General features: G+C 38.7%; 1 protein-coding gene and 1 long non-coding RNA gene across 4 annotated transcripts; one reads left to right on the top strand and one right to left on the bottom strand.

Moving 5' to 3' along the window:
- The first annotated feature begins 42,556 nt into the window (after positions 1 to 42,556).
- RNF180 (ring finger protein 180) lies at positions 42,557 to 103,363 on the top strand. Of its 3 annotated transcripts, none has more exons than XM_019283367.2 (5): positions 42,557 to 43,492; positions 44,330 to 45,277; positions 81,476 to 81,701; positions 86,276 to 86,401; positions 102,947 to 103,363. In XM_019283367.2, exons 1-5 carry the CDS (start codon positions 43,451 to 43,453, stop codon positions 103,144 to 103,146), a joined length of 1,542 nt encoding a protein of 513 aa, XP_019138912.1. In that variant the 5' UTR covers positions 42,557 to 43,450; the 3' UTR covers positions 103,147 to 103,363. The 3 variants fall into 3 exon arrangements, with proteins under 3 accessions (XP_019138912.1, XP_019138913.1, XP_019138911.1); XM_019283368.3 differs by lacking the exon at positions 102,947 to 103,363 and adding an exon at positions 87,721 to 87,838; XM_019283366.2 differs by having other exon boundaries at positions 42,558 to 43,492; positions 102,944 to 103,363.
- On the bottom strand, positions 67,440 to 121,889 carry LOC109144073. The gene is made up of 3 exons (XR_002273333.2): positions 121,172 to 121,889; positions 95,934 to 96,035; positions 67,440 to 71,563 (listed from the first exon to the last, which is right to left on the bottom strand). It is a non-coding gene; the product is annotated as an uncharacterized LOC109144073 (long non-coding RNA).
- Positions 121,890 to 144,179: the final 22,290 nt, after the last annotated feature.

The raw sequence follows: 144,179 nt of genomic DNA, 5'->3' as shown, positions 1-144,179 counted from the left end.
GAGAAAAAATTAGGTTGTCCTTTGAAAGCAGATCTTTTGACTTCCCTCTAGCTGTAGGAACTTTTCCCTGATGACTCTGTGGTAAGCATTTACCTCAGTTTTACTACCTTTAAAGTCCAGTCACCTTTAGATAACTACGTTTTGAAAAAATCTAAATCAACTTATTCTCTCAAAGGTATTGGTTTATTTTCTTGCTCATTGAGCCCCTTAAGAAATACAATGTAGCACAAATTCTTTTGAAGTGAGGGTGTTGTATCTTCAACTTGACTCTTTATGCCAGTTAGAAAATGAAGAGTCCACAATGTTTAAAAAAAAATTAGAAGTTTGTTTTGGCTTAAGTAAAAAAGAAACAATATCTGACCTTGACATTAAACCTGGGTAAAGTTGCACAGTCTTTTAGACCCAACAGGTTCTTGTCTCATAACAAAAAACAGTTTTTCAATATTCAGACATCTGTTATCATTAAGGATGACAGGAGTTGTTTAGAGTAATGGCAACTCACTGGGAAAGTCCTATGGAATGCAAAAATGAAAAAAACAAGGAAGAGATTAGAAAATCAGACTGCAGAAATTGCTCAAACAAGCTATGATTTGTAATCTAGAAATACATCCCTCCAAAACTATTTTATTCAAATAATTGGACATTCTTGGATGATTATTAAAAACACAATCATTTTTCCATCAAGTTCTGTTTATGTTTCCCCTTATAAATGTCACTTCAGAAAAAGTGAATAATATCTGACATTAGAACAAGTTAACTCGATACAAAAATTTTAAAAGAGAAATAAAATTTTAAATGCACCTCAACAGTTGAATACTAACAAATCCTAGCAGAAAGGTCACTATCTTCCAGAACAGGGAAATAAAAAACTCTATTATTGTAACATTTTATTATTTTCTTATACTTCAGATTTCACATGTACTAGAAAAGAGGTTCTCAGTTTTAGACTTGTGAACAGATAGTGGGGTATTAAGAGCATCTTTGTCTTAATAGCTAGATAAAGATGATGAAACTCAGGGGCCAAGAATACTTGAGAACAAAGCCCATGATAGGCTGATGACAGCTATCGTAGGCTAACACACCTTCCTTGGCCAAACTTTCAGAGATTTCATGTCTCTATTTTATTCTACTTAAATATTTCCTTTTCACTTTTTTATCCTGGAAAGTCCCATTCACCATCTATTGGCTAAGATACCTAAGTGCTCAAAAGATTATTAAAAGTGGTATCTTCCAAGGGCAAATTTACCTCACAGAAAAATTAATGTGATAAAACAGAAATCTAGCTTTTACTGGAAGCATGTGTATTGGGTTTGCATGGCCAGGTTTTGGTAGTGAGGGGGCTACAGGAGTGGCTTCTGTGAGAAGCTGCAAGAAGCTTCCTATATGGCTGGCAGAGCCAGGGCCAGCTGAGTCTGAGACATACCCGCTGCAGGCTGAGGCCAGGCCCTTCGGTAGCTGTGGTAGTGCCTCTGGGATAATGTATTTTAGAAAGGGAGGAAATGCACAATTGAAGCCAGAAGAAAGGAGTGACAATATGTGAGAGAAATGGCCCTGTAGACACAAGGTCAGTGCAAAAGGAAAGGAAGGAGGTAATCCAGATGCTGGAGCAGAGATTTCCCCTGCAGCACATGGTGAAGACCATGGTGAGGCATCTGAGCCCCTGCAGCCCATGGAGCTCCATAGGACAGGTGCCATCATTTAGCAATAGCACTCCCCAGCTGAGTCTCCCCCACAAACAAGACACTCCCAAACCAGACGCTGCTTGCTCGCTCCCCCCACTCTTCTGGTGAGAGGGGAAAAAAAGGCAAAAATAATGGGTACAGATAGGAGCAATTTACTGGAAACAGCAGTTAGACAAGAAAACAAACAGTAACAGAAAGAATACTAAAAAGTATACAAAAAGAGGGTGACTTACAAGCAAAAAATGCTTACCAACCGATCCAATGTGGCACCATCCTGAGACAATTTACCCTGACCAATAGACCCTCTGCACCTATGAAAGAAATCCCATTCTTCTGACCCCAGGGGTGACATGAGGTGGTATAGAATAACAACCCAGACATGCTCACACAGCTCCAGTCTCTGCCCCCTTCCTGGCTACTGCAAAATATTAACTCTGTCCTGGCCAAAAACCAGGACAACAGGGAAGCAGTCTGTCAGTGTAAGCTGTGATTTATATGGTTGATTGAGTGCAGCCTATTATATCAGCACAGGTATATCTTAATTCTAATTAAACTACAGAATAACAAGGACAACATTTTTCATTGGAAAATGTTTTGCTCCTGTGTACTTCTGCTAATTAGACCAAATAACATTTGATTTCTAAAGCCAGTGTACAAAACGTGTTTATTGGACTTCTGTTTTCTGAGCCTCTGAAGATGAGCATTTTCACATTTTCCTATACTGGTCACCAAACAATAAAAAGGCCCTTAATGTAGAGACACTTAAATGAGTTGAATATTTGTTTAAATCTGTTTTGCACAGGTAACTTATTGACTCAAGTTAATTCAAGTAAAGTATAATTACATCAAAAATTTTTTTAGGCCTTTGAACTGCTCCATGTAAGCTGCTTCAGTTTGCCCTGCTGCAACATTTTGCATATGTGGAAAACCCAAAAGAATCACAGTTTGTAAAGTCTGCCTGTTGATCAACACACAAGGACAAAAGGAAGAACTTAACTGTAAGAATCAAGGTTTCTGCAATTTGAGCTAAGAATTGGCTCAGACTACAATGGTTTGAAGGGATAGGCACAAACAGGAAATTCAAGTATGTATGCAAGCATATAGACAAGCCAGCCAGGCAAATCTATCGCTACATGCTCTCCCATATGTGGAAAATCTCAAGGGTGCATCAAGCACAGCATTGCTGCACACTTGAGGGAGGTGATTTTCCCACTCTACTCTGCACTTGTAGGTGGAGACTGACCTTGAGCGTCCTGTCTGTAGTTTTGGGTGCCTCAGTAGAAGGAGAACATAAAGCTATTGAAGAGTGTCCAAAGGAGGGCAAAGAAGATGGTGAAGTGCCTTGAGGGGAGATTGTTTGAAGAGCAGCTTGAGCAACACAGCTTGGTCTGTTCGGCCTGAAGGAGACTGACGGGATGCCTCATCACAGTCTACAGCTTCCTCAAGGGGGGAAGAGGAGGGGCAGGGGCTGATTTCTCTCTGGTGACCAGTGATACAACCAAAGGGAACTGCATGAGGCAGTATCAGGGTGGTTAAGTTGGATATTAGGAAAAGGTTTTTCACCTGGAGGGTTGTTGGGCACTGGAACAGTGTTGGTCACAGCACCAAGTCTGCCAGGGTTCAAGAAGAGTTTGAAAAATGTTCTTAGGCAAATGGTGATTCTGTGATTCTTGGGGTGTCTTGTGTGCAGGGCTAGGAGTTGGACTCAATGATTCTTGGAGGTCCTTTCCAACTCAAGATATTCTATAATTCTATGACTTTATGACATTATATTCTTCTAATATAATTTCATAATCATAATAATAAATATTAATAGTATAATTATGTTTACTGTAATTACAGACACCTGATATTAAAATAGTATAAAATAAAAGAAAATATGTGGCATCAAATTCTTAAGCTCAACTAGAAGAAATAAATGATGTTCAAAGTCCAAAGTCAAAGTCCACTTTACTGTCTACTGTTCTTTACTAGGAGACCAGGTAAAAACCGCAGAAGCAGGAAAAGGAGCAAAACTCCAACAGATGGGGTTGAAGAAGAGAAATCAGAATATGTCCAACAATGTAGCAACTATCTCTTGCTTTTCCTATTAAAAAATAATTTGCAAAATATACAGAGAAGCTTAATAATTAACTCTTCTACATGGAAAAACTATTGATAATTTCTCTTTCTCAGATAACTTTCCATTTTGAATGGTTGCCATTTTTAGACAGTTACATCACCTACAGATTGTTCTTCAAATTATTTGTTTCATTCTACAATGCTTTTCTATGTCCTTCACAGTTACTTTGTCAGAAATCAGCAACATTGATGGAACATTTTAAAAGTTTGAACTTTGGTCCTCGCAGATCATCTCTTAAATGTAACAACAAAAAGAATACTTCAATGCCACTGGGACTGTAAGCAAAGTGGTGGGAAGGAGTTTCTTTTCTACCTTTTCTACCCTATGACTTCCCTAGTAAATTTGACCTTCAAATGAGTTGTTAGCTAAGACAGATCATTCCAAGCCAAGGCTGCAATACAAAATCTATGTTGTTATTCCAAAAAGTGTTCTCATAAGAATCTGTCGTGGTTTGAAGCCAGCTAGGCGCCAAGCCCCATGAAATCTATTATTTGTTCATAAGGGGAAATAAATATTATTGAAGAAAACTGAAAAACTGCAAGGCAAAACAGGTTCAGACTTAAACAGTTGCAGTATGAAGAAAAGTTTATTACTAACAGAATTAAAAGTAAAAAGAAATAGTAAGAAATTAAAGCAAACTCCCCTCTCTTCCAGCACCCGCTCCTTCCCACCAACCCCACATAAGGCAAAAACAAATCATGGGATTTGGTCAGAGTTGCAGTTCTTAGAAGTTTCTCCAAGATTACGGCAAAAGAGTTTCTTCTGCTTTAACGTGGTTTTCAAGCTGTCACCAGCAACAGTCCCACCTGGAAGCAATCTGCTGAGGTGGAAAAATGTCTCTCCCATGAAAATCTCATAGTCTATTCATACTGCAGTCATGGGCCCATAATATGGGTTTTATTCTTTTAAGGATGAGTTATTCTGGCCTGAAAACAAAGGCTCTCTTCTTCAAAATCTCTAAAAGCCTTTCACGGCTTCTATATAACTTGGCATAGGCATTTTCATATCCTCACATGCTGCGCCTGAATTCTCCATCCCCCCATGCACTTCAAATGGATTACAGAGACATACAGTTTGTGATATTGCAGTTTTTACCGGGGCCTGCAGAAAACATTGTTAAGCTATGCTCTAAAAGCACCTCAACTCTCTTTCCATGCTGGCATCTTGACTTCATCCCATGTGACTTACTTCCCCTTTCTTTCTGACCTTGACATCGCCATGTTAAGGAATTGATCTTGTTCAGGCTTTACATTGGGGAAAGCCTTGCTCCCTTGTATGCTGCTGGCTGCATGGTGTCTTCAGTTTGGTACAAGTTGTGCTGGCTGCAGAGAGGCTCCGCCGGCTCCCGCCTGGTCTGCGGGGACCGCACCGGCCATGTGGAGGAGAGGGGAAGAGGCCCGCTGGTCCCCAGAAGCTGTGCCGGGCGGTTTTAGCTGTGTGGCAGTTCATGGCTATTTTTGGCTGCCTGTGGCTCTGGGATGGTTCCCCCACTGCCACACGGCGGGCTGTGTCGCTGCGCCGGGGAAGGGGAGGCCCAGGCCCACTCCAAGAGATGCACCCTGGCACCCATTTTCCCCCTCGCTCCCCATGGAAAAACCAGAACAAAAGGGGACTTCCTGCACTTGTGCTGTCTTCAAATATGCAAATCGCACGAAGCGCCGTTGGATCAGCAACTTGTCCATTAAATAAGTCTCGACCTACTACAGTATGTTCTACTTGCGTCTCTAGTGCTCAGCTTGTTTTGTGGCCATAAAGTAGTGCTTTTATTTAACTTGAAGGGCCCCCTTCAAAAATCAGAAATTAAAAAATCAAAATACAGAAGTTCATATACAAAGCCACAGCTCAAATTTGAGTGAGTCATCAACATACTACAGTTGCTGCTCAGTAAGACTGGACTAAATAATTATTAGGATTCTGCACAGTTGTGCTTTCCCATTTAAAAAGCAAGGAATGATGTTTGCTTTTGTATTCATTAGACTTCATAGACCGTATAAAAATTCTGACTCCCATGGATATCAGTAACAAAAAAGGATTGATGACCAAACTCAAATCCATCAAGAATTCAATGAAAATCCTCAGTGAGACAAACTTGCCAGTCACTTTTTTTTGTCATAATTCATAATCTATGTAGCCATATAAAGAAAACAGCATTTGTGACTATGTACTGACTATATACTGCATTCCTTTCCTCATCCATGGTCTTTTCCTTATGTTCATACTGAAAGTTCCTAATCTGGGGGTTATAAATGACCCAGATCCGATATGGAAACGGGCTATTAAAATTTACTGAGAACTCAATAAAAATGGCAAAGCAAAAGGGGACAGCACTGGGAGTGTGGCTGGGTACCAAAGGCTTACCCACAAAATGGCGATCCTGCATTTTATACCCTTGTGGTTGCATCAGCCTAATGCATATTTATTTATGGTTTTGCATAGTCTCACCTCCGTGTCAATCTTTTGGGAGCCTGCGCTTTTCTGTTGCTGTGGCCTTCAGGGTCCTCACTGGTTGGAGTCCTATTCCTTTTATGGTGGTGTCTTCGAAGTCTGGCTGGCAGCAGCCCATCCATTTGCAAACCCCACAGAACTGATATTACAACATGCAAACCTAACAGCCCCGCAAAACCAACCCTTACAACCAGACCACCCCAGCAACATTAAACATTTCAGCATACCCTATCACCTTGATATTTCCCCTGGGAAAATATCATAATATCCAACATCACAGCTCATAATATTACTCATAATATAACCCATAATTCATACAACATACGGCAAAAGCCAACTCTCAGTAATTCATCTATAACACTGGGGACTCTAACATTTCTTACTAATGCTTTGAACCACTGGGGATTGGTCAGTTTCCTGCTCATCTCTCCAGAGCTATACAGCATACTTTACATGAGGAGAAGGATCAACAAAGCTCTCCTTATGTTCCAAATCTTTTCTATCTGTGACTCCAACTGCTTTTAACTTCTGTTCAGGGTACACTAGTTCAGTCTGAGAATGATGAAAAGATAAAATTGAGGAGAGATTGCAAGAGCAGCTGCATAACAGAAGTGGCTGTGTACTTTTTCTGAGGTGTTTATTATTTGTGGAATATATGACTTGCAGTCAGAAGAATTGCAATATTTTTGCCTCCCTTCTGTCAAATCCAAAAATAAGTAATTGTATTTCACAGCTCGTCTTAATACCTCATCCCTACGCAATTTTAACATGACTTTAGTTATAAGGTGGAATGGTGGAAATACACTCAACTTTTAAAAAAATACTATACAGATTAAAGGTCAATACAGATATTGTCAATGAACAGACACCACACTAATATGCAATCCCCGTTCAAGTTTTATCTATACCTTGTATTAATTACCTTTAGAGGGAAGGAAAGAAAATTTTGACATTGGTATATTCAAACAGATAATCCTTGAAATTACTAAAGTCTTCAAAACTGTTATCCAGACAAGACTAAGAATTGCTGTTCAGAATTACTCCCAGGTCTTCCCACATTTATGGCAATAAAGTTCCAGCCACTCTTGATTCTGTACCTTCATTATTTGGCTCTTCGATTTTTTTTAGCTGGAAGCTGCAATACCACAGATGTAGTATTAGACAAGCAAAATACTCTGCTATCCAGGACGAAGAATGAGGCCACTCCAGAATGTAAGAAGGCATCAGGAGAAGGGATAAAGAATGCCTTAAGAATTAGTAATTACAATATGAAACTGGTGTCTTAAAAAAGGAATTCCATTACTGTCACTGGTGACGACATGAAATGTTTGACTGCTTATTTCAGAATTTTGCAGAATCTATTTAACTTTGACAGGTGTGATTAACTTTTAAATCTCTTGCCTTCCACGTGTTTAAGAGTTTCTTTGATACCTTTATATTTAAGCAAGTATGAAATTGCCCTTGAGAATATGACTTAATTATTTTCATTCAGCTACATCACTGTAGTAGTAATTGGTTTTAAGTAAAACTAATTTATCTCCCCAGAGTACGTCAGAGTAGTTTGTGCTTTGGGAATCTTTAGCAGTTGACCTAAATTGGATGGGTACACACAGAACAGACAGAAACATTATTAAAGTGATATTCAGAAACATAGTTTGTACACTGCCTGGTTTATGTCTTTGGGATTTCTCTCTTGATTTCTCTCAACACCTAATGAACTTTCCTGCAACAACATATATTTTCTGTGATTTTTAGTGTACATTTGCAGTTTTAGGTTGGTTTTTTTTGCCTAGTTTGAGTGAGAAAATGCACTCACAGATGCAATTTAAGAAGCAGGATCACTGCTTTCATACAAGTAAATCTTATGACTGAGAGCTGGTAACAGGTTTCTTAGTAAGCAAAGAGTTTTTAAATGAGCATCATCACTTCTGGTTGAGATTTGAGGGAAGGAGATAAGATTTGTGTATCAGCTGGTTTTAGCATGCTCAGCCAGATGTCAAGGAGACAAGGTCATTCTGGCTGGCTACCCTGAAAGAGGGAATAAGTGAGCCTTACAGACTGAGATTGCTACTAGCCCTTCATTATGCCAATGAAAAAAATTATGTGGTCTCTCTTGAGACTTTTCATATACTGTAAGTTTAGTTAAGTGTGCCTGCATTACAGTTGCTGGTGCCATCTGGGAGAGAACAGCTCACTTCCACACCCCTAAGTTATCTTAGCCTATAAAGGCTTAGGCACATGCAATCTGACTAGTGGAAATGATCCATAATATATCACAAACTGAGATTGGAAATTATTTGGAACAGTGCAATCTCATGTGGGACAAAAATATACTAGTGACCTGTGCTGGCTTTGGCTGGGGTAGAGTTAATTTTCTTCACAGTGGCTGGCATGGGGATTTGTTTTGGAGTTGTGCTGAACACAGAGCTGAGAATGTAGAGGGGGGTTTTTTTGTCACTGAACAGTTCTTATACAGCACCAAGCCCTTTTCTACTTCTCGTACTGCCACACTGGTGACGATGCTGAGGGTGCCTGGGACATTGGAAGGAGACACAGCCAGGACAGGTAACCCCAACTGACCAAAGGGATATTCCAGACCCTGTGACATCATGCTCAGTGCATAAAGTGGGGGAAAGAAGGAGGAAGGGGGGAACATTTGGAGTGATGGTTGGTTTTCCCAAGTCACTGTTACATGTGTTAGGGCCCTGCTCTCCTGGAGATGTCTGAACACCTGCCTGCCCATGGGAAGCAGTGAATTCATTCCTTTGTTTTGCTTTGTCTGTGTGCATGACTTTTGCTTTCCGTATTAAGCTCTCTTTATCTCAACCCACAAGTTTTCCAGCTTTTACCCTTCTGATTCTCTGCCAGATTGTGCTGGTGGGGGAGAGAGCAGGTTGCTGTGTGGAGCTTGATTGCTGACTGCTGTTAAACACCAACAGAACCACAACAAAAATTTCACAGCATGTACAGTTGAATTTCAGCTCTCAGGAGTACTCCCTGGCACAGTTCAATTTACTAGTAGGTTTCAAAAAGACAGCTCACAACAGTGAGGTTCTTATGTCCCTTAGAACTGTTTGAGGTAGTTTATTCTGTTAATGTAATTATTAACATAATCTAGACAGTGATGCAAATGTCTCTGTGTTTGAAGAATAGTGGCTACACTTGCTCCCTGTAACAACAATCACTAAAACAAGGGGTGTGTTAAGTAGGTATCACACTGAAAGAAAGATGGAATTGCTTTTTGTTTTTCTCTACATGAAATTGATGGATGTAATTGTTTGTATGAGCAATTCCACACCCTTTCTGTGCAAGGATAGTAGCTACATGGTATCAAGAGCTTTTTTTCAACATTCTTATTCACACCTGGTTCAGAGTGTGAGAGAACCCGGCAGTCTCTGATGCAGTGGCAGTTCTCCAGAGTTTCCTCAAATTTGCAGAAGAAAGAAGGGAAGAAAGCCTAGTCTGAAACATCCTGAATTCTCAAAGGTATTCTGACCAAAAGGAAATGGCTGATATTAAAGAAGTTCAGCTTTTAACTGACTTAAGTATGTCTTTATGATTCATGCCCTTGCTGCTTATCTAAAAGTTAAAAGCATTTGGGGTATTACTGCTAAAGCTGCATTTAGAAGGGAAAAGTATCTTAAAGATGAAAAGGATATACTCAGAATGAACTTTTTTTATTCCCATCTACCTTCTAGACCATCTCCTATTTTCACATGAGCCTACAAATTCTCAAATCAGGAAAAAGTAGAACTAATGAGCTTTCCAGCAGAAACCTTCAATGAGACAGAAAAAGAAATAAAATAATCTTACTTAGGATGCTTTCACTGAGAAAATACTGTAAGAGAGATAAATGTCAAATATAATAAAAATCCAGTTCAACCAAACAGATCAATGGTCTATCTGTGCATTTTTAGTATATCTTAAAATTTTACATAGTACCTAAACTTTGTCTCTTCCTCTTTTCTATTGTTTGTTAGGGTTTTTTTCTCTTTTTTTCTTTCTGCTTTCTTTTGGATTTTTACTGAAGATGAAAAACTTCTCAATGTTTTCTGAATTTCAAAGATTTCTATAAGGATTTCCTTAAATTTTGTGTGCTTAGCAGTCTTGCAGATCAGGCCTTTCAGATTCTATTTCCTCTATATGCAGCTGTGACTCTGGGCTTGAAACCTCTGTGTGATCCAAATGAGAATGCAGATCAGTGACAGGGAACAAAAGTTCAGAGAAAAGACTTTAAGTGCCTCATTTTTGTCTGAGGTCTTAAATCTGGAGTCAAATGTAGACACCTGAAATATCAATACTGTTAATTATATTATATTCAGATGAGAAAAACTAATCTGAAAGGACATTCCGGGGGGATGACAAATCGTTAGGCCTTGAGGGTGTTATGTCTCACTCAGAACACAATTACCAGCTCCAAAAGTAGAGGAAATGTAGATGTTACGCTGGTGTATTTGCTCAGTGGACTGCTGTCCTCTGGTTAATTAGTAACAGTTAGAGTGTAGAAATGGAAGAGTTAAGCTTTGGAGATACCGATTCAAATTTCTTCTACAGACACTGAGATTATTCCACATGTTTTCAATAGTTCTCCATACTCATGTGCATGGAGCAGAATTCTGTGAAAGGCAAGCAAGTAGCAACCACTTCAGAAGAGGTGGAAAATAGCTTCCTTCCCCTCTTGCTCTGCTGCATGAACCTACCTCAAAAATAAGGAATTTTGACTGAAGGTTTGGAAGGTACAAAGTATTGAATTAGTCTCTTTTTGCGCAGACATAAATATTATCTATATGTAGAAGCAACCACATTATGTTGCTGGGCAACACCTGGAACAAAAGGACACTACTGTGCCATGATCCCAGTTGCAAAAAAATAACCACAGCAAAGTGAAGTATTTCCTAAACAAGACAGGACTGTGCTCTCATTCTGTTGCATTTCTAAATTGTAAATGCGGGTTTACAGCCAATTTGCCTTATTAGTAGAAACTTTTGCCCACCCTCTCTTTCATCATGCTTTAAGAAACCACTAGCTGTTACAATGACTTTTGAGTAACACCTTTCATTGTGGGAAGGGAGATTCTTGTCTAGAATTTACACATTATACTGCTTCCATCCACTGAGAAGGCTCAGTTGAGCAAGCCCAGGTAAGAAGCAAATTTCAGCCCAGATAATTTTATAACAAGACAGCAGAAAAATTCCTTTCATCATAGGCAAATAGGGTGGGTAATCTCTTTGCCGTCTAGTAAGCAAAAAGGGAGACTGTAAATCTTAGAGCAGATGGTAGATTTATGCCCTAGCCTGTATTCTTTTCAGTGGATTTATTACCATATGTGTTACAGTGTGGATACTGTAACACGCGTATCAATCAAGGAGGCCCGTAGAAAAGAAATATACATGGACCGATTCTTGATAGCTGTTTCAGAGATGTTTATTTCTCCAGCCGCATGGCCGGGGCTCTGCCGAGGAACTGCTCAATCACGGGACCCGAGGGTCCTTCTGCCCGCGCAGGGAACACAAACCAACCAATGGGAACGAGGCTGAGCAGGGGCAGGGAAACCCCGTGTCTCCCCCCCAGGGCCCCTCTCCCAGGAGCCCACGGGAGGGGGGAGGGCCCCGACACATATGTGCTTCTTCAGTTTTACCATCCTTCTCTTTTGATTACTGATACTACTCTACTGGAATGCAAGAAGGGTTAGGTCTCAGTGTAATCCAAGCCAGGTTCCAAAAGAGCAATAAGCAGTGCACTCATCCCTAACACAACATGGTACCAGACCAAAAGTTTAAATTATATTAAAGAAATTATCAAACTGATTTTGTTCTCTAGTCTTTCATATGCTCTGCCCTGGGATTTGAATTCTCCAAAGTAGTGGGGAAAGGCCAGCACAAGCTTTTAAGAATATTCATGTTAAATTTGCATTAATTTGCATTAATATCAGCATTTAGCTTCACATTCAAATCCATAAGACAGCTGACAACTTCAAGAAGCCTTCTTGGGTGCACTGTAAGAGAGGTATCTCCTCTTTGCCTCTTCATTCCAAGCTGCAGTATTATTACTTCCACTCTTTCTCAGTGTCCTCATCCCCTTCTTGTCTGTGTTGTTCTTTATTCAGGTAGTTGACTTCTACATGTGGGGAAGGAGCAGCCAAAAGGAAAGTACATTCAGCCAAAGATGAATACAAATACATCTTTATATCCATGAAGAAGTATGAGCCTCTCATTAGGTTTCAGAATAAGAAAGAGAATTGGAATATCTCACTGAAAATCAGAAATATTTTTGCAATAAAAGCAGCCCAGAAGAGACCTGTGATTTCCATACCAGTTCTAGAATTTTGAGAAGGAGCTCTGTTTGACAACTTATGGCTCAGTGTTCTCCTGCATGCCTTCAAAATGAGGAAAAGGATGGCCAGTATCTAGCCCTTAAAAAACAACTATGGTTGTGGTGCTACCTGTTTTGGGCCATGAAGTGCTCTGAGACAGCCCATAAAAGCCATTGCCTTTCCTGGTAGCCACTTGGTTTAGTTTTATTGAAGAAAAGGGACATCCACATTTAGTTATTTTCCCTCAGCAGTAGTCTGGAATGAAAGAGGTTCATTGCACACTACTGATGGCTCGTCATGTTTTTTTCTATTCACAGAAAAATCTGAGACTTCTGGATAGTATTGAAAACCTAATAATCAAAGAGTTGTGTGTTTATTTGTTCTGTTTGTTTAGTGTGATGCACGTAAATTCTAAAGTTATGGCAGACATGCTGGAGAGGGCAATCACAGTCCACTTGGATCCATATACACTTTACACAGGAGATCAGTCAGAGCCAGTAAAACTTAATAAATACACAATTGGGGCACCCAGTACCAAGACACATTACAGTTTGTACTTAAAGAGACACACTAGATATTTAGAGGTGTCAGAAGAAGAGTTATTCTTCAAGTTTTTTATATTTTTGATGTCTAACATCTGAAAGCACTTGTCATGCCACAGGGTAAATTCTGGCAATAATTAGTCCAAAACACATGGCCTCACCTAAATGGTCTAGATAAACTGAATGCACTATTTCCTATAAATGCATTTTATAAATAATGATAACTTTTAAACTAATTAAAATAACAGAAATGTAAACCACAATTCAAAGTGAAAGCCTGTTGCAGTGGTGCTTAGGAAACCCTCAAGTATACATGTCTCTGCATACTCCACCATTCAGCATCAGTCCTAGCAATCATCATGACAACTTTCAAGAAACTCAGGTTTGGATGCTAAAAGGCAGGAGCAGAGAAATTTTCCAGCTCTGCAGTTTGTGAAGTTTTTCCTTTCTCATGCTTTAGCTGAGAAACAGAGAAATCCAGCTTCTCACAGTTTCTCTGTGAGAGCTTTCGTTCTCGTGAGAACGGGATGGACAACAGTTTGTAAGAACGTAAACTATTTCTACACCTGCTATTGTTGCCAGAACACTAGAATTGTTTTCAGTCTTGTGAGAATAATATTTGGAAATGGGTGTCTTACTGCTCGGCCTATCACCTTGAGAGGTGGTGAGTGATTAAGTCAATCATGTAATTTCTTTATTGCGAACTACGCTATAAAAGAGGAGAAATTCATTAAATGAGGTTTTAGCTCTGCTTCGGCCATATCTTTTAACCTGGACCTATGTCGTGATTCACCATTCTCTGGGGATAACAGCAACACTCAGGAACTTTTGACAGTCTAGCCACAGTCACACAGCTCAGCAGAAGAAGCATTTACCCTGGTAAATACTGGTTCTTAACTCGATCCTGCTTTGAGTGGACAGTTCTTGATTTTCAGGCCAGGTTTCGTATACCCCTATAGTTTAGAGCAAGACATAACCTTTAACAGCCTATAGAAAGAATCTCAGTATGACCTGGACAGTATATTTTCCTGAAAGATACTGCCCAGTCTAGAAGAAGGGAGAGGTGACTTTTTGAACAAATTGTGAAAAGGACTGCCAAGCCTTATCACATCTTTTCAATGAATGCAAGATTTTTGTTTAACTGATATCTATATGTGCTAATATTTTTTAAGCGTATATTCACACATTGATTATTTCTTTCATTGTTTCTCATTATTGGACCTTACTTTCTTAAACATTGCTCCCTTAGAGCTTTTAGAAACCATACAATTACTGTACTTTGCAAACATATTGCTACCACATGATACTCCTACTGGCAGTGTGCTTATGGGCACTAAATAAATTTTTTAAATTTACATAAAAGTCAACATCTTTTTCAGCAATAATTTCTTCGCTTGTGAAGCATCAAATCAGTCTGCCCAGATAAGTGATGGAGTCCCCACATAGCACGTGGTGCTATGGTTTATTTGATATGGTGATGCTCAGTCAAAAGTTGGGCTCAATGATCTTGGATGTCTTTTCCAACCTTAATAATGATTCTACGGCTGTATGATACAAAGCAAGCAGTAATATCCATCTTCTTCCTTTTAAGCTACTACAAGTTCTTCTCAAGGTAAATACTACTGGTATTGAGCTTACAGATAATTATACCATACTATTATACCATACTATATACTATTACATGATGACTACAGAAACTCTAACCAAATCCACTAAATATACTTTAGGTAACTATCTAGAACAATGCTTGACAGAGCATGGAAGGCACTTCAGAAAGATCTAATAGGGAAATAACACTTCTGAAAATACCAATTTTTACTAGTACTTGTTGCACTTGGGAAGACCTAATTATAAATACTAGGTTTTCCAATTTCTTTCAGTAGATTCTGCTATCCCTTGAAGCCTGACAAAAGTATTTAACAATCAATATGGTATTAATTCCCAGGGGAGGAAAAAAGTGAAAAGCAATAAGTCAATCATTTCACAAACCATATATTTTTATTTCCTTTTGAAAAGATACAGAAGTCGAATATATGCTTTTTAGTCAATTTTCATTAGCAGTCTTCTCCAACATACACTATTTTCCTTGGTAAAAGTATCCCTAGAATACAAACAATGCCAAGTGCACTCTGCATTTTGGAGGATGTTTTGGAGACAGTTTGATGGTGAGAAAATGATGGGAATTAACATATATGATTGTCATTGATATATCTCACACTAAAAAACCTGTATTTCATTACACAATTATTTAAAAATTAATTGACCTTGTGGTGACACTGCAGAAGAGAGTTTTGAGGATCAAAAATCAGTGAAAATTCATACAGTTTGTTAAAATATCCTTGTATATGAAGATGAAGTAAGTAAGTATAGCTACATGTCTGAATAAAGTCTCTGTCTTGATCTTGTCCTTGTATATACTTAAGCCACTTACATCACAGCATTGGGATGGTCTCTGCAGTCTGTTTATATCTATTTTTAAAGAAGAGCAGTCTTCTGAAGCACTGTTTAATTTTTTTTCTGATCATATAATTTAGCCTAAGATAAGTATCAAACCCTCCCTCAGAAACCTGCTCCCCCTCTTCCCTTACAAAAAAAAGAAGAAACCACATCAAATCTAGAAAATATCCTTAGAATGACACCTGCTGCCAAAACACTTCCAAACACTCAATCTGACAGAAACATTCCTTCATATATTAATATCCTATTACGTCTTCTAAACCCCATATTTGTATCAGAATAAATCACAAGAATTGCTTTCCTTAATTCTATATCAAAATAATTGCAGCAGGTAGAGTCAAAAATAGCTACATCACCCACCCATCTTTCTGCCAGTATTTCAGGGGTTTTTTGTGAATGTTACATATTGTCCAGACCCAATGGTATAATGCAGAAATCTTCATGTTAATCATCGTATCCTTTTGAGAGTTCCAGTGTATACAGCCTTTGCCACCTCTTAGTACCTCAGTTTTATTGTTTTTCACTGCTAACAACTTCAATTTCCCTTATCTTTTGAAATTTTGGTTTTCTGTTTAGATCTAGATTATAGGTATTCTAATCAACAAAAGAAATTAAGGAGAACATTACCTAGTACCACCTCACTTTCTGAGGAGAATACAAATTTTGCTAATTTGTTATTTGGCTAATAACAACTAAATCTCAGCCTTATTTTCAGAGTTCAACAGACAGTGAAAATAAGTCACAGGTGTTCATCACTTGATATAATGTTCCTATTTTATTAGATGACAATACCTATATTACTCACTGATGGTTCACAGTTTCAGATGAGATTTTTAGGAGAAACATTCTGTCTCAATGTGGAATGAAGCACAACTGCCTCCCTGCCTCAGTTGTGGCTACTGCGAAATTACCACAATATTTTGCAATAATTATGGTGAGCAAGATACTTCTGTATTCTCCCTTTGAATTTTAATACTAGATATTCTTAAAGTAGCTTCTAATGACCAAAGCCATGCTGAGTTCTATGGTGACAGGTGCTGAACAAAAACACGGCAAGTAGGCAATGTTGATAATTTCCAGATAAATTTTCTGGGGGGTTGCATCTGCTTTCTGTTGAATTCTAGAAGTATTTCCAAGTATTAAATGAGTAGCTGTTGTGCACACTTTATAACACGGTTTTGATAAATTGAGAAAACACTATCAGAACAAAGTAATCCTTTCTCCATTTGAACAAAATATCCTTTTACTACCTATCCCAGGGACAACAGTCTAGGTAAATATGACTTTGGCATTTGGCATGACCTAAAGATCAACAAGACTAAACCTCCTTACTTCACCCAAGTTTCATTCAATCTATACATATTACAGACTGGATTACTTACCCAGAGCTCCACTAGGTGTGGTTTAGGTTGCTACATATCATGCCCTATTGTTAATAAACTTTGCTACACTATGCTTTTTGAAAATGACACACTGTTCCACAATTTTCTTTTATGTTGTGTTTTGATCTAAAATGGCATCCTAGAACATTGGCAATCCATACAACAAAATGTTACTTGAATCATTAACAAGTTGGTATTGTTTCTAACATTGACTCTTTTTTTTTGAATCTTGACACTTACCTCTCCAAAAACAGTTTGAATAATTATTTTTTAGCTCATAATAACCAAGTCCATTAATTTTGTTTCTAATCTATATGTACTAAAGGATTATTACTCAGCAGCCTTATTTTTTATAGAACCAAAAATTAATTTTGGTAAATTATGGAAGGAAGAGAAGATAGCAAACATGATAGAAAGCTGATTTGGGTCAATTTAATTGCTGTGTTGTTATTCAGGTCGGTCCACTTTGTCTGTGTCTCATGTCTATTCACCCTTCTCTGCTTCCAGTAAAAACTGAGACAAAGCAATAGCTAAATACTTCAGTACAGTCAACACCTTTCTTAGTGCTCATTACACCTAGAGATCAATGACTGCTTTCAAAATGTTGACAGCTCATGGATAAATCAACTTGACTTTTCCATTCATTCCCAGGAAGTTACCTCAGGAAAATCCTTGGAGTCATTAATAACAAACATTCTGGAAAAACATCCGGAGGTTTTTACCTTGCTACTTGCCCAGTACATACTGATCAAACTGAGATTCAAAAAGTTCCAGGCATTACCAGCGAATTAATAGGTCAGCTTTTATGAGTTGTTTGTTTTTATCATTTGTTTACATAATTTTCATAGCTAGTGGAAAAACTTTTGTTAACCAATAAGAATTTCAACTAACAGAGGTAGCATTTCAGCAGAAAGAGATAAGAAAAGGTAGTTAACAACCAGGAAAAAAGAATATTAGTACCCTGGCAAAATAAGACATAGATGTGCAGTTTATGCTTTAATGAACTGATGTGATAAATTACATGTTCCAGCTATTAAATTCCCATATTACAGACTTAATATCACTTCATCAATATTTGATTTGTGGCAATCATTAAGACAAATATCACCAGCACTGGTTAAAATTATTTCCTGACTAATATCTCACACTTCTAGTTAGCTGGAGTTTGGCTGGGATAGAATTTTTTTTGTCGTCACTGGTACAGTACTGTGTTTTAGGTTCAGCACAAGAGTAATGCTGGTAGCACACTGATGTTTTAGTTGTTGCTGAGCAGTGCTCACCCTAAGCCAAGGACCTCTCAGTGTCCCATTCCCTGTCAGTGAACACGTGCGCGAGACACTGGGAGGGAGCATGGCCAGGAGAGCTGACCTGAACAGGCCACAGGGATGTTCCACACCACAGAACATCATGGCCAGAACGTAAACTGGAGGGAGGTGGTCAGGAGCGGCTGGCTGCTGCTGGGGGTTGGGCGGGGCATTGGTCAGCAGGTGGTGAGACTTTGCGTATTGTGTGTCACTTGTTCCTTTTGGGCTTTATTACTCTCTCTTCTTTTCATCATCATCATCATTATTATTACTAGTAGTAGTAGTAGTAGTTGCAGTAGTAGTAGTATAAGAAGTAGTAGTAGTTGTAGCAGAAGCAGTAGTTGTAGTGTAATAATATTTTATTTTGTTTTCATTATTAAACTGTTCTTATGTCATAGCACAAGCTTACTTTTCTTTTATTCTGATTTTCCTCCCTGCCAGGGGAATGGGGAGCAAGGATTGAGCAAGCAAGCAGTTGTGTAGTACTTAGCTGTCCACTGAGGTTAAACCACCACACCAGCTAATCATTATTTTTGAGTTTTACCTCCTAAATTCTTCTAACTTTTTAGTAGTTACATAAAAATTACAGCCATTTCAAGATATTTCTTTCTGGTTAGGTAGTTTACATAATGTGTTTTAGGGATCTCTTTCTGCACATCTCACAAGCTTCACTCTCGTGCCACCGCCGGCATGCTGATGCTCTTTCCTTGAGGCCGGAGTCAAGACACCCTGATTAGAGGGGTATTGGCTGAGGAGATCACTCCCTCTGCTGGATATTCGAGCCTCTCGCTCTTACTGCAATCTCAACCCAGCATTTATCAAAAGGATTTCAACTGAGGGTTTACATTTCCCTGTATGTTGGTGGCCCACTGAAACCACCGCCAGTAGTCATCTCATACGTATTTCTACAGTCAGCAAAAGATACGGTCCACATGTGTCTGCTCAGCTCAGAAGTTAAGAGAGAGACAGAAGTCTAATGGAAAGAGAAGATGCTTTGTAAATAAATGAAAGGAAAAGGCAGTGCCAGATTAAAAGAAAAAATAAAAATTGAATGCAAATAAGAAAAGGTAGTTAACAACCAGAACAAAAGAATATTAGTACCCTGGCAAAATAAGACATATATGTGCAAATGGGACAAAGAAAATGTTTTAAAGCAGATACTACAGAAAACACATAGAAGCTAAGCAGGTATCAGAAGTGCCTAAAAAATGCAATTAGGTGAAACATGGAAAATTCAAAGAAAACCCTAAATGGAGATACCTACAATGGGCAGCAGACTTCCAGAACCTAAAGGGGCCTACAAGAAAGCTGGAGAGGGACTTTTTACATGGGCAAGTAGTGATAGGACAAGGGGTAATGGCTTTAAAGTGCAAAGAGCAGGCTTAGGTTAGATATTAAGAAGAAATTCTTTTCTGTGAGGGTGGTGAGACACTTGAACCAGTCACTCAGAGAAGTTGCCAATGTCCCATCCCTGGAAGTGTTCAGGGCAGGGCTGGATGAGGCTCTGATCAAGTGGGTGGGAGGTGTTGCTGCCCATGATAGGGGGGTCGGAACTAGATTATCTTTGTGGACCCTTCCAGCCGAAGCCATTCTATGATTCTGTGGCTACCCCAAGCTTGTACTTTTTGCAAGGCAAGGTGAGAAATGCATGTATCCTGTGCAGTGCAGGATCTGAACTGTGCAGGACCATCAGCTTATATCAGGGCTGTACTGCTCTCAGTCACTGACAATTTAGCTTCTGGGAAGAATATGAATAGCTGAAAATTCAATTTTCCTGACATCTCTACTTTATTTCAAAATTGTAATGTTAAAAATATGCCAAAGCATACATCTGATTTCTCAGCTTGGAAGATGTGAGAACATGGTTATGGGCATGAGTCAGACAATGATATCTATCAAATGCAGAAATAGCCTCTTTAGCTCTTTTGGTCAGTGATGTGATACTTGAAGGCCTCAGCACAGATGGGTTGCTTCAGGAGATGACTGTGTCTCAGGATCGTTCAGAAGCATCAACAGCAGTGTCTGATGTGCTGCCCACACACAGTGGCTACTCAGAAACAGAAAACTTTCGGGGAGGCATGTGCCTGGGACAGAGAGCTCCAGCCCACAAATTCCTCCAGCTGTTCTCCTGGAGCACTACAGACACTAGTACACTCTCACTGCCAACCTGACAAAGGCGGGGAATATGATTCTTTGGCACATCAGTGGTTTCAAATTGGAAGAGAGTAAGTTTAAATTAGATATTAGGAAAAAATTATTTACTGTGAGGGTTGTGAGGCACTAAAACAGGTTGCTCAGAGGATATTTGGCTGCCCCATCCCTGGAAGTGTTCAAGGTCTGGTTGGATGGTGCTCTGAGCAGCCTGGGCTGGTGAAAGGTGTCCCTGCACACAGCAGGAGGCTTGGAATTAGATTATCTTTAAGGTCTATTCCAACCCAGGCTATCCTGTGATTCTGCAGTTCTTTACTGTGAGAGTGACAGAGTACTGGAACAGATTGCTTAGAGAGGCCGTGGAGTCTCCCTCCCCAGAAATATTCAAAATCTCACTGGATTGTTTCTCTTGCAGCAAAGTTAATTTCTTTGTAGCAGTTGTCATATTTCAAAGTTTAAAACATTTTTCTTCTTTCATATACAAAACACATACAAAAGTATTTTATATGCCAGGATGCAAGAACATGCTACCAGATAAAAGGATTTTAGGAATTGTTTTATTTTTCATTTTTCCTTCACTTCCTCCTTCTCATTTTCCTTTGCTTTTTCCTTCTTTTCCTTTTCTTCCTATGTCACATTTTTTAATCTATTTATTTTATGGTAATCATGATAATTAGATCAAGTTTCAAACATATGAGAAAAGACAGGAAAAGGTTTAATGAATTTCAGTCTGCTATAGCTTTTCTGTCTCATATCTTATAAGATTCTGCTGAGCTGGGTCAAATATTCATCACCTATCAGCTCACTAAAAATCCTGACATTTTTCTCATATTTGGAAAGTCTTGTGTATAAAATGTTGTGACTAACTACTATGTATTTCGGGCTCCTGTGTCCTGAGACATGACAGGAAAGCATATTTATCACAGTATGAAAAGTATATGATGCATACAGTCAAGTCTACTGGACTAATGAGGCTGCTTAACTTCAGGATGCTCAGTCCATTTTAAGTCTGGGTTTGGCAAAGCAAGCAGCAGTCAGGGGAGTGAAAGCAAATGGAAATAAAACTTAGCTGCAGACAACTGTTATCTGACAGAATTACATTTTCATTATCTTCTGTGGAATGATTTTTATCTGCAGATTTTCCCCCCACTATTAACAGCAGATATTTTTTCAATGCCTTGTTAAAATTTTGACACTAAGCGAAGTTCATAGCCTCAGCATAATAATTTTCATGATAAAATTAATGGGTATATTTTTAATGTATACACAAATGAAGGAAATTATCTGTGACACCAAACTACATTAGAAGTTCTCTGCAACTGCTGGAATTTTCTCTGGACATAAGAAACCTGGGAAAGAGTTCCTACTGCTCCCAAAGGACATACTCGGCCACTTAACAACCTACATTTCAAAACAGAAAGTCTTACTACTTTATTGGTCCAAAGGTGGATTTTTGACACCTTCTTCCAAAAATGATGCAATAGTCAATAGCTCCAGTGAGGAGGACAGCGTCCTGCTGAGAAGGCAGACAGGGAAGACATCAGGCTTTTCGGGGCTGACATAAGGGACAGACCACACAATGGTACAGACCAAGTGCCATTGCTTTTGTGAGCTGTGTGGTTTTTCCATTGTCAGGTCAGAGCAAGCTCCCAGGCATGCCATTTCTGGATGCAGGCATCGGTTTTGAAAAACAAGATGGAAACAGCAGGTCTCTCTCCATAAAAGGCCACACAAAAACTTGCAAAGACTGGGGAGATGAGAAGACAGTATGGACTGTCTTCTCATGCAGATGCTGTGAGTTTCCATATGTTCAGAAACTCTTGCCAGGTTTCTGGCTAGAAAAGCTCTCGTTTCACACACCGCAAAGTGCTTCTACACCAGAGTTCCACACAGATTTCCCCAGACTGCTTGCAACACACCCAGATTATGCTGGGAAGATGTTTACAGTGAAGAGCACCTTTGCTAAATCCAGAGCATCCCTGAGGAAGAGTCTGGTTTAAGTCATTCCCATCTTCTGCCCAGGAGATGAAAGCAAATGGGATTGCGCCTCTGCTCTTCCCAGGATCTGAGCCCCACCCTGCCTGCCTTCCACATGCCTGGGTTGGGAAGGGAGATCCTGCACTCCTACCCTTGAGCCCCATAACACAGAATCAGGCCACAGCCATTGCCAGCAGCAGGATGCATGCTCTGCAGTCTGCTCAAGACCTCATAGGCAGACTGCTCAGGCATGCCCTGCCAGAATGTGATCTGGCCAGCCTGGAGACAGGCTGCCACCAGGCTGAGCTGCCATAACACTCTCCCTGCTGACCAGGCGGCCACAGGTGCTTCCATTGTAGTCCTGCTCTCCTCATCAGACTACACTGATGGCTCTACCCAAAGACCATCACGAAGTTGTCCTTCTGTGCAGAAGGAAGTAATGAGTGCAACCATACCAAGATTGTAGTGAACAGCAAAGGCTGGAGGGGAGAAGAGCTTCAAGATGTGCAGCTTCAAGAGTACAACACAGTGTGAGGCATGGAGGAGGCCAGGTCTGGGCCAATGAGCAACCAGTCATAGGCTGGACCTGAAGGCCTTCCCACCCTGGCAAAGGAGTACATGGCTGTACCCCATCCCACCAGACAGTCCCCATCCACCTCAGGCTGCAGCAGCCACATGAGGCGAAAGGTGTGCACAGCACCAGAAGGAGGAGAAAACTTCACAGGTGGGGGTAGCAATACCAGCTGCATTATTTTAATGGGAGACCAAGGCTTTTCCTGCAGTTTTCATAGTTTTATATTCTTCTTTTACAAGTGCCTTCAGGTCCTCTTAGGGGCCAGCACATTTCCCAGCTGCTGACCTGCCCCTGGTTTCACTGCCCTGGTGTTGCCAGAGGTGTGATTTCCTGGAGGCTGAAGAGTTCTGACAGTCACTGGCACTCCTCTTTGGAGGGCACTTGCCTCCAGCAATGCTGATGACCTGACACTCAAAGATGACTGACTGGTTTTGCAGAAAGGGCTGCAACTCCCAAACCAAGGCCTCCTCACCCAGCACCACAGATTTACTGTGTCAGTGCCTTGTGCCAAAGCCACCTCTCACCAATGGGCCCTTACAGCACCTGTTTCAGCCAGGGCATCAGGGCTGCAAGGATCTCTGAGCAGTCCCAGAAAATGCCTGCCTAGACATCAGGCTGGACGATACTTGTGTAAGTCCTGGGCTCTTGCCCCACAGCACCTGCTGATCCTGGTGACTGACAACTAATGGATCTCAGGGTGTTGAACCATCTCCAAAAACTGACCGCATGGAGTAAATGTTGGTGTTTACAGCCTTCCTGAAAAGGGGGAAACTCTGTTTTCATTGTCCACCACAAAATGCATCCCAGGCAGAACTGGTAAAGCAGGGCCTAACATAACCAAGATTCTACTGATGGCCAGTTCCATTTGGTCTCCACAACCACGTTTGTGTGTTGCAACAGGCTAGAGAGACACGAGGACAATGAGCTGCTCCCCCTTGCCAGCACCACAACAGCAGTGTCACACACATGGAACAGAGGAGAGCATCATCATTCACCGCTTCACAGAGAAGAGGAAGAAAAGCCCAGGTCCCTCAGGAAGGACACTTTCTAGCTCCCCATGGCTCAAGCACCTCCCAAGCACTCCCCACACAGACAGCTTCAAGCTCTTTCTATGGGGCCTAATAAGTCCTGTAAGGAAGCTCAAAAACAGGCTTAGTTTATACAAAAAATGCCCTGGATTCAGCAGAAACACAAATCTCACATTCAGAGATTTTCAGAGATGTTCACTACTGGAAACTGATGCCCAAAAGAAGGCAGTCTCTGATTTTGTTTCCCAGTCATCATCCTTAAAAACTGAAATACTTAGGCAAATAAGAACAGTTACTTTTTAGGCATCTCAGACACACTTCAATGGAATATTAGGACTCTGTTCAGCTACCAGTAAATAAACTCTTATAGCCATATGAGATGCCCTCAGGTACGAAACTGGCCTCTATGTGCTGCTTTAGAGGACCATGTCATAGATGTCAACATTATAAACACGTGAGAAATTTAAGTAGTACTGAAGACATATGTGTGGGTATCTCAATCAAGCCTTGTACCAAAATCACAAAAGAGACTTAAAATACCAGCTTTCCATGGCCAAGCAGCTCCTAAGCTGTCTGCAGTTTATAATGCCCATAATATAAACGACAACATTTTCTACATTTTTAAGCCTAATGTCTTGCTCAGAAACTATGGGCACATAGCTTTTTCCTTAAGTATTTGTCCTATGGCTTAAACCTGAAGTGCAAGTGCGACTAAACCATGTCAAAGGCCATAAAAGCAACTGCTGTGTTAGCTTGTGGCATTAGTGCATCTACCTGGAGTTCAGAGTCATGGTTACATGGTTGGTTGTTCTTAGTGAGAGCTCTGGCAGCAACCTGCTCAGTGCTGGAACAGAGAACCTTTTAAGCAATCTCACTCTGCACTGACTCTACAAGAATTATAGGTAAAGCAGAGAACTTCTTTCAGCCCATCAGTACTTAGTTTTGGCAATTGAAATGGTTACTTTAACAGGCCTGTTTGTTGGGATAAAACCAAGGTTTACATTTAAGGATTAAAGAAGGATTTCCATGGCAAAAGCAGTGAGGTAACAATTTATGTAGAATCTGGTAAAAGTTAAATAACTAAAGTGAAAACACTATTTACTATTTAGCATCATATTATATTACATTATTTTAGATTACTATATGATAAGAATTTTGGATCTCTATGAGATCTGTCATGAGAATTCATAGGTATCATGTTTCAGTAACAGTAAAAACACTATGCATAATCAGGGATGAGTGTAGGAAGTTCTTTTGAATAAAGCAAAAGAGTGTTTGAACACAGTCTCATGTTATAAAGCTTCAAAGATCTCCATTTTGGTTTTGTTACGCCATCAAATTGCAAATAGCAAGTGCAACACGGAATTTTTCAGACCACAATTCTCAACTCAGAAACTGTAAAACAGAAATAATTTTCAAAAAAGTAAAGCTAGAAATTATCGCAAAACTCTTTATGTCCTCAACTGAAATTGGTATCTGAATGAGGACATTGTCTTCTGAGAGTAAGACAAGTAAGTTTTTCATAATTAAACATTTTATTTACATAATTGAAACTGAAACATATATATAAACACGCTAATTCCAGAGTAATTTAGAGACTGATTGCTCACTGTTTTATTATGTAACAAGATTTTTATCTGCTAAGTTCCAGCAACTTCACAGACTAAAGAGAGTTCAGATTGTCATTAAAAGGAAATAAAAAGAGAATTTAATTCAACAGAACAATCTGTTGAAACAATTATTTCTACAAAAATACCTTGTTCACAGTATATATCCACTTAAACAGGTCATATGAAACTAATATTTTGATCTGTTATCAAGGATGATGTGATTCTTTAAGCTGGAGTGTCTTCTAAAATCAAAACCGGATTACATTGTTTTCTTCAGCAGTCAGACAAATTACTAATTCTCTCTACTTACTCTCTATTTAATATTTGTAAGACATAAGATTAAATACAGTAGGCATACATACATTTACATTTAAAAGACAAACACTATTTAAAAGCTAAGCTCAAAACAATTTTCAGTTTAACAGCATAGTAACCAGGCAAGAAGCTGGAAAAGACCCAGCAATGTGTACTTGCCCCCCAAAAATCCTAACGTGTCCTTGGCTCCACCCAAAGCAGTGCAGCCAGCAGGACCAGGGAGGGAATTCTGCCCCTCTGCTTTGCTCTGGTGAGACCCCACCTGGAACACTGCATCCAGCTCTGGGGTCCCCAGAACAGGAAAGATGTTCTGTTGGAATGAGTTCAGAGCCAAGATGATCAGACCTCAGCTATGAAGAAAGGCTGAGAGAGTTGGGGCTGTTCAGCCTGGAGAACTAAAGGCTCCAGGGAGACTTTATAGCACCTTCCCGTGCCTAAAGGGGGCCTACAAGAGAGCTAGAGAGGAATTTTTTCAAGAACAAGTAGCAGGAGAACAAGAGTAACAGTTTTAAACTGAAAGAGGGCAGGTTTAGATTAGATATTAGGAAGAAATTATTCACAGTGAGGGTTGTGTGACACTGGAACAGATTGCCCAGAGAAGCTGTGGATGTCTCATCCCTGGAAGTGCTCAAGGCCAGGCTGGATGGAGCTTTGAGCAACTTGGTCTCGTGGGAGATGTCCCTGCCCATGGAAGTAGGGTTTGGAACCAGATGATCTCTAAGGTCCTTTTCAATCCGAACCATTCTATAGGTAATTTCTTTATATCTCAGCCTAAGAACAAGCCTGGCATGTGTAGGCATTAGCACTAATGAGTGAAAGAAATTTTCACTCTTTTCTACCCATTCCTATTGAAAAGTTAAATTGATAATTCTAGAAAAGAAATGCATTTCAAACTGCTTCATATAATGCTGCAATAAAAAAATATTTACAAGGATTTAATTTAGACAATAGTAAAACTGAAGATGATGCTAGATTTCGTTTTAGTCTACGAAAGATTAAACTTCACCAAATAGAAATTACTGTGCAGAGCTGTTCAGAATGTTTGAATGACAGTAGCATTGAAAAAACTCTGAATTCCTTTATATTCCCTCTGAAGGATACAAAAGGTATTGTTACACTACTTAGGAAATATTATCTTTATATACATATTAAGCACTGACAAGGCAGTGACTCTCATGGGAAAGGAAGTCAGGACTAAGAACAAAGAGACACAGCCATGAGTTAGCAAATTACCAAGGATAATCTTTTCACAGAAAGTGTAAAATTAAAAATAAAAGTGCCACCACCAGCTTCCGTAAACTTCATACCAGACAGCTGTACTTCAAGTTAGTTGGTGTTTTGCTCCAATATTTTTCTTAGGAAGCTTTTCCAATAATTTCCCCAGTAGTACAACTTTTCAGCAACTAAGTTTCTTATTGGCCAATTAATTTGTGGAGGTTTCTTTGTATACATTTTCTAAGTTATATAAGGCTGCAATAATATTTTATTTCCTCAGTGCTGACCTATCAAGAAAAACTTTTCACAGCATTTGTTTTGCTGAACTGAGTAAGAACAGCTATTTCTGTTTTCCCATAAAGTAGGCTCTATCCATTTCTATCACCTTAGTATTTTTCTTTGTGTCTACTCTAGCCCAAGTTAATTTAAAAAAAAAAAAAATATTCTCACTATCCATATTATTTCAAATAAAAAATTACCAGAGCACTGATATTCACCTGCGTATACTGGAAATACACCCACAGTCCAGGGCAGAATTAGTCTTTTCAGAGCTACATCACACAATCAGTGCACAGACACCCTGTGATCAATTAATATACTCCATTACTTAACCTCTTTATTGCTTCCAATTGATGAGTCACCACCTGATAGCAGAAATTCTTGCCAGCAATCTCAAAGTGCATAACCATGTATATTATTCACCTGAATCTCATTCATTTTCCAACTCCCTAACAGCCAAGGTTATAAAGTTAATAATCTTTCCAAGTTCTAATCCAGCTTCAATTTAAGCAGTTTTAATTGCTATTCCACATTCTAAAAAAAGATGTTATCTGCTGATCAGTATTTTTTGATTCCTTTCTGGTCTTTTCTATTCCATGAAGGTCTGATTAAAATACTGCTTCAAGTAACTATCCATTTCATTCTAATATTATTTCTGAAAGTATTATCCTTGCTTGTGTATAAAATTCTTGGGTTTTTAAAGAAATTTAACTTCAATTTCAGATACCTTCCCCAAATTCCTGAGCAGTACAGACTGGCTGAATTTCTTTAGCTTATCTAAGCTCAATTTACAAGTCAAGCACTTTAGCTGAAGATATACTTTTGTTTTTCTTTGCTGAAAACTAAACAGAACCAACTTAATCAAAAGCCCTGATCAAGATTTACAATGACTGGCTTAATGGTAATGTTGGTATTATTTACACAAACTAAATATAACATAGTACCCCCTTCAAAGGGTTGATAGTGCAATGTTATGTCTGTTTAGTGAACAACACTTAAGTTCTTCCTTGAAAATCCCTGATATTCTCTTTCTGATGTAAACGCCACAATTCTTTGGGCACAGACATGCTCTTCTCCATCCTGTATATTCCCAGAGAACACAAATTCTTTGAAAACCTGCCACCATGGAGAAAAAAACCAGTGCTTTTATTTTCAGCTGGATAACTGGTATGTCCTCCCAAGTTGTGGGAAATGTGGGATAAATCTCTTTTCTGTATAAGTAGTTTCCTTCTAGGAGCTAGTTCTCAACAGCTGACAAGCAATAAAGTGCAGCAACTTACTATATTTGCCGTACATGTTTTTTTATGTTTTCTTCTATCCTCTCTCAAGATAGCAGGATTCCTTGACCAGCAGGATTCTGAAGCAAAGAAAGGATCCCAACATTTAACACAGCTCTGGAGTCCATTCCAGGGAAAAAGTGACCATAAATTAAGAAAACTACAATAAGAATTACTTTATTAGACCTAGTCCTATGTGACTTAATAAATGTTTCGCCTAGCTATAATCCAGCCTATCATCACACACAGAAATTTTAGATGGATTTGATTATTTTTCAAAAAGAAGCAAAAGCAAAGCAAAACAAATGTTTTGTTAATTGATGGATATTCAGTATAGACTTTAAATTTCTTATAGGAGTATCACAAGATTTACAAATCAAATATAAACCATTATCTTCAAGTAAAAGGGTATGAAATGTAATTTTCTTACAACTTACTTTGTAACAGGAAAAGCTTTTCAACGATGTGCTGAATTGAAAGTCAGGCTGTATTCTCAATAAGATAATAATATACAAAAATGTAATATCCATATAGTAAAAATGTTATGCTTTATGGCTATTGTAGTGCCTAAGGTTATTAAAATTTATCCAACAATTAATCCTATAGTGAAGGGTGAAAGAGGCCAGTGTTGCTCACTGAGTTTCTCCTGATACAATGCTGTCCGAATATGCAAGCTGCTTAGAAAAGGAAAAAAAAACCAAAACCAAACCAAACAAAAAAACCCCACCAAAACAAACAAACAAAAAGAAACAAAAAAACCTAACAGGTAATGGCAAAGATAATTTTCCTTTTGTGCTCAGTATCAAGTCCTAAAAGTTCTACCCAACTATTTCCATTTCTTCATTCTTTTCTCCTAATGCTCCCTCTCTGGCCATTTTAAAAGATATTTTCCTCCATAACACATGACCAAATAATAGACATGCAGGTCTTAGAGATGACCCCACATAATGGAGCAACCTAATGGGTTGAAGAAACAGGGATTACAGATTGGGTTAATGCCTTGGGTAGTCATTAGTGCACTACCAAATAGCTGCAGAAAATGTAACTTCTTGTATTGAAGAAGTATTTTGGTAAACTCTACAGGAATGACAATTAGGTCATCCCTTCCCCATGGCAGTTATATCAACACAATTGGAATAGAAATAACATGTTCCTGTGTGATTATTGGAATACATGACCACTTGTTAAGAGGTTCTCATAGAGCACCTGTGAGCTGGATACACTATTCATTGCCATGGACATGAGAACAGAAAGTGCTGCTGTGTACACAGAAATCACTACAGTCCTGCAGGGTGCTTCCTTGTTCAATGACCCATTGCACAGACCTTCAGTGCAGTCTTCGCAAGACACGGTCAGTGCCTCAGAACAGCAAAGAGACTCTCTGGTTTCTGACTTACTGTGTCAGTTTGGCACTGATCCTTGAACTCCCACCACAGATTTAAGGGGCTATCCCAGGAAAAGGCATTTCGTATATAGCCTGCCTTGGAATTAACTACTGCATCAGCCTGTCGTGAGTCCCAAAGCCACAGCACAAGCAATATCCATTAACCTCTGTAATTCATCCTCTCTAGCCTTGCACAGTCCAGCTGCCCTGTGATAGACAAACACTATCTCTAAGATAATAAATAGAGTTAACCACACAGTACAGCTGAATGGCTCTGAATATAATCTTATAGCCAGTAGCAAAGTTTCATTTTTCCTCATTCCATTTGCTGTTGCTGTGACATGAGCCATACGGTCCTTTTCATTTCTTGCCCCCAGTGCCACCTTCATGACTATTTCGCCTTATCTGTGGGATTCCATTAAATCCAAGTAGTCCAACCCTACATCCTACTTAAACAGAAGCAAATGAGATGAAAAAAATTTAAAATACCTCTCTCCTAATATTCTCAACATTATTTTATGTCAGAAGTTGAGGTCTGAAATATCTTAAACTCATCATTTTAACCTGTATTTTATTTCTTTCATTCATCTATTTCACGTGTTGCTCTACAGCTCTATCAATTAAGTTTGCTAAAAAGCGCCTTATAAGCTGCAACTCTTATTACTGATAAATATCGCTTTTTCTAATAGTCCTTTTAGTCTAAATTTGAGCATACTGTAGCACACTAGAAATTATTTGAAAATAATAGTGTGTTTCTCCTACATATAATTACTGTACAATCCTGGCAGAGCAAAACAGAATTTTATTATTGGGACATCCTACTTGTGATGTTCTTTATTGGGTCTTCACTAAGAAAGAAAATGTAGCAATTAGCAGATCTCATGTTGTAATCTCATGTAATAATCACTAAAAAAGCTCCTAACAATAATCTCCTCCGAAAATAAAAACAACAGGTTTTCTGACCATGGAATGGGAAAATGGTAAGATAAGAATATGGTTCATTGTAGCACAGGCTTGTTGTTAGTTCACGTTTTGGTTTTTTTTAAAACTCATCACATCCAATTACACTGTTTAAGCACAAACAGATATAAAGGAATTTAGCTTGCTGTAAATACCAAAAAGAATACAGCTTTCTGAATTAATGTTTTTATACTGTTATTTAAAACACTTGTGTCACACCGTTGTTTGAAAACTTTTCAAATGAGCAGGTCTGCAAATAGCAAGAACTGAGTAACTCTCCCAAGTTAAAAAAAACCAAGCAACCAAATAGTTCTATTCTTACAGGATATTCTGTAATAATAGGGTAGAAATAATAATAATAGGGTAGCAAAGAGAAAATACTAATAAAAAGATCAGGTAAATGAGAGCACTGGGAAAAAAAAAAAAATGGTGGTAGTGCACTTTGGTCTCCATGAGAGCCTAAATCTTACTGTGAGTCCTACATTATCCAAAACAGCTACCTGATAATATAACCTTGAGTTGACCTGCAGGGATCGTACATGGAAATACAAAGATCACAGAAATCATATATCATAAATAGAGGAGAAAGCCTGAAATGCAGGTATCAGTGTTCCAACTCATCTCCACAGGCAAAAAAAATGAACAGATTCTAATTTTATTTTCCCCAGCAATCTGCCAGCCTTTCTTACTCTTACATTACTTTAAATTTGTTTCCTTCCAGTGTTTGAAGTGCAGCAACCATCATTAGGAAATTGTCAGCTACGGGCACGTTTCAGCTCCCGGTGAAGCCACAGTGTCACCGCAAGAGATCAAATCCCCACTGGGGCACAAGAGAGGCCGTACGAACTCCGCCAGCTCGCTACTCTTGGCTGCCGCGGCACAGACGCTCACCGGCCAGGGGCCGCCGTGCTGCCTTTCCTGCCATGGAGCCCCGCGTGATGTGCAGCAATTTCCTACAACGATTCATAAGTGTACTTCGTTCCCGCGCCCCATTTCATTTAATGCTTCCTCCTTTCTCTTGCTGCACATTACGACCGTCGGGGGCTGTTGAGGACACCCAGCCTAGCAGGTGACGGCTGGCGGGCGCTCGCCGGTCTCTGCGATGTCCCTGGCCTCGCTCTATAACGGAACGATCTCTGGGTCTGGGCTTGTTCCTCGGGCCTGACGAAAGGCAGTTTCTGTCCCAATACCTATTGAAAAGTTTTCGCTCATTCCCTTAACTTAATTCCCTCCGCCTGTCTTCTCCCTGGTCACAGCTTGCCGTCGGGCTGACCCCACCCCGCTCCATCTCTGCCAGTCAGGAGACGACAGGAATGTGCCAGCCTCAGGGCTCGGCGCGGCGCGGGCCTGGCGGGCGTTGCTTTCGTCCTCGCGGCAGCACGGCTGGCCCCGCCGCTGGCGAGGGTCCCGGGCTCCCGCGGGGCCGCGGGACGACAGCAGTCGCCTGGGCGGCCCGGGCTGCCGCCGTGTGCCGCCCGAGGGCAGGGGCCGCGGTGGCGGAGCGCTTTCCGCCGCCGTTTGTCTCCCGTCTCTTCCCGTTCGCAGGAGCAGCTGCTGCTGCGCAACCCCTTCCCCGCCCGCCCGCTCGCTCCAGTGCCGTCGCGTCCTCATCGCAGCCTCGCACGGCGCGGCCCGGTGAGCAGAGCGGGGCCGGGGCGGCGGGAGGCGCCGCAGCCCCGCCCGTGGAGCCGAGCTGGGCCCGGGCCCGGGCCGGGGGGCGCGGGGGGCGCGGGGTGAGAGCGGTGGTGCCGATACCCGCCCGGAGCCGCGGGAGCGGCCGGGCTGTCCGCCCCGGGTGAGCCCGGTGCCCGCCTGAGGTGCAGCCCCCCTCCTTACTGCCGGGGGTTAACTCGGCGGGGCCGCCGCCGGCCCTCAGCACCCGCCGCGCCCGGGCCGGGGGTGTCCGGGGGGCAGCGGCTGCGGCAGTGCTCAGCCTGGTGTCCCGCGCTACGCTGGGACAATGGCACCCTATTCCTGCTTGTTTCGGCCTTTCTTTTGTGCAACAGCTAGTATTTGTATGTGTAAGAGCATGAAACAGGCAGCTTTGATCTTGGAATCTCATGGAAAAAAGAGATTACACGCCCATCCGTGGTCTTCCATTGACCCGCCTGGTCTGTTCCTTGTCAAAGCCATGTACACACTCCACACCCTAGCTGTGTCTGGAAGACTTGTTGACTTAAGCAGCATGTAGTAGGGTGTTCTAGCAAGTTAAAAAATGCGTTGCAAGTAACTTTTTTTCTTTTTTTTTCTTTTAACTTCCTTTTAATTACATGGTTAGTCTTGCTACAAAAGAAAGAGTATCACATGCTGGCCACCCTCTATCATCAACTAGTCATCACTGTCATTAGCTTACATGATATGGAAGCTGATCGCACAATGGCTGAACTGGTAGAAGAGTTCATAGACGAGAGGACACGCAGGAGCAGATGATGCATCTTTCTGCTTTTCTTCTGTGGCAGCCTGGAGACAGTTCTTTAAATTTTCTGTCTCCCCATCTTATGTGCTATTTTACTGAGAAACACTGTTAAAGTAGGTTTCTTAAAGCATTTCTTTAAGCAGAAATACTTTGGAGATCAGAAACTAGCAGCAAGTTTTTAAAGTGTACCTTAATGTCTTCCATGGTTGTTTCTGTGTCGGGTAAACTACCAGTTGCTCCTTTTCTGGGAGCTGGAACTTCTGGTATGGACTCTTTTTGGCTAGGACAGCTCATCTAGCTTTTCTCTGCCATCCTGTTACAAAGCTGACACTCATCTAATATTTTTTCAAGACTCTCGGTAACTACTGCTCACTGCCCTAGTTTCTTGCTGCAACCTAATTATTACTGTAATTTTCATGGCTGCAATATTCTGAAGGGGTCACAGGTGATTTTTTAACAAAAGACGGTGATAACCATTTGTGCCGCTATATTTATTTTCTCATTTTTATTTGTGAAAGAAGGGCAAGGTAGTTGAATTTCTAGACCAGATTTCAACAGAAATTTAGGGCTTTGTGTTTAGTTCTTCACTGTGAACATTTGAGAATTTTCAATTGAAGTTGTACTTAAATTTCTTTAGCAATCTTTTTGAAAACAGAATGACCAAAACTTAATACATCATATAACTTGGATTTTATAAGAAATTTAGATATAAATAGGCATTCTTTTTTTTTTTTTCCCTTGAAAATATATGCAAACTGTCTAGTGTCCTCAGCTAGTAAAACTTCAGTGAGTTCTGCATCCAGAACTTGCATTCAGCAAAAATAGCTGACCCATTTGAAAGAGTTCACAAAATAGCAGTGACAGTTGGAGATCAAGAAAGCATTATCTCTGAGGAAAAAGAGGAAGATTTATTTAGTTCAAGGATCAGATTATAGGGGAATTAATACCTAGTAATAAGTGTTTAAAGTTGTAAAATGTTCTTGCATGGAAGAAAAGGAGCAATTTTTGGTCTCTGTATTCACAGCAAATAAGGGAAATTACAAGAAAGTTCCATTTAAGTATTAGGGGAAATGTTAATAATAAAAGATAAGGAAGATAAGGAGATAATGGAATCGTTTGAAAAGGCTGTGAGATCTGCATCAGAGGTCTCTAAGAGAAGATTAGACAAATGATTTTCTAGAAAGGGAACAGAGACTGACTTGGAAAGGAAGTCTTAGGACTCTGCTACTGGTTTTACTGGTACGAAATAATGGAAAAGAGTTTGAAGGTCATCAAAAATAGCTAGGGAAGAATACAGGCTTTTTAACATCCTGATGTATCTGCATGCTATTTTGGAGGCAAACATGAGCTCCCACAAAGCTACTGACCTGAAAGCAGTACAGCCACAACACACATGACTCAGTATTTAGATGAAAATGCCCACTCAGGGCCTGACACTATTTTTGGAGTTTCAAATGGAAAACTAAAAAAAAAAAGCAAAATAAAAGTGAATGCCAATGTGATGAGAAACATGATGTGTGTAGAAACCTCTGCAATGTGTTAACGTGCATCTGTAGAGTTTCTTCTGTCCTTTGTAAGAACTGCAAAAGACACATACATGCAGATTTTTAATAGACCTACAGGAGTTCTACTCTTTAAATACTCCTAGGCCCAAAGGACACTTCAGCCTGCGGTGCCATAATGTTAAAAACAGTATCCACTTGAGTTGGATTTTTTCCATGCAGTTCACTATCAGAATTCTTGCTTACACAAAATATAACCCATACTATGTGTGTTACTACACGTATACTATGCACTCATTTCTCTTATGTAAGTGTTATTTTTAATAAAAGGTATATGCTGAACTAAAAAGAACCTTTCAAAGTGTATAGCTAACTAACTAATTGAATAAATAAATAAATGAAAGACCTTTTATTTTGCAATAAAGCTTAAAGATACTATGAGATGAGGAGGATGTTTACATCACCTCAAATGCCAGTGATCCTTAGAGAGCTTTTGTTTGCATGACTTGAACCTTGTCTTTTAAATATAGCAAGTGCATTTATTCATCAGTCTTTTATCTAAATTGTTGAGAGTTCTATCACCAAGTGGGTTTTGCCTTGCTCCAGCATCCTCAGCTTCAAATGAAGCAGCTGTTCAACAGATGGCAAGACATCCTTTTCTCTAAGGGGAACAGAATGTATATGGAGACTTAAATATATCATTTGGATAAAAAAATACAATATAAGAAGTGATGCAAAGTATGTATCACATCATTTCAAGAATGTATTTCAGTAGATTAGGATATGGCTGTATCTAAAAAGAATGTCTGATGGTAAATGTCCTTCAGTCCATCCTGGTTGGTCTTAGATTTGAGGCTCTAACTGAACTGTTGTAAAATTAAATTCATTTTAGAAGTGTGTTATGAATTTGTGAAGAATAAATTAATTAGAATGGCTTTAAAGTGTTTGAGTGATATAAAGAAATTCATAGCTGATAATCATTCTTTCAGTACCCTGTGGTACCTAATGTTTTAACAGCAAAGTGATACATAGTACTTCTAAAATTTATCAGAGTCTGAATTTACTTTTTTTTTAAAGTAATCATTCATAGACAGGTTAATTATTTTATACATTCCACTTTTGAAATGTGTCTGATACAGAAAGTAGCAGCACTGACATATGGGAGTTAGTAAAAACTAAGTTTAAGTAAAAACTGAAGTTCTGCTTAAGACAAAGCATTTGAATCATTCCATTTTTGTCAGGAATGAGACGGGTTACTAGTATAAGTTAGTATCTTCAATTTAAGTGTCTCTTCCATGATCATCTGCTTGGCTGTCTTAAGGTATGTTAATGGACCTTTAACAAAAATTCATTTTAATTTATTGTGATATTGCAAGAAAATATTGAATGTTTGCCTTAATTTCACTTTTTAAGCTTAGGGTGGATCTGACTGTTAAAAACTGCACTTACACTTGAGTGCAGAGTCTACTGTATGTACACACATTTCAGCTTGTCCTTGTCAAACTATATTTCAGACCTTTACTTTTCTGGAAAAAGTAGAAAATGTGATAAACAAAGACCTCAGATGTAAATAAAAGATAATGAGTCACCTCTCTGTGTGTTTCATTGTCTTTGATTAAATCGGAAAACAAGGCAGAAAAAGGAAAGGTAGAAATGAGAAAAATGCGAAAGTCTGTGTGTTTCAACAAGGCAAAGTGCTCTCCAGACAGCCCGTAGTGAAGACCTCAGAGTTTCTTTAGTAAGTGAAAATTAAAAAAATTTAGTTGTTAAAATAGTTGCAAAGTCAGATGTTTGAACTCTGAAACTTTTGACACCAATTTTTAGTTTTATGTTCCAACTTCCCTGTCAGTGAGCACTGTGTGCTTTAGCACTCTTGAGTAGGCATAACTCTAGAATAGAGCTTGAGTTGATATGTAGATGAAAAAGATTTTCTTGTTTTTTTCATGTCGCTAGCACAAAGGGGTAAGAGCATAAGTACATAGAAGGAAGAGTTGGAGGACCTTTGGAGAAAACATGACAAAAAGGGAAGACTTTGGAATATGATAGAGAAGACCAGAGAGACAATTGGGACAAAACAAGACACAAAAGAAGAAAAACAGAATTTGTCTTGTCCTTCTGGTTGTCTTAATTTAGGTCCTGTTTCACAATGAGGTTAATACAGGTCCATGAAAAACGGATGCACCAGTAGCGCTGATCCTTCCACACAAAATAATTTAAGGGAGCAAGCCTCTAGGGGCATGTTGAGAGAAGAGTCTTTGTCATCTATAGTTTTATGTTAGCATTCATTATTGTTATGTGCTATTATATGTCTGTATGTTTATTTATTGCTTAGGATACCAATGTCTTATGGATATATTCTAGAAAAACTGGAGTTCTCTTTTGTCCAAATATTGGACAAGTTACTTGTTGATTGGCCAGCTTCGTTTTATTTTCTTTTGGTTTTAATTGTTTTGTTGTTGTTACTTTCTAGTTCTTTTATGCAACCTGGAAATAAAACCAGCTGTTTCACTTTGCTATTTAAAACATCTAGGTGGCATGCTATACAAGATGAGAGAGTGTTTATAAGTAATGTATTAGTCTCCTCTGTGGTAGTGAGAATATTTATGGACTTCAGGGTTGCAATGACACTGAACCGTGCCATAAATCAAATCCCTCCTGATGGGAGAGAATTTTCTAGAAGTCCTTGCATGGAGTTTCAAAGATAAACCAAGACTTTTCCTTGAGTTTCAATGTTGCTGGATTGTTGTTTATTAAGTCTTACCAGAGGAACAGAGCCACTAGCATGACCCAGGTACAGCATAGAGCACAGAAAGCAGGAGTGAAGTCTTTAATTATCAAGATTTACACAGCCTTTTAAAGATAATTTAACCAACGGTTACTAGAAACATGTATTATTTTCACTTTCCTACCAATTATTCAGTAACACAACTAGGAACTGCGGAATTTTCTATCCAGTCATTCCAAACTACTTTTACTGCAGGACATGGAGTAGTAGAAGAAGGAGAAGAAGGTTTAGAGAACAACAACAATCCTCTATTTTGATATTTTTTACTCTTATCTATTTACTACAAAGAGAAGCCCAAAACCTCTACATTTTTCACCCTGTGACAATCTTACATAATAGTCTATCACCTGATTCACACCACTGTATTTTCTAGTTCCTGTCTGATCATTGGTAATTTTTTCCAAGGTTGGAGGTAAAAACAATGTTGTTCAGGGGGGTAAGAACCCTTAAAAACAGGCAGAGAAATCCTCTCGGCACTCTGGGTTCCTACATCGCAAGAGAAAAGTGGTGGTTTCAACAGGTGACCAAATTGTATGTTTTGTGGTCTTTACAGGTCAACATACAGAGCTGAAGAATCACAAGTTCAAATAATGAACAACCGAGAGGCTGGTGTTCTGCATTGCTGGAGAGGTAGGAAATATATAGTAGAATATATATAGAAATACATTTTTCTTGCAAAATGTAATGGAAAAAAACCATCCAAAGTAAGTATAGCTTCTTCTGAAGAAGTTTGTAAGTTCTTCTGGTGCCATTTTTTTCAAATGAAGGAGAAGTATTAGATGTAGCCTCATTTTGTAACTAATCTCTTGTGGAGATAAGTAGTAAAGCATAGACAGTTCCATAGAGAGAAGTAATTGTAGTGAAGCCAAGTAGGCACTGATCACCTTCATGTTCTGCAGCGTGAAGGCCGGTGTTTGTGGACACTTGACTACTAGCCTGTGTAGAGAATTACCATTTCACATACAAAAATGGGGTTTGGTTTTGATGGTTTTAGAGCAGTCATTTTTTTGTTTTAATATCTCCTAATGGACAACTCTTTGTGTATAAGGTGTATTTCAGAGACTGATTCTAATTTCCACTGTGGTAGTTAACTGTGTGTGAAGTATCCCTACATCAGAAAATTTTGCCCTTCATTTTTTAAAAATGGGACATAGTCTGTGCACAAAAATAGTTCAGAAGATTATTCTGCCCTGAGTGGGATTATGCCCTGCTAAGTAATTTATATTGTCTTTTTTAAAATAAACAGAAGGATAATTACACAAAACCGTGACAGACTATTTCCTCCTGTTTTATAATGGCAGCTAGTAATCATAAAGAGCTAGGGTCTTGTGAAATGTGCCAAAAAGGCTTACAGCTGATGATCCTGAATCAAAGTTAAAAACCAAATAGAAGGTGGTGATGTTTTTTATTAACACAATAGTAATGCAACAACATCCTTTTTCACACTAGAGAGGGGTATAACCAATAGATGTAGAAACAAAAGGGTTTTTTAAGACCATTATATAATAAGTATTATAAATACACCAAAATTTAATCATGCCACTTACAGAGCTTGAAGTTCTGGAATAATTTTCACACTTTATATTTGATGGGTTTTTTGTGCGTGGTTTGAAGTGATTTTTGGGGGAGAATGTGGAAATTCCAACTCCTTCCATGGAAAAAATGTAGTGAAAAGGAGGTGTCTTTGTCCAAGCTCCCCCGGTGGAGCTTTTCAGTTGTGAGTGGAGATCCACCATCATTGTGCACGTGACTGAAGTGGCTTCCTCTCTAGTTATGTAGGTAGCAGATAAAAAAAGTGTAATTTAACGCTGTATGTGAAGAGGTTGGGAGGCAAAGACAGTACTATGATGTTTTCAGAATGTTTTCACTGATGAATTTTAGGCCTTTAAACAAAGACATAGCTGAAATGTGAATGAAAAAATGCAGAACAAATTTGAAAACAAATGTTGAAGTTACAAACACAGTATAAACACTTAGAATTATATGCAAATTGACATGCAGGTAGTCTTCACAGATAGGACAAAAACAATAGCATAGACATCATAAATGGATCTGTCTGTCTTCTGTCAACACTTGGAGAATTTTAAAAAACTTGTACCTTCTGTCTATAGCCCCACTTTTAATTTTCAGCAGAATGAAACTTTTATTCCAGTGACTTTCATAACATAGGCATCCACAACTTTCCATATTCATAAATTTTAACAACTGATGTTAGGACTTTCTCACCAGGGTTTCCTTATAATTTTAGCCATCCGTATAACTCTATTTCAGTTAGGTAATTGCTTTTATTTTAGTACCAGTTAGTAAAATGCTACAGGTTTTAGACTTTTTTTCTATTCAGTTGATCACATTATTGCAGTAAAAATTGTAAAGCTGCTAAGATTACCTGGTTTCTCTCCTAGTTATTTTAAAAAGCATTAGAAAATTAATTAGAAACTACTTGTTGCATTTGTGTATTGCTGATCATAGTCTTCAGGTAAACTGTAACTTACATATTTCTATCTTTACTGAAAAATTGTGCCAGCTGACAGTGATTCTAAAATCAATTTCCAAATATTCTTGGAAGGCCTGCAACTGCATACTTTCTGTTCTTTTAAACAAAACAAAGCCACCTCCAGATGCCTTCATCTCCACAGTGGAGTTTGTCCAATGTTTTTAGATTCAGAAACAGAGAATTATGGACAATATCTACCTGATTTTTAGCTTAAAGAAGCACATCATATTTGAGGTTTATAATTCGTTAATGTTCACTGAATTTGGGAAGCTGACTTATGGCTATATTTAAAGAAAAAAAAAGCTTACATAAATATTGAGTATCAATACAATTGTTTTGTTAATGGATATCACAGCCTTCAGCTGCTGCTCAGAATTCTAGCAGTGTATGGCATGTGAGCTTAGAAGCCATTCCAGAGTGGGTGAAATGTGTCATTGAAAAGGTAGGTTTTGTTTGTTTTTTTTTTTTTGCGTTAAATCTTTAGCATTCAAGACGTAAAATAATTAAACGGAACAAGTTTCAAGGACATTTTTCATTCAAGGTCTATGTATGTTACAGAGACCTTATAACTGAGGAAATTCTTCTCAGTAACTTCTATCATTACCATTTACAGATTTTTTTTAATCTCTTAAATGTTGTTTCATTTTGTTTTGTTTTTAATATATGCAGAAGAGCTACAAGTGATTAATTCTGTTTCCTGCTCTTTAACAGATGAATGTATTTATGGTTCTTCAGATAACCGTCATGGGCATCTCTGCATGTTTTTCAATGCTTAATATTACATTTATTACCTAGGCTTTGGTGTTTGCTTTGTTTTGATCATCATATCTTGCAGTACTAACATATAGGTTGACAGTGACAACAAGAAGCATATTTCCCCATAAAAGTGGACTGGAGATTTGTTAAGAGTTCAGTTTTTGGAATATAATGTGTTTTATACTTAAGTCTTTTATACTTAATGTGCTCTTATGTCATAAGAATAGAAAGTAGATACCTTCCTGCAAATTCAAAGATCTGATGACAAGCCAGTGTCACTGCTTTTGAGTTTTAACTGCCCATTTGAAATGACAAACCATCTCATAATCTCCTATTGTACTGACTGCCTCAGTTGGTATTTTCTTTAAGTTGTTTTAGATCTAGAAGTTAATGTTGTTGCATAGATACTAATAAGCAGAAGCAGTGCTTTTCTTCTGCCGCACAGATTTTATTTTATGAATCTTTGATTTTGGTAAGTAAATGATAGTTGGCATTCCTTTTTCCTTAGACTTCAGTGTAAAATTTTACTATATGTTAAGTAATTTATGCCCTAAGCAAATCCATACTGAAAATGATGCATAAAGAGAAAAAATTGTTACAACTGTAAAACTAAGAATTCAAAATTAAAAAAAAAAAATCTTCTTCCGTCTTTCTATTCTTCTATTTGGGTTTTTGTTAAACATTAATTAAACTTCTTAAAATTAGTAATCTCTTATACTTCAATGAACATAACAGAATAGTTATATTCAGAAACACTAATCTTGGAAGTGTGTTTGAAAATCACATCTCATGAGTTATATCCTCACTTTACAATATTGCCTAATCATGAATCCTTAATAATAAGGATGCAGTTTTTTACAGTACTTTGCCTCTTAAATTATTTCAGTATAATTGGATTCAATATTGATTGTAATATTATTCTTTTCACCTTTAGCTCTTAAATTATTCTTTTGCACCTTTTGCTTCTGCATTTGAAAACTTGGAGGGTCAAACTGGGGACTGAGGAAATACAAATACAAAATACCCATAGACTGCCCAGAAAAGGCTTGCCATATTTGTTTGAGACTGCAGAGGAGCAGTTCTCCTCTGGTGAAAAAGGCAGAGAATGCAATTCTTTGTGTACCCTTTCAACATCTTTGTGTTCATTGCATCACTTAATATCCTTGGAACTCCTGCCTCGTTCACTCTATCTCCTCCAGCAAGATCCTGTGTTTTTATGGATAAATGGGGTGGGGGGTGGCGGAGGGTATGGGATGCTAAACAATTCTGACTTATCTCCAGATCCTCCTGGGCTCTGAATAATTTTGTGATCATATGTTATTTTCTCCTGTATGACTCCTGAATCAAAGGCTAAATCATTTTACATAAGCACAAAGTCTATTTGCAGGCTGTAAAAACCCACTGCTTCCCAGCCGGTTCTTTTTTGCCATCTGTCCCTGTTCTTAACCAATCTCCTTGGATTTCATGTACATATTAGTGTATAGATAATCTTCAGTAATTACAAATATACAAATATATTACAGCTAGTGTTGCTAGTGACCTTTATTGACCTGCATTTCTTTAACCCATCACTTATCACTTGTTTTGGTTTCTTTTTCTAACCACTTCCATTTTTTCCTCTTTACGCAGTCCATCACTAAATCTGTGTACCCTCAGCTCCCCTTCAGATCTTGCTGATTTTCCCCCTACCACCTCCTCCACTAGTAGGCTGTTACTTCTTTTACTGAGTCAATGCTTCCACACTCTGTTGCCAAACTCTAATGCTAAATCAATTCCGGGCTCCTTGGTACCACACCTCATCTCCCAGTCTCTGTGCACATGGGACATAAAGATGTCCTTTTTCCTCCATACTGTGTTGTGCATTTCCATTTTTTCCAGGCTTCTAGCCTTCTTAATTTTCATTAATCACTCGTCGTCTCCATTTGAAGATTCAGGATACTATTCCACGTCAGAGAGACTCAAAAAAGTCGCTAGAAAGTGCTTTCCCTCTAATTTTAGTGTCTAGCCCCTGGCATCTGGGAAATTGAGTGTGGGAGGTTTAAGAGTAAATCTCTGAAGGAGCTTAATTCTCCTTTGGGAATGGCATATGACACATTGGTCAGCCTTATAAACTGAGAGAGATTTTGTATGTTCACAGAATTCCCAAGAATTTGAAAGCCTTTAGTTATATGTAAACTATTTTTTCCCCCAAGTAAAAAACCTGTCAGCTATGAAAGACACATCTTTGATATTTTGTGTAATTTTGAGGGTTTAACCCGCAAGACAGGAGTAAGTTTCTCAAATAAGTGTTTCCAGAACTTCTTGTAGCATTGTGTGTGAAAAATAACCTTTTTTCCACACAAGTTGCTGGGGTTTTTTTCCTGAAACTACAAAATTGGTTTTCCTGACATTTTCTGTAGCTTTCTATAGGACAAGCATCAGTTATGGACACATCTTCCCAAATTACCTTGAAGGACATTTGCAACTGAAATAAACTAGAAATGTTGGGCATCTTCTGTATTCATGGCTCTTTAGACACTGAAGTGAGTAAAGTGTGACTGGAGTTGATAATGTTGTTTCTTGTCTGGGCTTTGATCCTACAAACAGTTGCATAACTTTAGTCCTCAACAGTGCTCCTGACAGATAAATATAATTGCTGAAAATACTAATAGTTGCCTAAATATGTAGGAGTACTAATAGTTGTATTAATATGTAGGAGTTTATAGATCTTTGATATGTATTTCCTTTGGAAAAAGGGCCTTCAGGATTGAAAAGAAATTCATAGAATTATAAATAATGAAAATAACTGTCTCCTTATATGTAGAGTATTAAGGATTTGTCGTGGTATCTGCACAGAGGTTATGTTGTAATGCTCTGTACAACAAAATACAAGTACCATTTTAAGCTTTTGTGGGGTAATCAAACTGAAAAGCTATATTCTTTTTGAAAGAAATCTCCTTCCACTGTACTTAGTATGCAAGAAATGTATCAGCACTCAGAACACTCAGCTGAGAAGCTGTGCTTGCCAATTCCAGATTAACATGGGAAATTGATTTCACTGCTTTAAGGATCTGATGTTTTCATTAGTATTGCAGCATTATTCTATCTATGGACAAATTTTAAACATATTTCAAAGCTCCTACTTTTTAAAATGTGTGTTAGATTTCTTAGAATTGTTTATCACTGTAGCAAGCAGAGCTTTGACCAGAACATTATTTATGGTGGATTTTCTTTCTGCTGTGAAGTGTCTTTCATTGTATTTAAAAAACAAGAAGAAAATCTTCTTATTAAAGGAGAAAATAACTCCAGTAATTATTTCTTGCTCATTTATTTTCACTGAACATGTTGGGTGCTTTATTTTTTTCTTTTCTTGTCAATAGGCTCAGTGGACAATTGGAAAATTGCACTGTCCATTCTGTGACGCCTGCTTAGGGGGCTTTAACTTTGTTTGCAACAAAGAATGTTCCTGTGGACAGTTAGTAAATATACATTCCTGCAGAACTTGGACTGAGCATCAGCCGCCTTTCTCTGCTAAATTGTCAAAATCATCAGAAAATCATTTGCTTCTCAAAATTCAGTCTGGTTTTAACAGGGATACCTGCCATGAAGTGGTAACTGCAACTTTGGGAATAAAAAATCAAGGGCTTTCCTATATGGCTGGAAGTAATAAAGGTGCTGGAAGATTAACAGAAGCACTTTGTCTAGAAGTAAGAGCTCCCAGATATGAGATAAAAAGTAAAAAACTTCCCTTAAAGGCATTAAATCGAAAAAGAAGTCTCCCTTCTTCCTATCCTAAGAAAGATGCATGCACTGTAAAACCTTTTCACAGAAGATCACATAGCTTGGATTTAAATATCAGAGAAAGACTTGTTTTTTCACCTGTGTTATATAAAATTTGCAATATGGGAACACTTTACCGTGGCCAAAATGAAAATCCACCTGTTTACGCACAAGGGGGCTTGCAATTAGAGTCCAATAGGAAAGATGGTAGTTCTTTTCAGGATCTATATAGTTCCTGTGCTGACATACTACAAAGCCAATTGCAAGTTGCTTCCATTACCACATTACTACACAGAGAAACAGAAAGTGAGTGTGATTTTGGAGTTACTGGACAATCTTCTGGGAGTGTCACTGCTGATGGGTTACCGTTTGTGATGAACCTTTCCTTACCTACAAGGGCTGTAGAAGACAAACAATACATCACACCTATTGGTCTTGTGCAGCCTAGGAGTATTTCCTTCAACCGAAAGCTGAGTAAGAGAGAAAGAAACAAGTCAAAAAGCCTGAGGAGAAAACAGAGAAGGCAAGAGCAATGTCTACAGAAGCAGGTAAGTGTTTAAAATTAATTATGCTACTTTTTTGGTAAAGTTTGACTTGCTTTTAGAAATCATTCTGACTTTTTTTTAGTTGCTGTCTTTTAATACTGGTTTAATGTGGAACTGTCTAGAGTCAGGTATCAGGCAAGCAAAAATTTGTGACCCCGTCCTACATGTCGTTTTTTTCTAATTCCATCGTATCAAGTTTTCTTTCTGTGCAAAATCAAACCACGACGGGTTTTCATTTGCCTTCTTAATGTTTTGTGATGTAATAATAAATTTGAAGTGGGAAAAAACACAGTGAAATTTAATCAGTGTGATTAAAGAAAAACTAAACATTTGTATCTTCTAAATGAGAAACCTACCATGTCAGAATTTTCTAACTTTAAACTAATGGCATTTTGAGTTATCTTTACAGTTAAGAATGTTTTAAAAGATAATTACATGTATTATTTGTTGTAAGACAAATATTTTTCTATGAGTAAAGAATTGATTACTGCCATTTAAAATATTAGTCTTTAGTAGGTAAGTATTTTGTCTGCAAATCTAACACAAACTGTTAACATTTTCTTACCAATTATACAATAACGGTTTCCATCTTCAAACCATCTAAAGCAGAACAGAGTTAAAGGCCATAGGCAGTTGCAATTTTTGGTGAAGGGCCGTGGAGAAAAGCCAGTCATAAAATTACTTACACAGTTCTGGTTTCCTCTCAAATTTAGTAGAATGACTAATGATAAATACGCCTTTGAGAGAAAATTTCTCATCATAAATTTCCTGCAACAAAATACCTGTGTGGTAAGCAAGAGCAAACATGCTAACTAATCAGAGAAGCAGTATCTACACAAGCAATTATTCCTGCATGAGGTAGGTTTGTCACTGTGGATTCAAGATTTAAGAGAGATACTTAAAGGCTGTCTCTCTCAATTAAAGGTGAGAACCAGCTTGAAAATGTAATGGGTCTGGGAAATATTATTAGTCTTCTCAGTATGGTATGCATATATTCTTTTTTCTTTGGGAAAGGTTTTTGTTTTGCTTAAAGATTTAAATTGGTATTGGGACCTTTTTAAAACTTGTTCTTGTTTTGTAAAATGCAGCTCTAAAGCTGAGAGTCTGGATGTCTTAATACTGAATACTTGTTTTCTACTAAGTCTAAAGATTCTTAGCTGTCTGGATCCCCAAAATGGCTTTAAAAGTTCCAGATCTCATTGTTTTGGTAAATGAAATGATGATGCACAAGCTCCATGTATATGAGCATTTTCACAGTCATGTCATCTACAGTCTCTCGAGACACTTTAATCTTTAGATGTTACTTTCAAGAATAAAACATTGTACAAATTTTCAGAATTTTTGATAGCTAAGAAAGAAAGGTACTTTCAGACCTTTTCCTTGTTAAAACATGCTTAACCAATTCCTACATTATTTTAGTTACATTTGTTAAGATCCAATTATTGGAGAGATGCCTCTACCCAAATTAGGCTGCAAAAAAGACCATATGCTGAAGACTGTAGTACAGATTTCATTTAACAGTAAATGGGAAGTAGAGAGAGATAGAAAGAGAGAGAAAAAGAGAGGAGGGGAGTGAAAAAGAGTGACAGAGAGACAGATTAAGTAAAAAGTTATCACCACCTGAGGATCTAGACATCATCCCAGTGGTCCTCTTCTGGTTTTCTCTGTAATGGAGATCCAAGGTCACTCAAAACTCCTCCCCATTTGTACACTTCAGCAAACAAAGGAATCAATGCTCATTGGATACACAGTTCTCCTGTTCTATTGGTTAAATTATTCCCTTGATTCCATGCTCAGTTTTCCTCTTCTTTTGAGTCAGTAGTCCATGGCCTCCCCCTTCTGGGCCCAGTCAGAGCTGATTGTCAGCACAGTTGCTGAGCTGGCTTTCCTTACACCACCCTGTGGCTCAAACACTCTTCCAGGAACTTTTCCTCAGTTCATAAGTTGTCCATGGGGGTCATAAAGATTGTGGTCACTAGGAGAAAAGACAGAAACAGCAGAAGCAATAACACAAATAAGTAATCATACTGCATACAACAGCTATGCACTTATCAACGCAATTCTAATTAGCCACTGCCCCTATCCAGTGATTCCCAAGGATCAGAGTGTTCTTTAATGGGTAGTGGGTGTGATGGATTTCACAATACTGTGTGTGTTGGATATAGGCCCAAATTAGCCACAGAATTACACAGTGGGCTTGATTTTTAAATCCCATAAAGAGGCATCCCCAACAGATACATATGTCATGTATTAAGATGTGTCAGTCAGCCTACTCTGAAGCAGATTTTCAGGTCCCTTAGTACACCTTTGCACACTGGGAATAAGTGTGAATGGGTTTGTTGACAAGGTGTGCTTACATACTTTGAAGTCTTTAAAATGGTGTTCTCTTTCAATCACATCCACATGTAGTTGGAAGAACTTTATACATAATGTTCCTGTCCAGCTGGGTAATTCTGTAAACCATGGAAAATTAACTTCTAGCTTACGAAGTTTTCAGTCAATATACAAAAGAGTTCTCATACAAAAGGTTCTTATGCAAACACATCTTTACATCGGGCCTATACTCTCTTGTCCAGGGGATGGAGTATAGCTCTGTTGCAATTTAATCCTGACACAAAATAAGACTTTCAGATTTAGTTATATTATCCCAGGTTGCTTTTTAATTTTTTTTTCATTTCAGTGGGCAAACTGCCCTTGTCACATTCCTTTTTAATTTCTTCCACAGTAAATTGCACCCGCAACTGAGAAGCTTGTGTGGTGCACAATGTACTGCAGTTACCATATTGATTAGCACAAATAAAAGAAATTAGGTAAAGTTAAAATATTCTATTAGAACACATGGTAGGAAAGCCAATTGTACATGAGACACATTCAACTGGGAATATAAGTCTCTGATTTGATTTGGAATGTCTCATGATTGATAACATATTTGGTTCTGAAAATGGTCACAGGTAAAGTTGCTTAATAGCTGGTAAAAGGCTTTTCTGTATTTCACCCATGTCCCATTTGCAGTCCATGGCTGTCTGTTCTCCTTATCTAGAAAGGAAATGGTCACCCATTTCCCATGTAACATTTTCTTCTGTTTTATTAGGATTATTTAGTTCACTCATTAATATCTCTGAAAAATTTAGCCAAATCATCATCAATCTAAAGCTTTCTGAGGCAGAACTGCTTAATACATATTTGTATGGTTCCAAATATGCATAAATTCTTACACCAACTCCCAGGCTAAATTTGATTTAGACAAAATTATACATTCATAAGACAAAAGTAAAAGCTCTTCCCACACAATTTTTTTCCAATAAAAGACAAACTTGGCAAAAATCAAACTAACAACATATAAAATGGTTTGACTAATATATGGTCTCTCAACAAGTCACTTGCAATGAAAACACAAACAAATCACAAACATTAATAAGCTGATAATACAAGCAGTTATGGTGGCAGTTAAAAAATTTTATCAGTTCCACGCAGCTTGATCTCATCTGTTGGCAGGTTCCTATAAAAGAAAAGTGAAAATTCAGCCTACTATAGACAAATTGTTAGTAGGATGGAAAATGCATTCAGTGTTGATTCAAAGGTCCTGTGTCTACCACAAAGGTAAACGGGCCTAAAGGAAAAGTCATCATCATATAGTCTTGGTTGACTTCTGTGAGCTTTCTCATGTAAATTCACTGGCAGTTCACCCACTTCGAGCTGGTTCTTTTGATCTTCAGCTTGGGCAGGGGTGTTGGCGCTCTTACAAAAAGAAAGCAACACAAACTTCCCTGGCAAGTTATCCCTTAACAGCTTGAGCTTGATGCCTCTCAGGTAGAGTTTTAAATTCTGTTTCATGAAGTGTTTGGTACACTCCTCTTGTTGCTTCTTCCCTCATCTTTTCATGGGGGGTTTCCTCCAATTAATTTCATGTCTAGAGGGAATGAAGCTGCTTGTTAAAATTTGGGAAGTGCCACCACTTGTGAATTAGGGGCTGCTTTAATGGCTTAACCTGGATTTCTTTTAGGGTTAGGATTAGCAGACTTCAGCTTCTCACCCAGGAGCCATGAATTAACCTGATCAGTTCCACAGATAACATTGGCTCCATTTACTCCAGTGATTTTACCTCTTTGCCATCTTGGAAGTATACCGAGATTTTCAGTATCCCACTGCATTAATACTGATGGATTTAAATCTTGCCTGATTTATGGCCAGACTTTGATATCTTAGTTAGCCATATACGGCACCATTTTAGTAGCTGTTTGCTGATCCTGGCAATCATTTTTGGTTTCAATTTTAATTAAGCATCAACATGCTACTTCCTTGTCATCAAATGTCAATGCAAACGTTACATTTTTTTCTTTATCCGAACAGTGGACTCATGCACTGTCTCCCAAATTCTCCACTGAACAAAAAAAGGTCGAGTTACAAGATCATGTTTCAGAATATGTTACAGGTTCTATGTCCTGCAGTTCTTCCCATAAGATTCTCCCTCTTTCTCATGCACATTCTGAAGCTCTGCCTGAAGCTCTTGGATGTCATCATGCTTGACAGCTAGCAGTGCCTCTACTTGCATTCAATTTTCATTTTCCTTATTTAACTGAAAGTACAATTCTTTCACCAAACTTGTGAGGATAGCATTATTTCATCTTCAGATTTTTGAATAACCAGTAGCTCATTTTGAGGAACCAGTAGGTGAATTTTCTTGCGTCAACTCCACCTGTGGGATAGAGGGGCAACTAAAAAATTTTTCAAGGAAGGATAACAAAATACTTTTTTTACACGGGCCACCCTGGACAGCCATTTTTTTCCAAAAGTTCCCCCAGGAGAAAACACATAACCTTCCTCAGAGGAAAGCTGTGGAAAAGTTTCCAAGAGTTCACAGCGAAGGAACCACACAACCCCCCTAGAGGGAATTGTACCATTGTCAAAGGCACTTCAGATTAGAGAACAGTATCCTGCCAACTATGCCAAAATAGTGTTAAGATCCCATTATTCAAGAGATACCTCTGCTCAAATTAAGGTGCAGATGAGACCGTATGCTGAAGTCAATCGTACAGATTTCATTTAACAGTAAATGGGAAATAGAGAGAGATAGAAGGAAACTGAAAAAGGGAGGTGGGAAAATGAAAAGACTAACAGAGAGACAGATTAAGTAAAAAATTATCACCACCCAAGGATCCAGACATCATCCCATTGGTCTTCTTCTTCTGGTCTTCTCAGTAGTGGGGGTCCAAGGTCACTCAAAACTTCTCATTTATACACTTTAGCAAACAAAGGAATCAATGCTCATTGGATACACAGTTCTCCTGTTCTATTGGTTAAATGATTCCTCGCTTCCTTGTGGATTCTTTGTGTTCATTATCAGTGCTCCCCCAGTTTGTTTACCTCTTCCTAGTCTGAGATAATTGGACAATGTTACCACCTTTATCTTATCTCAAGTTCCCATCATGTGACTTAATTTACTGTCCAAATTTCCAGGAATTCACAAAGGCACATCCAACAGTGGCAGGGCAGGGGGCGAGGGGGGCAGGGTGGTCATCGACGAGCAGTTGCCTCTTGATATGGTTTGCCATAATGGGCAAAGTCATTTGGTGGTCTTAACAATGTTTGAGGCAATTATGATCTCTAAGTCTCTTGCAGTATTATATAGAAAATTATATACAGTTCGTAAATCTGTTAAGTCTCATCAATAAGCATACAGTTTACAAAATACAAAAATTTCAGAATTAGTATGTAAACTAAGTGATTGGTTTCAAGTAGTAGCTTTCAGAAGAAGATACTTTGGTTTTGCATTGATTATTTTAACCTTGGTGAGAGTTTGCAATCATGGCAGGGAATATTTAAATGGTCTGCTGCTTAGACTGTGTCAAGCAGCACGTGTGTCTAGTGCTGCTGTGTTTCCCGGTGCTGAGGTATCTTCCCAGGAGAATGTGAATCTAGAAAATTGCATCCTCCCTACTGTCTGACGTGTTGTAAACGGGAGTGGTCCTCTGCCACGCACTCCGTTTCGTGGCTGCTCACCTCTCATGTCAGGATGGTATCCTCGTTTTATTTTTTGCAAGTTTTACTTTTCATCCTTTTTGTTCTGTATTCTAACAATCCTTCTTGTAAAAATGTGGATTTTATCACTCTGGTACTTCCAATAGAAAGCTGATCTGTGGTACTTTGTAACCGCAATTTCTATCATACCATATATGCTTAAGTGTTGGGGCCCTCCCCCCTGCCATGTAGCCCTGGGAGTTCAGGCTTTGGAATTTCTTTGTAAATGCAAGGACTGGTTTACTAAGTTTATTTTGTAACAAGATAGCTATCTGTCAGAGTTATTTTATGTCTTGCAGAAAGGCAAAGTGCAGCCATAAACATTGTGTGGCAGCAGAATGCACTCTGTAATTAAATTGAAGTATTTAAAACTTGTAAATAGGAGCAATTCTGTGAGCTCCTGACCTGCACTTCCTCCAGAGGCTTGCACTGATTCAGGTTCTGAGGTGTAGCTGCTGGACTGAACTAGCTAGCTAGCAGTAGAGGGACCCAGGCTTCCTCTCTCTGTTCTGCAAAGGACAGCTCTTAATGCCTGTGCAGGGGATGCTTGCATTTTGTGTGTGTATGTGTTTCTGCACATCTGTGTTCATGGGGATTTTTAGGCTTCTGTTAGGGTATGATTATGTTGTTAGCACATGGTAATTATATAAACTGTTAGGGTATGATAATAGCTACTTAAATCTAGGAATTGCCGATATTAGCAATGATTCTTGTTATAGTTGCTATAGCTAAGCAGATGAAGTATTTCTTTTATAAATTCCATTTGTGTGTATTTTCTTACATGTTTACATTGTTTGCTAATGATGATAATTTTCTGGAAGATCTCAGAAAAATACCATTTGTGACTTCTCCAGCTATATTGCTTTTTTTCTTACAGTCATTTTACATAGAAGAAGGCTCTGTAGTCAGCTTCAAAAGTGCAGTATCCTCTTGGAAAGGATACTGATTTGTAGGAAAAAATACTGGCAGTTTTGCTTCATTCCTCAATGATGCTTCACTGGTTCTTTTGTATCTTTTTGAAAACATCAATGTTTTGTCTTACAAATATGGTTACTGGTCAGTTTCCAAGAAGTCAATTTGCTCTTCATGCTGCCAATGTTCATCTGAACTCTGGATAAACAGGTGTGTGAGATACAGCGTTGTTTATCCACACTGTCAGGTCTGTTTATTTTGTCCCACAGCCTTGAGTTTTTAAGTTCATACTGCTGCCCTCTAGCAACTGACAGTCTTGTAGTGACGGTGCTAGGCTTTAAAGGTTTAGCTTGTGACCAAAGTTTGTTTCATCTTTCCAAGTCTCTTTTTCATGTACACATTGGTTTACAGTTCTTTTTCTTGCACTGTCGTGTTTTTATTGAAACTATAAATCCTTTAAGTGTCTAGTTATGCATTTATGTACTTGGATTTTATTCACTCTTTCTGTGATGATACTCATAAAAAGAATTATTCTCAGATTGCTTATGGATCTCTCAGCTGGCTGCTGGGGGACTAAAAACATTATTTAGTGTTAGGCACCAAAGTAAAGCAGGAAGAGAAGGAAGTGAAATGAAATCACAGCTAGACTAGGCAGGCTGTACCTACGAAGTTCAGTTGAGACCTTTGTTAGCGAAATACAAGGACCTGGAGAAGTCATTTGAAATAGAAAAAGAGGAAATACAGGGCAAAAGGGGAAGCTCTTACGTTTAAAGTCCTTCACTGAGTGTAAAATGAAGTAATGTTAATGGTTTCTTTTATTTACCCCAGAATATACTTGTGGTCATTTTTGTAGGTTGGTAACATACTTTTGTACCTTCACTCTCCCTTCACTGAACTGCAGCTTCGTGTCACATCCAAAGTTCCTTATGTGGTGCAGTTCATGTGTGTAAGATACAGTTACTATGTTCTGTTTGTTATCCTTAAAACCAATTCTGTGCAGGGCCAAGTCTGCGTTTCTTTTACAGACCTCTGGGAAGTTTCTCATAGCTGTTTTAGTCCGCAGTGCCAACCCTATTGTGATCCCATGCATGTACTCTTCCATATCGTGTCCTGGGTACGCATTTCTCAAGACCTCTGCTATTGTTAGCAGCCCTGCATTTCTTTACACTGCATCATTATATTAGCAATGCAACTATCTCTTTATACATGGAATAACTGCTGTTAGTTGTTGTACCATAGAAATATAAGAAAAGTAAAACAAATTAGCTGGAGACATCTGGTCAGAGAAATTGCTGTCACAGCTAAACAAAGCAAAGCCAAGCAGCGGGCAGGGCAAGGGGAGTCAGCCACAGCAAGCACAGCTGTTCCTCCAGCAGCAGTGCAGCATTACAGGGCAGTGCGGGTACATGAGGCAGTGTCTTTTTGAACTTCCTGATAAAAGGAGGAAGAAATTTCAGGCATGGGTTGCTGCTGAGCTGAAGTTTCTCTTTGCTTTTGCTCTGGTGGTAACTATTGTTGCTACATGGTGACTTTTGCTATTAGCACGTTCATTCTGTCGCCGATTATAACTGGATTAAGAAGAAGGTATTAAGAATTATGGATTCATGCCCAAATGCATGATTTACCTTTGTAAAACAGCAGCTGTGATTTCTGTGGAAGTTGTATCTGAGTAAAATAGCCTGTAAAAGCTACTGTTTTCTGAGATGCACCTAAACCTCCTGTTGCGTGCATTTTAACGTCAGCATTTGAGAGTCTTAATTACTTTTAGCTACAGTCTTTTTATGCCATTATTTGTGATTACAGCTTTTGAGGGTATTTTCTGACCTGATCTCTTCTACTGTTGGACATGTCTTCTACACAATTTGGTGTTAATAATAACAAATGGAATAGACAGCTTTGCAAATTTTCAGGAAGAACCTTTGTTTGCATTTGGTTATGAGTTATGTTGTAAACAACACTTGTGTTGGAGAGGGAAAGTTGCTCAGGATGCTACTGGATAAAAACAGTATATCAGGATTGTCTGAGTGTACCTGTATGTACTTCAACATATTTTATGATCATCTTGAAGCTAGATTATTTAGACTAGAATATGGTGTAGCTGCGCTGTCATAATAGCTCTGCTGAAGGCCAGAATAGCTGGCTGTGCTGTGAATTTATTCCTTCTTTTAAATAAATGTTATTAAGCTGCTTGTCTATAAAATGCTTTTAGGATATATAGAAATTATAGAATGATCTCAGCAGAGTGGAATTCCACGAGCTGTTACGCATTATGTGCCCATCTTGTAAAAGAGGGAGGGCTACTTGCTGTGCTAGGCCAGCATTAGTGGGTAGTGTGCTAAGAAGAGGCAGTAGCATTCACTGACGTATTTGTGCTTTTCCTGCGTCCTTGGTAATGTGTAGTTCTTCTGAAGAGGGACATAGGAAGTCTTCAAATGCAGCCACCTCTGCCTTAAGTAGTAATGTACTCATAGTGCTACAACCCAGAGGGTCAATAGCTGGGGTAATGTCCCACGCACAAATAAGATCCTGATCCATCTTCACAGGCACTGTGCCTTGCTGGATTAAAACAGCAAAAGAAAGAAACAGCCCATTGAAATTAATTACGTATTTTATTGCTGACTGTCTGGAAAAAAGAAAAAAGCATGTTTTTTGAATAAATAACCATAGAATCTGCTGCTGTGCCAAGGCTATATTGATTGCTATTCCAAGAAAATACTGATGATCAGCCTAGAACTGTAGAAATACCGTACAGTTTTTTTCTTTCAGAAACTGTAAGGTTTAGGAACTATTATTTTAGTTTTTCTAGAAGCTCACAGACAACTTAGATCATAAGAATTTACGAAATTTGCAGTCTCTCAGCTGAGAAAGACAATGACCTGTTCACAGAGGTAGGTTGCAGTATTGTGCAGTTAGGTGAATCCCATAATTTCAGAAGTGATTCTTATTACATAGATAGAGTGAAGAGTACACTAAATTGCAGTTATGTAAGATGCTTTGTGGCAGATGAAAATCAAAGTTCAGCAATGGTAGGAACAATAATACAAGAGTACTTTCATATTGCGAGTTTTACTGTGTATTACCAGAACAACGTCAAACACACAGTAAGGAGAGAATTTAAGATAGAATTTTACAAAAAAAAAAAAATTGTACTCCTAGTTCTTCATTTCTTCGAATTGGTACTGACTCATTCTCAGTGACTAAGAGTTTGAGTAAGTTTTGTATTTCTGATTAGTTTTCAGGGTATTAAACTTTCTGAATACATATAACTGAGGTAAATGAAATGTGGCTTGTATGGAGATTTGAGTGCAGGACTTGGTTCTTCAAATTAAAAAATTGGGTTTTTTAGGAAAAAAGTTCCTGACATCTGGGAGAATTAATGCTCCCTACTATTTCATAGAATCAGAATTATAGAATGGTTTGGATTGGAAGGGATCATCTCATTTTCACCCCTCAACCCTTCTGTCTTCCTTCCAGTAGACCATGTTGCTCAAATCCCATTCAACCTGGCCTTGAATACTTCCAGGGATGAGGAAACGACAACTATTTCTTCATGCTTTGTAGCAGTAAGTGTATCTATGAATGTTTTAATGTATAACCTCCCATTTACTTTAATGGTATTCAACTCCAAAGCACTTTTTTTTCCCCTCATGTCTGCTTTTGGGAGAAAGTAATGCTATCTGAAAATAATTTTTTTCTTTACATTTCTTTCATTACGCAGGCAGTCACTGAGAAAAAGTCATTGTACTCATCCAAAAGACATCACACTAATAGAAGAGATCAGATTTTATATAAACTGTTTCTGCAGTTGATAAGCAATCAGTGATTCTAGTAGGAAATGGCGAAGTTAAAGTAGCAAATTAGTGAAAGGAATTTTTCTATATAGTACTGCAAAATACTGAAGACATGTATGGTAACAGCATTTCAGAATTAAGGAAATAATTCAGAAGTAAGGGAAGATACCACCTACTGTTACAGATGAAGAAGCTGGAAGTCTTTTGGGCATATGAATGTCTTTTTAACATCCAAAAAACAAGTTTATACCAACAAGTTAGATGATCTAACACCCTGACCTCTGTAAAGCTGTGACATCATCGTTTTTTAAAGCTAGCTATTGCCAAGATTTATTTGGAACAGTGCTTTTTCTGCTGTCACGTGATCCCTAATGCTTTATATCAACACCTAAATTATTATGATTACACATCAGAAGGGAATGGTTTCCTTTACAGATGATTTAGCTAAAAATATGCTTCACATTTAATACAGTTTGGAATATGGGGGATGGAATGTGGTGGAGGGGGTTCTTTCTCTTTTAATTTGCTCTGTGTGAGAATGCTAGCAATTTTTCAGTTCCCCTTTTTAGTAATTTGTAATCAAGTTTCTATTTAAAGTTATTTTAGCTTTCATTTGAGCATTAGGAGATAGGATTATATTGTTTCTAAAGGCTGGAGATGGGAGTATGAACAAGAAAACATTTGGACATATTGAAAATTAATAAATTAAATGTCCTGATTCATTAATGATTTTACATTTTTGAAAATGCTAGTCTAAAGAAACTATTCATTAGACAAGGCTTTCTCTCTGTAGCCTTTATTAAAAAAAATTCCAAAACTTTGACAAAAGGTTAATCAGATCTTAATATTTTGCAGGTCAAATGTTGCAGAGATCTTATTTTCATATTTTGTATATCTCATTTTCTTCTGTCTACAGTGTGAGGAGAGCTTGCACTACTTAGACTAATCAATCTTGTATGATTAGTAGAAGTATGTAGAATCAAATATTTGACATTATGAACGCTCAACTAAATAAATAATTTGATGCTTCTCCCAACTTTAATGGCATTATTTATTTCATTTGTATTTTTTTCAGTAGCTTTTAAAAGCTATTTTGAGTTTTGCTTTGGATTTAGACTTTTTGCTAAAGTGCACTGCTAATACAGTTTCTGAAGCAAATTGAAAATAATTACCTAGCAGCTTGGGAACTAAAATGGGATTTTACCTAAGGGAAACTGAGAGGAAGCAACTGGTGAAGAAAGATAGTTCTCAATTTCTTCCATAAATGCAAAAATTTGAATTCATGTTTTGGTAAAAGAAGTGTGCTGGTTTGGACAAATTTGGAGGAAAATAGCCTCTGAGAGAAGGCAGGTTGCAACCATCCCTCCCCCACCAGGTTCGAGAAAAAAGAAATTTTCCTCAGAGGAAAGTGAAAGAGATAAAAATTATTTATTTAACAAACACACAAGAAAAGGATAATAATGCTAAATAATAAAACCTCTCACTGTGGAGAGAAACCTGGGAAAATTTCAGAGTCCTTCCATAGGTGTGGTCTCTCTCCTCCTCCTTGAAGCTGGGTCGTGGGCCCACCTCTGGGGCTTTGGTGGAAAAATCCTCCCGATGTGTTCTGATGTTGAAACAGTCCAGAAGAGAAGAAGTGAAAAAACTGAAGTCCCAGGAAAACAAAGTTCAACTCTCCATCTCCTTCCAGAGAAAAAGGAGCTGAAAGCTGGCTGAAACGCAAGAAGGGTGCTTCCTCCGCCTTTGCTGCTGTTAGAAGCAGAGGAGTGTGTTTCTGTGTCCTTGAACAACTGCTTTGAAAGTTCACTCGTTTTTTTTCCTCTCCCCCCTCTCAGGCTCAGTTTAAAGGCACAGAAAGGCACAAAGTTAATTTCTGGGCATAGAGCAGCGATAGGGGATACACATCATAAAGTCACCCCAAGACAAAGAAGTATAGAAAATGGAGACGTGACTAACCAAAAAAAACCAACCAAACAAAAACAAACACACACATACACACATCCCCCTCAGAAAAGTGTAACAAATAAGAATTTCAGGGTCTTTTTTTAAAGTAAAATTAGAAGATCAAAAAAAGACATAATCTAGAATATCTCAGTTTCCATTTTCAGATTAAAATTAGTATGTCTCAGGAAGAGGAGAGCTAGAATTATAGTGCAACTCTGAGAAGTGCTTTACTAGGAAAACAAAACTCCATCTGTGTGCTTACCCCACTGTTTTTCTTGTCATATTAGTTTTCAAGTCAAGCATTCTGCAGATCAAGAAAATAAGTAAGGGAAACTATTTAATTAATACAAAAAACAGAGCAAAGAACATTCATGAAAACATCAAAAAGGCCAGACATGGTGAAGGAACTAAAATACATTAAATAGTGAAAGAAACCAGGCAAAGCGGAGTGTTACATTCAGTGAGCTCCCTGAACTGGAAGAAATATATGACTTTGGAGCTTTCTGACTGTGTTCCAATTGGATGTAGCAAAACGTTTGTTAAAAAAACAACAAACAAACATGTATGAATAGCATGAAACATTACACCTATGATTCTTGGCAAAAGGTGAAAACTGAGAGCTGGTCATTCTGGAAAAAGCTAAGAACTGTGTGCTGATCATTCGTATGGAAATAAATTTGCAATCTTCCTTTTTGTGTGTTTCCTCAATGTTTTCTGCCCTCTTTTTTCATTGCAGTCACAATTTATGATTTGTTAAGTTTTATTCAGATAACTGGTAATAATTAGGAAATTTTAGGAAATTAGGTATACATAGGAGACTCCTAAATCCTCTATGTGAAATGTTGTACAGGAACTTTGAAATAGGAACAGATACCAGTCATAAGGCAAAAATCTGTAGAAACCAAGCCCCCCTGCAACAGACCACTCAGCACTGGCACATCCAGAAGCAACGTATCTTCCCACAAAGGACCTGCTGTTCTTCAGTCAGATTGATTTTCTTTCATTCCTTTAGTCTGATGCGTATCAAATATACTTAACTGTATTTAGAGAACTTTAGAGTTTGGAGTTTGTTTTATTGACAATATTGGAAAATAGGATTCTGAATAGCAAAGAGAAAAAGACTGCATTGCATGTGGACTATTGTATATGGATTTTATTATTTGCATTTTTCCAGCAAAACCCATGAAGTGGGTTTGGTGCTCCATCTCACATTCTACAGGACAGACAAGGTTGTAAAAAAATACACGTGAAGAGATTTTTTAAAGAGTAGACATGGACAGACCTGGTAGTTCCTCTTGGCTGCATGACACAGCTTGTACTGTTAAGTAGTGCTTCTTTTGAGGTAGGTCCAAAATCCAGACTGAATTGAGTATGTTAATTATGTTACAGTAAAGAGGAATACTGCTTTTGGTGTATTAGCAAACTGAATTTGGGGTTTATGCACTAGAAAAAATGCTGAACAGAAAGAATTCTGATAGATGATCAATTCTCTTCATCGGGGAACCACTGAACTGAAAGGCAGAGCACCATTTTTGTAGTTGGTGTGACAATATGCTGCTGTTTCCATCTGCAGCACAGCACAACAGACCGATCTGGTCTCTAAAAGTAAGCTGTATTAGGAGGATATGAATAATGTATTAGAATTACTACTAGATAAAGCTTTCTGGATTGAAATCTGTTAATCTATGGAATTCATATTTAGAATAGTATTAACCAGTGTGTGGATGTCTGTCTTTTGGATTCCTTTTGTTCAAACAGTAACCCACTTCCCTTTACCTTAAGTATAAATGTGACATTGACTAGTGCATGGAAACTGTTTTAATACGAATGTGTGAGCATTACTGAATTTTTGGGATAAATGATGAAAAGTACAGTATGTGACCCAGCACAGTGGGAACAGAATGTTTTGAGGATCTCCTTGGCTTAACTTGAGCCACTATTAGTATAATATAATCTTACTTTATAATGGAAAGATGCACTAGCATGTAGTTGCTCAGCCAGAGTGCTAAGATGGGCTCCTAGTTGTTCTCTGCATTTTCTCTAGATTGAACTTCTGTAAAACCTGTTAGAGGCAGTAGCAGTGAACACCTTATTATCTCTAGCAGAATATTATATGAATTCTCTGTTTCCATTTATCTATACCACTATTTCATCACTTTCAGCTACAAAAATACATTGTTCTCTTGCTTCCATGACAGATTTTATTTGGCATTTTGAATCTCAATACATCCAGTGATCTGATTAGATGAGATTCACAATATCTGTTTATCTGTCCTAAGTTTCTCTACCTAATATTCTGCCTGTGTTCTTGGTAGCAGTTAGCTTCTTTTGCCCTTCCGTGTGCAGTACACGACACCATATCAAAAGGCTTTGGCCCAATGCAGCTGCTTTTCTGAATTCTCATGTGTTCTCCCAGCATCTTACCTTCAATTTCTTATTTGAACTTTAAAATAAGTTGGGGTATTTTTCCACTTTTCTTCCATCAATCTTTTGTCATTTTTCAGATACGGTTGTGCATGTTCTGTGCGAACAGACTTGCTGTAATTTTGTATGTAGTGAGCTTTTTATCATCATTTCTTGTACATAGCATTCAATTGTTCAAGTAATTCTTCAGGAAAAACAGGCAGAAAATGGGATTTTGAGCATAGTGGAAGAAAACAATTCTTATACCTCAAAATGGATACTATAAAAAACTATGTCAGTATTTTCTTATCCATATACATGATGTATGGAATGTGAACAAAAACATTACTTTTTAGTGCCATAGGTATAGAAACCTCTGCAGCGAAACCCTTCAGCTAGTGAACCATGACCCGAACATAGCTCGCAGCACTGTCTGCACTCCTTTATGTCCCATTCAGCTTGTAAGCAGTACTTTATGTGTGGAGAGGGAAGAGACCTGGCACAAACAGAGCTGGTTGGAAGTTCATTGACAAATTGTGCATCTGGAATCCAAGAGTGAGACTACTAAGCCTAAGAAAATAAATTCAGGGGGTTTTTTTAGCTGTCTCTTGTCATGCTTCTGCTATGATGCATAGGACTGCAGCTGAAGGTGGAAGAACAACAAAAGGTAGTGGAGCTTGAGTGCAAATGCATGTACCTTCCCTGCTTCTACTGTGCTTTGTTGTGAAGCTGGACTATAAAAAGAAAAGGGAATGGGGTGAAACAGAGCATGCTCACTGGGAGGCTGTGATTACTTAGACAAGTGAAATCTAAGTCGAAAACAGAGTGGTGCCCATCTGTGGGGTATGCCCAGCCCCTGCTCTGGAGGGATCTCAGCTGAGATAAGAGATTTCACAATCGCCCAGCAGGACTCCCTGGAAAGGCAACCACTTCTTTGGTCACAGTGAGAAAAGACAGATCCACAATCCTTTAGGAGACCCTATGCAGATCCTTTGTAACGCATTGGTCCTCACCCATCCCAGATCCTCTGTAACCCATTGGCCTTCACCCATCCCCTGTATCCCTATAAAAGCAAGCCCTCTGGTGCTGTGGGGCTCAGAGAGAGAGTTCTCGTCCCTGGCTTCCCCCTTCGCCGGAGGGGACCAACAATAAAGCTACCTTCGTGCAGAACCAGCCACACGAACCTCTCGTCTCTCTCTCTGGTCTGGCTTGGCCTGGAGGCTGCCCTGCAGAGCTGAGCTGGAATCACGAGCTGACAATCACTGAAGAGCTGACAGCTTCTGCAAGGGCCCTCCTGCCAGCAGCTGAGGGAAGACACCGGGCCTCAGGAAGGCGATTCCTTTCAGGACCATCTCCCCGGACCGGTCACCTCTTCCTGGGTCAGAGCTGCTGACCCCCACACCAGCTGTAATACCCATCAACTTGCACTTAAATTTGGATGCTGAAGTAATAGACCAGGGACTTGTGGGTGTATGTAGAACACACAGGATGGAGAGTGTCTCTTATTCATTTAGCTCTATCTTTTTACATTTAGGAAAGAAGTTAAGACATATTAGTAAAAAGCGAAGTACAGCCATTCCACAGTTTACTCAAGAACTTCACCTGTTTTTTCATCTGATTTAAGGAATTTTTCTAAGGACACTTCCCCCCTAATTTAGTGTAGAATGTTTGTGAAATGTTTGTAGTTAGTATGAAATTTATTCAGAAACAAAATAGTGCTTTGTTTAAATTTTGTTTCAACAAAAATTTGTGCTGAAGTGCAAACTTTTTATCAATGCCAATAGCTCACCTTTCCTGATTTAGAGCCTGTTGGTGCAAGATGCATCTTCTATGACACATTCTTGTGGAAGCTCACTAGGAGTTCACAGTCCCTTCTACTTTACAGGATAGTCCTTTTGACAACTTACTAACCGAGCTAGATTTTTGGCACAAGAAAGAGCAAAAGGTGTGATAATTGTACTATGTTGCTTCATGTTCCCTACTACGGAGTTCCTACTACTGATTTTTTTAGACTGTCTGAACAAGACCAGCCTGTCAGAATGGTGGATGGGCACACCATGTCTGTGATTGAACCAGAAATTTCCAGGAATTTTCCAGGAATTATGTTTTGCTTTTGTCAAACATGAACATCAGTGATGACTCACCACCTCACTGATACACTATTGCAATTTCGTTTTATGAATTATATTCTGGGAAATTTGCACAGTTCTTTGTTCAAAATACCAACACAGTCAGAACCACATGGCAGTGCCAAAATATGCCAGTATCTGATTACCTTTTTAGTTTAAATGATAGTGTGAGTAGGCAGTATAGGTGGTGGTTTCATGTGAAAGCGGATGAAAAGGAACCCCCATAAAATTCTGGCTGGAACTCTCTACTTTTCTTGTCTCATCTGACCCATGGTGCCCTGATTTCAGAGAGGAAAAAAAAGACTAAAACTAAATACTTTCCTATTGCTTTTTCTACTATATCAGATCATGTTGGGTTTACTAGTTTGCTGTAGCCAGCACAAGAATATAGTTGGAACTGTGTGATTGGAGGTATACAAATGTTAGCTGGTAGATCAGCTGAGCTAGTAGCTGAGCTATTATATATGGCTTTATATTTTTGATTTTTGCTACTAGTTTGTTCTGTAGTCTAACAATCCTGATAGGAAATGTTCTTATGTTAAAGTCTTGGTTGTTTGGAGTCATACTGTTTCCTATCAGCAAGTCATCTTTACTTGATGGATGTTTCTTATGATGGCTATAAAAATGTAATGATTCTCAGTGGAAGTGTATGAGACATTATCCAGAACTGATTTGCTGTGGACAGAATTAAGTTGAGGGCTAGAGTATAATCCCCATGTATTGAAACCCTGACTTTATAATGTGAATATAAAACTCTGATCCAGTTTCTATCTCTCTAAATTTTGAATATGGACTTTTGTATCTGCTTTTGAGCTTTTTTATCCTTGCATATTTAATGTATCTAACAATCCATGCTTAAATCATATAGCATATACAGTGATACTTTGCTTTGCTTTATGGTCAGGGAGTTTGTATTTTGCCTCTATAGTATTTTTATACTGCTATAGAAATGATAGGGATTAGTGGGTGGGGGTGGTGTTGAGAAGGACTACTTTTTCTGCAACAGAGTCTGAAACATTATTTAAAAATTTAAAACTCTGAAAGTAAATTTCCTCCCATGTTACGTAAGAAATCTTAAAATACCAGGGGGTTATGCAGGAGGGACAGGGGGAGAGCTGGGATAAGGAGAACCAGTATTGTGGAAAAATGTGTTGATTCTTATTTAATTAGAGCAGTCTCAGCACCTGTGCAGTACCATTTGTGGAGGGAATTTATAAAATATATTAATACAATTTTTTTTTTTTTTTTTCAATTCTGAAAGGACTCATCTGAACCCCCAGTTCCAGATGTCTGTTCCACTTCTGTAATGAAAAGTATTTGACAGTGGTCACTTTAGAGAGCACTTCTTAGGCACTAAGAACTGCATTCTCATCTAGTCATGCGATTGTCCTCATTCCACAAGGCAGTGAGCATATTCTTGTGTTAAAAAATCGGTATGGTAACACATAGCGAAAGTACAATGCAAACTGTGTATCTGGTGAATCCAGTGTTTCCTAAGATACTAAAATATTTGGGGGGGGATACATTTTAATTTACACTCAGTGATGCAAGAACAATGAAAAGGAACATCTTACTTAGCAGTTGTGCCTGGGTGACCTGCATGCTGATAATGTTGGATAACCAAAGTCTGAAGATGTATCCTAAGACTGAACTTAGTCCTCAGTTTATTCTAGGAAAGACACTTTTCCACTCTCATTTTTGGCTCCTTGCTTTGTACTAAATTTGGTTTGAGTGGACATGACTGTACATCATAAGCATATTAACTACAGAATTAACTACTCTCTACAAACATTTTTAAAACTGAACTGAAATTACAGAACTGACTATATTTTTATCATTTGATAGCAGAAAAATTGCCCATCCGTGTTTCAGAGAACTTAAAGGTCTTAAGAATCAGTGGCATTTTAATTCTATCTCTGTAGAAAATTTTTATGTCATGTCAGAATTTCGGAAAATTAAAAATATTCTCTGAGAAAAAGAATGTGTTCTGGAAATCATAGAATCAGAATGGTTTGGTTTAGAAAAGACCTTAAAAACCATGTATTTCCAAACCCACTGCCATTGGCAGGGCACTTTCCATTAGACCAGGTTACTCAGAAGCCCATCCAACCTGGCCTTGAATACTTCCAGGGATGGGGGAGCCACAGCTTCTCTGGGCAACTGTGCTAGTGTCTCACTTTCCCCACAGTAAAAGATTTCTGCAAAATGTCTCATCTAAATCAACCCTCTTTCATTTTAAAGCCATTCCTCCTCATCCTGTCACTGTATGCTCTTGTAAAAAGTCCCTCCCCATCTTCCTGGTAGGTCCCTTCTGGTGCTGGAAGGTGCTATAAGGTCTCCCTGGAGCCTTCTCTTCTCCAGTCTGAACAACTCCAGCTCTCTGAGGCTCTTCTCAAAGGAGAGGTGCTCTAGCCCTCTGATCATCTTAGTGACTCTGCTCTGAAGACCAATGCTTATACAGTTCAGTAAGATTTCATCTGGAGAAGTTTTTAGAGACTGGTGTGAGAACAAGGGTGAGGCTGGCAGACCAGGGTATGCTAACTCAAATTTAAGTTTGAACTGATGCAAAACTAAGCATGTCACTTTTTCCAAGCAGTATTTTCTTTGAGAGTACTGAATACAGTGTAGGTACTTCATCGGAGCACTAGAAATCCTGGGGTGTTTCAAGGGATGAAAATGTGAAAAACCCAAACATTGGTTGAATGATCATCTTACCCAATTGCAAGAATTTTCTTTTGTATATATGTGTGTATATAAGTATACGCCTGGTGCAAACGACAAATCATCTCCAATTTGAGAGATCATCATTTTATGTGGTATTTTTCTCAGATGCAGTAAAAGATGCTGCATTGACTGTGGTAACGTGGGGCAGTCTGAATTATTAATTTAGTTTCATTTTTCAGGTAAAATAGCTTTTAATTGATTATACTATTATTTACGATATATTCTTTCACAGAGCAGTTATCGGTATTTGAAAGTTAAAAGTAAATATCTAATGTTGATATTCATAAATCAGTATGCTCAAAACTAATGTATAATCTGAAACTAAAAATACATATTTTCAGAAGTGCTTAAGAGGCTCTAATTCAGGTAATAGATCTTAAGTTTTAAGAGATTGTTTGCTGGGTTACTGTTGCAAATCACTTTGGAATAGGTAATTTTATTTGAAGCTTTAATTGGCAAATAACCTTTGTCAAGTGGGTAAATCAAATTCACACCTAACAGTAGAGCTGTCTATAAGCATAATTTCTGATGATAACATACATTTGTTTTTGCTATGCTGAAAACTGAAGTTAAAACAGCTATACTCAAACCTGGGAGAACAGAGGTAATTACTGTGTTCTCTGAGGATTTTTCCTGGATTCTTTCTGCCTTGTAAAAATTGCTGTAATTTTTAACTGAAATGAGTCATCCTTCTCATTCTAAGTCTTTCTAAGAATCTTGTTAACCTTTGGATTCTGAAAAGAATTGCAGCTCTAGCACAAGAAACTATATCAGATAGCCATATGATAATTCTTATGATGTGTACAGCTATACATTTTATGAAATAATATTTGAAGGTATTTTTTTCCATTATATTTTTTCCATTATAAAGTAATCTCATTTGATGTAAGTGAAGAGCTCAATGATGGTATCTGTTCTATGAGTGCAAAGAGAAACATGAGACACCAGCATCTGTTTGATGCTAGCATGTATACCTTTTAAACTTCTGAAAGATTGTCCTTTTGAAATACAGACCTAGAAAACGGTATCATTTAGATTGTCAGAATATGTACTTTCGTTGTAAACACAGAGAATTAAATGTTCTTTTTGTGAAAAATGAGAACAAAGTCATATTCTTTGTCAAGGGAAATGTCTGAGGTCCTTTCTTTTCAAAGTGTCATTGCTACCAAGGCAGAGATGTATTGTTTATACTGTTTAAGTTTTTGTTTGTATTACATTTAGGCACTCAGAAAGTCACCAGTCACTGGAAATCCACAACACCTAGAGATAAGGCAGGCAGAATATTCTGGCATTAATTTATCAGATTCTGTGTTGATGTGTTATCTTTTCAATCTCAGGAGTACCTTAGTGACTAGATATGGTGCCAGGAAGAACAAAGGTTGAACTAGTGAAAGCAGGTGTGTAGTACAGACCTAAGGACAAGTTCATAGTTTCCTTTCCAATGTTATCTGTCATTGATTTCCTTCCTCTTAGTTTGGGGGGCTTATGGTGAAGGGTTTTAAAAAAATCATGGAAGTAAGATTTCACTGGGTTTTATTACATTATAGAATTGGTTTGGGCTTTTGACAAGATCTTTTTACATAATGTTTTAAAGCACTTAATATGAATTGGTCTCTCCTAGAATTGAAAAAATAGCTGTTGAAACTCAAAGTTTACATACAGTAATGTAAGGAGCCGTGTGAATGAACTGTGATTGAAGGCTGAAGAACTATAAGAACTATTAAAAACTTGTGTATATCATTTAATTTAGTATTACAGTGGTTTCTTATATTTTTTATTGTACAGTTCCACCATTATGGAGCAAGTGACTTGTTTTTTGTTTCATGGGTTTTGGTTTGGGTTTTTTTTTTTTTAATAATACCTGCTCAGAACCTTCAGGGCTGTCCCAGCCAGCAGCCAAACACCCACCCACCCAGCCCCTTGCTCACTCCTCTTTTTTGCAAATGCAAATAGGGGGGCAGTTCTAGGGGGGCAGTTCTTGGGGGGCAAATAAAAGGAAGGTGAGAACACTCATGGATCAAGATAGTGACAATTTAGCAGGGAAGGTAAAAGCTCTGTGTGCAAGCAGAGCAAAAAGAGGGCTTTATTCACTCCTTTCTATCAGCAGTTAGATGTCCAACTACTTCCTGGTAGTCAGGGCCTCAGCACATGTAATGGTTGCTTGCACAGGGAAATAAAACCACAAGCATTCACCCCTTCTTCCTCATCTCCCTGAGCATTTATTGCTCATACTCGGTGGTATGGGTCACCTGTCTTGACTCTTATCAGCTCCCGACCTCAAGCCCAGTCCCAGCCTGTTTGAAATACCAAAGGAAGCATTCCAAGGAATGAAGCAATAGCCAAAACACACATGTGCTATCAGCACTGTTTTGGCCACAGGTATAAAGCACAGACATATATCTATGCCATATATCTTCATACTATGTATGAAGAAATTTTTTATTTCTGCACTTGATAGTAGTTTTTTGACACACCTTACAGCTTTTCTCTGCGTTTTCTTCCCAGCAGCCTCCCCAGGTCCCGCATCTGTTTCATGCACCATGTGTCCACTAAATGATCATGGTTAAATAATTAAAGTTGACAGTGATGGACTTCAGAGCTAAGACTGCATTCAGGCTTAAGCAGGACAGAGCTCGCATCGCTGAGTTTTTCTTTCAGGTTGTCTCCATCAGTTAAATTTTATTACTTTTGAAAGTTTATCTGTAGAATGAGGACTAAGAGACTTCTTTTTAGCAACAGAATGTTAGGTGCTAGAAGATTTGAATTTGTTGTGTGCAGTCTAAGAATTTGTGCTGGTTGTGTCCTTCACAAAGGCTTTATGTTACATCTTCTGCTTGAGGGCTTTAGCTTGTGTTGTTTAAGGTCCAAAATTAAGTCCTACCCTTGCACTGAGAGCACTGTGAAAGTCATAAAATTAAAAGTTTGTAGCTGAACAAGTTTTATTCTTTGTGAGATTGTCAGGCTTTTGAACAGTATAAAAGTGAGCTTTGTTGCTCTAAACATGTCCTGCTTTTGCCTGAAGAACTGACATAAATAATACATCTAAAAATGCTCACAGTTTGTCATCTACAAACTTATATTAAGGAGGCAACCAACCCAGCACAATCAAATTAAATGGCATTGGTGTGCTTTGTGTGCTTCACTGTATTGGGTCTTTTGTCTTTGCCTGTTATGTTTCCTAGTTAGAAAAGACTTCCAGTGTTCTTCTAAACTAGGACATAGGATGCTGCCCACATTAAGGAGATGAAAATTATTAGCTGACATCTAACAGTTTCCAAGACCTCACTTGATAGTCCTAGGATTATGAGGAGGCTGTTGTGTGAGACCTGTCCTCTACCTCAGTCTACTAGGATTATTTTTATAGTAATTCCATTTTTCCCCTCACTGTTCTACTAAATGCGAAGTACGAAGTAGTGTCTTTGCTTAATGTCAGTATAGATAATTAAAAATGAAACAATATTTAACTAATATGTTAACAGTAGTGGGCAGCGTTAGAAATCTGTTGAATTTTTCAGAAAGGGGATAGATATTCTAATATCAAACTATAGTACAATACTTTGCCACAGAAATAAATTGCAGTTTATTTTACACCATGTAGAACAGTAAGTCTGAAATAACCCTTCCTGGTGTTCTTTTTTTCTTGTGTATATTTTGAAATGTTCTTCACATGAAAGCCATGTGTTCTAGTTTTCTTTATGATTCAACAAATTTCCTAACGCTTTTATATCTTCTTGTTGTCAGTCTTGCAAGTATTTTTAGGATGTCAGCAGTGAAATTTTTTGAGGTGCTTTGTCCTCGGATGATTAATTATTTTGCATGTTGGCCATCATAGCCAGATCCAAGTATTCATTATGTCATATATCTGAGTTGGGTCAAATACAAGAAGTATAGGGCAGTGCATTCAATTCAGTAAATCCATGTATTGTGAGAATTTTAATGAATGTAGATGGCAATTTGTTGCACAAGCAATTAAGCTTTTTAGATAAAGTGTACCAGTGCTAAGCTAAATCCAAAGGTTCAGATTCATTTTAGACATGAGAAGATGATCATGCTTATGGTGAATTTTTTTTCTGGTATGTTTTGGAAAAATGTTAACCCTCAAACAAGAATCTTGCCTTCATCTAAGGATCACAAATCATATTTCATGGTAACATTGTCTTTGTTGAAAGGTAAGTAGTAACTGATAAAATTCAATTTTCTGTTGGTGTGTTGCACCAACATTTGTAGTTGCAGCCTACTTTTTTAATCCAGGCAGAGAAATGTGAAATAGTAGATTATTTTTCTGTTTCAGTATCCTGCAAATCCAAAGAAAAGCTTTACACACTGATATATTTTTTTGGATGGTGGATTTTCATACTCAGTTTCTGAAAGGCTTTGTGAGATACTTCATTAGAAGAAAAATCTGCAGTATTTTTTTAAATATACAGTTACACTGTAGCAGAGAGAAAAGATTGAAATCTTCAAAGAGGTCATTATTGAGACCCCTCAAGGCTTTTGTAGGAAGGCTCATGAGAAAGGAAATGGAAAGGAAATTTAAAATGGCCTCACTGTCTTCTTAAATAACATCTGGGGAAAATAAAGTAGGGTGCAATATCTTGCTTATTTAACACAGAAAATTTATGCCTTCCATAAAATAAAGTGTCAGTGTCTCATACCTGTTTAGGGAATGTAGTTTGCTCTGTATGAAATGAAGTGTTTACAGATATGTGTATGAAATTACTAATAATTACAGAAAGATGCATGCATGTAAAATTTTTCACTTATACTATGAAATAAAAAGTAAGCAATCATTACTGCTCTGTTTATCAGGCAGAAAAGATTTACATAACAGGAGCTTAATTTAAGTATTTGGAAAGTGGATTTATTCAGGTATCAGAATACTGACAGCTGACCCCTTTGAATCCATTCATCTTTAGCACTTTCACGTTGAGGCAGCTAACAATTAAATTTGAGGAAAATAAGCTTTTGCTTATTTGCTTTTTGGATTACTTTGGATATAGCCAAATAAAATACCAAGGTAAGAATGTAGTGCTTGTTGCTGACTACTGCCGATACAGAAGCACAGTTTATAATAATATTTCTGATAAATTTTCTGATTAAGTATCATAAAGATGTAGAATTGAGGAGAGAAGGATTAATCAAACTGAGCATCTATATATTATTTGTCAGAAAAAACAATATACACAACATTTGTGCTGCGTTTTGTTACTGCAGGTCCACCTGGATTATTTTTCTCAACAGCACAGGATCAAGTTTCAGTATCAGTTTCCAAGGGTTACACAAAAAGAAGAACAAAAGGGACTTTTCTTTTTTCTGTTGCTGCATGAGGACACCTGAAACACTTTTGTATTTTGGTTGTTTATTGTTATAATTTTGCATTGCAATGTCTACTACAGATGGATTACAAACTGCAAGTTTTACTGAGTCAGATAATTACGTTATCAAAATGGAGATAAAGATCTCTTTGTTGATGGCACTTAGAGTCTTAACCTTAAATAATTTTTTACTTTTAAAAATGTCATTTACAACTTTGAGAAAATCTCCAGAAAAGCAGTGTAGCTTCTGTAGAAAATCAAACAGATTTGTACTTCCAGTAAGTTTGTAGTAATGGAAAATCTAATGTAATTTTCCTGATTTATTTTTTTAAGTAGAAACAGATACCTGTGTATTTTGGTGATGTGTGTGTTTGCATTTTAAGGAAAAACTGTATGTGAATTTTTCAAGTCATTCCAAACTGCATAAGAAGTGAATTAAAACATTTGATTGTGATGAAGCTAGGATTATTCCATAGTCATTTTAGTAGGTATAAAGAATTAAGCAACAGTGATGCAATCTAATTACCTTCACCTAAGTTTCTCAGAGATACTCTTTTTTGAAACCCTTTGCTTGTCTTAATTTTCCTTCAGAGCAATTGAATGCTGTACTCCAAGCACTGTTTAGTGATGGAATCGATTTCAGTAATCAATATTTAAACTGGTTTTAATAAACTTAGTCAACCCACTTTAAATAGGTGGCCTGATTGTTCTAAGCAAGATGATCACCCAGTTGCTCCAGCCAGATAAGGAAACTTTTGAAAACTGGAACAGTCCTTTAATTGTCTAAATATAGCTTTAGGTTCCTAATTTTAGGACAACTTATTTTAAAGCGATTCATCTCACTAGGTGAATCTTTCTTTTTATGCGGTATCTTATGAACTATACCTCACTTGTGGAAACAGAGGATACTTGCAGATTCATAACTCTTGATTTTGGGGTGAATAGTAGGCTCAATCTAAGGCCCACAGTGGGCACGCAGCCCATACAGAAGGATGTCACATGCCACAGGTGTCCAGATGAAGGGTCAGAGTTGGTCGTACCATAATGCACATCCTGTTGAATAAAGATAAAAGCAGAGTTAGTTTATCTGGGTTAAATACCTCCTTTGGTTATAGTTGTTATGAATCCTAACTAAATTATCTTCTATTGATGAATAAAAGGCAAGAATTTTCTCACTTCTACCCCAGCTTGTGTTGGAAACATGTTATTACTGTATTCATAAAATTTGAGTGATCATGTAACCACCACAGCTGATGACTGAAAGGATGGTCATGGCTACATAGTAATAGTGAGGAATTTGTGTAAAAATTATTTGAAGATATTTTTGAAAAAGCCTGTTCTGAGAGTTCAGTTCAGCAAACTCATCTTTCCATCCAAAACAGTAAGAAGTCTTCTGTAACTGTATCTAGCAGCCAAAAACTCAGTGTAACTCTCATTTTGTTGATTTTTTGCTCATTGCTAGCAGACAAATCTTTGTAGTTACTGTAGACTTTATGAGTAGAAAGAACTTTACCTTGAAGTTGGGAAATGCCAGGAGCATTGAGACTGGTAGGAAACTTAAAATCTGTACATTGATCTTACTGTTTTGGAAAGCAGTGTTCCACAAGTGGAGACCCACTGAGTATAAACAATTTATAAATGCTGTTCAGAAAAGTAGCAAACCTCCACATCTGACCAACACTCTTCCATGTTGTCTCTTCCACTTTCTGCTGTATAGTGCTGGGGAAGAGACCTGTGTTAATGATAAGAGTAGGTATTCTTCACTAAGGGTCTGTTGTATGCTGCTACCTCAGATTGTGTCATGCATCACTGTAATTTGCCTTAAATTTATACGGAATGACAAGAAGCATTTCAGTTGCATTCTTTCCTATACTATACTTACGCAAAGCTGCCAAAATGTAGCAGCACTGTTCAAGACATTCTTTTACAGACATACAGTTATGAGCGTTTTCCCTAAAAGTAATAGTGTATACATTCACACAAATCCTAGAAAAAGTATTTAGAAATATGCACTTGTCTGTTATTTCAGTGCTGCAAATCTTTTTGCTAAAATTTAAAAAAAATGCTGTTTTTGCAGGTATAAAATTAATATTTAAGCCAAAATATTTTATTGATTATCCAGCCCACTGTGTATGTAAATTGACAGGACTTCATCTTTTTACCAGGAACAAGAACAACTACAAGTTTGTACTAGAGAGGAGTTGTACTCTCAGTGTACTGGAGAGGAGGACTTCAGGTGTAGATAGCAACTGTTTTGCTCTAACTAACAAAAAACAATTGTTCTGGCAGTTCATTTACTTCTTTAGGACTCTAATTTGACCTTCCAGTTCAAATATGTTTGTAAAACTGAGTAGAATGTTTAGCACTCATGATAGTGCCAATTCTGCATCCTTTCAGTTTCCAAAATGCAAAGGAGGTCTATAGTACCATAAGGAGGAAGAATAATTGCCTTTTCTTCCCTACAACTTCTGTAAAAAAATGAAGAAGTTGTTACAACAGATCCTTTTGTCTATCATTGAGACATCATACCAGGGCTCTAGGAAATTCAGAGAAGTTTCTGCAGGCCTCTGGGCCTGAATGAATTTTCCTTCTCTTTGTTTGAAATAGCGGTTACAATAAAGATGAATAATTGTTCATATTTGCTTTATTCTTAGATCTAGTCACACTAATAGCTGTGCCTGGATCTTTATTTTTGGTGGAAATCTTCATCTGCCACTTAGCTATAATGCTTACATCGTCTTCTTAAATGCCTGTATAAACTGTGTACGTGTTGTATGAAATGCAAAATAAAAATGAAGATAAGCTTGTAACATGCTACTAATTTCTTATATACTAGTTAAGGATGATTATAAATATTAAAGTGTTTAGATGATTGTGGTACAAGAACTTTGAGTAATATTTTTTCCAGTGGCCTATCTCTCAATTCATCTTTATAATTGAATTATTTTAATAGGAATAAAACTTTGTTGTAAGTCTATGAAGTAGTTGCAGGGATCTTCAAGATATTTTCATAAAAGCTGTGTTTACAGGTGTTCCTTAACAATAAATATGATTCTTCCAAGAGAAATTTCCAAAAGGGTAATAATATGTAGAGCTGCTGGTTTAGATGTATATTTCAAAAGCCTAAAGGCTCATTTACTCAATAGAAGGAACTGCAGAGATTAAACAGACTGCATAACAAAAAATGCTTAAATAATTTCAAATCCATCATGATAAGAAACTGAAGTATATTATATATGATGCTTGGAAAGAAAGGGGATAAGTGCATAATACCCATGTACAATATCTAGCACAAGAAACAATTCTGTCTGGCCTGTTTTAACTTGATTAAAACAATATGAATCAGCAATAAATTAGAATAGTTGTTTCTCTTTTTCTGTGAGGTATGTACAGGAATAAAAAGAAAATATATTAGATCATTTCTTCCCCTTGTTTGTTTTTTCTGAGGTTTTTTTTTTCCCCACTTCTTCACCGAATAAGCCTTTATCTCCTGACAAAGTAAAAATATTTCATTGAAAGAAGTTGGTTAACTTGTTGTGTCTCAGGCCTTTTATACTCTTTTTCTTTTTTAAGACACTCTAGTATATGTGTCCTATCAGTAGTTGCCTTTGAAGCCTTGGTCTACAATGCACTTAATCACACAAGATCATAGAATGCTTTGGGTTGGAAGGGACCTTAAAGATCATCTAGTTCCAACCCTTTTCCATGGACAGGGATGCCACTCAGTAGACTGGGTCACTCAGAGCTCCATCCAACCTGTATTTGTGCTTGATGAACAATTCCAATGCCTAAGGCAACTTCTAAATGAAGCTGAATGAAAAAAAAATATATAACCAAAGCAACCCAACATCCAAATAAATACCACTGTTAGCTTCTTAGCTCTAAAAAGAAATTTCTCTAGAAAAATAATGAAAAAAAAGTCTTTTGGTTGTTTCCCCTAGAGCACTTTACCAACCCCAAATGCAGAAGAGTGAGTCTGAATGAGCTAGCACTGCCCAAGAAGGCTACCCTGGGTGCATTAGGAAGAGCATTGCCAGCAGGTGGAGGAAGGTGATCCTGCCCCTGTACTCAGCCCTGGTGAGGCCTCACCTGGAGTGCTGTGTCCAGTTCTGGGCTTCTCAGGATGAGAGACATGGAGCTCCTGGAGTGGGTCCAGTGGAGGGTTAGAGAGATGATTAAAGAGCTGGAGCATCTCTTTTACACAGAAAGGCTGAGGAACTGGTCCTGCTCAGCCTCGAAGAGATGACTGAGGGGGCACCTTATCAATGTACACAGGTGTCTGACAGGAGGGTGTCAATAGGATGGATCCAGGCTCTTCTTGGAGGTGCTGAACAATAGGACAAGAGGCAATGGGCAGAAACTAATGCACAGGAAGTTCCACCTGAACATGAGGAAGAACTTCTGTACTTTGTGGATAACTGTGCACTGGAACAGGTTGCCCAGAGAGTTGATAGAGTCTCCCTCACTGGAGATACTCAAGAACTGTCTGGACACAGTCCTGTGCCATGTGCTCTGGAATGACCCTGCTGGGGAAGGGAGGTTGATAGAAAAGAACCACTGTGGTCTCTCCCAACCTGACCCATCCTGTGGTTCTGTGATTTTGAATAGAGGACATGGCAATAGATAGCTCCACAGAGCTGCCTCAGCTGCTTGGCTCTGCTTTGAAGTTTTTGACTTGCCTTTGGGTTTTTCTGAAATGTTGTATGGGGAGAAATTTAGAGTGGAGGGAGTTTAGACTCAGTTATTGATTTGTAAAGATGTTTAAGCCATGGGCATTGATATCTCTACCCTATTATGATTTATATGTTTCAACCTTAGTTTTGCCAAACACCTCAAAATACGTCCTTTTGTATTCATTATACCAGTAAACTGAAATGGTGTTCAAAGGCATACAAACCCTGGCATACCTTATGGCCGAATTTGGAAGAACTTCTGCTAGTATAGCTAGCAAAAATTTTTGGTAGGGTATTTCTGCATTTTTATATTGGATTTTTTTTTCTGAGTTTGCTTTTGAAATTCCATTAAAAATCACTAATTTATTTACAGAAATAAGGCTAGATAAATTCTGTTTGAAGCAACAGAGCACTTAAAGACTTCCCTATAACAATGACAGTCATTTCAGTCCCTGTACTCAATATACCTATCAATTTTAAGATATTTTCTGGAAGCAATGTACCTGATGTCATAACCCTTGTGCCAGGTTTTTTTGCAATTGACTGAGAGGCTCAAAAGCTCTTGTGGGACAATCTGATGTATGGATAGACATGGCACTCCTATAAGCTACTTTCTTGTTGGAAACCAGACTAAACCTACTAATATTTTTGTCCAGCAGCAACAAAGAAGCATTTATTTCTTTTTGTTCTGTTTTTGTACAAAACAGTATCGATACTCATGCTTTCTTACTTTTTCAGACCTGAGGTGTATGATTCTGATTCTGCATTATAACTGAAGAATAAAAAGTTTGGTATAGAGTTGCAAATCATTCTAGAGGCAGTTTTCTTTGCAGGATAACCATATGAAATATAAAACTGATTTTTCCTCAGTCATCATTCCTTTCAGCTGTGGACATTTTTGAGCTTACAAAGCATTCTGAATAGGTCAGTTTAAAATGAAGGGTTTTGCAAGTTTTTTTTATTCATAATGGGGCATCTTTGTCAAATGTCCTATGTGCTTTATTTGATTTTACCACTGTTCTGATCATACTTCCAGGTTTTACTCTGAACTTCCTTTTACTGATAGCATTCTTAAAAAATCTTTTCTTGTAAGTGTCTATAACCGCTAGGTCTAGGTCTTTCACATTATTACAGATAAATCATACATTAAATATAACGTTACTCAGTGGTGCATGTGTTCTTTCTGAATGTGGAACTCAATCAAATACTTCATTGCAGTCCAGTAGCAGTGAGTTCTCACAAGCTCCAATATCTGTATTTAATGCCCTCATGCCACTTCTCAACCACCGCTGTGTTAGACTCCATGTTACTTAACATGTTTTGGAGGCTTCTCAAGCAGAAGTTGATCCACTGTTCCTCTCTTTTCTTTTGTTAATGTCCTTCAGATATCCAACCAGTGAAATATCAGGGGTTACTTTCAAATCCATATTAGCAGTTCCCAATCGACGTGCGAAGATGAAAGGCTCTTACCTTTCCTTCATTTCTTAGGAGGAATAGTTTTGCTTTCAAGGTTTTTATGTTATTATTTGGCAATCTTTTACTGTCCTTGATGTTTACATGTCCTTTCTCAATTTTGTTTGTACTATAATCCTGTAAGAAAACCATTCTGGTTTATGCTTGTAAAGTTCTCATACACTAAAGCCGTGACTCTAGTAATGCATAGGCACCACATAATTGCAAACCAAAAAATAATGGTTGTTTAAATTATTGTGCATTATCTTCTTGCATAAAAAAGTTCCTCTGGTTTTAGCTTTGCAGTACTGAATAATGCCATGTGCCTACATAGGTCTTTTGAAAAGGGTCACAAAGGCGTGGAAAAGACATCTCTTCCACTAAGAAAATTACTCTTAACTAGATACTGTTTGCACATTAGAATAGTTTTGATCTTTCTAATTGCAATTGGTTCTGAGATACCCCTGTCTGTTCATCTTACCATGATTACAAACCTGTCTCAGAACCAACCATTACCCTTGAGTCCTCAGCCGTTTTGCCTCTAGCTCTCTTATTTACTTAATTGCTTTATGTAAGACATTTATGTTGTTGTCAGCTCCTCTGTACCCATTTTCTTTCCAAACAGTGCTCTTCAAAACCAGTCAGCAAGAGCTTGCTCTTCCGCATATTTTGGTTTTGTGCTAGATTTTAATTATGATTTTGACCTTACATAGAATCAGAGAGTCATTTAGGTTGGAAAAGACCTTTAAGATCATCAAGTGCAAACACTAACCCAGCACTGGCAAGCTCATGTGGCGGGGTTGGAGGGGACTGTTATTTTCACAATGTATTAGTGTTTCCTAATTTCTGCTGAAGTCATCTGTCCTGTAATTACCTGAGATTACTTTCCTCACTTTCTCCGCCAAATTATTTTCCACTTTTTTTACAAAGAAATGGTATTATGAAGCTTCCTTCATTCTAAAATTACTTAGCTGTAATCAATTCTGTTACCCTTTGCCATTCTGTTCTGGTGAGAGTTTTCTCTGCTGTAAGTGCAGAGACAGTCTGAGTTAAACAGTTTTACTGAGAGCTGTAATACTCTAGTATTTAACGTTGCTCTAACAGCATTTCCTACAGCATGGAGCTGGAAGTAATGGTCCCAAGCTGTTGCTGTCTGTGACTAGCTTCTGTGGATGTTAGTCCAGCCAGATCTATGCTGCCTGCTTATCAGTACAACCTACTTGCCTCTGTAGTAAATTTCCGTACACACTGAAGTTTTCTGGGACCCTGTCAAGTGGAGAAAATCAAGCTGGAGTGGTAAGTTCTAAGGTTAGAGACACACAGTTACTGACATTCATGGTTGTACAAGAGCTTGCATTTGGACACAGTGCTAAACCCAAACTATCTCCGTGCATTTTTGGCACAGCAGGTCAGAATTTACAAGCCCTCTTGGCACGTAATATCCTGGAAAGTGCAATGCAAAGGCTGACACAGAATGAAAGGACAAGTGTTTATCCAGAACTGATAAATCCTGGCTAAATACTTACGCTCTGTGTTTTTAGTGCATTTCACAGTAGCCATACTGTTAAGGACTTAATCACTATTTGCAGAGTTCAGTATCTCCCACAGAGAGAGATACTCTTTGGGAGTAATGAGAGACACAGAAATCCAAACCAGTAAGCCATAAATGTAATCTTCTCTGAAACACCTAGAGATTCCCATATCTACAGTAACCACAATATTACCAATATTAACAATTGTCATTAACTTTTAGTACCAGTGTCAGGCAGTAGTGGTCTGTGATGGCCTATGAGTGTCAAAAGTGGCCTCTGTAATATGTAGTGTTGTGGGTTGACCCTGTATGGACTCCGGGCACCCACCAAAGCTTCTCTATCCCTTCCCACCCCAGCTGGACAGGGGACGCAAGTATTGGGAGTTTAGAGTAAGGTAACGCGGTGCAGTGGTCGGTGGAGAGGTCACCATGTTTTCCCAAAAGCATTCCTGGGAAGGGATTGCTCCAGCAGTGCCATGTAGCACGCCAGCAGGCTAACTTTCACACCTGTGCCAATAGAGGCATGAAAGCACACACACTCAGGCTGGATAGCTCATGCATTACCAGAGGCAAAGAGTCAGGAGGGGTTCCTTGTATAGAGTCCCACAGACAGAGGTTCACAGCAGCCACACTGTGAAGGGATCCAGTGACAAAGAGCCCAGAACAATGCAGGGTCCAGGGTTTTATGCAGGAGCAGGGCAAGCATCAGGGATTAGTGATATGAGGGCATGAAGGCACTACAAAGGTGGGCTAGGGAATGGGAGCCAATGGGGAAGCTCTGGGGGAGTGGCGAGGGGCAAGGGCCAATGGGGGGAACCTGGAGTGGAGAACTTACTGCATTACAACCTTTTAAGAGGTAAAAGGTGTGTATGGTCAACCAGCCAACCACACAGACCAAATCTGCATAGAACCACAAAGCCTGATGGGGGAGGCTTTCTTTCCCACTCTGAGCCTGGGGGTGATGTTAAACTATTGAGCTGGCCCACCAACGGGCCTCTCCTGCTCCGGAGCTCTTTGGCCCCTTGGCCTCCACTGCCGCTGGCTCAGCCACTGCAAAAATAAGGGGCATGAGAGAAGAGTTTTGACACTCAGCAGTGTCTGATATGCTTCTGTCTTTGTTTTTCCTGGTGGGCCTCTTGGATATTGGACTGTAATGGGTTCTGTGAGCTGTGAAAGAGAAAACCAGAAACAAAGAAGATGGATAGAGGCGGTAGAGCATGGTAAATTTCTCCTGACCAGTTCCCATAAAGATAATTTTTTTTTTCTTTAAGCCAATATCCTCATTCTAATCAGGATAGTGTTAACTTTTGCAGCAGCCAGGAGGGAACATGGCTAGGACCTGGAAGATTGTTCTATTCTACCTCAGGTCATTGCTGGGGTCAGGGGAAGGGAGAGAAGGGCTTCCTTCCAGTTGAGTAAGCATGGTGCCAGTTCTGAGCCAGAGGGGGCAGTGGGGTATTATCTATTCTCAGGAGTTTCCACAGTGAGCAATAATGGGGTTTTTTCTTACACTTTCTGCCATTAGTGTTGTTGCTGTTACTGTTAATTTTCTCATCTCATTGCCGTTCCCAGTAAATTGTTCTTATCTCAGCCTGTGATCTTTACCTTTTGTGCTTCCAATTCTCCTCTCCAACCCTCTGCAGAGGGGAGGGGGAGCAAGTGAGTGGCACATGTTTTGGAGAGTCTCAGTGGGAGCACTAAATTGAGGAGTACCATTCGTTAATCACGACAGTCAAAAACCCTGGGTGCTATTAATACCAGATTTTTCAGATTACTTGGAAAGGTTTAGTCATCTTACAAGAGCAAAGCAGGAACATGGCAATATACACAAGTTGTTACATTCATATGGGATATGCACCATTTGTGAAGTCCAACTATGTCTTCCTACAAATATATGAGTGCAAGTAAATTTGAAGCATATGTGCTGACCAAAGCAAGCAGTCACCAAAGATGTTAGAAGTTCCTAGGCTTTCTACTCTAATGTTTATATTGTGCTTTGTAGTAATAAAGTTGCAGCTTGTTTCGAACTCATTCTTTTTGGAACATGGCCTTCACAAATTACTGTTCAAAAGCAGAAAAATCCACAGTTTTATTTTTAGAGATTTTTATTTTGTTTTGCCTTTCTTGACAAAGTAAAGGTATTTTCACACCTGAAGGATGGGATGCTATCCAGAGGGATGTGGACAAGCTCAAAAAGTGGGTATACAGGAATCTCATGAGGTTTAATAAGACCAAGTGAAATACACTACACCTGGTTGGAGCAAGCCCTGATATCAGTACAGGCTGAAGCATGAAGGGATCAAGAGCAGCCCTGAGAGAAGGATTTGGGGGTGCTGGTGGGTGAGAGGCTGGACATGACCCAGCCATGGGCACTCACAGCCCAGAGAGCCAAACGTGTCCTGGGCTGCATCCAAAGCAGCACAGCCAGCAGGGCCAGGGAGGGGATTCTGCCCCTCTGCTCTGCTCTGCTGAGACCCCACCTGCAGTGCTGCATCCAACTCTGGGGTCCCAGCACAGGAAGGACATGGACCTATTAGAGCAGGTTCAGACAAGCCAGAAAAATAATCAGAGGGATGGAGCACCTCTCTAACAAGGAAAGACTGAGAATTTGGTTTGTACAAACTGGAAAAGAGAAGGCTTAAGGGTGACCTAATTGTAGTCTTCCAGTACTTGAAAGGGCTACAAGAAAGATGGAGAGAGGCTATTTACAAGGGCATGTAAAGGGGGAATGACTTCAAACATCAAGAAGGTAAGTTTAGATCAGTTATTAGGGAAAAATACTTCACTGTGAGGATGGTGAGGCACTGGAACAGGTTGCCCAGAGAAGCTGTGGATGCACCATTATAGGAAGTATTCAAGGCCAGGTTGGATGGAGCTCTGATCAGCCTGGTCTAGTGAAAGGTGTCCTGCACATGGCAGGAGGGTAGGAACTAGATGATCTTTAAGGTCCCGTTTAACCCAAACCATTCTGTGTTTCCACGATTTTTGTAATGCAGCTACATATAAATTGTTGAAATTCATTTTAAAAGAAGAAATCTGATGATAATACAGTTGTACTCAGCCTTTTTGCTTTTATGACTTCCTTTTTTTACTGTCTTGTGATTTTTCTTCTTTCCCACAGAGAACTTTTTCTGACATTCCTGTTGTATGTTTCATCATCTTGTTAAAAGTAACCTGTATTAAATTTAAGAGTATCACCGGTGTGTACCATCTTCTTAAGCACTACTTAAAGTGACCTTCTGAACAATTGCTTTATCAAAACCAGTTATGACCTGAATGTGAAAATATGTTCTCTTTTTCTTCTTGCAGCCTGCAAATGATAACCTGCAGACAGATGATGAACATGGACTCAGAGGAGATAAAGAAAGCTATCTCTGTGCTGTGTGTCTGGATGTTTATTTCAATCCTTACATGTGCTATCCATGCCACCATATCTTTTGTGAACCTTGCTTAAGGATGCTTGCCAAAGACAATCCAACCAGCACTCCATGTCCACTGTGTCGCAGTACAATTGCCAGAGTATTTTTCCAAACAGGTAAAAATGAAAGTTTTTTACACATAGAAAAATACTGGTAATTTTCCTTCCTGTATGCATGCAGAGCAAATTCTGGTAATGTTAATCCACTGCAAGGTTTTCTTTCCATGTAACTCCTCCTAGGACCATTCCATGCAGGCTCTCTTCAGTGTCAAAAAGTTATTCAGGCACTGTACTTCTAAACTTTTTATTTTAGAAGTGAGATTCTGATATTTTTTATTTCTTTGGTTTCTTCTTCCTAAATAATAACAGGCTCCAAACATAATAAACATTTTTCAAACTATCGTACTGGGAAAATGTTTTTAAAATTGCTAGCTTAATGGCACACCAAAAAATGCTCTTTTCATTTATGACATTAAATTTGGACACAAGTGAAAATAAAGGCTGGCAGAACTCTTGGTAATTTTCTTAAATCTCCCATCCTGGCCTCTTATACCCTCATTTCTAGTGTTCCTTAACCTTAACAGTAGGAAAATATGGTGGGTAGGGGGTGTTTGATGTCATATTGGGTATAGAAATAGAAGAGGGTAAGTAGTCCTGCAGATAGAATATCTGGAACAGCATGAGTCAGTCTTTTATGTCCAAAGCTTATATGGTCGATTCAAGTACCATTGATAAAACTGCACTGTGGCATCTGGAGTTAGGTCATTTACAGCACTTAAAACTGTGCATAGACAGATCACAAAGTAATGGAATGACTCAGCCATGCAGAAGTGTTTGTTTCATTTTAGATGCTACAGAGATCTTGCAGTGATCCTCTTTAAGCTATTGTAAGTGCTGTGATGACAGGTTAGGGATGCAGACTGAAGTAGGATTTCACATTGATCAGCAGAGCTGCCCACCTTCTGTTTCTGGTTGTGCACAGACTCTGCCTTTGTACAGGCATAACTTTGTATGATTTGATGGCAGGTCAGTTTGAGGAACTGACTGGGGTAAATAAGAACTGATTTGAGTGGGAAGGAGGCATTTTTCACACCAACCTATTGCCCCAGGATGATTCACTGAGCAGCTGCTGGTGGTCAGGGATAGAGACTGGCTATCCCTGCATTGACTGCACTGCAGCAGAGGAAATGGATGGAAAGCTGCAGCCTGAGCACTCTCAACCACCTGCCTGTCTGGTGTATAGAGATTTCAAGCTGTTCTCATTTCATTTCCCTAATGTTTGATGCTCCCTTCAATTTGATATACCGATGAAGTGTGTTTCACTGATAGAGAGTTAGCTTTTTCTAGGGCTATTTAAATTTTTAAAAAGCTATTTAGCAGATTTGCTGGAGAAAAATACTACTGGTAGAGCACAAAGGGAGAATAAAGATGCTTCCTAAAATGTATTTGCAAAACTTTTCAACACATTACAGTCATCTAAGTGAGATTACTACCAGGATTATTTGTAGCCTTTAAGTACTTAACATACAATGTGTAAAAATGCCTGGTGGGAGGGAGTGAAGAAGAAGGAGCCAGATTCTTCTGAGTGGTGCTCACTTCAAGCACAAGAGGCATTGGGCACAAACTGAAACACATGAGATCCCATCTGTACACAAGAAAACACTTTCTTTCATGGGAGGGTGGTCAAACAGGCTGGTCAGAGAGGCTGTGGAGTACCCATCAAAACCCAGCTGGACCTGGTTCTGGGCACCTGCGTAGCTAACCCTGCTTGAGCAGGTTGGACTAGTTGTTCTCAAGACATCCCATTCAACCTCACCCACTCTGTTAAAATATTAAATAGGTGTGTAGCTTTTTTGAGGAAAAGGATTTATGTGACTAAGGAGGAAATACGGTGTCTTAGATATGTAAACAGAGTCTACTATAAATAGAGAACCATAACAATGTATAAGATATTTAGTATTAACAACTTCAGATGAGAGAAATCAGCAGCTATTTGTATATTGCCGTGCAGTGTATAGCAATATATGCTTGACTTAGCAATATATTTAAAAATAGCTATGCTAATTTAGCTTTGTTTTATTATCTATATTTAGAAAAATATTTTGAAATTTTCCAGTGTGTAACATACTGAGCAGCTTTTAAATTAACCAAGTGGTATTGATGATGATACCATATCCTTAGAGAAATTAGTAAAATCAGCACATTAAGAGTGATGGTGCCAGAGCAATGTAAAGTATAGTAATTTTTTTTTCACTCAGAAGATTTATTAAGCCTTTTTAAAGTTATGATAAAGTCACTGCTACTATAGGTTTGTGCAAGCAGCAAAGCAAAGTTGCTAGTACTCTTTACATACTTCTCTAATGCTGCAGCTGGGATGTCTTATTTCCTTCATTAATTTATTTTGGATGCATTCTGCAGCTTTCCATTTGTGTATGTGCATTTATTTTACAAAGATATATCAAAAAGAAAAACAATTAAGGATCTATTCAGAAGTTCACTTCTTAGCTTGTACAGTTTTGCAGACTGAACATAACTGCAACAGAAGGATGCATGTAACATTAAAAAAAAAAAAAAGGCTAACAGGTCGATTATCCATCAGTTATGGAGAAAACCAATGTTTAACTGGGAGCTACAAAGCCAGATTTTACTCATGAGGGTACTTCCTCTGGCTGGTTGCCTTGATCAACTGGGCCTTTTTTACAGAATCCCTTAAGCTTGAGTTCCAATCCAGATAGGTTGCTCTGATGGTGTTTACCATGCATTCCCATCTTTCTTAAATGCCTTCTTAGAAGCCCTTCTCCCGTCAGGATAAACTCACATCTGATCAGATGATAGGGTGCCCAGGATACACCTGAGACATCAGCTTTTGAGCTGATTGCACCAAGTAACTTCCAAATTACCAAGTATCTTTTAAATGCTTCACTTACCAGGAAAGAGTGATCTTCTACACTTTCATTCATACAAAGTTTCATTTATGTTGTTTCCAAGAAGGGCCAGATCTGACACTCATGTACAATAAATCCACCACTTTGGAGGAATGCAGATTCAGGGTAGTGGTTGTGCAAGGGAGGTCCAGGCACATGGCAGGGAAGGGGTCATGTACGTACAGAAAGATGGGTGACCCGGCCAGCCTGAGGGGATCTTTCAGTGAAAGCCTAGCCAAGCAGCTTTCTAGAAACCCGTAGGACTTGTCAGCACTCCCTTTTCTGAAAAGAGGTTTCAGTATTTAAATTTGGACAATAAAATTGAAAGAACTGTGTTGATTTCTATGGTCTGTAGCAGGAAATTAAAATGTTCTCTGTCTATGCTGTGAGAGGCAAGCAGAGTCTCATCAGAAGCCTGAATCTGAATAGTACTTAATCCAAATACGTTCAGTAGCATATAAAGCTCTTGCCATAAAAATTTTAAAAACACTACTGAAAAATACACAGTTTGTTCATTTTACATTTAGGAGAGAAAATGGCCTTTCCTGCTTCAGTGACAGCAGTTTATACGTGCAGTAGCTCTATTTTCACATAATGAGACAGAAGATTTGAAGATTTCTGTGTTCTTCATGTATTGTGTAGCCTCATTCCACCTGTATTGTGACATGGTGAAATAAAGGATAATTTTAGAGTAAGACCAGCACAGAGTTTTTACTTCAAATCTGCTGTCTTCCCCTTACACAGAAAAAGCTACTGGAACCAAAGGTATTTGGAATTTTTTTCTTCTTTTTGGATCCTGCTCACAAAAAGCTTAGCTTTCTTAAATTTGCCAGAGAAAAAGATTTTATCCTTTCATAAAATATTTATTATAAGAAAAGTATGTACCATTAAAGTGGGCCACATAAAGTAATTAAACACAAGCCTTCTCAAAAAACCCGGGAATGTCTTTTCTTTTTTGAAGGTGCAGAAAGAATTTGGTAGCAGCTGCTGTTGGTATTTATCTGGAGCCTTCTTGGTTTGGAGACACGAATTGGGCAGGGGTTTCATGGGCAGGGGTTGAAGTTTTTCCTGTTAACTACTAGCTTAGCAACCCTGTTTGTTATCAGCAGATCAATTCTATGGTAGGAAAATATTGTTGATTTTAAATTGTTTTCCATTGCACTGCTATGGATAGATCAGTTTGGCAGTTTTGGGTTGCAATCATGAAGGTATTTCCCCAAATTATGCCCCGAGAAAATGTTGATTTATTGAGATTAGTACATAATGCCAACTCCTCCAATGTGTCATGAATCATCCTACAAATGTTTTCTTAGTTCCTGTTAATCCAAAGTATTTTTAAAAATCTCAAAAAAATTTCAGACTCTTCCCCTTTCTTTGCATTACTGACTATTACTGAGTGGGGGTGTTAAACAAAAAGCAATATGAACTGAGAATTCATACCACAGTCACTTTTATGGATATAATTTTTATTCATAGAGGTCATCATAGTTTTATAAGTTAAATAGCTTGATTTCTTAAATATATCATTTTGCCAGAAATTGACATCAGCTTTTCTAATTTTTTTTCCAAAGAAACAGAATGTTTAAGACTTGCTCTTGCTATACATGGAAATGCTTGGGTAAATGTCATTTTAAAAGAAAATTAGATGTTATAATCAGAAAAAGGATTACACAGTAGATATGGCATTTTTATTTTGTATAAATTTATGCAAATTATCGCTTTATTTAGAGCATTGATGTATGCATTCTTTCCTCTTAATTATTGTAGATCTGAATAACTCTACCAGATCTTTTTTCCCTATGGAATATTTGAATCTAAAGGAAAGCTTTCAAAACTCCAGTTCTGCTAAATGGCCTCTACCAAGCTGCAAGAAAGCATTCAGAGTTTTTGAAGGTAAGATTTTTAATTTTTTTCCTAAATATCATTCATTCTCAAGTGTAATATTTGGAAATAAGACTCTGAGAAATACATGCCATTGGCAAATGGATGATTCTTAAAGTAGAGCTGAGTTTAACTCTCCTGGGTGATTCATACACAGGGCTCTGAATCTAAAGATAAACTACAAACTGTAAAAAGACAACTGTGTGTGTACATTTTAATTTATTTTTGAATCTTTAATTCTGTGCACATTATCAGGATAATTGTATGTACCTTCCTCCTTAGAAAAATTTCTGTCTGCATAGTGGAATAAAGAAAATTACTCTAGGAAAAAAGTTCCTAGTTCTGAGTGTGGTCAATAAAGACCTCTCAAAAAAAATCAGTCTTTTATGAAAGAAGTCATATAAAAAGTTTCAAATAATATAAATTATTTTAAATATTTCCATACTGCTTGTTTAATACATATGAAATGGAGTAATGGGTATGGGCGTTTTAGTTTAATTTTCTCTTTTTTGTATGAAGAAAGCTTAATCGTCTTATTGCTACTTTAACACTTAAACATTTTCATGATTATCTGATTGTTAACTAAACAGCATTTAAGTTAGACCACTTAAATGCAGGATTCATTGTTTACCCATATTTCCCTGTTTTCAGTCTAATGGCCTTTCTTCACCAGGCCTCATGTACATTTACTTATATAGTTACTTGTATATACTTTTCATAGTGCTGAGTCTGGCTAGCAGATACACTTTTTCTGTTTGTAAGAATAGATAGCTTTTAAAAGTATGTGGAAAAAATAAAATGGGACATCCATTTTATATTCATTTTATAAGTCTACCCAGGCCTTTGTAAAGGTGAAATTTGGTAAATTCTGGTACTCCACTTATAAAACTATGTCATGTAAGGTCAAGATTTGATACTGAGAATATCAAGACATGTTCGTGGCTATGAAAAATAGCAAAGCTGAGAAGTTTGAGGTCTGGTAGAGTCTTTGGTATTACTCAGAGAGGAAGGTGTTGGCAGGACAAACTAAGATGACTATTTATTTTCTCTAACAGGAGTTAATGTAGTATGGGTGTTAATGCTGGCTTATTGGTTTATTTTAATATATATTATGTATGTGACATAGTTCCTTTATGTTCTGTAGTATTATATAAATTATGCCTTTCATAAATATGAAGGGCCACAATGCTAAGCATTGTACAAAGCATAAATAATTAGAAATAAAAGAAGGACCTGGAGAGGTCATACAGTTTCACTATTGTGGTACCTAAAAATTTGGCATATTGTTCAACAAAGGTAATTTCAAATGCTGAAATTACGTGTTTCCACAGGGTAGCCTAGAAGTCCCACACTAAATGGAAGCATGATTGGACCTACTTAATAGGACACCCAAACCACAAAGCTGCCTGAAACTTTGTTTTTGCATTCCTAATAAAAGTGTTGCTGCCATGTCTCTCTCTTCTGACTTTCTATATCAACAGAAACTACTCCAGGTTTGTGTGCATTCAACAAGCAAAGATATAGTACTTCTTCCTGGACTGCTTATTTGGGCTCATATCTAAATCGTGCTTGGCAGCACCTAAAGTTCCATATTTTGTTTTCATAATTGCTTGTGTTCTCTGCCTCAGGAGGCTCCTAGGGACTTAACAGGCATAAAAGACTGAGAATAGTGGCAGCAAAAGTCTTCTGACACTGTATTAGATTCCATTGCAAATGCAAAACCCTGATACCACTGAGAGCTGAAGGGGTAAAGTGAGTACTTAGATTAATTTTTTTTTTTAATTCAGAAGGTAATAGCCTAATAAGATATTAGAATTTCAGAAGTCAAAAATAAGGAATGGGAAGAGGAATATGGTGAGTACATGAGTAGAGTGACTGGAGTGAAACAGGATATGATTACAGTGCTAGAAAGCAGTGAAATCTTGCAAATTTGAATGTGAAAATAACCACCTTTGTATAAGAGTGCATTGTCAAATACTGCAATACAATACTGCATTTTCAAAGAAAAAATTCTGTAGCCATGTTAGAAATGCATATGCTCTTTCACCTTCATATCCAGCAGGTCCAGTGTTCACTGAGAATCTAGAAGCTCTTTTTGTATGATTCCAGCTTTCATTGTGACAAAACCTCTTCCACAATATCGTTTTAATGCTACAGATATAAAAATAGTAAACCTTGAACAGTAAATCACTCTTTAGAGATGCTAGATAAGATCAGACCTCAGAACTAGATCAGGATATGAGGAGAGAAAGATGGCTGTTAGGAAGTCTAGATCATATACAAGATTTATCAGTGTAACTAATTTAGACTTTCTGAACATTGCAGGGCTGCTAGATAAAATCAAGCACTTTCTCTTCTTCCTTACTTTTTTTCCTGAACTGATTCACTAAGCCAAATATAGTTGGTAATCTACATGTAAGTCTTCTTTCATATCAGATTTTCCATGAGGAATGTAGAATTATCTTTAACTAATCATACAACCTACCATAACTTTTGAGTTCTTATACAAAATGAAAAAACCTCAGCACTGCAAGCACTCTTGGGCTTTAAGCTGATGAAAATTCCTCCAGAGTAGTTTGCCCTTGTATTGTACTGTATTTTTTTCCAATAAAATAATCAACAGAGTTCCCATTTGTTTCATAAACATTGCTTATAGTATCACTCGCTATATGGTATGCTCTGTTTGGTCAAGGATAGGTTAATGATAAAATGGAAATGCTATTCAAGAAGGAAACCAATTTTTCTTTTCCTATTCAGATTTTTAATACATGGAAAAGTTAACAAGCTAATTTTAAATATTTCTCTAAAATGTCTTCTGTTTCATATGAGATAAACAAAAATTATATTATTTATTCTTTTGAGTTGTGGCAACTTCAAAAAAACGTAATTGCACAGTAGAAATAACATGTCAATTAGTGGTTTCCTTAAATTGATTTTAAAACTGATAAATAGTGTAGTTTGAACAGGAGAGTTAAATAGCAAAACTTAATTGGATCCTATTATCATATATTCATAGTTTAATAACAGGTGGCCTTTATATGCCATTAAAGTGGAATTGCATTCTGTAAGCACTGTACAGTCACAGAAAGTTCACCAACTAAGGGTAAGTCTCCAAAAGTAATTTGATACAGAAATGTGAGCTAAAAGAAGTGATTAGGATAATTTAAATTGCAAATATGATAGTTAATTTGACAGTGACTTTTGTGTAATCAAGTGCGGAAATTAAAAATGACTGAGACAGTGCACTGGGCCTAAAAGTGTTATTTCAAAAGTTTTTGCATAAATCTGAGATAGAAATGCATTGAAGAGATAGAGGATAAAGTGATGGTAGCATTGTAGATGGGTGCTGGCTGCCTGCATATAGAGTAAGGTTGTAGAGATGGCTCCGGAAAAGTAGAGGTGGGTGTTCAGAGCGGGAGAAGGGGATTATGAAACCTCTGAGTTACAACCCTTGGTGACTGTTTGAAATCATAATTATTCCTAGGCTAATAGGAAATTCCCTCCAAGTGTTACTTTTGCTAACGTTTTTATTTAAAATATGGCAGTTAAATTGAAAGTCTAGTTAAAAATAGAATATTTATTTCTATCTTTTCAAATGTTTACTCTAGAAAACATTCCTCCAGTGTTGCATACCATGAAATCTGTGCAGATTTTTTCCTGAACTCATCTCTTTAGGTACTTAATAAAAAGATTGACTTCTACATCAGTCAAGGACTACACAACAGAGTGTTTTCCAAGGCTACTAATACCAGTGGAAATTACCACCATCTCAGTAGGTTACATCTGCCATGTCCTTTTGTGTAATCATTCTCTAGAGAAAATGGTGAACAATTTCCTTTAGAGAAAGCTTTTGATAATACCTGTTGGTACATTTTTAAATACCTCTGTCTTTAAAATAGGGGTACAACACTAAAATTTACTTTCTTGATTCAAGATCCTTGTTATCGTTATTTCAGTTTGATAGGCAACAAAAGCAGGATGTTAAAAACTGAGAAAATTTACAGGTTTTAAGTTCATATTTCCTTTTTTTAAAAATAACCAAAAAAAGTAATACTAGTTTTCAAGTTCAGATACTGTGATCTACTGAGAAGAAAACAAGACAGGTGTTACTGAAAATAGAAGGTGCAGCATTTAATTTTAGCTATAAAGAGTACTGCTGGCATATAAGAAGGATCCCAGAATAATCCTTATTTTGGGCTATTTTTCCCAAATTCTACTATTCCATCCCATCAGGGTCACCCAGAGCAGGTGAGACAGGAACTCATCCGGGTGGGTTTTTAATGTCTCTGGAGAGGGAGACTCCACAACCTCCCTGGGCAGCTCTGCAGCCCTCAAGGTAAAGAAATTCTTCCTCATGTTGAGGCGGAACTTTTGTGTTTTAGTTTATGGCCATTGCCCCTTTCCTGTTCTCTGAACACCACTGAACAGAGTCTGGCACCATCCTCTTGGCAGCTGCCTTCGAGATATTTATGTGTTATTGAGCTTTTCTCTCTGTCTTCTTTTGTCTAGACTCCACAGGCCCAGCTCTCTCAGGTGTCTCCTCATAAGATTCTTCAGTAGAGCTTGTGAAATCACAAAAAGTTAATTTGCACATGTCTATTTCTCACAAATGCATTTGCAATCTACAGTCTTCACAGAAAGTGAATTTTCTGCCGAAAAAAGAGACTTTACTGGAAAGTGTTGTCTCAGAACGTCTGTTAGGCTTATAGTACACTAATACAGAAAGACAGAATCCAAGCCCTGCTGGTTGAGTGTCTTTGGTCAGCTCCACTGATGGCAACTTTGTTATTTTGCTGATTTTTCAGCACTTGGACCTAACTCTTGCACCCATTTTTCTTGCCCACAAGTTCTTTCAGTTCCAGCTGGTGCCTCCTCCTAGCTGTGCTCTAGCTAGCCTTTATGCCTCTCCTTCTGCACCTCACCAAGTAGAAGTCAATCTGGAAGGAAAATAAAATGGACGGGAAACTAAAATAAAAAAGTCATTGCCACAGAGATATCTTCAGCTTCAGCTTCAGAGCTGCCACTTGTCCCTGTTATTTTGCCAACAGTGTTAGTACAAAACATTGTGCAAGTATCAATAGCCTTGTTTATCTTTTAAGCTTTTTTGCAGTGGCTGTTCTTTAGGGACTCCTTCAGAGCCACACTCTGATTGAAAAGAATGTTCTGTAACCTTTTTCCATTCCTAAAGATTGCCTCCAGCACTAGCCTGTGTAGGAGAGTAATTTACTGCTCAAAAATTATGGTTGCTGATTTGTCTCTATTGGTTCATCAATGCACTGAAGGGAATCAAATTCTAGCTAATTTGTATGTGTCATCAGGATTGCTTGTTTCCATTTAACCATGATGTTGTAAGACTGGTGTACCAGGAATATTGATAGCTGTAATTATGCAATGCCAAGGATTGGATAGAATGGCCATGGCAAAAAAAGCATACTATAGCCTTTCCCTGTTTGACATGGACCTGATTGGATGTTAGATTGGCATCTTTAGTTCCGCTTAGGTAACCAAGTGTTCATACTGGTCAGTGAGACAAACTAAGAACATCTTGGGACCTCTTACAAAGCCATGGTCCCACAGAGAGACCCAAATGAACTTGTAGGGGAGTTGGAGGTATTGTGGTTTTGACTCTGCAGCCTACAATTCCTAAAATCTTTTAAAAAGGTCCTTTTCTAAAGATGCTTGATAAAATATAGCTGTGTTCAGGGTAAGAGGGAAAGTTCTTTGAAGCATTAATAGCCAGTTAAAAGATACCAAACAAGGAATATAAATTAATGATTAACTTTTCTCACTGAAGGGATATTATATGGGTCCTGTGTGGGTCTATATTACAGTTTCTAGCATCCAGCATATTTGTTTACAAGATATGAAGATGTAACATTTGTTTACAGTACTGAAATATTTGGGATAATGAAAATTAACATGATGTGCAAGGAGTGGCAGGAGACTGTCTTGGTACCTAGTGTTCTTCAGCAATGTTTACATTGTTTTCCTTTCATTGCAAAACAAGGTAGTTAACGGGAAGGGTACAGACAAGATAAAAGAGAAAGTCAGGTTTCAATTGTTTCCTGATGAGGAATATGTAAATAGACTAGAATGCTTCACACAAAGAAAGAGATTACTAAAAGAGGGAGGATGATTGTGGTAATTAAGATCACAAAAATCGGGACAGAAGTGTATGGGCTGCTGTTGTTCCTGGTCTCATAATAAAAGATCTAGAACTCTGCAAAAGAACAAAAAGACATTAAATAAAATTATCATTATGCCAAAGCATGGGTTTAAATAATGACAGATTCTTGTTCCTGTTAAACTCAAAGATACCACATTTGTCTACAGAGATCCTGGAACTGCAAGTCCCTGGGACTGAGAGGGAAAAGTATTGCAATATGCTTGCCCTGTTCTAAGTTTTTTTCAATGCCAACCAATTCCTCATAGTTTGACTTGTCAGAGAAAGAATGATAGGGTAGGAAGACCTTTAGACTACTGAGTATGCCTGTTTTATGAGATGTTCTACAGTTTTATGACAATGGTGTCTTCCATTACAATTTTATTTAAGCCATCATAAAAGAATTTTTTTTTTAATTAAATAAGATCACATAAATATTTACTATTTGCTCTCTAGAGACAATTGTAAACAATACATAATCTTAGTTTAACCACCCTAGGTAAACTTTGAATTACTAGTTTTTTGAAGTGGTAGTCTTTCATCACAGAATTTGTTCAGAGCATAAAATACCTCTTGGTTTTAGTATTTATGTTTTGTGCAAAATTCTGCTTTGATTAGATCAGGTTAGGATTGGTCTCTGTGAACAAGTGGAAGAAAAGATGCCTTCTTTCTTCATAGGAATTAGCAAGTGGTTTTTATGTGTTTTAGTGGAAATGGGGAATAATCCTTGCCAGCTATGCCAAGTAGAATAGGAAAAAATGGTTATATTCTTAATTAGCTGTTAACTATTATGGTTAGTAAAGTTTATGTCATACGTTCTTCCCCAGCACTGAAATGCACTGCCTAGGAGAGCAGTTTGCACTCATGTAGCCCCTAAAGAGTCTCAACGCTGCTGGTGTAAATATCTTATCTTGAAAGTTTTCTTGGTTTTCAGTCCTTTGATTTGATACCTCAGAGAAACTTTGTTTGCTATAAAAATAACAATTTTATATTTTTACCATCTACCATCTAGATGGTTGTTGCTGCCTGCTCTGAGCTTCCCTTCCCCCTCCCAAAGACATGTGCTCCTGCCCATGTGCTTGGAGCTCCTTTGTTCCAAGCGTGGGCAAAACCAAATGTAACTCAGACTCTTCAGCAGTGTCTGATTGGCCGGTCACCCCGGGTCTGCCCCCCAGTCCTTCCCTTTCCCCTTCTCCGAATAAAAGATGGTCGAGGGGAGGCTCCGCCCTCTCTCTCAGCTCAGCGACTTTCCTGTGAACATCTCTGGTTGTCTGTCTCATTTGAAAGCTTCTAACTGCAGGGAATTGAGCGAGCAGGGAGCTGTATTTCTCCCTCTTTGCTTCTGCTGATGGTATTTGCTCTGCAGGTACTGATTTTAGAGCTACTAAAGTGCCAGATTGCCCGTGCTACCTCTCTGGGCTGCTCAAGGCTTTCTAAGGCATTGAACTACAAGCGCTAGCCGGTAAAAAGCTGAAAAGATACCTTGCACAGATGGTAGATGGTTGGCTTCATTGCTGTCAATGAGTTGACAGAGAAGAAAGCAGGACAGCCATGTACAGTGTTTTTCCTACCTAGCATGCCTGTGATTACTACTTCATACACCTGTACCAGTGACAGATAGGTCTGTGCCCATTCCAAATTTGGACATAAACACAAGTTCATTTTGATCCTGGAGCATTTATTGGGCAGAAACCTGACAAGATTTTTGGAAGAATATGGTGCTTGCACAGCATAATTGTAAAAAGTTAGGCAACATTTTCTAGGCAATATGGAATTGTGGAGACTCTTTAAAGTGAAAACGAAAGCTGACATTTTAATTTGATGAAGGACAAAAGAGGAGCCATGGAAGCACTCAAGGTGATGTGTGAGAACAATAAGCAAGAAAAGGTGATCATATTTTAATTAGTCCAGTGCCAGCCTAAGCATGCCTTTTCAAAGAAGCCAGAGATGAGCAAACAGCAGAATAAATTCAGGAGCTTTGGTGAATATCCTTGCTGAGTAGATAAAGTTGAATGTTTGAAATGGCATCAGAAAAAAATCAGAGATAACAACTATTACACATCTAGTCAAGGATTAAAGGAAGGAATTTTTAACAGTTCATAAGCATTTTCTTTTTATTTCAAACAGCTTCTTTCTTATTAACTTTTTAAATAACCCTGCTTTATGAAAATTTATTTTCGATTTTCTGTTGAGCATCTATGAAGGCTTTTTAGACAGCTCTTTCTGTGAAACCTTGGCTAGCTTCCTAAAAATTGGTTGACTACTGTCAGCATCAGAAAACTTTCAGTTCAGAAAAACTGTGCCAGCTTTCTGAAGATACAGTCTTGTACTTTGGATTTTTCATTCTCTGGAGGAATATTTCTTTTGTTTGCTCAGATGAGAAATAGGAATTTTGTCCATTGACATTAGCTAAAGCTGAACATGGCTTTGTTTAAAGACAATGGCATGGCTCCAAGGTAGGCCATTCACCAGTTTCTCTGGAGAAATTAAGGGATGTATGTTGTCAGATTTGCATATAAACTAAATGTTTTGTGTAAATACTCAGAGCCTTGTCTTACGGAGGGGTGTGGTGAGGCATGCCTATTATGTGTATTCCCTCTGACCTCTGCTGTCACACAGTCCCTGTCTTAAGAGAAGTTGGGCCAATGCATGAATTTATTTTTAAGAAATTATTTGCATTACTGTTATCTTATGATATTTCACTAAAATTGGCTTCAAACGTTAAAGCCTTAAGCACTAAAAGGGTTGTAACAGCAGTTTATAACAAAACTCTGTGAAGTTTTTGTTAAATCATCATTAGTATTGAGTTAATATTATTTTTTGAAAAAAGACAGCAATCATGCAGGTCACAAAATAAGAATCTAGAGGGAATTAAGCAGCATGCCAAGTAGCGTTCACAGTAAAGACAAGAAGGGATATGACGTATTTTTAATGCTATTTTATACTTATTCAGTCATCTCTTATTATATTGTCTGCCTGTAAATATCAATAGTTTTGCCCCTCTACATATTGTGAGGTAGCAGTCTGTACAGAGCCCAAGGCTGTAAGTAGTTAGGGAGGGAGGAGCTGTAGGGAAGAATGAAACTAGAGGGAGGTGATGCCATTACAGCTGTATGAGACAAATGGGTAAAGGCTTTTGTGATGATAACTTAGCAAGAGTTGCTATCAGCTGAAATACAGTATTTGGTTATCTGAGAAGGTGACATAGAAATGTTCAGTGGTAAAATGTAGGAACAGCAGAGAGAGATGAATGATGATAAAAGAAATAGAAAATAGATTAAAAATAAGACAAAAATTCACTGATTTACAATATGCTGAATACTTTTCAAAATTATTTTTTCATATAGATTATTGATGCACATACTACAGAAAGTTAAATACCTTAAGTTGCTGTTTGAGATTCCTTGGTTTTCACTGTCTGCACTGTCATGGCAAAGAGAGAAGTTGTCCACAAATTAAGTTCACCGTTAAGATACAATTTATCTACAAAAAAATGCGAACAAAAGTGATTACTACTCCCCGTCTTAAAGGCAAATATATAAAAATTACCATAACTGTCATTTTTATGTCATCAATATACATGTACAAAACTTACCTTTAAAATCAAAGGAAGACATTTTATGGTCTAGAATGTATGCAACCTATGCATTTAGATCTCTGTGACATGCATGGGACCATGCAGCTTCATTCCTTGATATCAGTCCTCAGCTGTTACATAATATCCTGACTGGTACTTTGTGTGTTTAGGGGAAGAAAGAAAAAGCAAACAGGTAATTCACCTAGTTACTTAAAAAAAAGATCTGCTTGCTGACTAGCTTCCAAAATTCCTTCAAGTCTTCCAAAGTCAAGTGATTTTTACACTGTGACATGTGGATTAATTACTCCCATTTTAGTATATATCCTAGCAGTTAAGCTAGCCAAGTGGCTTCTATTTGTGAGTATTGATAATTATAGAATAATCACAGATGATTATGTTTTCTGTGATAATAATCACAGACTGAGCATGCTTTCTAAGCTCATTATGCCCTCCCACAGTCCTCTTGTTTCTTGATTCCTTTATTTTCAGGAAAATAAGCATCCCAAGACAGAAATTAGGAGTTCTACTTTTTCTGTGAATTTTGAGAGGGTCTGGACATAGTAGTCATTGAATAATACTCATAAAATTGGTAAATACACTTCTTATTTAATAAATGAGTGAAAATTCTAGTTATGCAGAATATCCAATGTAAAATGTGTATGCATGCATTTAATGTGGCTTTATTGGTTTTGTTATTAATTTTTAAACTTCCTCATTTTCTTCTCTAACAATCTGCTTATTTGTCTATATATACAAGCTAACTTCATGGGTTGTATTTTAACTGGTAAAAGCTGAATTATTCAGCTATAAAATAGCAAGAGGTAACTGTCTTCAGATTTTTTATTTATTTGCTTAGTATTCTGAACATAATTGTTAACTGCTGGAGAGGTACTATTTTTTTTCTTAGAATTCAGACTAATAGTAGGAATGTGCAAAAACTTCACTTACAAATTTTCACTGAAATCTGACAAGCTGTATTTGAATGGAAAAAGATCTTATATTTATTTCCTATCCAGAGTAAGACTGTCAAATCTCTTTGTCAAGTGAAAATAATTGTAATTGTGATGGAATGCAATTTACAGTATTTCACAGAGGAAAAACTTCAAATGACAAGTTGCCTCCACTCTGTTCTAAAGGCCTGAGAGATGTTAATTTCAGGGACTGACCATAAATGACCCAAAGAAATGCTAAATTCAAGTGGCTTTTATGTATTGATGTGTAGTTAACAACCTTACATTCTGGGCTTATTTTGTTTACATCTCTCTGTAGAAAAACACTGAGATTAGCTATCAAAAAAAAAATAGTACTTATAGTCTTGAAAATAATATGAGAAGTTAGAGCAGTATGAAATAAATATTTTTAAGAACTGTCATTGTTACAGGAACTTCTATGAATTGTTTTGGTTGGGACTTTTCATTCTTTCCATTTTGTATATTTTTGGTTCATTTTGGTATATTCTCTTCCCAGATCCATGTAGGATTTATAAAGTTTTAAGAGAGGGGAGACTATTCTTAGATATAAATGCCAATAGTTTTGCTGATACCAGACAGCAAGAAGCATTGTTTGCCTGGTGCTTGATTTTGTAGGACTGAAGTTTTTACAAGCTTTTTGTTTTGACAAATGAAATGTATGTCAGTAGTGACACTTCCACATTTTGGCATTTCTGCATAGTATTGTCTGTAGCATGTTCTTCTTTTCATGTTAAATGCTTTATGGAAGTCACAAAACAGACATCTAGCTGTAACAGTGGTTCCCAGCCACTTTGGCTTATAGAAAGGAGTATCCCTTATGGAATCATGTCTTGTGTCCCATATGAAAGGCTTCAGGACATGGCTTTTACAGATTTTCACAGTAACCAGTTGCTTACCTAGACTCTTTTAATAAAACAGACAGTGCTCTTTGACACCTTTAAAAGCAGTTACTGTGTGTTCCTCACTAAATTGCCCGCATGCGGCTGATTTGTTCATGTGCAGAAAGTACCTGTATCATATGCACAGTGAGTTCAATAAATGACATGCATGCACAGATTACTGCTTAAACATGATTTACCTCTCTGAGACTGTCATAGAACTCAACATTTAAACAAAAAGCCCAGCAAAAGTCCTATAACTGGTAAGACAGACAACATAGTGAGTGTAAAAATGGTTTCAGATAAGAATTATGTCCATTTTACATCCAGTTTTTCTGAAGCCCAGCTACTATCAGAAAGCAGGTCTTGGATTTTGGGGATGGAAAAGAAAAGGAGAGATGTTTAGGCTATCATGCAAGTTTAGTCACACATGGATATAAGGTGTTAGCAGCCAGTGAGAGCCCATGGGTGAAATCAGATGGGCAAGAGAAGAGAAATATGCGAAGAGAAATATGCAAAGAGAAGAGAGAGAAAGTGAGAGGAAGGTAAGAGCAGGATAGTAAGGAAGATTTGCAAAGATGATTTTGCTGTGGAAAAGGCCTTGAAAGGTGATAGAAGAAGTTTTAAGATAGGAAAGCTGAAGGTCCTGGTGTGCATCCTGGAGCAAGAAGGGTTTGGAATTTGGTATGTCTCTCTCTAAGAAAAAAAGACTTCTGAGACAGTGGGTGTGTGGAGCTGAAATACTGAGGCAAGAGGGTGGGGAGGTTCAAGCTTTTCATGCAGAAGGAATGATGTCTGGATCTGAGAAGGATGGTGGTTGCATTGTGGCCTTGATTTGGGGAAGGAACTGGATACTTTGGGAACTTGAGTTTCAGTGGAGACTTGAGACTGAGTTAGAGGCTTGGGGCACAAGATGGGGAGTCAATGGGACATGCCTGCAGTCATTCACACAGGATAAGTGCTATTCTCTCATAAACCTCTCTGGCAATATATGATTTTTATTTCTTGGAAATACAAATCTCACAGCTCATCTTAACTAGCAAATCTTGCAATTTAGCTATTATGTTAGCATAACCAGAATCATAATGCCTCTTGATGTGTGTATGGGAGAATGCGGGCATTTATGCAAGAAGTTTGGGATGATACCTTATTCGTGAAAAGAACATAAAAACACCTTTATACTTGAAAAATTATAGAATACTTGGAAATTTTGGTTTTTTCCTCCATGCTGTCATCAAGTCTGCAGGTGCCAACAAATTGGTAGACTCAGTGGGGCTGCTATTCAGAGAGAACAACAAGTTGGAGAAATGCAGGTGCTTCAGCAGACAAAGACCCTTTTGCCAGGGACCTAAAAAGAAAAACAGACCCAAGTAGAAGATGGAAAATACAGTGTAGAAGAGCACGTAGCAAGCCAAGTTGAGTCCTTGTTGGAATGCCACAGCGGTCTTTGTAGTTCAGAACATTCATATGTGGTTTGGGAAAGTGATACATATATAGCTGATAAAATTTACAGTGACATTAAATTACTCACTTCACTGATGATAGTAAATATGAACTTGACAGCTAACAGTTGTCTTGATCAGTGACCTTGAGGAAGCAAGGATACATTTTCTTCTGGTCTGCAGAGAAAAGCAAAGTCAAGGACAGATTGATAGACTTAGCACAGGGCTGCCATTCAGAGATACCTAGACAAGTTGCAGAACTGTGCTGGAAGGACTTCGTGAAATTCAACAAGGACAAATGCTGAGACCTGCATCTGGGAAGGAAGAGCCCCTGGCAATGAGACAGGTTGGGCACTTACAGCCTGGGGACAGATCTCTGTAAAGAGCCTGGGCATCCTGATGGAGAGCAAGTGTGAGCTGGAAGTGTGCCCTGGCAGTGAAGATGGCCAACATATCCTGGGCTTTGTGACCAGGAGTATGATGTATGAAAACCTGGACATGGAGCTTTTATCCCCTACTACTCAGCACACCACATCTAAAATCCTGCCGTTTTGTCTTCCTCCCCTGTATGGGGAAGATGGCAGTAGACTAGAGCGCTCAGAGGCCTGAAGAACCTGACGAGAAAGCAGAGGCTGAGAGAACTGGCTTCTTCAATCTGAGGAAGGGTAGGCTTTGGGGAGGATCTCTAGTCAACCTTATCATCCTTATCAATAAGGAGACCACCAAGAGGAAAGACCAGCTGTTCACAGTGATGCATGGCAAGAGGATGAGCATTAGGAGATACGAAAAGTTCAGATTTGCAAGTAAGGAAAACACTTCCACTGTGAGGACAGTCAGATGGTGGAGCACATGGCCACAAAGGCTATCCATCTCCGTAATGCATAATATGCACTGTGATGAGCTGTAAATTAGCTATTGCCATTTAAAAAAAGACATTTGGATAATACTGGGATTAATTTTCTGAAAACATTTCATGCATAGGCACAGTCAAAAGGTAAGCAGGAATTATTAAAATCATACCAAAATGGAAAATATTATGTCGTTGTCTAGATTTGCGGTGATCCCGCATCTCAAGTTTTGCATATAATTTTAGATTACATCATCTCAGAGAAAGATAAAGCAGGGGGAAGCATATTGTGGAAAGGATAATTTGAAGTATTGAAGCTTTTCCATACAAAGGAAATTCAAAAGTTCTTTTGTTTGGAAAGCGTATTAGAGAAGACAGATACAAGAGGTCTGTAAAATTATGAATGGCATAAAGATGTTTTAGGGAAGATTATTCATGGTCTCTCAGAGGCATTCTTGCATTAGCAATTATATGAGCCATAATAGAGCACAAAAATTGGTGCTGTGGGGTCAGATGTCCACATTTGCATGTGAGGCAACTTACTTGCAATCCCGAGGGCTAAATGCCCATTAGTGGTTAAAGCGTATTACTGGAACACTTCTGAGCTCTTAGAGCTCATCTTATGTCTCTAGTTTTACCTGAAAGGAAAACAATTTGTTTGCTCCAAAACTCTTGCACCAAGGGACATAAAGTGCAGTAAATGGAGTCAGTGTGAGATCTGGTTCAAAAGCATGCAGAGACACATGTAATGCTGTTTTAACACATTGTTCTGAAAACAGCTTCCGAAGATCTAGCACACTAAGCTGCCAGTTGCTGCAAGGGCACATATGGGAAGGTCTCCGTCTGTACATGCATTTTTTCTCACAATCTTTCAATAGATCTATCTTATCTTCTGCAGAAAGAAGAGACTGTGCCAAAGTTATGTACTTTGGTATATCTGATTACCTCAGAACACTTGTTCGTACATAATTTAATTTTGCATGAGCACTTATAATGGAAATGGTTATTGTAGCTTGCATTATTATTCATTTGGGGACATTTTTAGAGTAAAATTTTCTATCTGATACCTTCTATTCTCAAGTTTTTAAAAAGTAGGTCAATTTATAAAATTGGGAGACTATTTTAGTTTTTTTGTAGTTTTATTTTGTGTTTTGCTAGTACTTCAGCAGAAGGTTGCAAAACACAACAGATGTGCCTGCTGATGCTGTAGTGACAATCGTTTTTGGTTTGCACACTTTGGTGCATATAAAAGTGTGATTTGCACACAACATTGTTTTTGTTATCTAGTAACAGGTTCCCACTAGTAGTCTGCCAGACTCTGCCGGCACTGTGCATGCATATTCATGTAATTTGAGTAGAAGTTCTTGTTCAGAGTATAGCAACACAGGTATGTGCAAGGAAGTTAAATAAAATACACATTCTCACAAATACATGCCCATGCATAAATTATTTGGGGACTGAAATCCTGTATGATAAGATTTATTTTTTAAGAAGGAGAAAATACATTAGAAGGGGTTTGATGCTCCCTCAGGTCTTCTGTTTCATAATTCAAACCCCTACTCCCTGTTGCTGTTTAGTTTTTGAGGAGCTCTACAGCTCTCAGTTTTTATCTGCAGATGGCTAAGAGACATGGCTTATTTCCACTCTGGCTGGAGATACAGACATCTGAAGGTATTTTTCTTATCAGAATTTATTAAAGAATCACAGAATGATTCATAAAAATTGCACATTACATGAAAACAGATGAAAATCCAGAGTACAACTGTCCTTTGTCAGAATGGGACAGATTTTCTGCCTTTACACCACAGCTCCCAGGCTTTTTTTGTACCACAACCTACTGTCTGACACAGCTGCACAGACTCTTCTCTAACCTCATGTCTCGACATAGGGAAGATCTGTGCTTCCACAGTACCTCTCTTGCTACATGGAGAAGTCTGGGGAACAATGAAGAAGACAGGACCCCACATTCAGGCCATCTTGTAGTCACAGGATTTTTACTTCCACTTGACTTGTTTGCATCTGCCTATATATTTTTAAGGTGTTATCAGCATACAAACAGTGATTTAAAAATTGAATTTTAACCTGGTACGCTTTATATTAAACATAATGCACATAATATTAAAGCAAGCAGAATTTATTTTGAAGACTGTTTTGAAAAAGAAACTCAGACTCTAGAAATAGGAATTCAAATGTGTTTCAGCCACTGAACTATGTATATACAAATCTGGATATGTTTTGATTACTGAAGAATTCAGATCAGTAGACTTAGGGAATCCAGATTAATTAACTACTGAAGAGATTGATTACAGTGTATGGAGCCTTTCACTTCTAGATCACTGAGTCAAAGTCAGTGAAAGAAGGCACCAAAAGAGAGGTGTTCATAGATCTCGATAAAATAAGCAGATAGCATTACTTAACTATAGTAGAGAATTCCAAATACAAACAAACAAACATATTATTTTCTAGACATGGAACACAGAGTTACTTTTTAAGTCTTACAAAATCAATTCCACAGATAGCTTCTTGTCCGACAAAGTGATGAAACTTAGCTGTGAGGTGTGAGATTTCCTGCTTCTATTTGTCTTTTTGATAACTGGGGGAAGGAGTGTTAACTTTTTTTTGCTAGTCAATCTGGTTTCTTTTAAAAAGATTTTTATCTCCTAGTCTGTTTTTCAGCAGGTTTTCAAAGGCACTCAAATACTGTAACAAGGAGGCATTTCCCACATGCTGCTCACAGGATGGACTATATGGACTTCGAGGATGATAGCTGTGGATGGTGGTTTGATATGGACATGGTGATAATCTACATTTATTCAGTCAACTGGATTATAGGATTTATTGTTTTCTGTTTTCTTTGTTATTTCTTTTTCCCTCTTTAGGCTGTAGAAATAACAGTTAAGGAAAATGACAGCCATGTGAACCACAGAAATGTGAATAGAAAAATATTTAAAAAGGTAAAATGTTTGACACTGCATTTTTGTCATTCAGAATTGTAATAGACTGCATCAAGCATGCTGTGAAGCTATTTGATTCTTCTGCTATATGTGACAAAGTACTTGAGTTTGGTTACAAATATACTGTGAAATCTGTATCATACTTCATTCAGTGGAGTTATGCCTTTGGGAGATTTTGATGGGAAAATAATTTACCTCTAATTTATAAAGTGATTACTCTGTAGAAGTACTCTCAGTTTTTAGGGGAGGTCTGTGTACCACAACAGAATGTCATCCATAGAATCATTTTGGGGTTTGACTCCTGTTGACACACTTTGCTCACTCACTGGTGCTTCAATTCATCATACATAAAAGCAATAAAGAGGCTTCCCATTTTTACTCAGATCTTTTGGGAGCAGGAGCAGTGCTGCACCATGCATTATATAGACATTCATCAGAGCTATTTCAGTGGCTTGATCCAAATCCTGAAAAATTTTGACAACTGATAGACCTGTCAGCATTCCACTGTGGACATTTTGAACCTATTGACCAAAAAGAAAAATTATACTGCAGTGTGCTGCCAGTTCATCTTTTCAGCAAATAGCCATCAAAAGGAATCAACTAACAACCATAAGTCCTGCACAAGAAGAGGACCATTTTTGTGCAGATTTCCAGTGTAGCACTGTGCCTTTTTTACCCATCCAGGTGAGTGTGTTTGGATTCAGCAAGACAGCTAATAATGGAGGGCAAGCAGTAGGCCTGCTGGCTGTGATGCTGTGAGACACTGACCCAAATAAATACTGGCAATAGAAGTATTCTCCAATGTAAATCAGTATCATTATTAAATTGCTGTAATAATTGAGGATACTCTTTAAGTGTGGGCTCTCCAGGACTTCATGTCTCATGGGAGAGTACATAAGAGGGCACAGTATTTATTTGCACCTTTCTTGTGAAACAATTCTAAAGCACTTTATAGTTATTCTGTATATAGATTGATGACTTACAGTACCAAACTGCAGCCAGTTCAACAATCATTCCAGACTTGCTGCTTTACATGGTATTTTCAAGTGAAAGTGAAAGAGCATCTATTAAATTATAGAAAAAGATACTAGAAACTAATGTGGGAATCAGGTACTGAAGAATGGCACAAGATACTTTAGGGCCTTACTTGTCAGGAAGGTACAAAGAAGTTTTTATTTCTAATGGCATGACTCTTCAAAGTACACTGTACTTTCATCTAGAAAGGCATGGGAGTGTAGGTATATTGTCCCTCTAGTATCAGAATTTGTGTGGGAGACCTGTGGTTTTTCAGTAGGTGGTGTACTCCCCTGTTCTAGCAGAGAACAAGGAGAAATGTGTTGTGGAAGGTGCCATCTGCCAAATGTGATGGAATGAAATCAGAGTTTTATTAAGCATGAGCTTACATTCCTTTACTGAAGCAGCTCCAGCATGGTCAACCTCTTACAGGCTGTGAAGGGATCAGGACCAGAAACTTTCACTTAATCTGAAAACCAGCAGTAAATCAACTACTAATACTTAGTTTTCTTACAGGCTGCATAAAACAATCTTTTCAAGAATATAAGAGTAGAATTTAAAATTACAAGTGTAACTACACTGGTTAGACTAAATAAACTTTGCCACCTTTTTTAATAGATGCAAATTTAAAGAGATGTGAAAACTGAAATTCACCATCACCACATAGTTGTGTTTGTGACAAAAATGCATTTTTGTAATAATAATCCACTTAGTTACTTTGTCTCTACCTAAAAGTGACTGGCTCTATTATTAGTGGCAGTAGGCATAATGTTTTAAAAGGTTTAAAGCTGTAATAAATCATTTGGTGAAAGTCTTTTAAAAGCTAGTCTTTTAGAATCTGGGGGCTCCTCATATGTCATAGGCTCCTGTTTGGTACATGCAGATGTGTGGGTGTGTATGCTAAAATATTATCAGTAACTTTAAGCATTTCTCTCATATATGCCAAGACTGGCATTCTAACTGCAATTTTTGTTTGCCACTCTAAACTTATGAAATTACTGTTCATATCTCAGCAAAGGGAGGGACCAATTCACCTGTTAAGACAAAACTGCTTCTACCTTTTGATCTCATAAAAAAACAAAAATAAAAAAATGTCATGAAAAATTACTTTAACTCAAGTGACATAGTCTAAAATTCCAGTAATGTTATTTAAATTTTTTTAACTGAGATGTCTGATAAAGCAATATCCTTCAGTAAATATTCAAAAATATATTGAGACATAGGAAATGTAATATAGGTGCTAACTAGTTATATAAGAAAAAGTTTCATCATTTTTAATAACATGTTGTGGATACAAAAATGCTGTCAGCAAGAAATTCTCCTGCTTCTTTCTAGTCCCGTGGGATACTTTTCTCTCTCACAAAGATATTTGCAGAGTTCTATAAACTATGAACACCTGCGACCTTGCAGAGCTTTGTTTATGGTACAGTAGGAAAATATTTTGACAATGGATGTTTTAGGATTTTAGCCAGTCAACCCAGGGGGTGGCTGATCCTTTGTCCAATTAGACTATGAAGAAAAAAGTCTATAAAAGAGTTTGTAAAATAATTAAATAAATCAATCTTGCTGCACAATTCCTGCCTGCTGGATCTTCTCTCCTCCTCCCTACGGCTGCAGGATACAGTAGTAACATGTTACTATGGTTTTATTTGAAAAAGGGCAACAAAGAAGAGGAAAAATCCAATCTAAATTGGCCCCTTCTGTACATTTTTGATAAGAATTGATGGCTGAGAGTGCAACATTTTTCTAAAGTTAGTAGGTCTCACAATTTTGTAGGACATTTCTAATTGTTTAATTCTACCTTTCTTCAAGGCCTAAACAATAAACTGTTTCTTGAGCAATATTGTTTTACTGGTTGTTATTAATTCCAGAGGAAAATTATTTTAAAATTATTAAAAATGTACATGATGAAGATCTGCGAGACATCTGCTACTGGCAAACACCTAAAAGGTATAGAGTGGAGATGCACTTTTTTTGTCATGTATTGGGTTTTTTTGAGATACATAGCTTTGTAAAAATGCAGTTACAATTCAAAGGCTCCAATTTGAAGTTTGCTGTAATGCTGTTGATATCTCTTGGAGCCAGAGGAGGTCCTTTGTAGGCTATTTTCTGGTTAAATTTGTACTGATCAGCAAGCTTGTATTTCTTAACTACCTTAGTATTAAAATGTTTACAATAAAATTTAGTTGTTTTGATTATTTTGCAGCCATTTCACAATTTTGCTTGGTGGAATTAAAATTTTTTTTCAATCATTGTCTTCTTTGATATCTCTTTTATGGGTGCAGCTAAGGTTTGCTGAATTTTTCACTACGGGGATTACCTCTTTTCATACTTAGCAGCCTTTTTTTTTGTTTCAGTACTTTCCAGGCAGCAGTCAGCTCTTGTCAGAAATCATCTGGAGGTATGGTCTGGATCTTAACACATTCTGATGATGGAGAATAGTCAGTACTGGTGCTGTTAGTCAAGACCATTTAGCTGTTGAAGACAGCAGAAATCCAGAACAAGACTAACTTTTACAGGCAAAGGAACTTCATGCATACTCAGAAGTGTGTGAGGTTTTTTGCCTAGCAGTGGGTATGTTTGTAGCTCCCCTACCTGCCAAAGGTTCAGTCATTTTACTTCTCCCATGAGACAGTTCTAAAAAAAATCCCAAACAATAGCTGCTCCGGGAGTAGCTGCTCTGAAGCACAGCAGAGTCTTTCATGGCTGTTTGCCCTGCCTACAGAAGCTCAGATCCAAGTTAAGCTTTTTCCAGTATTCTACATACACACCTCGTGGTTTTATCACATCAACAACAGCCTCAATTACTGATACTGAGTTGGAAAAGAAGGAAGAACCAGAGTTTAGGTATGTTTTGTCATTTTTAGAGAAAATTATTGCTGATAATGTGAAAGTCTGGGAGTAAGAGTAACTACTTTAGCTATCATCTGACAAGTAACTGTCTTGACAGTGTGTAGTGTTGCTTTTGTGGATGTGTTTTCAGCGTCTTTTGTTCTTTGCAATCCTGACAACATCATGAGATGCACACTTTCCTCTAGGGAATTCCAGGTCACAGATGAACAGAAAAGAAAGGTAGGACATCAAGAGCATGTGCTGATGTTCAGCCCCACACCCAGGCAGATGCTGTGAGGAAGGAGGAAAAATACGATGTGGATTGCTCTGGATCTGGAGCAAGACATGAAGCTCTCCTTAGAGATGCCTTTTATTTAGCAGAAAGTTCTAAGACAGTTATAGTGTAAGGACTTAAAGATAACAGTTTTCTGTTGCAAATGCAGTTACTACAGGAAGACTTTGTCATGAGATAAGCACAGAATGGAGTGACAGGATGGCGTAACTCCAAGCCTGCAAGGTCTGGCTAGCACATCCCGGGTAATCCAGACAAAAATTCACACTGTGACAAAGTGTGTAAAGAAGCAGCTGCTCATATGCATATCACTGGTCAAACAAAGATCACCCCAAGTTATAGGACAGCTGGCATCTTCAGCCACCAGAGGCCCCTTCCCCCAAATATGCCTCTGTGGATACCTGAAACTTGGACTGTGAACTGAGCCACCATGAGGAATACTTGAGACAAGATAAAGGTGGTACTATTGTCTGTTATCTCAGGCCTAGGGGGAGGTAAACAAAGCTGGGGAAGAAGAATGAATGAGTGATAATGGCTGAATTTATGGGCCACAAGGAAAGCCAACTCACCAGCTGTGCTGAAGTCAGCTCAGACTGGGTAAAAGGTAATTCTTGCAGGGGAGATTGCAGCCACTGACTCACAACCCAGAAGAAGACTGAGCATGGCACTAATTATCATTAGAAGTGAGGGAATCATTTAGCCAATAGAATAAGAGAACTGTGTAGCCAATGACCATTAATTCCTTTGCTTACAAAAATGTATAAATAGTGAAAAGCTTTGAATGACCTCAAAACCCATACCACCAAGAACCCCCAGGTAAAGAAGGACCAGAAGGACCATGGGTGGTGACTATCTTCTGCTCTCTATTTCTTTCACTCCTTCTCTCTCTCTCTCTCTCCCTCTTTCTCTTTCACACTCATTTTATTGTTAAATAAAATCCATACTATTGACTTTGGCATATGGTCTCATTTGCACCTTAGTTCAGACCAAGGCTTCTCTCAGTAATAGGATCTTTAACAAACAGTGAGGTGGGTTTAAAACTGGCTGAACAGCCAAGCTCGGAGTGCTTTGATTAGGGGCACAAAGTCTGCCTGGAGGCAAGTAGCTAGGGGTGTATCCCAGAGAAAAAACCTGGGTCCTATCCTGTTAATCATCTTCATTAATGACCTGGATTTTGGAGCAGAGCATACCCTCAGCAAGCTGCAGAGGACAAAACAGGAAGAAGTGGGTAATACACCAGAGGGTTGTGCTGCTGTCCAGTGGAACTCTGACTGGCTGGAGAAATGGACTGAAAGGAACATCGTGCTGTTCAACAAGGAGAAGTGCAAAGTCTTGCACCTGGGAACAGCCCCCCCATGCCTCAATACATGCAGGAGGTCACCCAGCTGGAAAGCAGCTCTACAGAAAAGAACCTGGGGGTCCTGGTAGACTTCAAATTGAGTATGAGCCAGCAGTGCATCCTTATGTCAAGAAGGCTAATGGTGTCCTCAGCTGCATTAGGCAGTGTGGCCAGCAGGTCACAGGAGATGATCCTGCCACTCTGCTCAGCACTGATGAGGCCATCTCTGGGGTGCTGTGTCCAGTTCTGGTCTGCCCTGTGCAGAAGAGATACAGAGCTATTAGTGAGATGTCAGCAAAGGACTACTAAGATGATTAAGGAAATGAAGTTTCTCTCATATGAGTAATTCTGTGAGTCGACACACAATTGACTGGTTGAGGACTAGAATAAGTGATTCCTCAGTAATGGGTAAATAAAACAGAAATATCTGAGGAGAACATCATGTTTTCCCTTAATAACAAAAGGCAGTACAATGCTGGAAGAACTTGGCCTACATTTTTGTTCATTTCTGTTCTTTTCTGTACATATCTGTAATTCTCTGTCTAGAATAATTAATTTTCTTTTCTTTCAATGTTATCTTGAGTCAATACAACCAGTCTCTCTTTGGTAACAGTTCAATCTTTAAGGGGTTATTTTTCTTCCTACTTCTTGAAATCTGGTTGTTGCAGTTGTCTGCAGTACTCAGAAAAGTACTAAGGAAAGAATCACAGAAAGTTTAGTTGTATTATTTCAGTATGAGTCATCTTACTGTCAGAAATCGATATGCTGACTTTATAGCTAAACTTTTTATTATTATTTAAATTTTAAAGCTTAAAATCTAATTTTTTACAGGTAAGGGTTTGAATTCAAATTTCAAACATTACCTCCTAATTTTGGCTGCCTCAGTTTGTCATTCTCAATGTGAGACCTTCCTTCTAAAGTGACTTGATGCAGAACTGAAGATCACATTTCTCCAAAATGGGTTTTTTAGGATTTCTTATACTGGGATCCAAGGCCTTAAATATATTTAAGATGGACTTCAGCAGTGATCTGGATCCCAGCAGAATCAATAAGAGTCATCACTGTAAAATCTAGTTTCTCATATACACCTGCAACTGAATTTGTGTCTTACAAACTTTTTCTATTACTGTAAAACATGTTCTGATGGCATTTCTGTAGTTTTGAGAATTTCTTGTGAAAGGAAGTTCACATTTTATATTTACTTATATTTGATTCCTCTATGACTGAAAGTAAACTAAACCTCCAGAATAAGGTTAATTATTATTAAATGTATTATTATTATTAAATGTATTAGGATTTCTTTGTTGCTGTGATGTAATCCTGGAAAATAAATACTGTCAATATTAGCTTAATAAAATTACTGAGTTAAAAATAATAATCATCTATTTAATTTTCCAGCAAATATCTTCTTTGGTTGAAATATTTCTACGTTTCTGGTAAGGCACTAAAATGTGTCTTTATTTGAAAGTACTTTCCACTGTTACACTGTGGAAGGTTAACCATGAAATGTAATAGTGTATAATTGAGGACATTTAACTTTTCACTTAATCATATTTTTACAGTTTTTTTATTACTTTAAAAAGTTCCTAAAAGAAGACTGAGGGTATGTATAGTCCCATAGTTTGGTTTCACTAAAATTACTTTATTACAGGCAAATCCTACAGGACAAACTTCATCTCTGATGAACACTGCAGAAAATGTACCAAATGAACCGACAAATTTGATCAGAGGAATGCTTCTGGACAAGTCATCAGATTGACACTGGAAAAAAAAAAGCTCTGGGCTTGCTTTTTGTCTTGGTTTGAAAGACAGGTGTCTGCTAAGGAAGGCAGAGGCCCCCCCTTGAAGTGGCAGATATAACCCCTTTTCCCTCCAAGTTATTATATTTTGAAATCAAGGGCCTTTAGGCAAAGATGTGGGAAATAGGAATAACAGTTCTTTACTCTCTCTCTCTATATATATGTATATAACCAGCCAAACAAAACAACAACAACTATGGCAGTAACAGCAAACAATCACAAACCCAGTGCCAGCCTTCTCGGCTGTCGGGCCCTTTCCCCTCGGGTGCAGTTCCGCTCGCAGCCGGCAGGGGCGCTGGCGGCTCCCGGTGAGCAGGGCAGGTGCGATGGTTCCCCCGCGGCTGCAGGGGGCGCTCCGGAGCGAGCTCGGGGAGCACGCGGCACTGGTGCCCTGGGATCCCGGGAAGGGATGGGACAAAGGCTTCACAAACCCCTGGGCAGCTGATCCCGGTGTCCGGCCGGACCCTCGGGAACAGCAGGCTGGAACAGCAGGGACGAGCACAAATCCCAGGTGGCAGACGAGGTGTATCCAAGCGGGGAACCCCCCGGAGGTCTGGGCAGGCAGGGTGAGCAGGGCTACAACGCAGCAAAGGCTCGAAGCAACGGCGGGGCAGAGTGGCCACGGCCCGGCTCCCAGCAGGGCAGGGAAGGCGGGCTGGGGATCCTGGGGTTTTTCTCCGCAGAAGGAAAAGCAACTGACGAAAACCAGCCTCCCTCTCCAGCATTCAGGGACCGACTAATCGCACACCCAGGTGAAACAAAAGAGTAGCCAGATGCACCCCACTACTAGTAGGTAGTTCTTTGTTTTTCTTAAATACCCAGCAATTTGTCCCCTTAGCAACACGTATGGGGAAAATTCCTTTAACAGAAAAAAACCTAGGAGAACTCCTAAAACCCCAACACTTCTCAAGGAAAGACTCTCATCAGGGCAGAGTTATGTAGGAGACCAAATGGATTTCCCTGCCCTTTGAGTGCTGTGCAAGGCACTCTCTACAGTCTCCCCTGGCACTCTGGTGTCCTCTGTTGCAGAGGTGTCCCATAACAAGTCCTCGGGAATTATGTAGGTCATCTGATGGCACACATTGATTTTCCTTTTCTGCTTTATTAAAGGATTCCCAAGTACTCCCAGTTTTCTTAAGATATTTTGGTTCACCTATGACTACTGGAGTCTGTCCAAAGAAGGCAAGATGATGTGCTGTTATTTTTCATTGCTTTTTTGCCCTCTGGGGCTGCTCTTCTATTTCAATCAGTTGGTTTTAAGGCATGACATACCCCCCTCCCAAAATTCTGAACTTATACACAGGTGAGGAACTGTAACCTGACTTATTCTACAGCCTTTAATGTAAGTTGTGGCATATATAAATGGAAGGAAAATATATATGCATGACAAAGAGGAACAAAACACCTTGTTGTATTAGATGTAAATAAAACCCCAAGATCTTTTCAAAGGAACTTCTGTGTCCCTGTAAAAAAGATGCCAGGAGCCAGAGTATGGTTGGTTCTTGCAGGAAAGCAACCGTGAAGGTGTAAAATAGCAGATAAGCAAAGGACAGCAAAGCAGCTGCTTCCAGGGAGGTACTGGATAGCAGTACTGGGTAGCAGTGCCAGGTAGCAGTGCCAGGTACTGGATGAATGCCCTTCAGCCTGGCTCAGTAAAAGCACAATCAGTGTTAACAGCACAAGATTATTTTACAGACCACTGCCTAGAAAACAACTGACTGTTCCCTCAGAACAGAAGAGTGGCTTATGGGCGTGTTTGCTCATTGTTTCTGTGAAGATGAGAGCCCTCAAGGTCTTGGCTCAGCCTGCCTGGACCTGATCTTCTTAAGGGCTCTTTAATCCTTGGTCCTTGATCAGGAAAGTATACTGCTTCATTCAGGATTATTCATGATACATGGAAATGTTACTGAAAAAGCCCCACAGGATTGTTTGAAATTTAAAATATATTCCTGTAATATTGTAGCAGCTGTCACTGTCCTGTGTGCACTTATCTAAGTAGTTTTTGAGTTTAAACAATATTCTGGAACTCAATACTACAGATACCTCTCTGGTACTCAACAGCAATGCTGCCTTCCCTCAGCCACATTTTTTATTGTCCACTCTACAAAATACACTTTCATGCCCTTGACATCTCAATACTAATTTACAAATGAAATAAAATTGCTCCCAGGATTCCTAGATTGATGTTATGCAAGTGATACAAATCATTATGCTACTATATTAATGATGGCTTATTTAAATTTGCACTTTGGTTTTAGGATGAGAAAACTGCAGTAATTATATTCTGACTTTTCAGTAGATACCATTTTAACTTATTAATAATCTATTTCACTTTCCATCAAACATTTTAAACATTTAGTTGAAGTGTTTCTACATTTCCATTAAATCATTAAAATATAATCAGGCAATTACTTAAAAATACTCCATATGTAATCTTTTATCCTCAAACAAGACAGTGAAGCAGAGAATGTAAATGCCACCAATAAAAGGATCATAGTAAGTCATCTGATACAGATGCAAACATTAAAAATTAATTATTTCAAATCCTTTTTACTCTGTCGTCAAATAAATGAGTATTAAAATGCTAATCATGTGATATACTCCACTGTTTCTGAGCTGGATAATGAAATTCAGACTGGAGATGGGAAATCTCATGTAGCTTCAATGTATTACCTCTATAAAATGGAGGATATTTGATACTGACAGAAAAAATTTAGCTGACCATCCTGGTAAATTAAAATGGAAATGTAATATTTTTTTAAATCCTATGTAATACCAACCTACCTAAAATAATCCTTGGCTTGGAGTAGTAACTCTTCATATAATCAGGCTGCTACCCAAGAAATATTGTTTAGACTTACAATCAAAGTGTGAAAATAACTGCAATTCACAAAACCCTGTCCTTAATCCATGCACTATAAATCCTTAGGGAGATGCATGATTCCAAAATTCATTACCAGTCAGAGCATGGCATCTGATGGTGCCTGAAAGACAACATGTTTCAGTTATATGAAACATATGAGGTAAGAATGTGTTTGCCTTGCAGATGGCTCTAGATAGCTAATGTATGCATTTCAGCTGTCAGAAGTTAAACTAGTTCTAAAATAATTTGAATTAGACTTCAGGGGAGGAAGAATATGCTAATTTTCTTTTACATCTTATCACACAGAGAATGTTTGCAGGAAGTTAATGTTACAGTCAAATTATAGCTCTCATCTGGTTCCATCTTATAGAATTGGACTCCACTTTTTATCTTTTTAAAACTTGGGAATTAAATGAACATAGAAGTTAATAAGTCACTCTACGGTCACAGATTTTTCCAATGCATATACTGCAATTTTACATGAACAGCAATTGCAAGACCTACAAAGTTGTCTGTTCGTTTTCTGTTACACTCACCTAGGAATAAAGGCTCACAACTAATTTTTATTTGTCATGTAGATTATGATTTAAATTCTAAACTACAAAAATGATATAATGGTATTAAACTATCAGGCTGTACTACTATTTTATCTCTAATTCTGCTTAAGACAGGAATATAATATAATGATAACAATAGCATAAATCAAGATACCCTTCTCTTTCCCTAACTATTATTCTGAAGTGTTTTATTTTCAGAGTGATTTGCAGGTGAAATTCTCGTAAGTCTTAATCTCTAAAAACAAGTTGTTCAGAACTTCCATTTTTCTGAGTCTAGTAGCAGAGTCTAGTAGCAGTAATGCTCAATGTGCAAATCACTTGGGACTTCTCAAGTGAAAGGCACTTTTACAAGCACTGGGGATATACAAACGCAAGTATTAGAGTGTTAATCTAACAGGTTAACATGTTTTTTGGCAGCAATAACTAAATTACCATATTACCATAATTTAAATCAAAGGAAAGCCTAATTATATATGCATAACTTGTATAGATACTAACTAAATTCATTTACTTTAAAAAGCCCCACAACTCCCCTGCCCTGGTTCAGCATTTACTGCTTTACAGGAGGGTTAATGTTAAAAGGCTTTCAGGAATGACTATGACCCACTGGCTGGAAGGACATTTCTGGAAGATTTCTACTAGCCTCCACATACTGCTTAGCTAAGTACCCTCAGTGGGAAAAGGAGAAACTGTCTAAACCCTTAAATAGAACAGATAGCAAATTGCTTCAGGCAGCAAATATAAATCACAATGTTATTTAGTAAACAGTGTTTCTGGCTTTTGCTCAAAAGAAAGTTGAGTTTGTTTCACATCTCAGCTTTTTAACAAATACAAGTAAAGCAATCCAAGAGTTACTGCACAAATCCAAGTCAAGAAATATTTCCATTGTTAGCATCATCAGTGATCAGCAATGAGATCATAGCAGTCATACTTTTTTAATTCAAAGGGATGTTAGTGAAGACTGTGGACTGTCTCTTTGAAGAACACTATCATTCAGCCTGGTGTTAGAAAAACATTACAATTGTTACATAGGATGAATGCAAAAATAATATTTTTGATTTTACTGAAATTATTTTCATTTTAAACATTAATGATGTGTAGGTTTCATTATCAGGTAACATCAGGTAACATTAATTAATATGTAATGAATTGTGTTAAATTTTTTTAAATCTTCAAAATGCAACAACAACTGTGGTTAATTTTCTTCCTGAAAGGTAAAGCAGTGGCTTGAACCACTGCACAGTAACCAAGTCACAGTAAAACTACAAAATCAAGGATTTGAAAGAGAGAATATCAAGTCCTAGAAAAGAGACTTTTCCAAACAGATAATGATGAAGTCCTCATTCAGCAATGAACATTGTCCACCAGCCCCTTCTTTCTAACCTACTGTTACGGACAAATGCATTCTCTCACGAGGCCATTTTATGTACTGCTGCAACAGTCATACTGCACCTGAAATTGCTCTGCTTTTCCCACCTTTTGGTGCAGGAATCCTCATGTGGACTAGAGCCAGCATAGCTGGCTGTGTGCAGTACCACTTGGCATTAGGAAATCATACAGATGGCAGGCAGCATGGTCAGGTGACAATGCAAACTGCCCGTAGTCTGCCAGAATAAGCTCTGGGTGACTGTTTTAAAAGTGGATATTGAGTGTCTGCACTTATCCAAGTATTTTTTGTTTACTCCCAGGGACAAACAGTAACATGAAATGAATTAGGTCTGTACTTTCCAAAGATCCTTGACACCTAATTGCCCTTAGAATAGCAGTATCTGTGATGAGTAATAATGCATGTGTTAATCACTGATAACAGTAATCTTCTTCTGCAGCTTAGTGGCCAGCACACTTCAGGAAAAGGGTTTAAACATATCCTCCTACAATCAAAACTTTCCCTGTCCGCAGCAAATGCTCTAAGCACTGGATGAACAAATAGGCATATCAGGGAGCAACAACACTTTCTTTAAGTGTCAAGTGAAAGAAAGGTTCTGTATTGCTTGGACTCAATGATCTTAAGGGTTGTTTCCAATCTCAATAATACTATCTGAATTTAAATATTTTATTAAGTGCAGAAGATGGATTTTCTAAGTTTCAGTTTCACAGAAATTTATTCTGTTAGTTACATGCTTTAGTCAGGAGTATATGAGAGAAGGGGAAGGGAGACAAATGCTGTTCTTGGATACACCTTTCACATTCTGGGGGCTGTTTCCCCAAGTCATCACATGACTATTGTGAATTCCATTCTCTGGACTTTCATTTCTTTCTTCTAGATAAAGTGAATTCTAGGTAAACCCTATTTTGAATTTCAGTTCCCTTGAAAAACTAGAAGATCTGAGTATGTTGATCTCTTAAGCTTTTTTTTAATCATGATCCTTTATTAATTCAGCTCCTAGACAACAATTTTTGTTTGTACTTCTTAGGAAAAGTTTCCAGTGTTCTAAAAGCAGCCACAGTTTGATGAGACTACTTTCAGTACGTTCTGTGAAGTCCTTTAAAAAATAAGTAAGTGCAGCTAAAACCACTGTCTACTTAAAACCTCTTAATATTTAATTAATGCAATAGTATATATGAATGTGCTTGTAGGTCTTGTTATGGTTGTTGTATGTTGGAAGAAGGTATAACTATAGTACTACGAATATCAAAACCAGAGTATATAAAATTAAAGCCCTGGAAATACTTCTCTTTTAAATCATCATAAGGAAAACTATTGGTGAGATGAGTGGATTGAGAGCAGACCTGCAGAGAATGATTTAGAGATACTGGTGGATGAGAGGCTGGACATGACCCAGCCATGGGCACTCACAGCCCAGAGAGCCAAACGTGTCCTGGGCTGCATCCAAAGCAGCGCAGCCAGCAGGGCCAGGGAGGGGATTCTGCCCCTCTGCTCTGCTCTGCTGAGACCCCACCTGCAGTGCTGCATCCAGCTCTGGGGTCCCAGCACAGGAAGGACATGGAACTGCTGGAGCAAGTCCAGAGGAGGCCCCCAAGATGATCAGAGGGCTGAAGCACCTCTCCTACAAAGAAAGGCTGAGATAGCTATTCAGCCTGGAGCAGAGAAAGCTCCAGGGAGATCTTACTGTGGCCTTTCAGTAGGACCACCTAAAAAAGACAGTGACAATCTCTTTAGCAGGGACTGTTGTGACAAGACAAGGGGAATGGTTTTAAATGAGGAAAAAAAGTACTCTGCAGGTGGTGAGGCACAGGAGTACATTGCCCAGAGAAGTTGTGGATGCCCCATCCCTGGAAGTGTTCACAGCCAGGTTGGATGGAGCTCTGAGCAGCTTGGTCTAATGGAAGGTGTCACTGCCCATGGCAGGGGGTTGGAACTAGATGATCTTTAGGGTCCCTTCCAGTCCAAACCATTGTATGATTCTATCATTCTATGAGTTTGAGGCAAAAGTTGATCTTCAATTTAACTACTACTGCTTTTTTTTAAGGCATTTCTTACATGCCAGTTATACACAGCACTATTTTAAGATTTTGGACCTCAAATGCACGGCTTGGAAGAAGATACCCTGCAGTGAGTGCACTAGAGATCTATGTACATGCTGAGTCTAATGCATAGAGTGGACATGAGCATGTAGTGCCCAGGAGCTTTCCAAGTTAAAAAACTGCTGATCCACAGACTCAAAACAGCACATGTATTGTACAAAGTGAGTGGATGATCAGTTAATTCATAGAAGAAAGTCATTAGTGAGTTTAAAAAGTATGACAACAAGAGAAAAGACAGAGAATTATGAAAAAGAGTAATTTAATTTTCACTGTCAGGAGAAGGAGTTTAAATATGATGTGGTGATAAGGAGGGAGCCAGTATGGAATTCAGAGAGGGAGAATAAGGTGGCTTGTCCTGTAGTCATGTATCAGGAAGCCCATTAGAGAGCTCCAGCCCACTGTTCTCATGAGCCATTTAAGGTAATGTGTGGACTATATTAGCTTGGGCCAGGCTGTGAACAGAATTACTTGCTGCAACAGGATCAATATGGAAAAGAAGGCCAGTTTTATTATTCATCAAAAGATGCTTGTGCTAGGAGCAGGTACAGCAGGAAAAAAAAAGAAAAAAAATCAGATTACTCTTTTTTCATTAGCTTTTCAAAGAGAAAAAAAATGAGGCATTCACACAGCAGTACAGAGATAAAGAAGCAAAGGCAGTGAACCTAAAGGTTTAGAGGGAAAATAAGGCTCTTCTGTTTCCCACTGAACCTTGAGACATCTACTTGAATCAGAGTTTAATTCATTATTACATTATCTAGAGCTCTCAATTGCAAAATACTAATAGTGTTTCTGGATTTGTTTTGTGGCTTTGACCTGATTTCCTTCATACCTTCTCAAAATAAAGCCATCTACTGCCAAAAGAAGTTTTGAAAAATTTACAGAAAAGGATTAAAAATTACTTGAGCAGAATTACAAATAGAAAATTTTGTCTAATATGAATGCTTTGAGACAGACATTTTGGTGTTTTTGAGCACCATTCATAGGAGCATATGACCTTTCACCCAGCTTACACAATTTAGATCAGTGAAAATGGTTTCAGCTGTCTTCGCTTTTCACACCCTTCTTTGGCTCAAAATATGTATGTAACAGGTACTTAACAACAGAATGTCAGGTAGACTGTATAGACTTCCCCATCCTCTTCTGGAAGAGATTAAAACATACTTGTCATTGCTTCTAATACTAAGTGATTTCTCTGTCTCTCTGTACAGTGTATAGTACGTTTTAAAACCATGCACCATATTCTGCATTTCCTTTCTATGAAGCAAAAAAATATCCTAAATAAGAGGCATCATTGCAAATTTGCAAGGTGAGACACAGCACTTTATACACAGTCTTTTGGGTACAGGGAAAATTGATCATGACACAAGGTAGCCAATACTACAACATGCCATAAATTGTTCATTTAAGCTAAAAAATACAGATGACAAGGAATAATGCCTCACTTCTTGAAAAGTTTGTCTGTTGGTACCAAAATCAGCTGGGTAGAAACTTTCTAACATGGATTTGAGTATTAGAAAGCAGGGATTCTTTACTGCAGCGCACTGGTCACTCAGAAGATATTTCCTCTAACTGAGAGTGCCGAGCGTCAGGTGAAGAGAGTGTTTACCATACACATTGATTACATATCCATCAGCTATCCCTGCTTACTTGATGTGTCTGTATCATTTCATTTTACACAGTCACACCCCTTATCAGAAGTCTTTCTATGGTTCTTTGTTGTCTGTCTTCAACATCTGGTCTCCTTCTCAGATGGCTGTTCCTCAACCCCCACTTTGGAGTAAGCACAATATCACTGTTTTGCAAACCTTGTGCTTTGTCAGCCTTGCAGAGCTGAGCTGGCATACTGCTTGTGTTTTGCATGGCTTCTCTTTGCCTAAGTTACATTCTTTATCTATTTCTCCAAGGCTGTGCTATCCTGTTCTACTGTTCTTATCAGAGTAAAATGCTGTTCTGTTCTACTGTCCTTATCACTGCTTTATGGACAATTGAAAGGATTTCATTTATTGCCTTAAAGTGCCTGTATGTAAATTCCAATTTTTAGCTTTTTCTTTTGCATGTCAAACTTGGGACAAAGGCATAGTTTATTGGTATGAAAAAAAGAAGAATGGATTTAAGTCTGTAAGATTTATGAATAGGTGGCAAAAGTCTCTTGCAGAGAAGACGTCTAAGTATTGCAGTCATCTAAAGAATTTCTTAAATCAACATTAATTCCGTCTTGTAAGTAAAGAGTGCTTGGAAAGAAACAACTTCATTCAACCATTAATAAGAACCTAAAAAAAAACCTTTAGAGCTGTATTTATGGCTGTAAAGAATAAAATCTTAGGAGGGATTTTATTAGACCTGGCTGAGTGAGCTGGGCCTTAAAATCTACATATCCCACCTTAATCTCATGTATATCAAAGCTGAAGGAGTTCTTCGAAAAGCAGTAAGATCATAGCTCCCTTTAAAACCTTTTTTGGCATTGAAGTTATTTTAAATTAATTCCAACTTTTGTAACCATGGAAAATGTGGTTCAATAAAACTTCTGCCAGTGGTGTCTGGAGGAGATAGAGCAATAAATCTTTGCTCTCTGCAGATATTTATAGATGTTTATTAAATGTTTTTGAGAGGCTAAGAAAGAAAAAGAGATAGATGGTGACAGTGCTAGGATGTATCATCAGACCTATATCCTGCATAAAAATTTTTGCCACAGATTCTTTGTGAGGGTAAAGAAGCAACTTAGTCAGAAAGATTTTGTTCCTTGAAAGCCTTATGTGCTGAACCCAAAGCCTCTGTATGTCTAATTCACCTCCCTACAAGTGGACTAGGATTTAAAACAGGGTTTGACATCCTTAAGAGTCTTTTCTACCTCCTCCATTTCCATATCTTCTTCAGAAACACATCTCTATACATTCCTGCAGGAGTGGTTGCCCCAAAATGATCAACTGTGAAAAGCCTGTGAAGCAGATTTTATCTGAGGAATTATTACCATATTCATAAAGTAGCAGCTCTGTGGACTTAGAAAGTTGAGTACTCAAAAGCTGTCACAGATCTTTTCTGTCTTTTCTCAGCTACACTCTGAAAATGTGTGTAAAGTTCCCATAGATTGGTGCCCAAATATTTTCTATTGTCTGTATTACACAGCTTTATTTGCTTTATTAAAACTCCCAGTATGATTAAAAAAATCCCAGTATGATTAAAATATGACCATAAAACCCAAGTCTCCAAGAGAAATAAATAGTCCAGTCCCATATATGACAGTTCTGTACATGTACACATTTAAATGCCTATTTCAAAATTACTTTAAATTGTATGGTTCTAAAAGCTTTAGTAATAAAACTATTCAATTTTTTGGTTTAGTATGATTTTTTTTTTTTTATTCATTTGAAAAGTGAGTTGAAATTGCTTGGAGCTACCTTCTTAAATAACTTCCAGATTGAACATGTAAATTTTGCCAGCAAATAAGATAGAGAGACTGTAACTACAAATAACTATACTTGATTTGAATATGCAAAAATAGTATTTGCATGTGTGAACTTTACTAGAAGGCAAGTAGGAGAGTTCTAAAAACAACATTATGTTTTCTAGTCTTCTGCGGGATGACAGGAATATTTATCAAACTAAGGGCACACATAGGAGTATCATGAAATCAACAAATTTTAAAATTGATGGAGAAAAAAAAGGAAAATACTCAGATTATAACCCAATATATTGTCATAATTTAGCATTCAATCATATTTTACTTGCTTCACAAGCACAAATAATAATAATAAGCATATCACAACTTACACTAGCCAAATATTTCTTAATGACAAGGTGGTAGACCTTGCTGTCCTTCAGATACAGTCCCTGATCTTTTATTGAGTCTCCTACAGTTCTGTGTCCTGGTTCTGCATCTGGATGGAATTCAAATTCTATTCCTGCTACCTGAGGAAATCTGGAAGTTAAGAAGACAAATACTGGATAGGAAAAAGGAATAAATCAAATTAATGAACCATTCAGAACAATGCAGTAAGAGCCAGACTCAGAGCAACAAAGACATTGCTCTTAAAATAAGATTAATGATTATACTTGCACCAAATATTCAATATTATAAGGGTATTTGAAGCAGCAGCTGTTACTTTTTTTGCCAGCAGTCTGTAACTGATCATCTATGTTAAGACACTACCAAATGGAAGGTGTCTACATTTTTATATTTCCATTATTCAGTAATAATGCTAGAAGTGTTTATTATAGAGAAGTAATCATCATACTTTGCAAATTGTAAATCAAGTTTTGTGATACCATTATCAGCATTAAGTAAAATATGAAATATTTTAAGTATCTAAGAAAACAAATATTTTTATACACCGGTAGAACAGACTAGATGATCACTGTACAGACTTTCCATCAATACCTGTAAACCTCCTTTAAAAAACGCTTCCAGTAGTTTTCTCCACTGGATTTCCAACTGCTAGCAGGGGATCTAAAACAGTGAAGATAGCAAAAAGAACATACATAGTAAAATCTTTTGCCGCTTATACTCAGTTTAAACAAAGGATATATACAAAATCAAAACAGAAAACTATGAAATTTCTAGTAAGATTTTTCTTCCATAAATATTTGACTAAATAATACATTATCATCAAAAGATAATAAGTTTGTGGCTTGAGGTTATCCTAAATGAGAGGCAATGTGTATTAAAAAGCTGTTCAAGTAACAGTGATGCAGGAGTCAATACTACAAAGATATATACACATATTTATGTGCAGTAAAAGTCTTATGAAACTAGGCAAGCATCTTGTGTTAATGACTTCTATGTTTTAAATTATATTGTTTGGTTTTGTGAAATGTTGCACACACTGGAAGATGGAGAAGCCAAATCCCAATCATAATTCCACAATAAGGATGGTATAAAGAGAGTAATTAGCTAAGAAGAAGAGGTAAGTAGAGATAGCAATACCATTAAAAATTATTGTATATGAAGACTTGTCAATAATTTCACTTTTTAAATAGTTTGGTAGCATTTTGGTTTCAAGCATATTTGGCAACTACAGTTGTTCTGCATATTCAGTTCAAGCTTTTATATGTGGGAGATTTGTTCTCAAACTGCTTTTTATTTGATTGAGGAATAGAACTAATTGTGAAAATCTGTCTTTCAAGACTAGACCTAGGATTCTACCAAGCTTTTTTGTCTCATTACATTACTGCCATCCTTTAACCTAGCATAATTCTTCACTCTGACCATATTTGTTGTGCAGAGACCATGTGCTTGATTTCTGTCTTGTATACCGTACAATTTAAAAGTGGGGGAGTGTAGTGGGTTGAACCTGAGTTGATGGACAGTCTTTTAGGCTAATGACGCTTCTCACAATTTACATATTTAAACCCCACAGAAAGGCGGGAATTGCCTTTGGTCTGAGCTCGCCTGCCGGAAGGTGAGGGGGGAGCCTCCAAGTCTCCAGGCCCCACTGGGCTGGGCCGGGGCCCCTGCTCCCCCCACCCCCCCCTTTTCCCAACGCCACAGCACAGACCCTGGGTCACTGGGGCAGGGGGAACTGTCCCAGAGCCGCAGGCAGCTAAAACCAGCCATGGACTGCCACACAGCTAAACCCATCCGGCGCGGTTTCCTGGGACCCCCGGGTCCTTATCCTCTCCTCTCCACGCGGAGCCAACGGGAGCCGGCAGAGCCTCCTGTCTGCTGCCAGCACACTTCATGCTGAACTGAAGAAGACACCATGCAGCCAGCAGCACAAAGGGAGCGAGGCTTTCTCCACCATAAAGCCTGAACAAGAACACTCTTCAACATGGCGGCTTCAGAGCCAGAGAGAAAGAGAAGTGAGTCCCGTGAGACGGAGCTGAGCATGGCGACGGGAGAAAAGAGGGCGGTGCCGCGATTCTCGAGCGTAGCTTAAAAAACCTTCTTGCATGCCATGGTAAGAAACTGTAATATCACAAATTGTTTGTCTCTTTAATCCATTTGAAGAACATGGGGGGATGGAGAATTCATGTGTGGCCCGTGAAGATTGTGAAGAATGCCTATGCCAGGCTATATAGAAGTATTGGGAGGCTTTTTAGAGATTTGTGGGGGAAAAAAGCCTTTGTGTTCAGGCAAAAATAACTCATCCTTAAAAAGATTAATAACCCCATGTGATAGCCTGTGTTTGGCAATGTGAAGGAACTGTGAGATTTTTCATGGAAGAGATGTTTTACACCACAGCAGATTGTTTCTTTCCGGGTAGGTCTGCTGTTGGTGGCAGTTTGGGTACCATGTGCAGCTGAAGAAAACCTTTTCTTTTCCTTAAGGATATGAAAGAGACTTTGCAAGAACTGTAACACTGACTAAAATCCCATGTTCTGTCACCCGTTGTGTGAGTTGGGTAAAAGGAGGAAAGTGCTGGGAAGGGGGAGGGGGTTTGCTTTAATTTCTTGTTATTTCTCTTTACTTTGAATTCTATTAGTAATAAAACTCTTTCTTTGTACTCCAACTATTTAAGCTTTGTGCCTGCTTTGCTTTCTCCTAATTCTTATCTCACAGAAGGAAAATAAGTAAGTAACGGATATTTTGAACCAAACCACTACTGGGAGAAAAAAAAACCCAAACATAACAAACAAAAAAGCCCCACCAAACAAAAAAAACCCCAGCAAGATAGAAACGGGACATGTACAGAAAAGTAGATCTTTAAGTTAGGGGACTCACCAATACACTATATTGTAAAATTATTTATTGTGAAACTATGTGTTCATTTATGCACCAGTGTATTATTGTACTTCAATAATAACCTGAAGCAGTCAGCCTATGTGATTAGTTCATATGTTAGCATGATGATATTTTCAGAACGTATACTGATAAATAAAACATTAAGATTTACTTAAAAAAAATTTTTGCTAATTTTAAGTTCCTAATTTCTTCAGAGATTTCTTTTCTTTTAATATAACTGTATTTTAATGCTTCCTTTTGTGTTACAAATCCCTGACTTCTAGATTTGCTCTTACTCAGATATTTTGGAAGAACTACGCCAAACTAAACATTTCTAAGGTTAAATACTAATATATTCAGAAGATTTTGGATTTCCAAAAATGTTTTAAATGATGACTTTAAGCAGTTACTGCTACATCAGCATAAGCAGCTTCTAGTATGGTGTTGGTATAGAATTTCCTAGACTGCTTTCTATTCCCGCAGTATTTATACAATCATCTAGTTCTCTATCAGCTGAGCAAAGGACTGCTTCTAAAAGATGATGAATAATAAGATGTTCGATATGCTTATTTACAACAGACATTCCTTAATTTTAGAAATCTGTTTAAAAAGATTAATTTTATAAGTTTCAGCAGAAAAACAAAACCATTAAAAATGTGTATTATCTCTTCAGTCCCATAAATCTGAATAAACATATAAAGCATCATTAGTTTTGTCCCTAATTAGTGCCAACACTTCTGAAGCCACCTAACTTATGCTCATGCTTATGAGAAGTTTAGCAACACCAGCAAAGCCACAAAATAGTTTATCTAAGCAGTGGGAATTCCAATCCAGCATTTCTTTTAGTGTACCCAATATAAATGATTTGCAGATAATAATAGTGGACCGTAGAAGTGATGAAGACCTGCTGTAAGGTGATAAACCCAAGGCATTTCCACAAGAGTAAAAAATAAAATTTTACCCATCATACTTCGGAAGAAAGATTGCTTGGATGGCAAGAGAAAATTCTGCAGATGAATGAATTAGGGGAGTTTGTTCTCATGCAGGGAATCAGTTCTGACATGCAAAGGATATCTGGGATTTTACTTGTGAGCTTTGAAAAGTCAAAATTACCTTTTTTTGTTGTTGTTGTTTCATGCTTCCTCTTCAACAGGAAGGTAAAAGGATTCTGATTACACTAATAACTCCTGTAGAGAAGACAGAAGAATTTAGAAAGAACATGAGAATATATGAAAACAGCTCATAGCCACGTACATCAAATTAACAGACTAGCCTGGTGCTTAAATCCATTCTTGGAACCATCCTCACCCACAAGCATTTCCTGAGCAATTTTCTTAACTATTCTCCCTGTAAAAGGTTCAAAACAAATTCACCTGTGGTAAACAACGGAAACATTTCTGTGGGTTTGAGATCAGGGACTGCAGACAATTTCACAGTCAATCTAACAGTCTCAACGTTTGACTTCAATGCCTGCTGGTTTTTAGCATCCCTTGTGAGGACCAATGATCTAATTTAAATTGTCTTGTGTTCTCCAGAGTCCCCTCAGGAGCAAAGATATATTCTCTGTATAGAGAATTTGACACACTACTTACTACAGCATGTCTAATACATAAGCCTTGTAGGAATGTACCTGTGGTTGACTGTGAATTAGGTATGAGTGCTGCATGTCAGAGAAATTAGATTATTTTAAAGTAATATTTTGTAAAAAATATTTTATTCACAGTAAGAATGCACAGTGCAACTCAAGAGCAATAACCACATGGGTAATTTAAGTATAAAGGTCTAGGGACTGGAGTATGTATTACTAACACATAATTATAAAAAAAAGAAATACTTATGAATGTTAATCTTTCAATTAGAAAGTCCAAACATCCATAAAATGGAATGTTATTGGATGCTTTCATTCTTTCACTCTGCCATTTGTTCTAACTGTTTAATGAGTAGCTGTCAAGAATAAGTTACTTCTTATTAATTCATATACCATTTATATAACTCCTATGTCACATAACTGATATACTCTGATCAAAAAATTCTCTCAAGAAGTCAGCAAGTAACAGATAGAATGATCTCAAGGGGTTTTTACTATCTGCTTTCATATATTATGTAGATAAAGTAATATTTTAGAATCAAACTGCATAAATCACGAGATTTCTAAATCCCGTTTTCATAGTTGAGCTTAAAAATAAGTTCGATGATGTGTTGTTGGCTGGGCAATCACAAACCATATGAACTTTACCAAGGACAAGGACCAGGTTCTGCGCCTGGGATGGAGCAACCCTGCATGTACAGACAGACTGGGGAATGAGAGACTGGAGAGCAGTGCCATGGAAAGGGAGCTGGGGGTCCTGGTGGATGGCAAGTTGAATGCAAGTCAGCAGTGCCCTGGCAGGCAGGAGGGCCTGGGGGGCATCAGGCACAGCATCGCCAGCCGGGCAAGGGAGGGGATTGTCCTGCTCTGCTCTGCACTGGGGCAGCCTCACCTCCAGTGCTGGGGGCAGCCTTGGGTGCCACAGGATAAGAAGGACAGTACTAGAGAGTGTCCAAGGGGGGGGCATGAAGATGGTGAAGGGCCTTGAGGGGAAGCCTTATGAGGAGCAGCTGAGGTCACTTGGTCTGTTCAGCCTGGAGGAGACTGAGAGGAGACCTCACTGCAGTTACAACTGCTTCGTGAGGGGAAGAGGAGGGACAGGCACTGATACCTGCTCTGTGGTGAGCAGGGAATGGCCTGAAGTTTTGTCAGGGAGGTTTAGGTTGGATATCAGGAAAAGTTTCTTCACCCAAGGGTGGCTGGGCACTGGAAGAGGCTCCCCAGGTAAGTGGTCACAGCACCAAACCTGCCAGAGCTTAAGAAGCATTTGGGCAAGGCTCTCAGACATGATCACACATTATTGATTTTTGGTGTGATTTTTAAGGTTGTTTTGTGCAGGGTCAGGAATTGGACTCAGTCGTTGTGAGTCCAAGATCATTGTGAGATCTTGTGGGTCCCTTCCAGCTCAGGATATTCTATGACTCTGTGTTTTTTTAAGGGTAATCAATTCACAGATCCACTACAGTAATGTTCCATTAAGAATTAAACTGACACAAACACATAAAAAACAGACCACATTCCTCTGTGGTCTAAGTTTACTGAAGTCAGTCAAGTTCTATTAGGAAAAAGTATAAATCTCATTCCAAGATAGAAAGGTAAACTAATTCAAAAAATCCTGCTAAAAATAAATGTTAACTGCATTTTAAAAAGCAGGAGAATCCCATAACTGCAATGTTAACACAATATAGTTAATTGCAACTAGAATAATACAGCATCTAGGACAGAGTACTCAGAGCTTCCCACTACCTAAATTCATGCTCAGATGTGAAGTCAAGATGCAGACCTTGTAAAACTCTACATCCAAAAATATGGAGATGCTTCCTGGCCTGGTATTCATAGAATCATAGCACGTGCTGAGTTGGAAGGGACCCATCAGGATAACTAAGTCCAGCTGCTGGCCCTGCACAGGACACCCCAAGACTCACACCTGTGCCTGACAGCATTGTCGAAATGCTTCTTGAACTGTGTCAGGCTTGATGCTGTGACCGCTTCCCTGGGGAGCCTATCCCAGTATTATTGATATGGACATTGAAAACAGCTGATTAAAAAAAACCTCCAAACCTAATTCTTATTAGCTCTTCATTCTTTTTTAAAACAAATCATTAAGAAAAGCATACCCACCTGAAGGTTCAGAGTACACTCAGTGATCACTGATTCTATATAAAAATCTTTTTCTGCATTTCCCAGAATGCTAGTTCTTTGAAAATCGCACTTAAAGAATGAACAAAAGTTGGGGGGTTTTGGGGAGTTCGTTTTTTTTCTAGAAATTTCTAAACCCAGATTTTTTCCATAATGCCTCCTCCATTAATCTTTTTTACACTTACTTGTGTCATAAATTGTGATAAGCTCTGCCCCTTCAGCTTTAAGTTTTGAAAATATCTTTGTTATCTCCTGTATAGTTTAGGTTAATTTGCTTATGGTAGCAACCATATCTAGCCTGTTAACCTGGTTTTTATACTATTCCATATAAATTTGGGCTTTGCAGAATTTTTTTGACTGCTCTGTGACCTAATGGTTCCAAAGTAAATCTGGGACATACATTGCAGAGGAAGCCTGGAAAACTGCACATGTTGTACATATTCTTCCAGAATACCCAATGCTAAAATCAAGTTAATGATTTCCTAAACTTAAGTTCAGAAATTAACTTTTTCTAAGTTAATAAAAGTAACTGTACATTTCAGCCAATGCTTCTTTTATGTATAATTTACCATGAGCTAGAAATTGAGAAAGCATACACTTCACCATGTCCTTAATATAAACTCAATAGGGAGGTTTAGTGAATCTGTCTGTTACAAGATAGAAAAGCTGAACCAATTTAATTTATTTTTGAAGCTATTCTAGATACACAACTGTAAAGGACACTTGTACATCTATTTCAATTCACAAGGTATCTAAGTTAAAATAATTACAAATCATTCTTACAGGAGCAATTTTTTATTTAGAAGAAAAAAAGCATATATGTATTGTTCAGATGGAAGACCAATGTAAAAAAAAATTCAGCTTAGTAAGATATTACTTTCTGCACCAAACATTAAATAATATGGAGGGAAAAAATAATTCTTAGTAGTGAAACACAGATTTTAAAAGAAACATTAAGATTTTAGTTAAAGGTTAGCTTTGTTGAAATTAGTTAAAATAGGTAGATAAGTAAGCCCAGTTGGAATTAATTAAAAGTTAAAAGTTGGTTAAAAGAGCCGGACTTGCAATAAGTTTTTAAGATGTAAGTAACTGATTGCTCAATAACTGATTGCCTCTCACTTTTATATGTGTTTAGCTGTGCCTATAATGACAAACAGAAACACTGATTAATAGATCTAAAGAAATGTAGACAATTACCAATTTCCTCCCATCTGACAACCTATTCAGAAGTCACAAAGAGAAGAACTGGAAGTTCACCAAGGGTAATTTGTATTGTCAAAATTCAGAAAGGTAGAAAGGTCAAATCGAGGGAGACTACTTTGACTTTATCTTCAAGACCACCAACCCAATTCAGAGAACATACCACACATGCTTAATGTCTTTTTAGCTAATTATCATCTGAAGCAGAGAATGGGAGGTGTCAATGTTATAAATATGCATTTGTATTTTGAATACTTAGAACTTTTATAGATAAATAGATTTTGTATTGGCTTGTAACTTTGCACTGCGTATTAGGGAGCTATCCTGTGCAGCTGCCCGGCGCGGGAATAAACACACTTTTCTAACTCTAAACTGTTAGAGAGTCTTTGTCCCTCTTAGTCGAGTATTGATATTAGATCAATGCCCATATTTTGGTAAATCAGTAGCCTACCAAAAAACCCATAAAACAGTACAACAGTAGCCATAAGATACTGGCCACAGTATTCTCAAATCCGTGTATGTTACAGAATCTTACATAAAGCAGCATTAAATGGCCTTTCAGACCAGTAACTGGAGTCCTGGTGTAGTGTCTAAAAAAGTCCATTTTCAGTGAATTATCCTAGAGAGTTCTGGATGCTAAACTGCTTCACCAGAGGGTATGATTGCTAAGGACAAAAAGCCAGCATACTTATTAAACTTTAAACAATACAAGTATTAGCAGAAGCACTATTTATTATGAAAGTGAACAGTAAGTACACAGCCCAATTTTTATGGATACAACCACTTAGAGTACCTTTCTTTGAAAAATATGATGTTTTCATGTGTGATGCTTTGGAATATATGTAAAACGAGCAGAAAACAAAATTTATTGTAAGGAATTAAATTTACTTCCTAAAAATTAACTAACCTCTGAGCTTTGCAAAAGAGTAAACAAAACCAGTAGGAACTGAAAAATTACTAAATGTCATCCTTCTCCCCAACTAAATCCATAGCTGAACAGACACATATGTTTGGAAACATGAAACAAAACAAGCAAAAAAATCCAAGAAGACAAATACTTGACATATTTTTGCTTTCCTTTTTTGGCTCATAAGAAGTCTTTTGTGTTTAGGAACTCTAAAAGGCCTTTGCTTTACTTATATGGGTAGTTGCCAAACTAACTTGTGCTTTATCATTTCCTGGGTTACTGCACTGCTGTTCTCAACAGCCAGTTCTGTTGGTAATGATTTGTCACAATCTCATTTGGGAATCTGAACACTTTCTGCCTATAATAAAAGCAAAGTCTGTTTCAACTAAGATTTAATTACTCTGTTTATTAAAAAGTATTTCTTTACAAAAGCACTCTTTATATGGTTTGCTTGTTAATTTAAAGCAGATTGTAGGCCAAACCAAAAATCTTACATAGATTCAAGTGGTCTTGGATTTACGTCTTCCCTGAAGTAATTGCTCCTGGGGACTGGAAGAGCTACCAAGATGCTGCCACTATACAAATTGTATGCTTGTTCTGCTGTGACAAGGGCTATTGTGAGGCCACTAGATCAAAACAATATCTTTCTACCCATCACATGAAGTATTTAGGCTGTATTGACAACGAAAATACCACAGGCTGCATTAAAGGTAAGAATGTAAGGTTATGTCTGAGACAACTTAAAATCAGAAAGCCACAGATGAAGCCACACTGGAATAAACCAACAAACCACAGGTATTACGGAATTCAGTTTAGATTTCCTGACTAAAGACTGCAGATGGGCAGCACATCTGCAGGAATTGTGTGCTATTGCTACATATAAAGCTGATGAATTTAAGCAGTCTCCTCTAAAACCAGTAAGTGGATTCAGGGAATCAAACTTTTTACATCTGTTTCAAGTCTACAAGAGAAAGAAAAAAAAAAAGCCACCAGGGCCATTTGTCATACTCTTCATGCTGCTTATCTATACTTGTAGCCTCCTTTTGATTGATGTTTGGGTAAAGATTTTATTTGGCATTTCCTCAAAATAACTGAACATATTTACAAACAAAACAGATGAACAATATTTAAAACACTACATTCTCTTTCAAATGTCAATAGCAGGTGTTCTCTGACTAGAAAGGGAGAGAAAATAGAAAAAGGCTACAGGCAAAATATGAATTTGCTCTTTTTCTGGACGGCTTTACCTACCCCATGGTGGATAACTTCTACCAAAGTGCATTAATTACACAATTCCTTACAAGGTTTCACAACATTCTTAAAGATGGTATCTTCAATTTGTCAGAATCACAATGAATCCTCAGCTGAGTTCCAGCAGCTGTCCCTTTCACATTTGTGCCATCTAAATTAATAAGTATATTCCCAATACCACCATCTGGGGAACATGGAAAACACTGAACACTGAGAGCTGGACTCTCAGCAGGCATGTGCTGACCTCTACTCCCATTAGCCCCATGTTAAGAGTAACACATTAGTTACATATGGAGCTGTTGTTGGAACTGTTTTCTCATCCCTTAACTGCAGCTCTCCCCACAGACAAGGAAGAAATACTATATAGGCAAATATTAATCTAGGTTATATATATCCTATATATATAGCATATATTTCACAGGATTTCTCCAGTCCCCTATGGTTACTTGTGCTGAACAAAGGTAGGATTAGGGTTCTGACCCTGTAAATCTGCCATGTAGTGTAGTCTGTGTCTATGTATGAATTTTTTAATGTGATTTTTAAAGTTCATTCGTATAATAAATCTTCCCTTCTCATCATAAGTTTTAGCCTATGTAGGGTAAGCTTTGAATTTTGCTTGTATTTGGAGGTCTGACATGCTAACCTCAAAAGTATAGTTTCACTTGTTGTTTAGAAGAACAAAATATAAAACTGTTCTTTGATCACACAGAAAAAACAAATGTGAGTATGGACAACAGAGAAATGAGCGAGAAACAAAACCGGAAAAATAAGTACAAAACATTGAATAGAAGGATAACGTGAGACTAGAAGTAAAAACAGAAGATGAAAACAGGCCAATTAAAAATTTATTACATAAACTGTGAAGAATGTAAAGCAAAGAAACAACAGGACAAAGTTAAAAATAACATTGAAACCAAGCACTTACTTCTTTGCCTGTATACAGTAATTCAGTTCTATACTTTTTAGGAGAATAGTTATATATTCTCAGATCTTTAGCTCTTTACTGACAGCACAACAGACTCATACAGTATATTAAAAACATATTTCAAGAAAAGCATGTGTTATATCTTTCTGAATCTCTTCAGGTCCTCCTTTTCTCAGTCTAAGGAAGATTCATTAAAGCTTAAGATGCTTTGCTTTTTCTTTTTCTCCTTTGACATGCATTGTCGGAAACATTGGTCTGAGTGAGTATGTCGCCCTAAACCCTACCTCCTTTGAATTCATAATTGTGTTTAATAATATTTTGACTCTTACAGGGATATTTAATTCATTATCATACAAAGCTCAAGGAAGAATTATTAGAAAGGGTTCTTCTTGTTTCTGTCACCTTCAAAGAAAAAAGGAGCAGGAAGATTTAGAGGAGAAGGAATTTTCCAGGCAGAGCCTTCATCCAGGTGTTTCTCAGGTTCCAAGCAATGCACCTGCCACCACAAGCAGAGGGACACTTTCCTTATTATGAATTTCTCCACACTTCAATCACCAACCAATAAGGTAAATCTGGAAGCCTACACCAGCAAACCAGCACACCACAATAATGATTACCTGTCTTTCTTCACAGGTAAAGAGATAAAATTCAACTCAGTAAAGTTTGCAGAATTGTGCATATAATGAAGCAACAAAACTGGAAATTCTGGAGAGCATCTTCTGAGATGGCACCATTCCACCATTCTAAAATAATGTGAAGGGGGCATAGAGGGAATCTGTCATTTGCTTTCACATGGATGATATGTATGGTTTGGGTTGTTTCATTTGTTTTGGATTGGGCGGGTTTTTTGAATTGTTGTTAGTTTGAGGGTTTTTGGTTGGTTGGCTGGGTTTGGGGTTTTTAAATTTTATTTCCAGATTCTGTTTTTCTGAAATTCCCTAGTTTATTCAGTTCTAGTTTTCCTTAAAATTCTCCCTGCTTCAAGTGAACATCATTGGAATAACACCAGGCAACACCATCATTTTCTCTCAAACTTTTTCTAGATTTTTGAAAGAATAATGTAAGATTTAAAAGTTAGGCAAACAAGAAAAAAGGTCCTTATTACTGTCCTTGTATGTCACAATGCACAGCCAGATTCTCAGAAGCACACAGCATTCATCAAGAACAACTACAGGTTTTGTTCTGCCTGCTGAAAATTGTATCCATGAATTTAAAAAAGTCAATTTTGTAGGTTGATGAGCTTAATGAAAGAAGGTTGATGACTAATTAAAGGCAGTCAAACAACAACAAAGGCATTTGGCAATATGTATTTCTATCAAGAATGTCTTTATTTCAGTGCAGTTACTCAGAGCAACAAGGCCAAAAATCTTGTAAAACAGAGTAAGAGCTCAGCTTTCCCCCCTGAAATCATCTGATTCAATCCAAACTTCTTTTTCATGTAAAAATGAACCATGCTGAACTTACTATGTACCAAAAGTAGATTAAGTCAAGGTGGTGTGCTGTAATGACACTTACATGTAAACAACATCATTTACCATGAGATTTAAGTATTCATTTAAAGAAATTATGAAAATGTGGTTATTAAAATAAATCCTTCAATTGTATATTTAACCTGCAATGTAACAATCCAGATGATAGTTCTTAACAGGATGTGATCCATTTCTGTTCATTTCAGTAACACATTAGTTCCAAAGTGGAGTAATGATCATTTCAAAAATCTCTTCCAACCAGGTAACAGACACAACAGAGTAACTGGAATTGATGTAAAAAATTACTTTGTAGGGCTACAAGATATCTAACACGTAGCTAGTGAATAGTTATCAGGGCGGGCAGAGGAGTGGAGATACCAACTGGACAGTGAAGTCTGTTTCACAAGGCCAAATTCAGATGGCAAATAGAAGAGATTTCAGAACACTGCTGCTTCCAATGAGTTCACTTACTTTGAGTTGTATTCTCATCTTCTTATAACATAAACAGGAATTTGTCAAAATTACTAAGCCTGAGTGTCCAGTCTGATTTAGTTTCCAGACTTTCATTAAGTCACTTGCTCTGAAACATAAATTTGGATTATTTCTTGTACCAGCACAATTGTTGTGCTACATTTACATTAGATACATTAGCAAAGTTTTACTAGACTTGCTTCTGTCATCTGAAAATATTCGTTCCTTTTAAATGTTATTTGACTTTTGCTTTTAAAAATCTTGAAAGAGAACAGAAAAAAAATTATAAAAATACTATTTATTTTAAAAATGTAAACATGTAACCTATCAGCAAGATTCCTCTTGTTGGCATAGTTTATGCTGCTTGCTGTTCCATTCCTGAGCACCAGGACTGTGTGACCAGGCAGTATGGACAGTGGCAAAACCATTTCTTATACTGAATAAACCAGAGATTTTGTATAGGCCTTTTATTTCTAGTAACCACTACAAAACAGCCATGGACATGACAATGAGCTCAAATTTTGCCATCTCTTCCACTTTTATAAAGCACATGACTTTTTATAATGTTTCTGAAGATGTAGTAGAGGGCCTCTGTACTGATCCAGGCTTTCTTCCTGTAGACATAAGCAGGATGAAGAGTACTTGGGTTTGGTATTTATGCATTACTCTCAGATTCTCAAAAGACCATACTTGTTTTTTGAATTAAGTATATGTTCCCTGGGTACATAAATTACTGCAGTTTGTACATTTAATATAAAAATATAAACCCCACATATTTCTCTTATGCATCCATCAGGCACTCTCTAAACCACTTTATGCCAAACATTGCATTTTCTAAGTAGCAGAGCACTGATACAGCTAAAGACTTTAATTACTTAAACACCCATTTGGCTTGAGCTCTATTCTCTTAGTCCTCTCTCTAACAGCTCCTCACAAATCCATGATGTTTTCTTTTTCATAGGTCTTCCTCTTCTTTAATAATAGCAATCTTTTACTTTGAGTTTCATCTTCATCAGTCAATGAATAATGTACAGATTCATTGTAAGAATTTATGCAAATATTTTATTCTGCAGTCTTTTATTACATTTGTTGTGAGACTTGTGACTCATAAGGAATTTTAATAACATCATAAAACTTAGCTTTTAATTGTTAGTTCTTATACATATTTTTTACTAATTTTGGGCTTTCTGGTTTATGGCATTAAAGATAATTTTTCTTGGCTTTTTTACAGACTTTTACAGGAAGATTTATCAGTGGTCTCTTTTATCTTCCATTGTGGGATATGCCCAGCCCCTGCCCTGGAGGGATCTCTGCTGAGATAAGAGATTTCGCAGTCGCCCAGCAGGACTCCCTGGAAAGGCAACCACTTCTTTGGTCACGGTGAGAAAAGACAAACCCACAATCCTTTAGAAGACCCTATGCAGATCCTTTGTAACCCATTGGTCTTCACCCCTCCCCTGTATCCCTATAAAAGCAAGCCCTCTGGCCCCTGTGGCTCTCAGAGGAGAGTTCTCGTCCCTGGCTTCCCCCTTCGCCGGAGGGGACCAACAATAAAGCTACCTTCGTGCAGAACCAGCCACACGAGCCTCTCGTCTCTCTCTCTGGTCTGGCTTGGCCTGGAGGCTGCCCTGCAGAGCTGAGCTGGAATCACGAGCTGACAATCACTAAAGAGCTGACAGTCTCTGCAAGGGCTCCTCTGCCAGCAGCTGAGGGAAGACACCGGACCTTGGGCAGGCGATTCCTTTCGGGACCATCTCCCCAGACCAGTCACCTCTTCCTGGGTCAGAGCTGCTGACCCCATCCCCAGCTGTAATAACTGGCGCCCGAACAGCCTTGGACCCCGGACCCCGGACCTGGCCTGAGCTGCGTCTTGACACGCCAAGACAGAACCAGCCGTTTGTGTGCTGATCCTCTGAAAATAGACCAAAGTTTTAGCAGGCCTTCTGGACGGGGACAGTTCGAGACCCTCGCGTGCCACCTAGGACTGAAGTCCCTGAGGATCGAACTGCCAGACCATCCCCCAGCAGACCTTTCTAGGAGCCAGCCCCACCAGAAAACGGGATTTGTATGTTTAAACTTGGGGCTCTCCTCCTCCTGCGCACAACTTAAAGTAATTTTGGGTTTTTTTCTCTTTTTTCTGCTGAGGGAGGAACTAAGATAGGACATAGGCAAGCTAAACCCAGCCTTTCCCAATCTGAGAGAGACCTATACCCCTTTCTTCTAGCCCTTCTCTTTAAAATCTGACTTTAAATTCTATAAAGGTGTTCTTTCTAAGAAAAATCTCAAATCTTTTAGTAATTGGATATCTCAAAATTTTCCTGATGCTACAACAGACTCTGTCCTTTCTGATCCGTTCTGGGACAGAGCAGGGAACAAGCTGTACTCCTCTCAAGCCTCGGGAAACCTCTCTGTTTCCAAATTCATTCCTTTATTTCATTATTGGGTTAAAATGTGTCCGTGCCACCAAACCCCCCCTTCATCCTAAACCGTTCTGCTGCCCTCCCCTCCTCCCACTCCCCGCTCTGCTGCCTCCACAAGAGCACAGACTGCCGCCAGCCGCCCCGGCCCTGGCCCAGCTGGGGCCGGCCACCCCACTTCCCTACCCCGATCCCCTATTCCAGCAGTCCTCCCATACCCAACCCCCCCCCTCGGTTCGCTGCCACCCCCAGGCAGCGCGCGGATCCATCCCAGACCCATCCCCCTCCCCGGGATGGATGCGTCTGAGCCGCCCCCAGCCCCATCTCCCTGTGCCCCTGGTATTTCTCAACCCTTCGCGCACGACACCACCCTTCTCCCTCTCGCACCGGCTCCGTGCCTCTGACCCCCCCACCACCGCTCCCACCCCACCGCGTCCCAGTCCTGCCCGTCCCTGCTCCAGCGTCCTGCCCCCCCCCCACCCCAGCGCGGCGCCCCGTCCCAGCAAGCGCCCCGCCGCCGCTGCCCCCCCCGCACCCACGGAGCAGCATGGTACAACACGGGACCGGTCCCGCAGAGCCCGCGCACACATGGGGCACGGAAACACAGTCACGCCCCCCGCCAGCGTCTGCCCCTCGCCGCTGGCGGACGCAGCTATCGCGCACTGCCCCAGGCTATCGCCCAAGAATGGAATCTCCCTCCCCCACCGCCAATGGCCCTGCACCCTGGCAGGCGCCGGCACACCCGCTCTCTCCCCTCCCAGCTGCATCTTGCGCAATCCCTGATGCTCCCCCTCTCCCTGCACCCCCTCCCCCTACCACGGGTTCTTGGCAATCCCCTCCTCCGCTCCTGCCTAGAGCCCACCGCCCCCCCACACCCTCCTACAGCCCATGACTCCACACGGAATTGCGAAACCGGCACTACCTGCAACCCGACCTCCCCCCAAACGACCTGCTGCTGTACAACCTCTCCACCCCACACTGCCACAACAGACCCCTTCCCACCCCTCAAACCACCCCGACCCCCCATCCCTGCCCTGGCTAAAGGAAAGCCGGCATTTCAAAAATGCCGCGCTACGCCCCCTGTATCCCTGCCCCGCCCTGCCACAGCTTATCCCTCCTTTTCAGATGACAGTAGCAGCAGCCCTGACTCTGAATCTGAGGATCGATGGGCACAGACACGCAGGGAAGCAAACCAGGAGGGAGACTGGGAGTTAGCCCAGAGAATCCCAGCCTTTTCCAGTCATTATAGGGAAAGGGAGGAGGGGTGGTCCATCATCTACAAAAACATGGGAACCTATCCCATACAAAGAAGTCAAAGAGCTTTGCAAGGCAGCAAAAGAACATGGGAGAGGGTCACATTTCTTTAGAAACTTATTGGAAGCCACTTTCTCTGCCTATACATTAGTACCACATGATATTAAAAACATTATTAACTGCATCCTTTCCCCTGCCGAATATATGTTATGGGAAAGGCATTGGAAAAGACATTTAAAAACACTGTCTGACACTTATGCTAAAGATGCAAATCAGACAGATTGGACAATAGAACAACTGGCTGGAGAAGGTGACCTCCAAAAACCCTCAGATCAAGCTACAACCTTACCTGAAGTAGCATTACAAGACATAGCTATTGCAGCTAAGACATCGCTGCTCCTTACTCCTGATGATTCTGTTCCTACACAATATTTCTCTAACATCAAGCAGTCAGCAAATGAAAGCTTCATTCAGTTTGTTGATCGTTTGAAAGCTAGCTTAGAGAAACAGATAGAGTGTCCGGATGGACGAAAGGAACTTTTGGGTAAACTTGCCATGGTAAATGCTAACGAACAATGTAAGAATATCTTGAGGGCCCTACCCATGGACACAGAACCCACAATAGAACAAATGATAGAGACCTGTACTAGACACACATCTGCAGAAAACAAAATGACCCAAGCAGTTGTAAAGGCATCACAGAGGGAGCTTCCGGTCCATTTGCTGCAGCAGTCTCTAAGGAGAATGCCCACTGCTTCTATTGTGGCGAACTTGGACACTTTATAAAGGACTGCCCACAAAGGTCACCCACCCAGGACCGTCGTGCTGCCTACCAAAGGCACCAGAGACAGCAACAGCACCAGCAGCGTCCAAAAAACTTCTATCGGAGCGGTGTCAAGGCCCCGCGCCAGACAACAAATCAAAGGCCATACTACCCCGCCGCGCTGTGAACTCCACATCGGACCACCGAGAGCAGACAGCTGGACCTCACCCGCACCATCATCCCAGGCGATCCCAGAACACATGAGAAGGATCCAACACACGGAGCGCTACCGATCGAACCAGACGCCAACTGGTAACATCACTGCCATTAACTTTGTTGACAAGCGTTTTTATCGTATTCCCACAGGAAAGTATGGACTGCAGAACGGCCCATGGGACATTCTTATCCTAAGCGATACCATCCATGGTCCAGAACAACTCTTTGTATTACCTGAGATACAAACAGTGCACCCTGGACAAGAGATTCTTGTCCAGCTTTGCTGCACGGACACACCTTTCTTTCTCCCACAGGGAACACCGATTGCTCAAGCTTTTTACTTCCACAGAACCGCCCAGAACAGCTTCCTCTCAATCCTACAGCAATGTGGATAGAGATTGTGGGCTCAAACAAACCGACCATCGAGTGCAGCTTGTTCTGTAAAGGAGAGAGGGTCTACCGCCCAGGGATGCTGGACACCGGAGCAGACGTGACCATCATCGCCCGCTCCGAGTGGCCAGGGAATTGGGAACTGGAGCCAGTGGCAGGTATGATCTCCGGGATTGGTGGAGTTGCAGTATCCATGAGAAGCAAACGAAATGTTGTCATTGAAGGACCTGAGGGCAAGATAGCGACCACCCGACCATTCGTGGTAAGAGCCCCCATCACCTATGGGGCAGAGACCTTCTATCCCAGTGGGGTGCCACTTACCATTCCCAGCCAGGATTTCTGACTGGGGCCACTGAGAAATGCGCGCTGCCATCTACTCCCCCCTCACCTGGAAGACTGACAACCCAAAATGGACAAGGCAGTGGCCCCTTGAAAAAGAAAAACTCAGCACGCTGGAAGCCCTGGTGGAAGAGCAACTTGCCAAAGGTCATATCACCGAGACCACAAGCCCTTGGAATTCCCCTGTCTTTGTACTGAAAAAGCCCGGCAAAGACAAATGGAGACTACTCCATGACCTACGAAAGATCAATGAGGTCATTGAAGACATGGGCCCCCTCCAACCCGGCCTGCCATCACCATCATGCTGCCCGAGACTGGCTGCTGGCCATCATAGACATTAAAGACTGTTTCTTTAACATCCGCTCCATCCCAGGACGCACCACGGTTCGCCTTCTCCATCCCCTCTCTTAACGACAAGCCCCACTCAGAAGATACCATTGGCTCATCCTCCCACAAGGCACAAAGAACAGCCCGACCATCTGCCAGTGGTATGTCGCCCACATTCTGTCCCCCATCAGGAGCCTGTTCCCAGAAGCAATCATTTACCACTATATGGATGACATACTAATCTGTGCATCAGAAAAAGCTTATTTGGACAGAACTCTTAAAAAGACAATTGAAGCCATAGAAGAAGCAGGGTTCGAGATTCGTGAGGACAAAGTGCAGCACTCCAGCCCATGGACTTACCTCGGCCTCCAGATCCATGAGAGAACCATCGTACCCCAGCAACTCCATCAAAGAGGATCCCAAAACCCTAAGGGACTTACACAGCCTGTGCGGATCCATAAATTGGATACGCCCCTACTGGGAGTCACAACAGAAGACCTCACTCCCCTCTTCAACCTCCTCCGCGGCAGCGAAGACTTGGACTCTCCATGCGCCCTCACACCTGAAGCCCGAGATACCATCACCAAAGTCCAGGAAGCCCTGTCTTCACGCCAAGCCCATCGCGTTGAACCCAGCCTGCCTCTCCAGTTTGCAGTTTTGGGTAAAGCTCCCGATTTACATGGACTGATCTTCCAATGGGACCCTAACTCAGAGACCCTTTGCTGATACTTGAATGGGTCTTCACAAGCCATCAACCTACAAAGACATTAACCACCTTCCAAGAAGTAATGGCACATTTAATAAAAAAGGCCAGAACTCGTCTCCGCTCTCTTGCAGGGTGTGAGTTCACATGCATATACTTGCCATTGACCACTGAAGATCTGAAGCAGTTGCTCCAGACCAATGAGAGCCTCCAGTTAGCCCTAGATAGCTACACAGGCCAAATTTCCATTCACATGCCAAAACATAGATTTTCTACCGTGATGCAGCTTTTAAATTGATTCCAAAATTAATCCAAAGTAGAAAACCTCTTAAAGCTCTGACCGTCTTTACCGATGGTCTGTCATCCGGTCTGTCATGACATGGAGGCAACCCAATACCCAAAAATGGGAATCTGATATCCAAATAGTAGAGGGATCTCCACAGATTGCTGAGTTAGCAGCTGTTGTCAGAGCCTTTGAGAAGTTTAAAGATGAACCTTTTAATTTGGTCACAGATTCGGCTTATGTCGCTGGCATAGCTATGAGGGCTGAACATGCTTTTCTAAAGGAGGTCTCCAACCAAAAATTATACCAATTGGTTTCTACATTAATTCATTTAATCTCCACAGAAAACAGCCTTACTACATTATGCATGTGAGGTCACACACTGACCTCCCTGGTCCCATTGCCGAAGGGAACAGGAGAGCAGATGCACTGGCCATGCCAGCAGAGACTGCAAACGTCCCTGACATCTTTGCCCAGGCAAAGTTGTCACATGCATTTTTTCACCAAAACATTCCTGCCTCGTCAGAATGTTCAAGCTTTCAAAAGATCAAGCAAAAGCTATCATTGCAACGTGCCCGAACTGCCAGAACTACCAAATACCATCTATGGGTACGGAGTCAACCCCCGTGGTCTGAACAGCTGCCAATTGTGGCAAACTGATGTAACCCACTTCCCATCCTTTGGGAGATCCAAATACGTGCACGTGTCAGTTGACACATTTTCTGGGGCAGTGTTTGCATCAGCCCATGCAGGAGAAAGCCATCCACGTCATCATCAAGCATTTTCTCCTTGCCTTCGCCACCCTGGGAGTCCCTGAAGAAATCAAAACAGATAATGGGCCTGCCTACACCTCTCACAAGTTAAAAGATTTCTTCAACCAATGGGGAATAAAACACAAGACAGGCATACCTAGCAATCCCACAGGACAATCCATCGTAGAAAGGACCCACCAAACCCTCAAAAGAGTCCTCAACCAGCAACGGAGAGAAAAGAAATCTTGTCTCCTGTTGAAAGACTCTGTAAGGCTCTCTATGTCATTAACTTCCTAAATGGTACATCATCAGAGCCTGACCCCCCAGTACTCCGCCACACTTCTCAAATTCAAACCCAAGGCTAAGCTCACTGGAGAAGCCACCAGTTGCTGGTGAAGGACCCGAATCACACCAGGTCTTGGGCCTTTCCAATTGAATTACCTGGGGGAGAGGGCTACGCCTGTGTCCAGCTACCTATCTGGCCCAAAGTGGTTCCCAGGAAAAATAATAAAAACCCATACTTAGGCCCTACCCAAAACCACTGTGCTTCTACAAACACCAACAAGAACTCTCCTGAGTCAAATACAAGGGACCCTCCCCAAAACCAGACCAGCTGCGCATGGAGACGAAAACGTCTGCCAAAAGCCCACCAAACCAGGAAAAGCATTGTCCCACCCACACGCACGGGGAGCAGAATGGAAACAGAAAGCGCTGAACAAGAAGGCTATGGCCCAAAAAGTCAAGCCGTAGAGCCAGGACCACCAGCCTGAAAAACTGATCCTTAGTTTATATGTTATCCACCCCTTGTTACCGGCCAAAAATATCCCCTTCCCTCAACCCCTTGTCAACCTCCCTAAACCCCAAAACCTCCCCTCTCACCACAAAGCTAACAGATCTTGCTTATATTCCCTCTCAGAAGCCCCATCCCTGCCCAAAGATGAAATGTATCTACAGTGATGCTGTCCTCACCGCTGCCTCGATGACCTAAAAGTAGATAAGAGCCTAGACTGGGTCAATGACCTTTTTGGACAATGGGGAATAACGGGATGGATTGCATCTTTGATTAAGGGAGCTTTGTGGGTATTCATTGTAATTATTACTGTGTTACTTATGTTCTCTTGCCTCCTACGTTGCTGCAGAAAGGCTGCTGGGAATGCCTTTTTAATAAATACAGAAGGGGGAGTTGTGGGGTATGCCCAGCCCCTGCCCTGGAGGGATCTCTGCTGAGATAAGAGATTTCACAATCGCCCAGCAGGACTCCCTGGAAAGACAACCACTTCTTTGGTCACAGTGAGAAAAGACAGATCCACAATCCTTTAGGAGACCCTATGCAGATCCTTTGTAACGCATTGGTCCTCACCCATCCCAGATCCTTTGTAACCCATTGGTCTTCACCCATCCCCTGTATCCCTATAAAAGCAAGCCCTCTGGCCCCTGTGGGGCTCAGGGAGAGGGTTCTTGTCCCTGGCTTCCCCCTTCGCCGGAGGGGACCAACAATAAAGCTACCTTCGTGCAGAACCAGCCACACGAACCTCTCGTCTCTTTCTCTGGTCTGGCTTGGCCTGGAGGCTGCCCTGCAGAGCTGAGCTGGAATCACGAGCTGATAATCACTGAAGAGCTGGCAGCCTCTGCAAGGGCCCTCCTGCCAGCAGCTGAGGGAAGACACCGGGCCTCAGGAAGGCGATTCCTTTCGGGACCATCTCCCCGGACCGGTCTTCTCTTCCTGGGTCAGAGCTGCTGACCTCATCACCGGCTGTAATATTCCATTTCTTGGGTGGCTTTGTTTTAAGCCAGATTTTCTAAGATACTAAAAAAATATGTAATATTAGGGCAAACTTCTATTAATTTATTGCAGTCATTCTCTATTCCATTGACTACACTAGAGCTAAAAGTAAATCATTCACTTTCATACTTTAATAATGAGAAACTCATCTTAACCTTGTTCATTTCAGAAATAATTCTTCATTTCTGCAGTTTGAAGATTTTCTGTGCTCATGTTTGGGTTTTTAAAGTAGGCGCTTTTTTCGCTCTTAATAACAGAAGTGCTGGTGGGATTAACATTATGTTACTAATGATACTGTGTTTTAAAAAGTTATAGAGGTAAAAGCAAAAGGTATCTGGTTCTATGGGCTGTTTTCTTAGATTTCCTTGTCATTAAAGCATATATTGTGTTGGGCAAATCCAGATAAATTTGAAAAATTTAGTTGGCTAGCTACCTGAGTGCTCCCACAGATATTTCTGTGTAAGTTCATGTTGGAATTACATATGCAAATATATGTGGTAAAGAACTAGAGAAGGTGGGAATATATCCTGGGTTATCTGATTTAGAATTTCTTTCACTTTCTGATTTAAAGAATGCAATAGTTATTAAGTGCCAAATATCTTACCATAATAATTTCTAGAATCCTCAAGACATGACTTAAATGTCACAAACAATCCTTTGCAACACTTACAGAGAAGGCAAGTAAAGCAGACTTAGCCATTTTAACATTTTTGCTAGCTTAAGCATGTTGTTTCATGCATTCCTAACCAAGAGCAATATGCCTGTACTGGACTGACAGCTACAGTCTCCCCAGTGATTACATTTTTAAAAAACTTGACAGCAAGCAAAGTAAGCCTCTTCCTCAGCATCTCCACTGCTAATACACTGCATGGACATTAGCTTCCTAAGTGAACTTGGAAATTATTGAGACTTCTAAGACAACAGAACTTAGGAAAGTGTTC

Source organism: Corvus cornix, chromosome Z (assembly GCF_000738735.6).
Source record: "Corvus cornix cornix isolate S_Up_H32 chromosome Z, ASM73873v5, whole genome shotgun sequence".
In the NCBI taxonomy this organism is placed as follows: Eukaryota; Metazoa; Chordata; class Aves; order Passeriformes; family Corvidae; genus Corvus; species Corvus cornix.
Note: the sequence above shows the minus strand (reverse complement) of the source record. Positions and strands in the feature narration are given on the sequence as shown.

Coding starts and splice junctions, on each gene's coding strand:
- RNF180 (XM_019283366.2), top strand. CDS start 43,451: ATGTTGGGCATCTTCTGTATTCATGGCTCTTTAGACACTGAA. Junction 81,702..86,275: donor CAGAGTATTTTTCCAAACAG/GTAAAAATGAAA, acceptor TAATTATTGTAG/ATCTGAATAACTCTACCAGA. Junction 86,402..102,943: donor AGCATTCAGAGTTTTTGAAG/GTAAGATTTTTA, acceptor TCTGTTTTTCAG/CAGGTTTTCAAAGGCACTCA.